This window comes from Carica papaya, chromosome 9 (assembly GCF_054855325.1).
Source record: "Carica papaya isolate Zhongbai chromosome 9, ASM5485532v1, whole genome shotgun sequence".
Lineage (NCBI taxonomy): Eukaryota > Viridiplantae > Streptophyta > Magnoliopsida > Brassicales > Caricaceae > Carica > Carica papaya.
Genome location: NC_142317.1, coordinates 5,810,874 through 5,912,962, shown reverse-complemented (window position 1 = coordinate 5,912,962; position 102,089 = coordinate 5,810,874). Strand labels below are relative to the sequence as shown.

At 35.4% G+C, this 102,089-nt stretch overlaps 11 protein-coding genes across 25 annotated transcripts; 6 read left to right on the top strand and 5 right to left on the bottom strand.

Annotated features, from left to right (window-relative positions):
- Positions 1–1,825: 1,825 nt before the first annotated feature.
- Positions 1,826–3,938, bottom strand: LOC110820514 (Histone superfamily protein). The gene is made up of 4 exons (XM_088211296.1): positions 3,791–3,938; positions 3,589–3,660; positions 2,745–2,825; positions 1,826–2,216 (listed from the first exon to the last, which is right to left on the bottom strand). Exons 1-4 carry the CDS (start codon positions 3,936–3,938, stop codon positions 2,068–2,070), a joined length of 450 nt encoding a protein of 149 aa, XP_088067422.1. The 3' UTR covers positions 1,826–2,067.
- On the bottom strand, positions 3,737–7,339 carry CHLM (magnesium-protoporphyrin IX methyltransferase). Of its 6 annotated transcripts, none has more exons than XR_015816292.1 (4): positions 6,694–7,339; positions 6,027–6,439; positions 5,742–5,805; positions 4,499–4,788 (listed from the first exon to the last, which is right to left on the bottom strand). XR_015816292.1 is itself a non-coding variant. In XM_088211295.1 (3 exons), the coding sequence occupies exons 1-2, from the start codon at positions 7,267–7,269 to the stop codon at positions 6,038–6,040; spliced, it is 978 nt and encodes a 325-aa protein (XP_088067421.1). In that variant the 5' UTR covers positions 7,270–7,339; the 3' UTR covers positions 3,737–4,004; positions 6,027–6,037. The 6 variants fall into 6 exon arrangements, 4 of the variants coding, with proteins under 4 accessions (XP_088067421.1, XP_021905692.1, XP_021905691.1 ...); XR_015816291.1 differs by having other exon boundaries at positions 4,499–4,756; XM_088211295.1 differs by lacking the exons at positions 4,499–4,788; positions 5,742–5,805 and adding an exon at positions 3,737–4,004.
- Positions 7,340–25,607: 18,268 nt separating this feature from the next.
- Positions 25,608–33,402, top strand: LOC110820365 (putative alpha-mannosidase At5g13980). Of its 2 annotated transcripts, none has more exons than XM_088210703.1 (29): positions 25,608–25,921; positions 26,020–26,103; positions 26,464–26,552; positions 26,935–27,109; positions 27,292–27,411; positions 27,610–27,693; positions 27,790–27,861; positions 28,043–28,156; positions 28,465–28,565; positions 28,664–28,757; positions 28,851–29,018; positions 29,101–29,190; positions 29,754–29,819; positions 29,932–29,988; positions 30,072–30,291; positions 30,408–30,547; positions 30,696–30,761; positions 30,898–30,951; positions 31,042–31,113; positions 31,226–31,273; positions 31,375–31,494; positions 31,601–31,666; positions 31,775–31,887; positions 31,983–32,067; positions 32,159–32,269; positions 32,354–32,449; positions 32,680–32,727; positions 32,895–32,963; positions 33,063–33,402. In XM_088210703.1, the coding sequence occupies exons 1-29, from the start codon at positions 25,697–25,699 to the stop codon at positions 33,255–33,257; spliced, it is 3,042 nt and encodes a 1,013-aa protein (XP_088066829.1). In that variant the 5' UTR covers positions 25,608–25,696; the 3' UTR covers positions 33,258–33,402. The 2 variants fall into 2 exon arrangements, with proteins under 2 accessions (XP_088066829.1, XP_088066828.1); XM_088210702.1 differs by having other exon boundaries at positions 25,609–25,921; positions 30,405–30,547.
- Positions 33,403–34,467: 1,065 nt separating this feature from the next.
- LOC110820364 (signal recognition particle-related / SRP-like protein) lies at positions 34,468–46,206 on the top strand. The gene is made up of 14 exons (XM_088210704.1): positions 34,468–34,681; positions 34,866–34,961; positions 35,291–35,357; positions 35,485–35,595; positions 36,704–36,899; positions 38,611–38,696; positions 38,893–39,088; positions 41,395–41,506; positions 42,234–42,361; positions 42,651–42,857; positions 42,952–43,061; positions 44,029–44,158; positions 44,484–44,633; positions 45,501–46,206. Exons 2-14 carry the CDS (start codon positions 34,871–34,873, stop codon positions 45,720–45,722), a joined length of 1,806 nt encoding a protein of 601 aa, XP_088066830.1. The 5' UTR covers positions 34,468–34,681; positions 34,866–34,870; the 3' UTR covers positions 45,723–46,206.
- Positions 46,207–47,100: 894 nt separating this feature from the next.
- Positions 47,101–69,817, top strand: AGD1 (ARF-GAP domain 1). 3 transcript variants are annotated; one of them, XM_088210694.1, is made up of 19 exons: positions 47,101–47,592; positions 49,457–49,533; positions 51,110–51,210; positions 52,101–52,171; positions 53,143–53,205; positions 54,073–54,117; positions 61,679–61,744; positions 61,853–61,900; positions 61,987–62,082; positions 62,250–62,291; positions 63,777–63,983; positions 64,119–64,250; positions 64,337–64,564; positions 64,731–64,817; positions 65,226–65,561; positions 65,743–65,888; positions 65,963–66,053; positions 68,279–68,430; positions 68,523–68,662. In XM_088210694.1, the coding sequence occupies exons 1-19, from the start codon at positions 47,548–47,550 to the stop codon at positions 68,524–68,526; spliced, it is 2,037 nt and encodes a 678-aa protein (XP_088066820.1). In that variant the 5' UTR covers positions 47,101–47,547; the 3' UTR covers positions 68,527–68,662. The 3 variants fall into 3 exon arrangements, with proteins under 3 accessions (XP_088066820.1, XP_088066819.1, XP_088066818.1); XM_088210693.1 differs by adding an exon at positions 69,293–69,817 and having other exon boundaries at positions 47,103–47,592; positions 51,060–51,210; positions 68,279–68,769; XM_088210692.1 differs by adding an exon at positions 69,293–69,817 and having other exon boundaries at positions 47,105–47,592; positions 68,279–68,769.
- A 632-nt stretch (positions 69,818–70,449) lies between these two features.
- Positions 70,450–73,207, top strand: LOC110820566 (4-coumarate--CoA ligase-like 9). The gene is made up of 6 exons (XM_088210695.1): positions 70,450–71,686; positions 71,767–71,956; positions 72,126–72,271; positions 72,374–72,441; positions 72,727–72,829; positions 72,915–73,207. The coding sequence occupies exons 1-6, from the start codon at positions 70,643–70,645 to the stop codon at positions 73,044–73,046; spliced, it is 1,683 nt and encodes a 560-aa protein (XP_088066821.1). The 5' UTR covers positions 70,450–70,642; the 3' UTR covers positions 73,047–73,207.
- Positions 73,208–73,604: 397 nt separating this feature from the next.
- LOC110820565 (4-coumarate--CoA ligase-like 9) lies at positions 73,605–79,216 on the top strand. The gene is made up of 6 exons (XM_022050072.2): positions 73,605–74,865; positions 75,532–75,721; positions 77,155–77,300; positions 77,419–77,486; positions 78,478–78,580; positions 78,847–79,216. The coding sequence occupies exons 1-6, from the start codon at positions 73,798–73,800 to the stop codon at positions 78,970–78,972; spliced, it is 1,701 nt and encodes a 566-aa protein (XP_021905764.2). The 5' UTR covers positions 73,605–73,797; the 3' UTR covers positions 78,973–79,216.
- Positions 79,217–79,551: 335 nt separating this feature from the next.
- Positions 79,552–85,914, bottom strand: LOC110820568 (FAD/NAD(P)-binding oxidoreductase family protein). 5 transcript variants are annotated; one of them, XM_088210699.1, is made up of 10 exons: positions 85,774–85,913; positions 84,891–85,301; positions 84,702–84,819; positions 84,262–84,442; positions 82,720–82,792; positions 82,434–82,613; positions 80,831–80,931; positions 80,381–80,469; positions 80,122–80,295; positions 79,552–79,886 (listed from the first exon to the last, which is right to left on the bottom strand). In XM_088210699.1, exons 2-10 carry the CDS (start codon positions 84,931–84,933, stop codon positions 79,715–79,717), a joined length of 1,131 nt encoding a protein of 376 aa, XP_088066825.1. In that variant the 5' UTR covers positions 84,934–85,301; positions 85,774–85,913; the 3' UTR covers positions 79,552–79,714. The 5 variants fall into 5 exon arrangements, with proteins under 5 accessions (XP_088066825.1, XP_088066826.1, XP_088066827.1 ...); XM_088210700.1 differs by having other exon boundaries at positions 84,702–84,801; XM_088210701.1 differs by having other exon boundaries at positions 84,913–85,301.
- LOC110820569 (4-coumarate--CoA ligase-like 9) lies at positions 85,872–90,324 on the top strand. The gene is made up of 6 exons (XM_088210696.1): positions 85,872–86,894; positions 88,760–88,949; positions 89,159–89,304; positions 89,391–89,458; positions 89,761–89,863; positions 89,995–90,324. The coding sequence occupies exons 1-6, from the start codon at positions 85,872–85,874 to the stop codon at positions 90,106–90,108; spliced, it is 1,644 nt and encodes a 547-aa protein (XP_088066822.1). The 3' UTR covers positions 90,109–90,324.
- Positions 90,325–90,551: 227 nt separating this feature from the next.
- Positions 90,552–92,474, bottom strand: LOC110820362 (B3 domain-containing protein At5g24050-like). Its single transcript, XM_022049808.2, has one exon. It carries the CDS (start codon positions 91,744–91,746, stop codon positions 90,898–90,900), a length of 849 nt encoding a protein of 282 aa, XP_021905500.2. The 5' UTR covers positions 91,747–92,474; the 3' UTR covers positions 90,552–90,897.
- Positions 92,475–94,098: 1,624 nt separating this feature from the next.
- LOC110820496 (Tyrosyl-tRNA synthetase, class Ib, bacterial/mitochondrial) lies at positions 94,099–101,001 on the bottom strand. Of its 3 annotated transcripts, none has more exons than XM_022049978.2 (11): positions 100,853–101,001; positions 99,049–99,170; positions 97,932–98,082; positions 96,682–96,971; positions 96,511–96,607; positions 95,751–95,856; positions 95,581–95,663; positions 95,303–95,448; positions 94,989–95,094; positions 94,639–94,698; positions 94,099–94,445 (listed from the first exon to the last, which is right to left on the bottom strand). In XM_022049978.2, the coding sequence occupies exons 2-11, from the start codon at positions 99,147–99,149 to the stop codon at positions 94,425–94,427; spliced, it is 1,161 nt and encodes a 386-aa protein (XP_021905670.1). In that variant the 5' UTR covers positions 99,150–99,170; positions 100,853–101,001; the 3' UTR covers positions 94,099–94,424. The 3 variants fall into 3 exon arrangements, with proteins under 3 accessions (XP_021905670.1, XP_088067543.1, XP_021905669.1); XM_088211417.1 differs by having other exon boundaries at positions 100,654–100,963; XM_022049977.2 differs by having other exon boundaries at positions 100,769–100,963.
- Positions 101,002–102,089: the final 1,088 nt, after the last annotated feature.

Sequence of the window (102,089 nt, the reverse complement as noted above, 5' to 3'; positions counted from 1 at the left end):
TGAGGCCGACGGAGTTAGTGGAGCGTGGAGTGCACGCGGAAAGAGAAAGGGTGAAAGTAGGAGGAGAGGAAACGGGGAATGGGTCTGAGTCCTGACTCCTGAGGATTGTGGAGACGCTGCCAAAAGGTAATTTTAGTTTCATCACAACCCCGCTAGCAGACAAGTGCTTGACGTATCTAAAATATCAAGATTGTGTATGTTTGCCGCGATTTTGTCATTGTGGTCAGTTGAAGAAGAATCTTATTACTTACTTCTACCATTCATGGGAATGACTAAGTAAATATTTTACCAATTCAGAGACTCACTTCCTCTTTTATTTATAGACAACCAGGAAAGTTATAGAATGCTTATTGCAAAAAGCAGTCATGCATGGTGCAACCAACCGGTGCCTCTTGACTCTACTCTTGTCTACTTCTGCTATGTTGCCTCACATGCTAATTGCTATTTGCCTCTCCAAAACTCTTCTATTTTTTATTTTTACATGTATGTTTTAGAAACTCCTAATATATATATATATATATATATATTGGACATTATCTTACAAAACATTCTATAAACGTAATGAACTATTAAAAGACATTGGTTTTTTTTTTTTTTTTTTTACATAAAATTACAAAATCTGCATTTGAAAAAGGTATAGTAGATTTCCTAGATATAACTAAAATTTACCCATTTCCCATTTCGAGTTTCAACACAAAGTTTAGTACAGGAGAATTTCTAATCATGACTGAAATTTTAAAATCAAATCTATTTTTTTTACTTCATAAATTTCTGACCGAAGAGAAATTATTCAGCCTCGGACTAGAAGAAGGAATTTAGCACGGACAAAAGAAACTTGATTACAATAAGTTACCAGGTATAGTTCAGCTAGCATGCTTCGCTTCCCTTAATTTACATGCTGCATTAGCCCAAAAATTTGTACATACACAAACAAACATTTATAGAATGAATAGTGAAACCTCCTTGTCTTGAGGTTGTGTTCGTAATAAATGAATTTCATAAGAACCATACAACTTTATGTTAAGCTTAATTTTATGTTTAGAATTCATTTAATATAAGTGAAATACTACTACGTTAGAGATACATCGCTATTTTATGTTTGTTAATCTTTCAAACATGAAGTCTCAGATTTCAAATGATTTCTGAATGAAACAATACCATATTAGAAATACACTACTGAAAATGCATACAATATTATAAAATACTCTAACCATAAGAAAACATTAAAAGAGTGAATGAGAATTCCAACTAACCTTTCACAACGCTGACATTTTTTTTTTTTTTCTTAAAACGTCAAAGCCAGCAGGGCATTTGTGCGTGCCACTCCAAACATCTGACGCTGACAAATGAACAACCTGTGTTCAAGAGCCTAGTGTATAACGTAAGCGAATGTGCTGTTCATTAAAGCAATGCATTAACCACCGATTGTATTTACAAACAGGACCACAGCTAGACCTTCGACTCATTCGGGCCTTGAGTTGTTCTAGTGGAATTGGGCCATTGATTGTAGCAAAGAAGAATGAAATAATTATTTGGGCCACGCCTACCAGAGCACATTGATTTTCTTCTATTTTGCGCCATACAGCTTATAACTTGTAATCAAACTTATAATCCATGCCACCATGGATTATTATACGAAAGCCAATTTTGACTCGCAGCCACAATCTAAATGGACAACAACCAATTATCATCCCTAATTGAATACCATACTTAAGAAGCAGCAACTGAGTAGTATTAGGCATACCAAACTAGAAAATGTTAGTACCCTTTGTCCCTGAACTAGCAAAGAAAACAGTTTTAGATGAAAGATTCTAGAATTCTCTACTAAGAAAATTTTCACAAATTTCATGAATAATGATAATGTGTGGCTACAACAAAAATTGGAAATGGTATATGTTTTTTGACCATCAAATGGGAATACAATTTGCTTGCATAGGAAAGTCCATGCAAAGACGAGTCCACAAAAAAATGTTTGCTAATATTAAAGTCTATCTCAGTTATGAATCCAGATTGCAGACTTTAGAGAGACTGCTGATTTAAGGTGTACTTACTGCAGAAAAGGTTGAGCTAAAGATCAGGAATATGCACAACACTACTAGTAGCTTTATCTTCCTTTTTAGATCCCTTCTTCCGCTTCCTCTCACCAAGGGGTTCTTTGGCTTTCAGGTTCTCAGAAAAACACCTTAATAAACTAGATAAATCTTCATTTCTATGTGCTGAAACCAAATTGAGCCAATCTCAGAACACCAAATAGGCAAAAGAAAGTTAGTTAAACAGGTCATCCATCTTTAGTGTTTAAATACTGTTAGTCTCTTCTTTGGAATTAGTACAAATATTTTATGGTATTCATTTGGAAATTCACATTAAATTCGACTATTGAAGGTTATAACTTCTATTAGAAGATATACAATTTTGGTATTTTTTAAAATTATCAACAAAATTAATTTTTATAAAATTGAGAAGTATTTTCACCATTCACTAGTCAAACTATATTCCATGTAAATTTGTAAATAAATTCCACAAAATTTCAAGTTTTTTATTTCTAAATATTGTCTAAACTTCAGTGATCAAAATTTTGAATTCTAGTTATCTTTTTTTTTGTTGAAGTTTAAAATTTCAACACACAATATAAATAGATCCGTTTCTATTAACTAACGCTGTTATTTCACACTTTTCAGTTGATAATATTATTCAATTTAAGTGAAACTACAGGTTTAGCAAGCTGTATAGACGTGAAAATTTACCAGAAAGTATGACATCCTCCATATTGATGGTTTTCCTGCCAGCATGCTGTGCAAACAGCTCAAGATCCTTTGCCAGCTGCTCTGCTTTTAAGACAAGTATGCCTTTCGTTAGTCAAAGCAAACTTTACAACCACAAGGATCACCGTATAGAAAAAAGAATACCACCGATATAAAGTACTTAATCAACTTAACTCTTGTATGACTATGAGTTTAGAGTAAGCTTTTTTTTAAGGGAATGCCTTATCTCTATCATTGTCTTCTTTCATATTAATCTACTGATTTCTTTTTGCATATGCATAAGGAATGTACGCTATTTGAGTCTTGCTGGACCCAATTCTACAAATAACTGAAATGACTTAAAATTGAAGCTGATTCTTGTGATGCACTAAAATAAGAAAATCCTAAGGTTTTAACATGAATTGCATTTTCCCAAAATTATTAAGCGTTATCTCCAAGCAACCTTCGGGTACTGCAACAGAACTTTTAACAAATCCACAATAACTTGGCTAGAATTCATTCTACGCAGCATCTCGTCATGTCTACCTTAATTAAAAGTGTGAGAGAAGCAATTCCATGGTTGGAAGTAGTCAGGAAGCTTCATTTGAATAAAACGACTATACCACACTTTACAGAATGTAGAAACGCTTACATGATAAGTCATTTAGAGCATGAAATCCTCTATCAGTTAATAATTTAATAGTTAAGTGAATGGGATCATAATCCAAATGAAATCCAAATGCCAATTGCAGTGTTTGTAACTAAGAGAAAAATAAAAATATTCAATTATGCATTTGAAAGAATGAAGTGTACAGAAAATTAGATCGCATGGAATGCTGCATTTTACCTGCATATTTGAAGGCCAAATCGGTGATGCAAGCTACTATCGGTTCAGATATTTCCATGCAGTTTCTCCTCGCTGCTCAAATTAATTAAAAGTTAAAACTAACTAGAACCAAGAGTTTCTTCATTTACTATGGTCAGAATTTCTATCATTTTCCTCAATTTTCTTCCGAACCGGAAGGAGAGCACGGATGAGAGAATTCAACCTTCAGCTTCGGCGACAGAGATCGCGGAGAGTCTGAATCGGTCTCTCAATAGATCAGCCGCGGAATCATCTTCTTCTTCTATATCTGGAGATCCTCTGCCTCCACCTCCATCCATTGAAAAGCAAAAGCTAGGGCTTCTCCTGATCATCCAACAAAAAGATGGAGAAAAGCGCGGGAAATGGAAGCTTGACCGGGCCACCGCCTTCTTTGGGGCCTGCCAATTCAAATTTGTTCGGGGGAAAATGATAAAAACATTATCGAAGTATATTTTCTCCCAAAAATATGGGTAATTTATAAAATATCTTCCAAACTCAGAATATAATTATAAAATACTATTTAAATTTATTTTAAACATACTTTTTATGATTATTTAATTAACTTTGTATTATTAATTATTTTTTTATAATTAAAAAACTGTATATTTGACGACAGGGACATAACTAATTCAATTAATAGTAATATAATGTTTCTTATATTTGCCTGATAATTGTATGCTGAGTCCAACAAAAGGGCTAAATATCTTTTTGCCTTATATACTTGGGCTTTTTTTTTTTTTTTAAGGAAATACTTGATTAAAAAATTAATCATTTCATGATGCATAAAATTACATGCAAAATCTGATACCAAATAAAAAGTAATATTCTTTTATCGTTTATCATTATTTTTTAGTAAAAATTATTATATATATATATATATTAAAAATTCAAATATTTAATTTTGAAATGATATAGACCTAAAATCAGTCAAAACAATCTGGAGCACAAATTTAATCTGGTCAAGATCACAACATTTTCTGAAAGAGAGGACCGTGCCACTTTCTTCCTCGAGTGTGTTTTTCACAGTCTGTTTGCAACAGGAAGTGAAAATTAAATGTGTGCTTTTCATATGCATAAAACTTAAATTTCCTTCCGAGGGCTCAGTATGATCCTTTGATGTCGTTCAATATGTCCAAAGTTTTATCACAATCTGCATAAATAAGCAATAAATATAGACAGAACCTACACATCAGAAAGAGAATGTCAAAGTGATAATCTGACGGATGTAAGAGAATTCGGCCGGAAAAAGCAAATCAGATGAGATTGTGGAAAGTGGTGGCGACATGAGAACAATGCGGCTTGAACCTCTCAATAAAAGCTTTTACAGGCGGATAGGATCCAAAAGAACAAAGAGCAGCGTGATAACTTGCTCGCTGCTCTTAGCAATCTCACTGATGCAATAGAGAGAAATATAGCCACCATGATCACCAAGAACCAAGAACCAAGACGCGGAGAGGATTCTATAATAAGAGCTTTCTCCAAATGTAGAAAGTTATTTTAGGGGTTTTACATGGGGATATAAGTGCTTTCTGAGTACATATTAGTCACAAAATTCATAAATATGATTGATTCATATTTTTCTTCTTTCCATTTCCGTAATCCAATATTGGGAAACAACCAATCTAACATCCACAATTAAGTTTTTAAGTCTTTCTCCTATTTTCTATCATTATTAAACCTTTCTATCATTATGGTTTATTTGGCTGATTCTTAATAAAGGCTGTTAATTTGCTAAACTAATCCTTTCTTCCTTGTTTTATAGTTTCTAATCCACTAGCAAAAACTCCATTTATTTTGGGAAGAATGACAGGCAGGCCTATATTTCTTAGTTTCGTAAGGACTCCTTACTAGCTATGTTTCTATTTATTATTATCTAAAAATAACCAAATTATTAATGACCTGAAGAAATAACCTCTCAGCTTGTGAAATTACAGAATTTCCCCTTTAAGATAAAAAAATTCCATCAACTTGAGCATGATCGAAAGTAAATCAAATCCAGACCCTTGACATTAGTTGATGTCTCCTAAACTCTCTACCATGGAGGGTCACAGTCAGGTTCAGGAAGCTGCTGGCTACATCCAGCTTTACCTCTAGAAGAACATGAAAACAATGCTCAATATTTGGTATGTGCTTACCAAATAAAACGTAAGATCAGAAAGCTCCAGAAATAAACTCTTTTCTTCTTGCACACTCTGATGACTGAAAAAAACCCAACATAAAATCAAAAGAGAAAGAAAACGTGCAAAAGAACCGACAAATTTTGTCCCCATGTATTTGAAGTTAGAAACGTGGGATCTAATACAGGCTGTAAATGTGATTATACATGCACAAAAAATATACATAATAGGGAAAATTTGGGGCTCTGTTACAATGAAAGATAACGAAGGAGCAAGTAGAATGACGCTAGATTCAAAGCTGACCTCTGTTAGCTCTAGGCAGGAACGGCCTCAACAAGCCTGGAAAAGTAGAACTGTGTAGTGATTAGTCCTCTCTTTCTTATCTTCCAACCAACCTTCTGCAATGCCCTCTCCACGTCTGCCTCTGCGTGAAGATATGCCCTTGTTGCCTTGGAAGGACCAGGGAACAATTCTCCTACTCTCTTTAGCAGATCATAGTAAAATGTCTTTGGTGCAAAGCTCAGGATTAATCTGTTTTCTGCTAATGAAGCAAGGTGGGCAATCATTCCATCTGCTTTGTTCTGAGGGTAATGTATCAAAACATCTAAGCACACCACTGTATTGTACTTCCCTTCAAGACTTTCTAAATCTTTAACCTCGAATTTTGGCATCACAGGCACAGGTTCAATATTCCCTGAAAACAGCTGGTCTCTTGCCTGCACAAGATTCGGGAAAAGAATCTCAGATTACCTATAATGGCGATTACTATAAAATGTTAGAAAATTAGCAGCAAGGACTCAGTCAACCATCATCCTACAGAGAAGATTATTTGAATTGTGATGAAACTCAATCCAATTTCTTATTTTGTACCTTAAATTGAAAAGTCGAAAACCCCTTCTACGTGCGCCTAGCAGTATATGACAACATTTTGATGACAATCTCATCAACAATTTCAACCAGACTGACTGACCTGTTTCTCAGCTTCACCAACCATGGCTGCGGAAATATCGCTGGCCGATACGATTGCGCCTTCTTTTGCCAAAGGAATCGCGAGGCACCCCGTCCCACACCCGGCGTCACAAACGGTGACGCCTTGCAACGAGCCTTCGCCCTTCAGCATCTTCATTACGTTCTCGACAGTCTTCGAATGGCCGAGCCGGATGTCGAGCTGCACCTTGTTAACGTCATCGGTCTCACCGTATATCTTCTTCCACCTTTGGAAGCCCGAGTTGTTGAAGTAATCCTTCACCACTTCCTTGTCCCCGCCGCCTACTTCCTCTGCCTGGAGTCGCCGTCTTCGCTCCGGGTCGGCGAGCGATATCACGGCAGCGAGGGCCGCAACGGATCCACCGCCTATGACAGCTATGGTAGTACCGTCGACGGCCGAGAGGTCGGTGGCGGAGGCGGAGACGACGAGGGTGGTTCTGGCTTTGTTCGGGGAGGCATGCTTTGGTTTGATAGAAAAGTTGGAAGGAAATGGAAGGAATCTACAGTTAGTTGAGCGGAAAGAAATGGAGGAAGAGGACAGAGACGGAGAGTATGCCATTTTTGTGCTCTCCGGTCGATGAGGAGAGGTAGTTACGTGTCTCTTTGGAAGGAGGCTGTTGGCGATAAAGGGATATATCCCGGATAGGGATAGGATAAACCTGATTGCCTTTTGATTTCCGTGGGGCCGTCAGATATATTTTCCCTTTTTTCATCTTTTGGCGCTCTACTCCAATCATTTAATTATTTAATAAGCTCTTATTCTAGACTGATTATATATATATATATAATTTTTGAGTTAAATTTTGTTATAAACTTAAAATAAATATAGTAGTCTTATAATATAAATGATACCAAAAAAAAGGAGAAGAATATAAGAAACTATACAATAAGTCTTTCTTCAAATTTATCATATCATAAAATTTTTGACAATCTCTATTTATACGAGTAAATGAGATCATGAATTAAATTGTAAATTAATTAGACAATTATGCAAGAGAAATAGATGTAATGAAAAGAGGTGTGAAATTTGGAGAATTCATAATATTTCTATCTATCTTAAAATACAAATGTTGCAATGATAGAAACCTTATAAAAAAATTATAACAGGATAAAACCTTGTTTAATAAAAAAATATAGCATGTAATTATTTGGTAAATAAATTGGCGAAGTTGTTTGCTTTAACAAATTTTTAAACTTCAATTTTGAAGATGATTTGCAAAAAAAAAAAAATGATGAAATATATTTTATTAAGTAACTTTTAATATATCATTTATCTAATTGAACTATATATGTAATATTATTATCATTAAGAATTAGGATATATTTATTTCATAAGATAGATTACATTATTAATTTCAATCATATACATTAATTGTAAAAAAGATAAGTTATGATAACATGTTGGTCTTATACTTATGAGTTCCACCACATGAAAAATAACGTGTCCCAAAATTGAGATAATGAGTTTTACTCTCATAATTAGCGGTCTGTAACGACCCGAAAAATTCAAAAGGAAATACATATAATAATCTGAGTGCCAAAGTGAAATAAAAGATTAGGATTAACATCATTTACACAATAACTTAAAAGTACTAAACAACATCACATAATAAGTTCTCTGAAATAAATACGAGAAATGAGAAAAATAAAGAAAACTATAAAGCATCTAACATCTACTCGCAGTCTTCTTGTGGATCGAGCTCGGGAACTAGGTCCTATTGATCTGAAATGGTTAAATAAGAAATGAGCTACACTATGCTAGTAAGGACATTACACTATATTACCGTCACAGAAGTAAAGATTGGTAGAAAACCAAAAATAACCAATAGAGCACACATTTTAAACCAATACATTTATTTAAAATAAAATTACCCTTTTTCTTACCATCGGAGAACCTGTAAAAACAACCTATAAAGACAATAACATCATACAGATCATAATTCCATGCATAATCAGTAACATAAAATATATCATAATTTCGTATTCATTAACAATAACTGATTATCACCGTTTCTTGTTTTCACCAGCCTACTAATATCCATGGGGATCCATAGGGGTGTCCCCGCTATACGTGAACCATTTTCTTGAACAGTATTAATTCCAGGGTCGTCCCCATACCCCGTTCGGTATGAACACTAAGACATTAAAGTATGAGGGTGAAGCAGGCCGCCCCATACCCCGTCCGGTATGAGCGCCAAATGACGAAGTCTCCATATCTCGTCCAGTATGAGACAACGTTCACGGTAAGATTCCCTATGAACTCGATCCGTCTACCATCTCGAAGGATATCTAGTGAGGCTATCACTTTATCTGTTTTCCCTTACTCTCCGTTACCAAATTAAACATAATCACATAAACAATAAACATGCACATGGTAATACAATCATATCCTAAATTCCAAAATTACACAGTGGTCAAGTAAGACAGTAATTCATGTATTTAAAATCCTAAACCAGATACCATCATGCCATTAAACTGTAAAATAAATCAACAAGAATCAACAGAGAACAATGTCCGATTTCGGGCTCCATTAACAATCCATAATTAATTATGCATATTTATCTAACTTGTACAAAAGACCGTATTATTATTTATTCAAGCTTCACATCTATGATAGGAAATAGGATAAGGGTTACTTACTTGATTCGATGCCGAAAACTAGATTGTTACTGCGCCTACGAGCGGTCCCTTGGATTCTTAAATTTTTATTCGGGAACTGAAACGCGCTTACGGTACCTACATATGTCCCAAATAACCTAAAAATCATATCCAGGGCCTACTTGGCCAATTTCAGAATTCTGGTACGGGGGCTACGCCGTGCTTCGGCAGCGGTGGCGATCCGCCTCGGGCTGGCTGTTTTCGGCCGAATTCAACTAAACTTGCATCGGTTCCTATGAGAAAACACACTTAGGGCCCTCGGTGGGTCGAAAAAATGTAAAAAACTGAAACTCACCGGCGGTGGAGCTCTCTAGTGCGGCGGTTCTTCCGGCTCACGTTGTGGTTGGGTGTTTTGTTCCGGTAAATCTGTAGAGGAGAAAACAATGATCACAACGGTAGAAAAATCACATCGAACGTGAATCGGGAAGGACCTTATCGGAGGCAAAAATCGAAACACCCTGCGGTGGCGCCGCTGAGTTTTAGCGGCGTTTTTCGGCTAATTGGCCGGTTCTTTCACTCCGATTTGGCCATGGGTGGGTTTGGAATCAAATTAAGAGAAAATGGTAGAATTTGTACCTCGTTTGGCTGCCAAAAATTACACCGGTGCGGCGGCAGTCGGCTCCCCGGCGGCTGGACTATCTTCTCTAGCGAGGGGCTCTGGCAGCTAGGGTTAGGGTTTGGGTGCGGATGGGGTTATTTATACCCATCCGCTTTTAATTTGGGTCGTCCATTGCATTTAATCTGGATCGTCCGATCGCGATTAAATAGGGAGTGAATCTGGACTGTTCATCGCGATTCAATCTGGGTCGACCGTGCTCGTTGCAATCTGGGTCGTCTGTGCGCGCGGGAACAGATCTCAGCCGTTCGATCGCGTGCATGCGGATTGCCTGCGTGGCCTCCCGCGTCAGTGTCTCTGCCACCTGGCGCGTCCTTGTTTGTCAGGACTGCTGACCGGGCAGTTGACGTGGTGTACTTTTTTAAATTACGTTTTGACCTCCAGTTCTCGATTTTTCTTTCAAAAATAGCCCCATAACCCAAATTTTCACTCTTTTTTCCCAAAATTAGTTTTAATTAAATCCTTAACCAATTTCTACCTCTTTTATTATTATTATTTTTATTAAATCAAATTAAAATTATATAAATAATAATTATATTCATATAATAATAATTAATAAAAAGAAAAAAAGAAAGGTTGGGTGTTACAACTCTCCTCCCTTAAAAAAAATTTGGTCCCTCAAATTTGTCTTTTACTCTTGATCGAACAGCTGGAGGTACTGGGCTCTAAAGTCTGATTCTATCTCCCATGTGGCCTTCCTTAGTGTGTGGTTCTGCCATATGACATTCACAAAGGATATCTCCCGGTTGCAGAGTAATTTGCTCTTTCGATCCGCAATGCCGACTGGTACTTCTTCATAGGATAAATACTCCCGGAGTGGAAGAGGTTCGTGGGTTAAGACATAAGAAGGGTCCGGGTTGTACTTGCATAGCATGGACACATGAAATACATTATGGACCTTAGAAAGTTCTGGAGGCAGTGCTAGTCTTTAGGCGGCAGTACCAATCCTGTCTAAGACTTCAAATGATCCAATAAATCAGGAGTTCAGTTTTCCACTCCTACCGAACCTACTAATTCCTTTGAAAGGAGTGACCTTAAGGAACACCTGGTCGCCTTTCTCAAACGCTAAATCTCTCATCCGGGCGTCTGCATAACTCTTTTGCCTACTGCGAGCTGTCTGAGTGTTCTTCCTAATACTAAATATTTTGGATATAGTCTCCTCTACCAGCTCCGGGCCGAACAATTTTCGATCGCCCACTTCTTCCCAATAAATCGGCGATCTGCATGAGGGCCTATATAATGCCTCATATGGATTCCTGCCAATACTCGCTTGGTAGTTGTTGCTGTAGGCGAACTCTATCAGGGGTAGATGGTCATCCCAATGGCCCCCAGAGTCAAGGACGCAAGCTCGGAGCATATCATCCAGTGTACGGATTGTTCTTTCTGATTGTCCATCAGTCTGAGGGTGAAAGGCAATACAAAGGGACAGCTTCGTACCAATGGCTTGCTGAAAGCTACTCCAAAACTGATAAGTGAACCTAGGGTCCCTGTCGGATACCACTGTCACTGGTACTCCATGCAATCTGACTATTTCTCGGATATACATTCTTGCCAATTTGTCCAAGGGATCGATCATCCTGATGGCTAAGAAGTGGGAAAACTTGGTAAGCTGGTCAACAACTAGCCAGATGGCATCATGTCCTGAGTGTGCCTTAGGTAACCCTATCACGAAGTCCATGGTGATATGTTCTCACTTCCACTTTGGAATCGGTAACGGCTGAAGTAACCTGCTTGGATGCTGATGCTCTGCCTTGACTTGCTGACATATTAAGCATTTAGACACAAAGCCAGATATGTCTCTTTTCATTCCATTCCACCAAAATTGGGGTCGCATGCTTTGGTACATTTTAGTGCTTCTGGGATGCATGACAAACTTTAAGCTGTGGGCCTCTGTCATGATGTCTCTATTTAACTCACTGTCACCTGGAACACACACCCTGTCCTGGAATCAGAGTAACCCATCGGTAGAGACTCGAAATTCTGAGCTAACTCCCTGTTTTGCATCGTTCTTGAGGGCTACTAGGGCGGGATCAGCTGACTGAGCTTTCTTTATTCTCTGGATTAACTCAAGCTGGACGGTCAGATGGCCCAAACATGTGACTCTCCTTAAGTCATGAAGTCGAACTTGTTGTGTGGCCCCAATTTGCCTACATTCTGAAACCATCAAATGGGCTAAGATACTTGCACTTTTACTACTGAGTGCATCGGCTACCACGTTGCCCTTTCTCAGATGGTATAAGATGTCACAATCATAGTCCTTAAGAAATTCTATCCACATTCTCTGACGTATGTTGAGATACTTTTGAGTGAATATATGTTTCAAACTCTTGTGATCGGTACAAATCTGAAAGGTCTCTCCATACAAATAATGGTGTCAAGTCTTCAATGCGTGTATGATTGCGGCAAACTCTAAGTCATGGGTGAGATAATTTTTCTCATGACTCTTTAACTGTCTGTACCCATAGGCTATGACATTCCCATACTGCATTAGAACATAACCCAGGCCTAGATAGGAGGCATAACTGTAAACTGTATATCCCCCTGATCCACTCGGTAAGGCCAACACAGGTACAGTAGTCAGCCACTTCTTTAGTTCTTAAAAACTACTTTCACAGTTCTCATTCCAATCAAACTTGTCATTCTTCTTTGTGAGTCAGGTTAGGGGAGTAGCTAGACTAGAAAATCCTTCAACGAACCTGCGATAATAGCCCACCATTCCTAGAAAGTTACGGATTTTTTTAACTGATGTCAATTTCTCCCAGCCGAGCACCGCTTCAACCTTTTCAGAATTTACTGATACTCCATCATTTGATATGATGTGTCCTAAAAAGGTGGTCTGCTCAAGCCAGAATTCACACTTACTCAACTTTGCATGCAACTTTTTTCTTATGAGAACTTTCAAAAACTGAGCTAGATTGTGAACATGTTCCTCTCTGCTTTTTGAGTAGACCAGGATGTTATCGATGAACATGATAATAAATTGATCTAAAAATTATCTGAAGACCCTATTCATCAGATACATAAAGATGGCTGGGGCGTTGGTTAGCTCAAATGGCATGACCAGGAACTCATAGTGTCCGTACCTGGTTCAAAAAGCCGTCTTGGGGATGTCTTCTGTCCTTATTTTCACCTGATGGTAACCTGATCACAGGTCTATTTTGGAGAAGACTGCGCACCCCGCAACTGATCGAAGAGGTCATCAATCTTGGAAAGGGGATATTTGTTCTTGATTGTGACCATGTTCAATCCTCTGTAATCAATACATAGTCTCAATGTTCTATCTCCCTTTTTGGTAAAAGTGACTCTAGCACCCCAAGGGGACACACTATATCTGATAAAACCACTGACTTGCAATTCAATGATCTGTTTCCTCAGCTCTTTGCGACTCATGCAGTAAGGAGCAACCGAAATAGGCTAGGTGCCTGACTATAGATTTATGGTGAACTCGACTTCCCTGTCCACTGACAGTCCGGGTAGTTCATTCGGAAACACATCTGGAAAGTCTCGGACTACCGTAATCTCTTGAATACAACTCTCTTTTTTTGGGTTTGCCTAGTTAGAAAAAATAGGAAGGTTAAGGTATTCGACAAATAAGAAAACTTGCCATCAAGGAATAAGTACTAAATAATTTTATTAATTTGTAAATGGCTTCTCATTAGGAGGATTAAATACAATCTTTTTGCTAAAATAATCTATGGTGGCGTGATGCACCGCTAGCCAATTCATCCCTAAAATTACATTAAAATTCCCTGTGTCTAATTCTATTAGGTCTACTTTCATTTTTCTATTTGCTATCTCCACGGGACAAGCCCTATAGATAACTTCTCTCAATAATGTTACACTTCCAGCAGTAGACACAAATAACAATGAATTAAGTTTATCAGGTAATAGATTAAATTTGGATGTAAAACAGGTGAAACAAATGAATGCGATGCATCAGTGTCAATCAAAATATGAGCAAGATGGTTACAGATAGCATACATACCCTGTACCATGTCCGGGTTGGCTTCGGCATCCTGTTGGGTGAGGTTGTAAGCCCTGCCCTTAATAGGAGGTCTGCCCTGATTCTGATTCCTTTGGCATTCTCTCGTATAGTGTTGGTCACTACCAAATATGCGACATGTGTTGTTGAGGAGGTAGCAATGTCGGTCCCCGTGATCCCTGCTGCAATGCTGAAATATCTTATCACGTCCTGCCATTGGAGTCTGAGGGGGAGCCTGGATCACCGTTATGGGCCTCTTATTCTATTGGACAAGTGCAGTAGGTGCTAGTCTGCGGGGCGAAGCTGAGGGTCTGTGGTTCCCTGCTGACTAAGGGAGGGTGTGGAGGCTCCTCTCCACTACATGTGCCTTAGCTAGAACGACCGAATAAGTCCCGAGCTCCAGTACAAATAAATGTTGCTTGATCTCTAGGCGGAGGCCTCATTGGAACTGTAACGACCCCGAAAATTTAAAATGAAATATGTGTATTAAAAATGTCAAATGCGGAAGCGTAATAAAAATTTTGATTAACATCCCTTACACTAAAAAAAAAACGTGCTCAAAGTATAAAAGAACAAACTAACTAAAAGAGAAACTCGAAAATAAAAACTATAAATATAACTACGGAGTCTTTAGGCGTCCCCTTCGCCGTCTTCCTGCGAAACGGGCTGGGGAACAATGTCTTCCTGATCTGAAATGGTTAAATAAGGAGTGAACTACACCAGCCCAGTAAATACATCACACTATCTCACCGCCACAGAGGTAAAGGTGGGTAGAAAACACAAAAAGACCAATGGAGCATAATTTATAACAAATTCTTTTATCAATAATAAAATCTTTTACTGTCCACTTACCTCGGTGAGATCCATAAAACAACATACGAAAGCAAAAACATTATCATCATCATGAAATCATATGAACTGTATAACATAATACTTACATTTCAATCATTACACAACATATTTTCCTCATTTACCAGCCTACTAGTATCCATGGGGATCCATAGGGGTCCCGCTACCCGTGAACCCTTAACATTTGTAATCAGATTCCAGAGTCGTCCCCATACCCCGTCCGGTATGGGCGCCAAAACTATAAACCTCAATACCCCGTCCGGTATGAGAGACCACAATCCCGGTAGGGTTCCCTACGGACCCGGTCCGTCCACCATCTCCCAGGATATCTAGTTAGGCTGACTACATTATCCAATTATCAATTTACGTAACCTTTTATTCCCTTTTTCCTCAGTCAGCATCATCAAATCACACACAAACAAGCAAACTAATAATTTATGCCAAACAAGACAACACACAACATCGGGTTCTCAGTCATTCAACCCATAATCAATAAAACAGTGATATATGCACACGAAACTATGGAATGAAAATATCAGACCTCATACCGCATTTAAAACTGTAAAATATGACAAACAACAGCTGACCGACAAACACACCAGACTCGGGCTCCATTAGCGACCTTAAACAATTTTACACATCTATTGATTCATGAAATACCGTTTTATCATTTATTGAACTTTAATACCGTGATAGGAAATAGGGTGAGGGGTCCTTACTTGTTTCGGGGTCTGAATACGGCTTTACAGTGCGCCTACAGGCTGTCCCTAATTTTTTCTGAATTTTTTCTGGGAAACTGAAACGCACTACTGGTACCTGCACGTGTCCCAAAAAATTCCAAATTAGACCCAGGGCCCCTTTCGGCCAATATCACAATTCCGGCACGGCGGCGGCGGCGATTTGCCCCGGGTTGGCCGCTTTCGGCCAAATTCGGCCACACTTGCATCAGTCCCTGCGATAAAACAACCCTAGAGCCATCGGTGGGCCAAAAAATCACGAAAAACCGAAGATTACCGGCGGCCGTGCTCTCGGGTGCGGTGGCTCTCCGGTGTGAATCATGTTTTGGTGATTTGACTTCGATCAACCTGCAGAGAAAAGAACGGTGATCACAGTGGTATAAAATTTGTATCTAACGGAGGCCGGGAAGGGCCTCATCGGTGGCACCGCTGGGTTTTGGCTGAGTTTTTCGGCCTTTTGGCCAGTGGTTTGGCTTCGGTTTGGCCATAGGCGGACTCAATGTAGAAAAACGAGCAAGGGGGAGAAAAATTAGCTCGATTGGCGGTCGAAAACTTCCCCGGTGCGGCGGCGGGTGGCGACGGCCGGCTCCTCCGGCGAGCACTGGCGGCTAGGGTTTCTTTGGTCAGGTGTGGGTGGGGGTATTTATACCCTTCACCTTTTAATCTTGACCGTCCATCAAGATTGAATTTGGACCGTTCGATCGCGATTTAATTAGTATTAAATCTGGGCCGTTCATCGTGATGCAATCTGGGCCGTCCGTGCCTGATTGAATCTGGACCGTCCGTGCGCGTGAATCTGGGCCGTCCGTGCGCACGTTTGATCTGGGTCGTTCGTGCGCGCGGGAACGGATCTGGGTCGTCCGATCGCGCGCACGCGGATCGCCCCCGTGGCCCGTCCCCTGGCCAGCGTGTCCTTGCCACGCGGCGCGTCTTGGTTGGCCGGGGCTGCTGACCGGGCCGCTGATGTGGCTGCTGACGTGGTGCTGACATGGCACAACTTTTTTAAATTACGTTTTGACCCCCGGTTTCTGATTTTCTTTTCAAAAATACCCATAGAATCCAAATTTTCACCCCTTTTTCCCAAAATCAATTTCAATTAAATCCAAATAATATTTTCACCTAATTTTATCATTATTTTTATTTTTATTTTTATTAAATTAAATTAAATAAATCAATTAAAATTTCAATAATTACAAAATTAACTAAATAAAATAAATTAAAATAATAATAATAATAATAATGATAGTAAAATTAATGGGTGTTACAGGAACCTCCTAGCCTTCCTACCCTCATCCATCAATGTCTCAGGGGAGTATCGGTCCAACTCCAGGAACTTGCGAGCATATTCTGACATAGTCATGTTTTCCTGGACCAACTGGATAAACTTCATCTCCTTCAGATGTCAGATGTGCTCTGGGAGGTACTCTGTATGAAAGGCTACTAGGAACTATTCCCAAGTAATTGGAACAGGGAAGGTGGTCTGTTTGAGTTCCCATCAGTAGTCTGCTTCTCCCACCAGCATGTAGGTAGCGAGGGTGACCCTTTGCTCGAGAGTCACCCCTAGGGTCTTGAAGGTCTTCTCCGTCTCTGCCAACCAGTACTGAGCATCTTCAAAAGTGGATTCCCTTACAAAAGTAGATGGGTTCAGTCTCATGTACCTCTCTATATAGCCTGGTCAATCGTGGGAGGAACTGGGTCCCGTGGAAGAGGGACTGGGCCAGGGTAAGGATAGACTAGGGGCCCTGTGGTGGTACTTGCTGATACGATAGGGGCACTGGATTATACTTGGCGGTGCCAGGCAGTACTATGGCTGGGGCACCAGATTATACTGCGGTAGTGGCATTGGGTGGTACTGTGGAGGAGCAGGGTCGTACTGAGGTGGCTCAAGATCCTCTCGTTGCAGTGGTGGCTTAACCTGTGGCAGCAAGGGAGGGTCATGTAGCTCCCTCATCTCCTCTCAGCTCTGCTGCGCCGCAACGAGTCTTTCTAACATCTCAAATATCTTGTCCACATCTTCCCTGAGTGAACCCTCTCGGGCTGCCCGGTTTAGTGGGGATCTTCCTCTTCTCATCTCTCTATACTTGTATTTCGCAAGGAAGAGTTGAGTGATCATTTATTATTTGGTGTTTCTCTAAGTATTATTGTGTAAGGGACGTGTCCGAGGAACGCGGCTCTAATACAAAATATAACGGCCCCAGAAATTTAAAAGGAAATACATATAATAATCTGAGTGCGAAAGTGAAATAAAAGATTAGGATTAACATCCCTTACACAATAACTTAAAAGTACTAAACAACATCACGGAATAAGTTCTCTGAAATAAATACGAGAAATGAGAAAAATATAGTAAACTATAAAGCATCTAACATCTACTCGCAGTCTTCTTGTGGATCAGGCTCGGGTACCAAGTCCTCCTGATCTAAAATGGTTAAATAAGGAATGAGCTACACTAGTCCAGTAAGGACATCATACTATATCACCGTCACATAAGCAAATGTTGGTAGAAAACCAAAAATAACTAATGGAGTACACATTTTAAACCAATACATTTATTTAAAATAAAACCATTTACCTTTTTTTTTACTATCGGAGAACCTGTGAAAACAACCTATAAAAACAATAACATAATACAGATCACAATTTCATGCATAATCAGTAACATAAAACATATCATAAATCCGTATTCATTAATAATAATTTATTATCACCGTTTCTCGTTTTCACCAGCCTACTAATATCCATGGGGATCTATAGGGGTGTCCCCGCTACAAGTGATCCATAATTAAAACCTTGACAATTCATATCTTCATCTTTTTCAGAGCTCTAGTGCGTTAATAAAACGGGTGTATATCTTAAAATTAACATGAATTGTATACTCATAATATATTAGTTTTTTTTAAATCTAATATACATTTCATGTGGTTCTCACTGTAAATAAAATATATTACATGCTAGAATTTTGTGATAAGCTACGTATTGATGTAGTTTTTAGAAAATATTTTACATAAATAATATAAATAAAAATTTTATATAAATAAAAAATTTTCTAATAAAAATATAAAAAATTAGAGTGCTTTACTTTTAAGTAGAATATCTGTATGATAAATGAAATATTAAAAAAAATGAATAATTAAAATTTTATATAATACATAATTTCAAAGTTTTTAATGAAATAAAAAAATTAAATAGATAACTATTGTATATATTTGTAATCAACTAAAAAAATTAAATTTTTTATATTTAAAAAAATTTCAATATAATTATATAAATACTGTTACTTTAATTATATTTTAATCAATTGTATCTATTATCATCATTTTAACTAAGCAGATATACAAATAGCACTTGCAAGTTTAGATTTTTTTAATTAGAATTGTAAATGCTCAAACCTATATCAGAAATTTTGAGCGTACAAATCGGTAAATATAAAACAACGATACTAAAATTTATTCTTTTAACAGAAGCAATTAGTGTTTTAGGTTACATTCCTTACACATTACTAAAAATGCTCAATATGGCTATAAGAATGTTTTTAAAACCTAAATAGAAAAAATATATATATATATAAAGAAAACAATTATAGTTACTTTCTACTCGAAATTCGCAAAGTAGAAGAGATAATTCTTTAAGTGATATATTGCTATTTAGGATCCAGATCTTAGTCATCATGATATGAAATAATTAGTAAAAAAATTGTGAACTATACTAACTCAGTAAGAATATCAACACCTTATCACCGATACGAAAAATTAAAGAGTTGTAAAAAATATAAAACAATTAATGAAAATCATTCTTAATAAAACCCGACTACTAGCGCATTTATTATTCGTTTCACTGAAAACGTTAATACTTTGTCGACTAACCTGTAACTTCTCAAATAACATTGATTAACGTAAGAATTAGAATTACAATATAACAATATATATTTCAATAGGCATACAACGTTTGAGTTCTTATGTTTCCCAAACCGAATTTCTTACCATGATCATCTCCATATTATCATTTTACCTTTTCATACTGTGTCGCTGGGGGTCTATAGAGATCCTTGCTACATGTAGATACGAACATTTTCTTTATAATCAAATGGTCGTTCCCATACCCCGTTCAGTAATGGGCGCCACAATGCACAATCGCCTCAATATCTCGTCTGATATGAGCGTAATTAAATCAATTCCCAACCCTATTCGGTATGAGACTTTTTAGCCCTGTAGATTGAGGGTAACGTTTACGGTAGGATTCATCATATACACCAAGTCCGTACACTCTTTTCTATGACACCCAATAAACCCTTTTATTCAACCCCATTAATTGACGCATATTTTTTATTTATTTATTGTTTAATCTTAAACAACACGTATATACACATCCTAAGCAACACAATGATATAAAATTCATATTTTAGAGTACGTGAGTAAAATAAATATGCATTATGCTGCCTAAGATGTGTTATGCACACAATAGAGCAACGAGAAACATAGATTAAGAAACTATATCATGCTAACCATAGATTTAAAGTGAATAAATTAGAATAAATAGAACAGTAAATAGATAAGCATAATAAAGTGACAGAAGAAATAGCTAGCATGATTAAACTAATAACAAATATAGACTAATCGGTTACTGAGTTTATCGGCAACCTGTACTTAATTAATCAAGAGGTCGCCAATTATCTAAAATTTTTATTTAATATTAATTTAGCTTTAGTTTAATTGTAACAAGAAAAAAAGGTTAGAGATTTTTATTATAGGTCGGTGTCCAGAACACCGCCTTTTTCACTGTATTTATTGGCGGTTTCTAGTTCTCGAATTTTTTAGGTTTTCCTGATAAGATCACAACATATATTAAAATGGCGTGAAAATACACGAGGAACAACGAAAAATGATAAAAAAAAAATCTCACCAAGGGTCGGGTTAGGGTTCTAGTGCAACGACGCTGATGTGTTCTGCCTCCTGAACCTCCTTCTCCAGTGGCTCTTCCTCTTGGTCAGGCCAGTTTTTGTCAGTCCTTGTTGAAAATTTGTTTAAATTATTGTTAAGATGTGTTTTTTGGTGAAAGGAAGGAAAAAACAGATGCTTGCTGGTGATTTCAGTTCTCCGATATGGTGACTCAGCTGGGCTTCGCCATCATTCACTCACGATTTGTGACTTTTCTCGATCATCCTACATCGAAAGCATATTAAATGGTTAAAGGGCAGAGAAACGGGGAGAACATAAAGAAAATACAGATTACCATAGCTTTTTTCGATCTTTGGTGCAACGACGCAACCGTCCTCCGGTGGCTAGGCTTCTCCTTCGGCCGTCCTTCTTCTTCTTCTCTAGCGAAAGGTGTCGACTAAGGTTTTTTGGGGTCGTCTGAAGCGATGTTTAAATACCCTCTTCCCTTTGATATGGGTCGTCCATTTGGACCCGCGTAGATCATCCTCAATAGTGTGATCTTGTTTATTAGGAAAACAAATTCGGATCGTTCGATTGAAGACGCGCGGATTGTTTGATCGCACTTATCCGAAAAATCAATCTGCATCGTTTGTGCGCGCGGGAGTGGATGCGAGATGTTCGATTGCCTTGGCTCGCGGATCGCCTGCGTGGCTCCCACATAGAGCCCGTGTTTGCATGTACACCACGCGACGCATCCTGGCTCATTGTGCTGCTGACGTGGCTGTCATACGTGACCCGTACTTTTTTTTTTCGATTTAACCCCTATTTTCAAATTTTTCTTTTAAATATACCGATCTTTATTTATAATTTCGACATATTTTTTAAAATTATTTTGAATTTCGTCTAAAATATATGTATTTCAAAAAAATATTTAAAATTAAACTCTACACGTTTTATTATTACTTTAAAAAAATAACTTACATCATTACGAGTCTAATTTTTTGAGTTCAGAATGTTAAAAGAACAGGATAATATTCTTCTATTAAACTATATATAATTAAATTATATAGTGGGCTAAATTTTTTTGTACTTTTTAAAATATATGTTATTTTAATTAAAAAATTAATTTTATCTTAAAAAATTAAAAAATTATCATGTGATAATTTGTAATATTCTTTACACACACACACACACACATATAGTAGATAATTGGAAATTGATAGTAGATATAACAGGTGAGCACATCAATGTAAGATTTAAAATGAAAATTAGTATAATTAAATAAATATTTTTTAAAAATATCACATGTAAAGTGGTAAATCCACAAACAATATTAATATGAGGTGTATTCAAATACAAAGATAATAAGTACAATAATTTCAAGATAAACCGAATTAAGTATTCAAATTATATTTTAATGTACACATGTACACATATACTTACATATATGCCAGTGCCGCGGAACCTGTGAACTTAATATTTTATTTTTAAATAAATTTGAGTGATAATTAATTAATATATAATAATTAAATAATAATAATATAAAATTAAAATAATAAAAAAATTTTATATTTAGATGATGATATATTAATATATATAATAACATATTTTTATTTGAATAATAGGATGATATAATTATATTTTTAGTTAAATTATTAATTTAATCCTACATATTATATGTAACGGCCCCAGAAATTTTTAATAAAATAAGTGTATTAAAATATCAATGCGGAAGCGAAGTTAAAATTCGATTAACATCCCTTACACTAAAACCAAAACGTACTCAAAATATAAAAGATCAAATTAACTAAAAGAGAAATTCGAAAATAAGAGCTATGAATAAAACTATGGAGTCCCTAGGCGTCTCCTTCGTCGTCTTCTTACGGAACAGGCTCGGGAACAACGTCTTCCTGATCTGAAATGATTAAATAAGGAATGAGCTACACTAGCCCAGTAAGAACATCACGATATCTCACTGTCACGGAGGTAAAGGTGGGTAGAAAATACAAAAAGACCAATGGAGCATAATTTACAAAAACTCATTTATCAGTAATAAAACTTTTACCATTTACTTACCTCGGTGAAATTCATAAAACAATATACGAAAGCAATAGTATTATCATCATTATGAAATCATGTAAACTACGCAACATAATACTCATCACGTTTTTGCAATTCAATCGTTACACAATCACTTTTTCTCATTCACCAGCCTACTAGCATCTATGGGGATCCATAGGGTCCCACTACCCGTTACCCTTAATACTTGTAATCAGATTCCAGGGCCGTCCCCATACCCCGTCCGGTATGGGCGCCAAAACTATAAACCTCAATACCCCGTCCGGTATGGGCGCCAAAACACATAAAATTTCCATACCCCGTCCGGTACGAGAGACCACGATCCCGGTAGGGTCCCCTACGGACCCGGTCCGTCCACCATCTCCCAGGATATCTAGTCAGGCTGAGCACATTACACAATTATCAATCAACACAATCTTTCATTTTCCTTTCCCTCAATCAGCATCGTCAATTCACATTTAAACAAACAAACAGCAATTTATGTCAAACAGACAACATACAGCATCGGTATATCAGTTATTCAACCCATAATCAAATAAACAGTAAAATATACACACGAAACTATAAAGTGGAAACATCAAATCTCATACTGCATTTAAAATTGTAAAACATGCCAAATCACAGTTAACCAACAAACACACTAGACTCGGGCTTCATTAGCGACCTTAAGCAATTTTACACATTCAATGGTTCAGGAAATACCGTTTTATCATTTTTGAACTTTAACACCGTAATAGGAAATAGGGTGAGGGGTCCTTACTCGTTTAGGGGTCCGAACACGGCTTCACAGTGCGCCTACAGGCTGTTCCCAATTTTCCCTGAATTTCTCCCGGGAAGCTGAAACGCACTAACGGTACCTGCACGTGTTCCAAAAAAAATCCCAAATTAGACCCAGGGCCCCTTTCAGCCAATATCGCAACTCCGGCACGGCGGCTCTGTCGTGCTCCGGCGATGGTGCCGCCGCTTGCGGCGGCGATTCGCCTCGGATTGGCCGTTTTCGGCCGAATTCGGCCACACTCGCATTGGTTTCTGTGAATAAACAACCCTACGGCCCCCGGGGGGCCAAAAAATTACAGAAAACCGAAGCTTACCGGCGGCGGTGCTCTCGGGTGCGGCGGCTCTCCAGCGAGGTTCGTCTTTTGGTGATTCGGTTCCGGTCAACCTGTAGAGAAAAGAATGGTGATCACGGTGATATAAAAATTGCATCAAAAGGAGGCCAGAAAGGGCCTCATCGGAGGCAAAACCGGAGGAGGGGCGCGGCGGCGCCGCTGGCTTTCGGCCGTGTTTTCCGACCGTTTGACTGGGATTTTGGCTCCGATTTGGCCACAGGGGGAATCAGCGTGGAAAAATGAGTCGGGGGTGTGAAATTTACCTCGATCAGCGCTCGGAAATTTCCCCGGTGCGGCGGCGGGCGGCTCTGGTACGTCTTCTCCGGCGAGGGCAGGTGGCTAGGGTTTTTGTGGTCCGGTGTGGGGGTTCTATTTATACCCTTTTGCCTTTTGATCTTAGCCGTCCATTTTGATTTAATCTGGGCCGTCCGTTTTTGATTAAATCTGGGCCGTCCGTGCGTGCGATTGTTCTGGGCCGTCCGATCGCGCGCACGCGGATCGCCAACGTGGCCTGTTTTCGGTCGACGTGGTATTGCCACGTGGCAGGTCCTGGTTGGCCAGGACTGCTGACTGAGTCTGCTGACGTGGCACTCCTTTTTTTTTTCCCTCTTTCCGGACATTACATTATATATAATAGTAAATAGTATAAAAAAATATGTAAAAAAAAATTATTTATTAATATAATAATATTTATATTTAAATAAATAATTATTATATATAATTAAATTAAAATTTTATATTTAACAAAATAAATAATAATTATTTATATTATCATATTAATTTAATTATCAGAATAAATATAAAATTAATTAAATTAGATGAAAATATAATAAAAAACAAATAATATATTAGTTATATACCACTAATTTAATAATTTAAAAATTTATCAATCAAATAATATTTATTATTATTAAAAATTAAAATAAATATAATTTATAAAATATTATATATTAAAATTTTAATATTTAGCATAATTCAAATAGAGGTTGAAAATGCTTTGTGGGTGACGCAATAATGCAAAATACGATGGAAAAGGCCGATTCCCACCCAACTCAAAAAACCGAAGCCGATTCCTTCTCTCGAGGACAAGACCAAGACATCTTTTTACTGTTAAATCCAGTTGGAAACGACTTGGACTCTCAATATAATTGACATCTTTATCAAACCGGTGAAAGAAGACAAGACCAACACTCTTTCCAACGAAACGCGGTCGTTTTAGCATTTACCGTTATTATTATATACTAAAATTCTTATTTAATTTAAATAAAAATACAAGTTTATTGATTTCAACAAGCTTATAATAATGCATTCTTTACTAAAAATTTATAAATTTTAGTTACATTTGCACGTCATAATTACTACTTAACTAAATAATTTATACACTTTTTCAACAAAAAAAAATGAATTTAAATCAAATTGTATTTTATTTTCTTATTAAAAATTATTCTCATATATTATAATATTTATATAATATATTCATCAGTATATAAATTTAACAAACACAATCTGAAAAAACCATCCATGATCTACCCAGATAAGTGAGTGTAAGATTATTTGTTCATGTAAATATTAGTTGATGATGTCTTCAATTTCTGTTTTTAATTTGTTAGTTTGTTTTCCATTTAGCCTTTCTGTAAGCTGGTGGTTAGAAAACCTGGAGCCTAGTAGTCATGTACATATATATATATTAATGCTCTGCTCTATCATTGAACAGTGAGGGTAAATGCTACAATATGACAATTCTTAGAATAAGAGTTTATGGGTGAATAAAATATAAAAGATTACAGATTATCCATAGCTGCAGCAAAAAGATAAGACACAGCAAATTGAATTATATATTATCGCCTACAAAATCGAATCAGTATCACCTCACTTGACCAACAAATCAATTCCTTTGTTCTCAATGATAACTACGAGACAAGGAGAATAAGGTTCTGTTCCTTCGTTTTTCCCGCTTAATTCCGTCCCGTCCCCTCCCCCCCCCCCCCCCCCACACTCTCCATAATTCATCATCTTCTTCTTCTTTATTTATTTACTTCTCATAATATTAGACTCGTCTCGTGATTCTCCTGCAGCATCGTCATGGCAATGGCCATTAATCCAGTTCGAGTATTGTGGTTGTTAATGGCGACGGTGGCGGGATTGACGGCGATCTGGCGCGTGGAGTCCAAGTACATCGTCTACAATACTACTTCCAGGATTGTTCCTGGGAAGCTCAACGTTCATTTGGTGGCTCATACGCACGATGATGTTGGTTGGTTGAAGACTGTCGATCAGTATTACGTCGGCTCTAATAATTCCATTCAGGTCATCATTTATTTTTTCCTTTCATCTTCTCTTTCTTTTTTTATTTCAAAATTTTCTGGTCTGAATCTGTTTTTTCTTTTCGGTTTTCGTTAACGCAGGGAGCTTGTGTTCAAAATGTGCTTGACTCTATTGTTCCCGCTCTATTGGCCGATAAGAACAGAAAGTTCATTTACGTTGAACAGGTCAATTCTTCTACCTCTTATTTCTTCCATTTTACACTTTTTCTTACGTTCTTTTTGACTGTTCGTTTGAATCGGTTAACCGGTTTGTTCGGTCAGAAAACTAATTACGTTTTGTAATTTTGTAGAACCGAACCAACCGAATATATTACGTTTTAAGTATAGTTGAATATATTCAAAATGTATTGCTCTAAGATTCATTTCATAAATTATTTACGTAAAAATATATGTAGCTTTATTTAATTATATAAATATAATATATGAGGTGTTAATAACATTCCTTTTTCCTAGTTTTATTTATTTGTTCATTAATGTTTGGAGTTTTGATTTCATGGAAGTGCTCTTGTCCTCTGATGAACACAGGCCTTTTTCCAGCGCTGGTGGAGGGACCAGAGTGAAGCAGTGCAGGAAACAGTTAGGCGGCTTGTGAACTCCGGGCAGCTAGAGTTAATGTAATTTCAATCTCAGTACATGTATGCGCGTATATATATATATATATATAAGTACAATCTTCATATTAGAAAAAGAAATGGGGTTTGATTATGGAAGAAATGATTTTGGGTCAACATTTAGTTTGTAACTTGAAGCTCAGGTACTTACCAGTGTGAGTAATACAGACACATTATCACTGAAACGGAAATTGGAATTTTGATACATAAACTTTGGTATTGAATAAATTTTTCGGATTTTATTATTAAATAATTGATTGAATCCATTATCCCAAAAGTTTAAACTGATAAAACCAAATCCAATTAATTTTATATATACTCTGTTATCTGTTAAAATTGAAAGTTTGTGACTTCTTATCATTGAGTATTGATTTTTGGTAATCAGAAATGGGGGTATGTGCATGCATGATGAGGCAGCCCCACATTACATTGACATGATTGATCAGACGACTCTCGGACATCGATTCATCAAACAAGAATTTGATATCACCCCAAGAATTGGTTGGCAGATTGATCCTTTTGGTCATTCTGCTACTCAGGCATACTTGCTTGGGGCTGAGGTATGGCTTCTCTCAACCTTTACTCAATCATTTCTTCACCTGTTATACACATTGTATAATCATGAGAAAGGAAAAAAGAATATTTCATGCCTACTAAATTAGAAAATAGTATGTTTATACACTTTTTTGGCTTACTGTGTACATTATCATCATGAACTAAAATAACAGAGTTGTTGGTTTAGGTTGGATTTGATTCCTTGTTCTTTGCACGAATTGACTACCAAGATAGAGCTAAAAGGAAAGATGATAAGAGCCTTGAAGTTATCTGGCGAGGATCGAAGAGTCTTGGTTCATCTGCACAGGTGAATTATTAAGCACAAACCATTTTTGTTTGCAATTATACCATGTTAAATATTAATTTTTCTGAAAGTTAAATTAATAGAAAGCAATATAATCTATTATTTATACATCAACAAGATTATCTAAGACTCTTAATCACTGGTTATATCTCTGCTTTCCAGATTAATGATAACTACTTCTTTACTTCTTTTTCATTATAGATATTTGCTAGTGCATTCCCTGAGAATTATGAACCTCCGAGTAATTTCTATTATGAAGTTAATGATGATTCTCCTATTGTCCAGGTAAAAATTCTTAGTTAAGCATAGCTGACAAAGTCTTGAAAATGTACACTACATGAATATGATGCTATTTTTCTTTCTCTGGCTTGATTCTTGAAGGATAATATGGACTTGTTTGACTACAATGTCCCTGAGCGCGTGAACGAGTTTGTAGCTGCTGCATTATCACAGGTATAATTGATCTTAATGTCAAAATACTAAAAAATGTTCAGTATCTTTTCGAGGTCTTTGCTTTGATGGGATTTGCAAGCTTAAACCGATATGTTTCTTTACCAACATAATATGTGCATCCACTGTTCATATCTTTTCAAGGTTCGTAACTATCATTATGGTTCCTTTTTTTTTTTCTCAGGCTAACATCACTCGTACAAACCATGTCATGTGGACTATGGGGACAGATTTCAAGTATCAGTATGCACATACATGGTTTAAGCAGATGGACAAATTTATTCATTACGTCAATCAAGTTAGTTTTCTTAAGACTTTGTTACAACTACAATTTTGCATTTTTTTTATCTAAGCTTTATCGTTTTGCATTCCAAGTTTTCTTGTTCGTTGTTTCTATTTGGTAAAACTCGATTCCATATGTTAAGATGCCGGTTATCTTCTGTCATGATCAAAAAAGAATGTTATGCGTATAATGATGGTTAAGAAGTTTCCAGCTTGCTTTCTAAAATTGGCTACTTAATTTCTTTGACATTTTCCTTGTGATTTTCTGACCCTTGATTCTCATTTCTGCATAATGGTAATACTGGTTTCAAATAATGCTTGTAGGATGGGCGCGTCAATGCTCTATACTCAACACCCTCAATATATACTGATGCAAAACATGCTGCCTCTGAGGCCTGGCCACTCAAGACTGATGACTACTTTCCGTGAGCTTAAATGTTTTTAATTATGATTTCTAATAAAGAAGACTAAGCATATTTCACATTTCGGCTTACATTTAATAGTTTACATGTGACTTCATCAGATATGCAGATCGAGAAAATGCTTATTGGACTGGATACTTTACGAGTAGGCCAGCCCTCAAAGGTTATGTTCGAGCTATGAGCAGCTATTATTTGGTAATGTTTATGCAAGTGATTCATTTATCATTATAACCTCCAGTTTTACTTCATGTTTATTATGTTTCTTTTGCTCCATTATAATATGAATAGGCAGCAAGGCAACTGGAATTTTTCAAGGGAAAGAATAAAAGGGGGCCTGACACGGAGTCTTTGGCTGATGCTTTAGCAATTGCTCAGCATCACGATGCTGTTAGTGGTACCTCGAAGCAGCATGTAGCGGATGATTATGCAAAACGACTGTCAATAGGATATTCAAAGGTTAATCCACGAGCTTTTCAAAATTCCCTTAATCCATGAGGCAAATGCTGCAAGGTTTCATGTATAATTGTTTTCCTTGCAGGCTGAGGAGGTTGTTGCAGCATCACTTAGTCACTTGGTTGAGTCAACTTCTAGTGCTGGTCGTGGTAGTCCAGTTACCAAGTTTCAACAGGTATAACGATCTTTCTTTCACGTTGCTCTACTGTGCAACTAGGTTTAATTAACTGCCATACTACTGATGATCCATCTGTCTTATATCTGCTTCTGATGTATATGCATTGGGCATATGTATACATGTGTGCTGTGTATAATGGAAGCAACTTTCAGCTTGATACAAGTGTAGCAGGACTGAGTTTTAAGCTCTACTTTTTCTATATGCTTGCTAATGTTTATGAATGCTTTTCTTTTATCACATAATTGAGATTTAGGCATATATATGTGTATGTTTAGGACTATAATCCCTAAGATATGCTGAGAATTTTGAGTAAACTTGCACGTCAAGATATTATTTAATTGCGTAAACTAGATGAGGAGTGATCTGGTTAATTTCGTACAACTTAAAGATAATAAATACGTGGATTCATGTTCAATCTGTCATGGGCTGATAATGATATTTAATTACTCTAGAACTTTTTGTTTTTTATCTTATTCTTGATTGTGACCAACTATTCATTTCCCTAAGTTTTAATGTTCTTATACCCTCTTTCTTCGTATATCTTCTTGCCTTCATTTCAGTGTCCCCTTCTGAACATAAGCTATTGTCCACCATCAGAAGATGATCTATCAACTGGGAAAGACCTGGTAAGTACATCTGTAAATCGTGTTTCAAAATATATTATATGATATCCTTGAGGATACTTCCACCTGACATGGATTGGATTGTCTTTCTGATTGTTATTGTTATCAACTATAGGTGGTTCTCGTCTACAATTCTCTGGGATGGCCAAGAGAGGATGTTATAAGAGTTCCTGTAAGTAACTTTTTTTGTCATCTATATTTTTTTTATCTAAAAATGAAACTCTGTACATTAATAACTTTATCAATCTGCTGCAGGTTATCGATGAACATGTCATTGTAAAGGACTCTGAAGATAAAGAAATCGAATCTCAGCTTGTCCCTATACTTAACGCCTCTGTGAGCTTAAGGGACTTTTATGCCACTGCATATTTGGGGAAACCTCCAAGCGTGACCCCAAAATATTGGCTTGCATTTTCAGCATCTACACCACCTCTTGGTTTCAACACCTATGTTATCTCAAATGCCAAAAGGGCAGGTTGAGTATATGGGCTCCATATAGTGAATTGCTCGGAAGAGGATTTGATGCTTTCGTTTCGTTTAGCTATATATAGAGTTAAATTTTCTTTTTGTTTCATTCCGAGATTGCAGCAGCTGCTAATTTGAAGAGCCGTGTAGCTTACAAGGCAGAAATATGTGGAAACGATATAATTGAAGTAGGACCTGGAAACTTGAAGCTTCTGTTTTCTGCAAAGGAAAGAAAACTCATTCAATATGTTAACAGCAGAACTATGGTAGGTTATTTAGGCTGGAGCTTAATTCTACTTCATTGAACTATTCCTTTCTTCATCTTTTTAATTATCACTGAATTACTTTGTTTCGTTAATCGTAAATGTATGAAAAATACAGAATTTTCTAATTTGTATTGGTGCACAATTAAAGGTTAAAGAGTCCCTGGAGCAATATTATACCTATTATTCTGGTAATGATGGAAGTTTTGATCTCCAGGTAATTTTTTTTCCCTCTAAATGTCTAATCTAAAAGTTCGATCCTTTTTCTCTTAATAATTACTGTTTTGCTTCTTTATGTTAATGGTTTATTATCTGAAAACAACTCTGTTGATTAACCTGCTGATTTGTTCAAGGCATCTGGAGCATATATTTTTCGGCCAAATCTAACATATTCCATAAACTCTGAGGTATGCAGCCACTTCTGTATCTCTGTATCCCTTCAATAATCACCACTTTGTTCAAGTGGCTACAAGAGATTAAGGAGTTGGGAATTGCAGGTTTCCTTCACTGTTTTTCGGGGACCGATATTTGATGAAGTACATCAGAGGATTAACCCATGGATATATCAGGTGACACATTGTATATCACTGTTGAATTTATATATAAAAGAATGGTATTATGAAGATTGTGTTTAAAGATGATATAAAGTATAATAAAAGTGAAAATTACATGCATACACAGGTCACCAGGGTGTACAAAGGAAAAGAGCATGCTGAAGTTGAGTTCACTGTAAGTACATTATGTTAATCAATGATGCATAAATGTATATTCAGCAGCTAAAATTTTCATACTACATGTTCATGTTAACGAAAAGCTATTCTTATTTTCAGGTCGGGCCTATACCAATTGATGATGGACTTGGAAAGGAAGTTGTGACTCAGATTAAAACTAACATCCAAAGCAACAAAACATTCTTCACAGATTCGAATGGGCGAGATTTTATTGAAAGAGTATGTTGCTTGTTTGGTTCAATACATTGAAATTATACATTTTTGTATATAATTACAAATATCCCTTGGCATCTCCTTCTTATTCTCTATTTTTTTCTCTCCCCAGATTCGCAACTATCGAAAAGACTGGAACTTGGAAGTGAATGAACCTGTTGCTGGAAATTATTATCCTGTATGTCTATAACTCAAACCAATAATTCTTGTATTATTAGCATGAAAATGACTAGAAATTTCAGCTTGCCCTTCAAGTCTCTGTCTAATTCCATGATTTCCATGTCAGATAAACCATGGAATTTACTTGAAAGATGACAGGACAGAGCTCTCAGTTTTAGTAGACCGTTCTATGGGCGGATCCAGTATTGTGGATGGCCAACTGGAACTTATGCTTCACAGGTCCTGTCCTTGACTTGGTGTATTTCATCTTAGTAATTAGAGATTCCCATGTCATTTCTCGAAAAACCTAATATTCGATCCCTTTATTTCATTAGGAGGTTGCTTCATGATGATTCTCGAGGTGTTGCAGAGGCATTGAACGAAACAGTCTGTGTTTCTACTAAATGTGCAGGATTAACTGTAAGCCAAGATTTCGACCCTTCGAATTTTTCTGAAATATAATATATATATATATTTCATGAATAGTTAGCTTAATCAACAAACTTTTCAGATCCTTGGGAAATACTACCTCAGGGTTGATCGTTTGGGAGAGGGATCCAAATGGCGTCGTTCCTTTGGTCAGCAGATATATTCTCCTTTTCTCTTGGCATTCACAGAACAGGTGAAAGAAAGAAACAAAATACTAACAGTGTTGCTCATTTATATGGTCAATTCATGGTTCACTAATGTGTTTTATCTCATACAGAATAGAGATAGCTGGAAAAATTCTCGTGTACTGAAGTTTTCCGGGATGGATCCTTCCTATGTTTTACCTGATAATGTCGCGATGATAACCCTCCAGGTCCATAACTCTTTGTCCTTGCTATAGTATTTCTACTGACTGATATAATTTTGGCTTAAATTATAAGTCGATGGAGAATAACAAGAAAGTTATTCATTAATTTATCTGTATGACTATCTTAATTTCACAAATTTAAATTTATGAATGAAATTCATATAAATATTAATTTTTTTTTTAAAATGTAACTTGAAAGATTAAATAGTACACATTTTTTCGCTGTTAAATTGCAGGAGCTGGATGATGGAAAAATTCTGCTTCGGTTGGCTCATTTATACGAGGTTGTTGATGCTTTCTCTAGTTTTCTTATATAACACAGTACTATTGTCTGTTTCATTTTCAACAAAGACTTTAGGAAGCATGTCTTATTTTTTTTTGATTGGTTTATAAGATTACGTTTAATTCTGAGATTCTATACTTTTCTTTAATTGATTGCTTGGAACACAAGATCGGAGAAGACAAGGATCTATCCGTTATGGCTCGTGTAGAATTGAAGAAAATATTTCCGAATAAAAAGGTAAAGAAAAATAATTGCATCTTGAGATATAAATAATTTGATAGAATCTTAATAATTAATTAATTAAATAATTGATTCGATTTTGGAATTGGGAAACAGATAAGAAAAATAGTGGAGACAAGTTTGTCAGCTAACCAAGAAAGAGCAGAAATGGAGAAGAAGAGGTTGGTGTGGCAAGTAGAAGGGTCCTTGGGAGAGGAACCAAAGGTGGTGAGAGGAGGAGCTGTTGACCCTGCAAACCTAGTGGTTGAACTTGCTCCAATGGAAATTCGCACTTTTGTCATTGAAATATAAGAAATGCTCTCTAGATTTTACGAGAGCATAACTCTTTGGATTTGGTTTTCTCCTTGTGAATACTCTTCCATTATTTATTTTGACAAATTCGGAATTTGGAATTTGATTTTTTAATATTTTTATGAGAATATGAATTTGAATTAAATTGATGTTCTTATTTTTTTTTATGGGAATAATTTATTTTAAAATATATTATATTACCATTTTAATTAAATATGTTAATGTTGATTTATATTATGTTACAAATATAGATATATTATGTGATGCACCAATTCTGTATTAAAAAAATATGTGATTGTTAAATTTCATACAATATTAATAATTTAAAATTGAATTTTGAATATTAATGCGGTCGTAATGCATGCTTACATCTTTTTCTCGAATAACTACTTGAAATTTTTTTTAAATGCATTGGCAACTAATAGGGACATCTTTTATACTTGGCTCATAAGCTAATCATCATACTTTGTTTGTCTTTGATCATAAATAACTAAACTTATTTTGTTTTTAATTCACAAAAAATTAATTTTGTTTTGTCATATATTTTTATTTTATGTATAACTTACGAATAATTGATCTTATTTTATCAATTTTATAAATTATTTTAAAAAATTATTAACGTAATAATATTTAGATATAAAATGTTATAAATAAATAAATAACAAATTATATTTTAAATAAATATTAAAATAATTAAAAAAATTAGAATAAAATAAAAAAATACATGCAAAACCAAAAGAAGATATAGAAAATCTAACAATTCCATACTTCTATATCAATGTTATATTTTGTTTAAACCCTTTCTTATAATAATAATGACTAAATAATAGAGGAACATATGTTTAAAAAATAATGTTTGTCAAACTGATGTTTTAGAAATTGACTCGTAATAACTATTATTTAGTCATAGGTTAGCTTAAATATTAAATTTATTATTTAATTGTTATTAATTATAAGAAATTATAATTACATTTAATTCAATAATATGTTTTTATAAATAATAAATTATTGATTTATCAATTAAATATATTTTTGATTAAATTTGTAATTTTAACTTTTTAAAGTACAAATTTAAATATTTGAAAGTTTTCAATCTGACGTTATGTCGATTTTGCATTTACTATTTATGTTACAGTTAAAAATAAAAAAGAACCAGATCTTTTGGGCCAGAGCATTTCGGTTATAAGAAGGCTCAATTCAATCCATATCCTCTGATATCCATCAAACGAGTCCACCCGATTCTCGATCCGCTATTGCACTTTGAGAATTGCTTGGGAGCGCAGTTCACTGTTCGGAGGCCAGAAATACACCTGAGATAGACCAGAGAGGCGCGGTACGCCCCGGGAGCACGTCTGCAACAGCCGGAATAGTTCGTGTCCCGAGAGAAGAAAGTGTTACAGGACGAGAGGAATATCTGAATTCAGGTACGGAAAATTTTCAGATCTCCGTACTAAGTTTTTACCTCAATTTCAACGTTTTTCTTTTTGTTTCACTAAGCCTTACTGGTTTCTGACAACGTAACGCATTAGTAATGATTTGATGGTTTGTAGCTTCCTTGATTAATGCAATTGATGTGATCAATTTTTTTGGTTTTATTGGATGATGAAGGACTTATGGGGAAGGAGAGCGAGGTGCAAGCAATGGAAGTAGATGATCCAAAATCAATCAGTTCTAATCAGATCACTCCGAAATTCTCAATCAACGGTTAGTTTTCTACCCTTTGCTTCCTTCAAAAAATTGCCACGAGGGGAGGGGGTTAGCAATTGAGATTAATTTAGATAATCGGACGACAAGAATGTTGTTTAAAGCCTCTGCATAATGTGAGTCATATTGGTATATGGGCTTATTGAGTGAGGTTATTTGCTCTTTTTCATTTCATTGGAAGAATAATGAGGTTTTAATTAATTATGACTCCTGGTTTCTTCGATAGTTTTCTGGACGGCAACACAAAGTGCGGCCTGGATTTTTGATCACTTCTTAATATACTTCGAATTATTTATTTTAATTTACGTGTTTGGGGGTATTGTTACCAGTTCTGCAACTACTGAAGTCTTCTCAGATGCAGCATGGACTGCGCCACGGTGACTACACTCGCTATCGGTATATTTACATACTCTTGTTTTCACTCACATGTCCCAGTTCTAGAATTAAACATTTACTGGGACGATTTCATGGTTCTTTTTTCCATTTGGTGTTTGGAAATAAAATAAATTGTGTTGTTGTGCAGGAGATATTGCACAGCACGTCTGAGGAGGCTATATAAATCATTGAAGTTCACCCACGGTCGTGGGAAATACACGAAGAGAGCCATTACTGAAGCCACTATCAGTGATGTCAGGTGTGCCTTGTTCAGGATAATTCATGCTTCAAACATTTGCATGTTACATTTTTCTCTAGTATCTTACTTTTTAGTTGTTGGCGTGTAAAAAGTAGGATAACGAAAAACAATAATTTAGTCTACATCCTATTTTGGATTCAAGTACTTTATGGTCTTCACTGGTCCAACCTATGCCTGCCAACCTCTTTTTGCTGGCCTTTGCCGTGTATGGCTTGAGAGGAACCGAAGGTTATATTAGGATTGCTACTCTTCATTTCATGGGCTTGGGAAAGGATAATGTTTCTGGCCACCTTATGGGCCAAAGATCACTGAAACTATTCCGATTTAATGATTTTTGAGGCTCATCGGAACAGGGAGGCGATCATTGTGGTTCTGTAGTTGGTTTTGGCCGTTTACTCTTTTATGCTTTTGTCTTTACATTTATATTTATCAAGGCGGATGCTTTTGTCTTTCTTTTTGGTTTCTAATAATATTTATTTTTCCATAAAAAAGAACCTCTGCCTGCCAATTGCAAATTGAAAAATATAAATTTCTTTTCTCAAGAGAGTCTAAAATGATTAAGATGTTGATGACTGCACTAGTCTGAGATGTTCCTCCATGTAACTAGCTGAACTGACTCTATGATGCATGACTTCCATGTATTTTAGGATATCTGTGGAGTATCTTTGCTATATCTTATTTTTTTTTATATTAAACCTAAGAAAAAGGAATTAAGTTCAACTGATGCGCATTGGGATGTTATTATAACCTGTAGCTAGAGCATGGATGCCACCCAATTTTCTATATGGTTTCTGCTTTTTAGGGTTTAGGGTTTATACCTTCTTTTGTTAAAATTATCATAAGGAAAACTAGCATAATTGGAAGGATGCATGTGAGAATGGTGATCAAGGATGTAGCGTGAGCGAACATGCTATCCAGCCATTTATGTGGGTTCACTTTGAAGTGGTTTAGTATCATAACAAACAAACACATTTTTGGGAGTTGGATGGAACAAAGAAATATGCAGACACATAAAATAATTTACTTATTTATCATGAACAGGCATGCATATACATGCATTACTTATACTATGACCAAGTTTAACAGGTTGTTCCTGGATTTAAAATAGATTTCTTCATCTGGTTCTTTATACGGCTGAGAGAGCTTGGAGCCATGCCATGGAAAAGAGACAGCTTCCAGATGGGCCCAATGCGCGCCAGCGCAGCTATTTGATTGGTAGGCTGAGAAAAGCTGTGAAATGGGCTACATTGTTCTCAAATTTGTGCGCTATTAAGGGAGATTCCAGAACATCTCTAGAGGCTGAGGTGCGCATGTAATAGAATTGTTTAAAATTTTTGTGATTTTCCATGTGCTTTAACATTGTTTTCTTCATGGAAATGGAAAAAGAAATTAGTTGTAGCAACATGTGAAAATCTCAATTTCCCCTTTATTGGGAATAGTTGTTTTTGTGAAGTGTACATGACCTCTGTCACTGCATTGCTTGGGTTTGGTGCATAACCTTCTGCAAGATTTACAGTAGGATTGAAATGAATATACTGTGATACACCTCAAAGAAGCTTTTAAGTTTGTTAGCACGACATGAAAAATATGAAAACTCTCTTGAATCCTTGAATAGCAGCAAAAAAGATTTGTATTCTTCTTATTCACCTTCCATTCTGTAGCTAGGATCTAAAAATAGCTTTCTAATTGATTACAATGTTCATATTGATAATTTAAGGTGATAATATACTCTCAAATCATGTTGGTGGACGGTTAAAACGCATGAAACTTCTTATGACATAGCTGATTTTGAGGTTCAGCTCTTGTACAAGGAATACATTCTAACTTGTGGAATTGCTGGAGTTGACTCGTTTAGATTTGATTGATCATCTGAAAACAGTTTATAGTGATTTTCTGATTCGCAAAGTTGATCTCCATGCAGAAACTTGATTCCAAAACAGTTACTTCAAAATTGGCTCTAAAAAACTAGTCAAAATTTTTGGGAAAATTAAGTTATCTAAGCATAAAAAATTTTTGGGAGACAACACAATCCACTGCTACAAAAGTGCAAGAAGCTCTTCTTAGACTGCCTCATGCTGAAAGAGGAGAGAGGGGGGGTATCTCCACCAGATTTTCATTTACTAATCTATTGTTCCAAATGGGGCTAATAGATGCTTGATATATGATATTCATAAACAATAAAGCATGTGTTTAAATATTTAATGCCTGTTTGGCCAGGTTTCTGCTTATGTCTTTGCTGTCAGTCTAGCTAAACGTCAAAAAAAGTACTCTTTATTAAAAACAGATTGGCTTATGTAAATGTGAAATCAAAGCCAAGAAATAGATGTTTCACTAATTTATTAATTTAATGTATTTAAAATAAAAATATACTAGAGATTTATTATTATATTCATTTTAAATGCTTTAATTTTAAAAATTAAATAATAATTATTTAAAGTTAATACTCATTGAAAAAAGTAAATAGAATGATTAAACTGAAATAAATAATTTAAATTGTTAAAACACATCTTAAGAAATATTTAATATTTTTTAATGGTTGTAACAATTATTATTATTTTTATTTTATTCAATTTTTTGTCATTCAACATTTATTACCATTGATATCATATTATTATTTACACATAATATCATATTTTATATTAAAAACAGTTTTTGCTACAAGCTTCCATCTTAAAGCTTAACAATTTCGAACACAAGTGCCAGCTGAGTCAATGGAACTTTAGTTTTATATCCTAGTTCATGATTTAGGGATGTCATATCTGAAAACCTTTGTGTAAGGCGTGCATGTTAATAATTGTTTTAAGACCATGTCTTAGCAGATGATTTACAGCTAGGCGAGTCCCTAATGCCACATATTTCAATTTTTTTCTCAATTATTTGTTTGCTACTAGGCTTTGTTTTAGATCTTTTACTTCTATATAAACTACTACTGCTATTTGTGGCATTTCTGGAATTGTCAGTATCTTATGGCTGTTCTTTTCTTAATTAATCATGTCTTCTTTGTTAATTTCGTAGGCCTATGCATCCTATATGAAAGGAAATTTGCTGTTTGAGAAAGATCAGAATTGGGACACTGCATTGATGCATTTTAAAAGTTCCAGGTTCTTACTTATCTCTATAATATTTTTACTTTCATGTTAAGCATATGTACCTAGAATCTCTCTTATTAGTGTTTCCCATATGAAAAGAAGGTATACTAATTAAGTCTGTCTCAATCTTGTTTGGATGAGTTGTATGAGATTTTGGTTTTCTCCATGGCTATAACATTCGTTGCTAACTTAGTCTACAATGTTCTAGGGCTGTTTATGAGGAACTAGGGAAATATGGAGACTTGGAGAATCAAGTTTTATGTCGTGAACGCGTTGAAGAACTTGAACCAAGTATTCGATATTGCCTACACAAGATTGGCGAGTCAAACTTGCAAGCCTCTGAGCTTCTACAAATTGGTGAGATGGAAGGTCCTGCTCTAGACCTTTTCAAATCGAAAATAGAGGTGAGCCTTACCATTTAAGATGAGTAAAAAAGGATGATCGTTTGTGATTCCTTTTTCTCTTCATCAATGAAATTGTGATATCAACTGGCTTGCTTGTCTGTTTGAAAAGTTACTTATCTTAGAGCAAAAGCTGCATCACATTCAATCAAATCCCAGAAATGGACTATCAACATAACATCTTTAATAGCGACATATCTTGTTGTAGATTTGGTGACTTTATAATCTCACACATAGTAATGGATTGAAAACATGGCTTGAAAATCTATTCTTCTTCTGGATGCCTTGAAAAGCAGTCTTCCTGAACAGATTGTACTGGATCTCTAGTTCTATGTCTTATATTCACAAAAATGTTTGAGTTTCTGTCTAGTCGTCCACGTGCACAGATACATGACCTTGTTTGCTTCAGCTCATGTGCTTTTGCTTAAGGCAAGTGCTAGCACAAAGAAATACTATGTTTGACTGTTTTCGTACTCAATCTACTCTCGGTTAAAGAAACTCATTAACAAAAACATGAGTCCCTGCTGTCATCAGTCACTAGCCATTGCCACTGATAGTCAGTCATCTAAAGCCACCATCAGCACTTGCTTGCGACAACTTGGTTACCAAGTTCTGCTAGTAGCTATGACTTGCAACCTGGCCAGATTATTGTTTGTGCTTTTGACCATATTTCCGATTGCCTTGTAGCTTGGTTTGTGAACAAATCTGGTTTTGATTGTGCTTGCAACCACAACTCTGATGGTCTTGCTAGTTGTGCAACCTGTGAGCAACTTTGAAATTGCAGGTTGCATACCCTATTTCAGAAATTTTTAATTACTTTTTAACTCTTTTTATCTATATACCCTTTGATAATTTTTCATTCTTTAACTAAAAATAAACTTATGGTAAAAATAGAAGCACTAGCTGTGAACAATGAAAACCGCATAAGATTCTTTTAAATTGTTGAATGTGTATTTTGTTAAATTTCATGACCTCATATATATAGGTTATCTAGAATAGAAAAGAAAATAAACAATTAATTGCATATGATATATTTTAACCTAATGTCCTTCAATCTAATTACATATAATACACTCTTTAACTCTCCCTCTCAAGCTGGGAAGTAGGTATTGTCCATCCTCAGCTTGCCAATAATAGTTTGGAATGTTTGCTTAGATTTTTTATATCACGACACAAGGATATCATAGTCACTGACTCATTCGAAGACATAGGAGGGTAAAGGGATTGGTATGTAAATATATGGAGAAATCTCAATGACTGGAAGATTAATGAGCATGAGACTCTTTTAGACTCTCATTTTCGTATCAATGGATGGTAATAATGATAAACCAATGTGAAGTCTCAATGCCACATAGTCTTTTACAGTCAGACCTTTCTATAATTATTTGGTGAAGTATGATACAACATAAACCAAGTTTCTTTTTCGAAGGTTAATACCCCAATTAGAGTTGCTTTCTTTGTGTGGGAGGCAAGCTGTGGGTGCATTCTGACTATCGACCAATTGATGAGAAGAGGAAGGATTATGGTGAAAGGTTGTTTTCTTTGCAAAGGGAGACATAATTATGTAATCATGTCTTGCTTTAGTGTCCGTTCGCCTATAGGTTATGGACTATGGCTTACGGGTTGCCGGGGATCAGTTGGGTGATGACTGGGTTGGTAAGAGATGACCTCAGTACCTGTGTCCTTCAAAGCCTTGTATCACTATGTGAAGGCAGATTTTTTTTTCTTTTTATGCCAATGAATTATGGGCAATATCTTACATTCGGGCAGCTACTCATGAATTTAACTGTTTTTCATTCTCTGCTTCATTTTTAAAGTAAAAGTTAGAATATATATATGTATATATAGAGATATATATATATATATATATATATGTAAAGGCACCAAAGTTTTGCAACCCATATATAAAGTTTTACAAATTTATTAAAATATCAATCAAGTGATCTAAATCCTCAAAAGAATAGAAAGAATGATCCTTAAGGAACAGACTTAAGGTTTGGAACCAATTATCATTAATTATATCCAAAGAAAATTCTATGGCCTCAAACGCCCTCATGTTTCTCTCATTACAAATAACCCATGAGGTAGCCAAAGGAATTAAGCTTAAGTCCTTTTCTATGGCTTGAAAATCTTGTCATTTTGTTCATAAGAAAGAGCTGATGTGGAATTTGGCATAACCTCAACAATGTATTGATTTTGGGGCTGATTATCTATTTTACATGTAAAGTTGTATTGCTTGACTATATTTCAATTTGCCCTATCTTTTGTTCCATTAATTTTGCTGATTTCTTGCTTTCTTTTATTTGCAGGCTGCTATGGCGGAGGCAAGATCTCAACAGGCTGCATCTCTTACGGAGTTCAATTGGCTTGGGCATAGATTTCCTATACACAATGCAAAGACTCGTGTTTCTATTTTGAAAGGTTCATTACTCTGTTAATGATGATTCGTTATGAAATCAGAACTTTTAAGGAAATTGGTTTGTTCTTTTTTCTGCAAGGAGCTAAGTTTTGATTAAATAAAAGAAAAAGACGCAGAAACATCTATCTGTAGTTAACTTTGTTCTTATGACCTCTCTTTCTCTCACTGTCTCTTTCCCTATATATATGTGTGTGTATATATATATTTATTTGTATGTATATCCATTTATCTGTCTATTATTAAGTGATTTGACGTCTAATTAGTAATACAACTATTGAGTGTGAATATAGAAGATTTAATCATCAAAGAATTGTTATGTCAACGATAGAAAGTTCTGGTAATGTTGTTCTCCACATATTGCAGAGATGGTTCCTATCCCTTTCTAGTTTTCTTTTTTGGAATTTTTCTATTGATGATTTATGTGGTTCTACATGAAGTTTAACGATTTGGCGTGAAGACACTGTTAAGGATGTGAATGGCTTTCGGACCAAGAAATTTGGATTGTTCTTTTGTTGGCTAAAAGTGCAGAAAAACTTATGATAGGAAAATATTCTAGATAGAATTCGATGCTTACAGATTCATCTTTTGCTTCATTTTTTTTATAAACCATCTGCATCCTCTGATGGTGCATGGTGTATATCTTCTGAAAATTTTTTGAAGTGTCGCCGTGCAGTCATCTACATTTTCTAAGATGGTCCCATCTTTTTTACTTTTGTGATTATCCTTCAGCTCAAGAATTGGAGAAGGATTTATATGGAGCTGTGGCAGACACGCTTCCTGCGGAGAAAAGATTAGTTATTTTTGACAAAATTTTTACAGCCTATCAGGAGGCACGGAGCTGCATTCGTGGTGACTTGGTAAGGGACCTTAGATGTTTTAATGTTATTTCAGTTTCCTTTTTAAAGTTTTACCTGGAGCACTATTGTTCTGGCTTTTCCTCCACTCCTAATGTTGACTACATAAATTTTTTCTTCTGAAATGATATGGACTATTAATGTGTTGGATTTGACTACCTGATAACAAATTGGATACCTGTGTATTACATTCTAGGCTCAATGTTGCCGAGCCAAGAAATGAATTTAAAGCGATAAATTGTTAGTCCTGTTTATTTTTGGGTTGATATTCCCTTTGTACTATATGTTTTAGGCAAGTGCAGGTAATGCTGACAATGTGAAGGATGACCTAAACGGTCTTGATAAAGCTGTTAGTGCAGTATTAGGACAACGGACCATTGAGCGCAATCAGTTGTTAGTTAGCATTGCAAAGACTAAGCTTAGTAGGAGACGTGATGACAAAAATGAGAAAGTTACTAAGCCTGAGGAGCTTGTTCGCTTATGCGATCTTTTATTACAGGTTATCAATCTTCTCGTAGATGTTTCTTAAAATGCTTTGTTTCCCCTAAAACATTGAAGAACACCTTCTACTATCTGTGTTCTATATTTGGCAGAATACGGCAGATCTTTCTGATCTTGTTAGTTCTGGAAGAGATAGGAAACCTGAAGAAGTGGCATTTGCTGAAGAGTGTCAACTCAAAAGTCTGGCTTTCCGAGCAGAAAGGTTTAGTTCGTTAATGTTTAATCTGTTTGTGCAGAAGATTTTTTTGTATGATCTCTTGCTACCTCAGATGTGACCTCCTCTATGGTTCATGCCAAGGGCAGTGGGCTATTTGCTATATTCTAATGCAGTTTCATATTAAGCACTATATTGGCCAGGGTGCCCATCTATATGAGTAAATCTTCTTCAATATTGTCACTCTTGACTAAATATTCTTTTGCTTCTTCTTATCTATCCCTAGATGCTGTAGAATCCATTTTCAGCTGTTCTGATTAATATTCACCAATCCTTTCATACACATCCTTGTTTTAGCATGCTTATTTTGTCAACCTTCTGTACATATACTTTTACTGTGATGTACTGTCTATGCAGTGGAACTATGTAAAATATTAATCATCCCTTTCTCGTGTTTGAATTCCATGAAGAGATGTGTTTAACTAGTGTAAATGTGTAAATGGTAGTTTTGGTGCCTAAAATTGGACTTCCTCACATCACTAATGATTTTAGGTCAAGAATATTAAGAAATTTGTATATCAAAGAGTGTGTGCATCTGTCAGTAGATACATTAAAACAAAGATAAAAATATACTTAAATTAGTTTGCTAGACTGTTGTTTGGACGTTGAATGGTTTGTTCTTTATCTTTTGATGATATATGCTTTATTTACATATGGTAGGTTTTGTAATTCAGATTTCCACCCTACCCTATAGCACTCTGATATCTCTGCTAACATCAGATGGTTATAGTTTTGTTCTTTTCTGGAAAATATTAGTTTATGCATCAGGTGGTTTTACCTCTCTTGCTTGCTCTCTATCTTGGTTGGCGAGGGAGTTGAGATGTAATTGAGTTTTTTGGTCATCCAAATGATCCACAGAGTCATGTTCATGGCAATTAACTAAAATTATGCTTCTCATTGTTAGGCCAATCTTTTTTGCTCCATTTAATCAATAGGTCTCTATACTTTTTTGCAGATGCTTCTACTTGGCAAAGTCATACAGTTTGGCAGGGAAGAGAGCAGAAGCATATGCATTATATGGCCGTGCTCGCTCTCTTGCTGAAGATGCTCTAAAAAAATCTCAAAGTCTTATGGATAGTGATCAGGTGCATAATGAACTTGTCCTTTCCGGTCTAAGACCTTTTTACCAGCATTTTAGCTTTAGTTTTATGCATGTTCACCTTTCTATATTTGCCTATGTTGCTCGCTTTCTAAGATTCATGCAAGAAATATGGTAGTTCCTTTTGATGATGACTTTTAGCACTGAAGTCCAATGTGTTTTATGATTCTTGTGGTTGGTATTGTCCATATTGTTTTTCTTAAAGTTGGTTATAAATCATTGTTTGACATGCCTGTTTATTTGACATACCCTTCCCTTTCATGGCTTTTTTGGTTTTTTTTCCTGGTTGGGTGGGGGTAAATGGTTGGCAGGTGCTGATCAAAGAGTTGAAGACATTATGCAACGAGTGCAGAGCTAACAGTTGCATTGAGCATGCAATGGGAATTATAGAGGAGGAAAAGGCTCCAGAGAATCTCTCAAAGAAAATATCTACAATATCCCTAAGTGGATCAGACAAGAAGGTACAATTTTAGCTTGACTTCTAATTGTGAAATTATCAATCTGATAATCATCATTTAGAACAGAGATTCTAAAAGTGTAGGATCTTAGGGAAAAAGGGAGGAAAAAAGATGGACTATGAGATGGACGCTCATACTTCTTTTTTTTTTTTTTAAGATAAAAATGTAGAAATATATTAATATGGGGTGCCAAGGGGGCGCCAATTCATGTACAAAAAGATATACAAGTCAATTAACATATGTACAATTGACCTCAAATCATCAAAATGGGTAATGTTATGTTCTAACACAATGGAACCAAAGATATGGAACCATTTGTTCAAAATATTGCTAAATGTGTCTTCCTTTCCTTCAAAAGCTCTGTTGTTCCTTTCTTTCCAAATTTCCCAAAATGGACACTCATACTTGAAAGTGTCTTCGGATGGTTAATGTACCTTTCTAGATTATCAGAAATTCAGAACCTCTTATGCGAAGTGGCTTTTTGTAGGCAATCTGGAAGGTTTTGGCAAGAATGATTGTGATGTTTAGACAGTTTAGCCTTTGATTTATGTATTAAGATGATTCTCGATGCCGAATTTTGGAAGTTTGGTCCTTCTTTTCCTGCTACGTCCCCTTCCTGAAAATGCTTGGAAAATACTCCGGCAAGGACAGAAATCCAGGGAACTTCAAAAATAGGGTCACTTGTTTTGAATTTTGTCTTTTCTGAAATTTGTTGATCGCAGGTACTAAGCCATAACTGTACTAAAAACTATTGGTGTTCGATGTGCTTTCCTTTATTCTTTCCAACGTAAAATACAAATAATAGCTATTTCAGCTCCTGGAGACTACAGGGATGTGTGCCGCTGACATTCTTACCATAATCGATTTCAGGTGGAGAAATTCCTTCTTGAGAAGCTTGATGTGTATGAGTCTGCTGTTGGTGATTCAAATGTAAAAGTTGTCCCGCGAATTGAAGTCTTCCCTCCAGCATTCCAACCTATACCTAGGAATCCCATTGTTCTAGATCTTGCTTTTAATTGTATTGAGTTCCCATCTATCGAGAACAGAATGAAGAAAGACAGAAAGGGCTTCATAAGCAGGTTCTGGGGTTGAGTTTCCAGGGTTGGTTTCTATCAGTCAGAAACTTTTACACCAACAAGGAGAGGAAAAAGATTATCAACAGCTGCTTTTCACTTCAAATTTAGAAGTTAAGAAATTCTTTTAATTGTATTTTCTCTTTTTTCAGCTGTGAATTTTGAGTTTCAAAATTTTGAAATTAACAAGCTGGAAAATTTGTTTAGAATGATATCTAGGTTGTGTTTGGAATTAAGAGTCCCCTGAACGAGGAATCACCGATCATTTCTTGTACTTTTGGCAATTTGTTCCTGCCTATCGTGGGTGGACATATCAGCAGCATTGAAAGATTTGTCAGGGAGAGACGAAGCTTTCTTCCCTTCTTTGGCAACGAATTGGTAAAGTTCATGAGATAGCTTAGAGCTAGCTAATCTATCTACTTTCCCTACTTTTTGAAGTTTGGACCTGTGAAGTGCTTTTGAGTATTATATATATTTTTAGTACATTATGCTTCTGAGTGTTATATATATCCTCCAGGCGCCACTTTTTAGCTAATCTACATATTACAGATATAAATATATGTGTGTGTGTGTGTGTGTGCGTGTGTATGTAGTATGAGAGATTCCCCGGGAAAATAAATTGACTTGCCCGTTCATGTTTAGCGAGCAATTGGGTAATGGCATTTGGCATATTCCATCTTGGGAATATGGAAATGGGCCCGCAGGAAGACGTGCCAGTTTTAGGGCATCCATTAGGTAATTTCCTCAGCTTTTCTGTTTTTAATATTTTTATTAAGGCTAATTTCTTCAGTTTCATTGACTGGTCAATCCGCAAAGAGTTGTCAGGAACCCACATTCATATATATATTAATTTAATTATTATATATATAGTGTTTGTTGAGGTATTGTTTAAAACAGAGTGAATTCATACATTTTATTATTTAATTATATTTGCACACTAAGAATATTATAGTAATAAAAAAAATAATTTTATAAAATGATTTTATAAAGATGATAAAACGCGTATCTGATAACTTCAATTCACATTCTTGTAAAAAAAAATCAACTATATTTTTCTGATAGTACATGCATGCATACCAATTAAAAAATAAAATCAATTTATTTGCTCAAGAATTTGATGGTGGTAACAAAATTAATTTATTAATTTAAGTTGAAAACAAAATGAAAAGAGAAATTATTTAGAAATTTAATTTACTTCATGAAAACATTAAAATTGTTATTCTTATAATAAAAATATTTTATCTAATTTATTCAACTGACATTTTTTTTTTTTTTCTGGATTAATCTCTAATGAGAAAAAAACCAGTGCAGCTCCTCTTCATTGTTTACGTTTAACTGAAACTAATTAAAAAATGAGGTTAACATACGTGTCCCTCCTGAATGAATCTTCGAGAACAAAATACCCTGGATTTTTCATTAGGCGAAAGGGACGGTTCACAGTGATGGGGACTCGGCGAACTGTGTTTGGTTGGAATTACCTTCGGCTCTGACTAAACTCGTTTTAACACCCAACTGACTCGAGGGAAGAGAAAAAGGCGGGTGGATTTTCTTTTTCTTCTTCTCTCTGTTTTTTTTTTTTTTTTTTTTTTTTTTTTTTTTTTTTCAAATTTGACCGCCATGAAAGCTCCAAACAGGTTTTTAACAATAAAGCAGTATCAACTCAGCATCGCTCATTTTTCCTCTATTTCCGCTGACTTTACGGACCAAATACCGAAAACACAAAAACGAAAAAAGAAAAAAGAAAAATACAAACACAAGAATTCTTTCACAGTCACTGTTGATTTCGGTTCTCTAAAGGACGACGAAGAAAGGGAAGGAGAGGGTTTCCATTTTACTCCATCAAAATGCAGTTGGCGAAACTCGATGATTCGCCGATGTTTCGGCAACAGGTTGCTCATATTTTATATTGGGTCTTTGAGTGAAAATTATTGATCAGGATATATTGCTTCATAACGCTTATAAATTTCACGTAAATGGATGGTGCCTGCGACATGTTTGAAGATCTGAATGCAGACGATTCTTTATATTAGTCTTTTGTTTCTCTTTTTTCTCTTTTTCTTTTGTAGCTGATATATGGGAAAGGTGTCTGTTTAACTTGTTTCTGCTTGGTCGCTGTTTTTACATAATCGTGCGGCATTACTGCTTGATTGCCTTTTTATTTTCCAAATGTTATCATGCATCATCTCCTGTTCATTTGACTTGTCATGTAAGTTTTTTGCTCTTTTGTTTTTTGTTTTTTTTTTTTGTTTTTTGTTTTCCTTTCTGAAACTTCATTACGTTTGTTGTAAGTATTTGTCTTACGATATAATAAAACATACAAGTAGTCTGCACAATCGTTGACATATCATGGGTGACCTCAATCTTCTTGAAGCTCCTTTAAATCGTCAGTGCATCATAAGAACTCTAACGGGTTCATTTCCTATGTCTGAGAGAAGCAGCCTTCTAGCCCAGACCTTAGGTACTGTATCTCAACACACCCAAAGATTACAAGAAATACCTATGACTTCTGTCATTCATTGCCATTCGTATTTTGAAGTTGTTGTATTGGCAAGACAATTGTTTAAGATGGCTTTATGCTTGAAGGGATGTTGTCTTCACCTGGTCGTCAAGGAAGCAAGAGTCTTTTATTTCAAATGCTAATTGAAGAATCTTGTATCTTGTTACTCAATAGGCAAGATCTTTTATTTCAATGCTGAGGCGTTGCCAATGTATAGGTTCATTTGGTTTCTTGACCTTTGCCAATTTGGTGGTGAAAATGAAGTTTTATTATACTGGCAATGGAAGGCAAACTGGTAGAGTTCTAAGGACGTAGTTCTGAGTTGGTTTACATAATAAAAAAAATGTGTCATGGTTTTCCTCCTTTGTCTATTATGAATATAAATTATGGGCGCATTAAGAGAGAATGCAATGATTTCCGAGTAAGTAAATACTTAACACTTTGATTAATTTCTTTCATGTCCCCTCTAGAAATTAGACATGGAATTTATTATAATGAAAGGATAGAAGTGGTTTCTGGTTTTTCTAAAACTTAGGAACTGCCTACCCTTATCTTATTTCTTATCTTAAATACACACTGCAATACACTCAACTGCCAAGGAAATTGGCAAACTCATAAAGAAACACCTGGAACACCTGATCCTAAAACTAGGCCAGACTTATCGTGGACTATAAACTCCTTCCTTCTTTGACGCATTTTGGCAAATAGCATGATTTTCAGATTCCTAGCACCATCCACAATGCAAGCTAATGTTAAGAATACAGTTAAGATTATTATTTCACCAACTCTTTTGATCTGACTTAACATGGACTATAAATTCCTTGTTTCTTTGACGCATTTTGGCAAATAGCATGATTTTCAGATTCCTAGCACCATCCACGATGCAAGCTAATGTTAAGAATACAGTTAAAGTTATTATTCACCAACTCTTTTGATCTGATGTCATTCTACATGAATGTTTGATAGGTTTTTTAGCTTATACATATGCATGTTCATCTTCATGAAGTCAGAAAGATGGGTTGGTTATTGAATGAAATGACTGCATTTTAATTGTCTAATTTAAGGGGCATTATTCTCTTTTTCATGCAATCTATATAATTTGATGTGAATATTCACTATAGTGTTATACATGTAGCTTACTTGTTCTACTTTAAAAATTGCACCAATTTCCTGCAATGCAATCTATTTAGTATAGCATGTTCGTAGAATCTGTTCTGGGCACTGACTTAAAGTTTATTGTACTTTTCATGGAGTAGATACAATGCTTGGAAGAATGTGCTGAATTATTGAGGGCAAGATGTTTAAAATTTTATAAAGGATGTCGAAAGTACACGTATGTCATCATTATCCTTACTTTTCCTTTCATTTGTTTCATCAAGTTGTTTAAGATGTAAATTTAAGTGTGGATATTGGCAGAAAAATGACCGTCAATCTTCTAACTGGAAAATTCTAACTTTTGGACAAGGCTTACAAAATGGAAAATATAGGCTGTACCATCCAAACTAAATCCATGTGTATGTTCTACCATCCAAACTAAAAATTTTGAGCTTCTAACTAAAGTTTTGATCTGGAATGCTGGGAGTTAGTTGTGAAATATCTCACTTTGATTCTTTTCAAGTGCCCAAAATAATGTGCTGAGGTTACAAGGCGAGAGAAGAGTACCTTTTAGTTACAGAAATCAGCAGATTCTGCATGATCTGGCATGTTATAGAAACATTAAGATAGGCCTTAACTAGTTGAAGTCTCAGTGCGAAGCATGTTACTGTTGCCGGAAAAGAAATGCAAATTGCCACAGCTGGCAAAACTTTTGTTTCCCATTCCTAAGGGCTTAACGCTTTATCAAACATAATATATTTTTCTTTTTGGGATAAAATATCAAACAGATAGTAAGCAATGTAAATAGTTTAATTCATATTTAATGTGGTGCTAGGGATGGAATGTTGAGGAATTTCAAGAATAACTATGGGAAATACCTAACTTAACTGTTTACCATACTTCAACACACTGCTTCACTTGTGAGGCCACTGAATTTACAGCTTGGAAAAAGTATATACTTACCATATCTTCTGCTCAATTAATTAATTTATTATTTTGATATATAAACGGGGCAGCTAAGAGTCAAACTTGACATCTGGCATGTAAAATAGCAGAATTTGATTACTAGTTTTCTAAAAGCTTAAGCTGATAGAAAACGACTCACTTTTATTAGTTTATACATTCTAAGAGGAAGTAATTCACAGGAATATAGAAGCTGCTTGATATATATTATACATTGGTTACTGGGCGTTTTCTTCCATAAATGGTAAATGATATCTATCCTCTATGTAAGCATCTCTATGTTAAGCTGTCCAGAAGCCAAATATGAAGAGATGGAAATTAGTCAAGGAAAAATCATGTAATTTTAAGTTAGAATTGAACCGACTATATGAGGCTTGTCATTCTCGTTACTTATAATCAACAACCCCTTATAATCAACAACCCCTCAGTGCCAGTACAATCATTTTACTTCTTGACCATTATACTGAAGATAATAAAATTATTCCTAACATAGGCAAGGAAAAATCATGTAAATTTAAGTTAGAATTGAACAGACTATATGAGGCTTGTCATTCTCTTTACCTGTAATCAACAATCCCTCAGTGCAAGTACAATCATTTTACTTCTTGACCATTATACTGAAGATAATAAAATTATTCTTAACATAGGCAAGGAAAAATCATGTAACTTTAAGTTAGAATTGAACTGACTATATGAGGCTTGTCATTCTCGTTACTTATAATCAACAATCCCTCAGTGCCAGTACAATCATTTTACTTCTTGACCATTATACTGAAGATAATAAAATTATTCTTAACATAGGCATCTTGTTCTCAAGTGATCATGGGCACTCAGTTCTTTCTAATTATCAGGGAAGGGCTTGGAGAAGGATATGATGGAGACATTGCCTTTGTAAATGCCCTTGAAACGTTTGGAGGAGGCCATAATGATCCCATTTGTGTTGCTTTTGGAGGTATAAGTTTTTGTTCACTCTCAATGTATCTTCCCTCTCTCTCCCTTTGAGGTGATTTATGAGTATCTTAATTATAGATTCTTTTTTAAAGAAATCTGAGAATATTTAGCTCACCGGATTAGAGTGGGGCACAGAAGTGGAGTGATCTCATCTATGTTATGTTTACTTTTCTTATATCTTTAGTCCTTTTGTGCAGTTGTTTGTGCAATTTCTTATTGTGCTCTTTATGTTCTTAGAAATTTCGATTGTCAGGAATTTGGACATACATTCTTCCTTGTAATTGACCACCGTTTCTTTTGATGTAGAGGGATGTCCACCTTTTTTCATTCTTGATTTCAGTGATTCACATAACATGGTGGCTTGACAGGGTTGAATAGAGAGCACATGAATGATGTTTTCTTTCTATATTTGCTGTTGCATGAATAATATTCTTCTGATTCAGTGGATTTAAAGATGTGGATGTAGCTAGGAGCCATGATCATATGGATTATCTATACTTTGTAGCAGGTTTCAGTTGCAGAATGATCTTAAACTAATCTCGAGTGTCAATGGTTGCATATTCCTCAAGTCCAAAACTGTGCTTAGTCTCTTAAAATTTTGTTATTAGTGATCAAATTTGTGGCCAAGATATCTCATGAAGATGTATTATTGTGATATTACATGCAATTTTGCTTGCTCCATTAGGCTGGCTATGCAAGTAATTGAGCTCATATACTTTATATTTTCAGATTGGCAAATCTGTTCACTTTCTCGCTTAACATGGCAAGCAATAGTTTCTCAAGTTATTGCACATGCTATCACACATATCTCATGGTGGTTTCCCGTATTAATAAAATTCAAACAACCTAATGATCTACTCTTGGTGCTGATGAATTCATTTATTCTCTCAGGGCCTGTTATGACCAAATTCACAATTGCTTTGAGAGAAATTGGGACATACAAAGAAGTTCTTCGGTCACAGGTAGTAAATCTCATGGCTTCTGTTATCTCACTTATCTATAATAATCAAAAAGGGGTTGGCTTGGATTTTCACAGATAAATCTAGTTTACAAACAAAAAAAGAAATAAAGATCAAACACAAGAACATAATCATTTTCAAATGGTTCAGCCCATTAGGGACACTTAATGGCTATATCCTCTCATCAAGTGTCCCCGTGAATTTAGGCTTTATATATATGTATTTTTTAAATTCTAAATAGTAGTGGAAGGAATTTATTACTGTAGCAAGGTCCCCTAAGATTGAATTCAATGTTGTAAAGTGTCATTTCTATGTCCATGGTGGAGGCATTTTATGTGGTAATAATAGACTCTTAAACAGGCTTTATCTTTCATATGGTTTATGTTTCTGATGAGGTAAACCCAATAGATTCTTTAACTATATTTTGATAGTAAGTACCAGCATTTTGGCAAAAAATGAAGTCTATCATGATTATACTAAATATATATACGGGAAATCAGATGATGGCCAGATAAGTGAAGGAAGAACTCTGGACTCTAGGCTTGGAAAGACATTAATAGACATAAGCGCTTTAACAGGACTCTAAGTCTTATTCCTTTTGCTACTTTTTGGATAATTTGATAAGAAAGAAATCAGATGGTGGCTTATTTTTGCATTGTCTTGGATATCTTGTGTTAAAGAAGAACAAGGCTGGTTGCTGTATAACTTTTAACTCTCATTGCAAGAGTTTGTATTGTTCACCATGTCTGAAAAAGGAAATAAATGGATTCGTATACCATTTCTATGATAACTTACTACTTGTTCTTGGTGGTTTTTGGCTTTTGTTGTATGAAAGATGTGCCCTTGAGTTAGTTTCTTTTCCCTTAATCAGAACATGCACGTCTAAATTCTGTTCTCCCCAGAAATATTTTATGAAATATTATAAGAAGTTTTAGTCAGTTACATATGTTGACCTTTTTAGTTGGTCCTCTCAGGTAGAGCATATGCTAAACGATAGACTGCTACACTTTATGAATGTTGATCTGCAAGATGTAAAGGTACTGTGTTTTCTTTTATTTGTAAATACGTACTGATGTTGGGAGAGAGAGAGGATAAAATGGGTAATAGACCTCAGGAATTGAATGACAGTTGTATTAAGAATAAGAAGCTAATGAAGAACTCAAAACCACTCTTTATTAGAAAAGTGAAACAAATCCCTACCCACAAACCTAAACAAATTCTACAAGTCAAAAGACACTTGCACTAAATTCACTGTTGAAAAATCTCTCAATCTTCCATCTTAATATTAGAAAATTAATCTTCCTAAAAATATGAAATCCCACTGATATGGAGATTTGATTTGATTTTTTCTTAGCAGTTGTAATATCCTCATGTATATGCTCATTCTCAATATATAAGAAATTCACTCTCTCTAAATTCCACATTTACAAGTCCAACAGTACATATATATTATCCACTTCTCTGTCATTGAGATTGGAATAAGACCAAAGTCTCTGACAGGCTGACCAAAAATCTCATGTACCGGTATTTGGTAATTTTACATCAATAGCTCTCTACAGTAACGCTAAAAAAACGTTCATTAGTTTTATGTAGGTCATGCTAGAGCAAAGCACCTGCCACAGCTACAAACAATTAGAAGACTACATAAATATAGCTGAGACAAATGGTACCTATGATTTTCATCACATTTGATTTGAAAAACTACGTTTATAAAGTTCCAACGTTAAGGATTTTTGGCATATTAAAGAGATTAAGGTTGTGCACTGTCGAACATGTTTTAATGCTGTTTCACACAATACCTAAAGTAACTTTCTTCTTTATTTGTAATATTTGCTTATTTTGATTTTATGGTTGCTTATTGAATATTATGTTTATCGTTGTTCATTTTTTAACAATTTGTGCAGGAAGCCAGAAAAAGATTTGATAAGGCCTCCATTATATATGATCAGGTACATTCCGAATCTTGAAAGTGTAACATACCTACTTTTTGTGGATTATCTTTTCCTGTGACCTCTAATCTTTTACCATTATGGTCTTTTACTCCATTGCCAATTGCATTTAAGCTTAATTGTCATGCTTGTTTACTTCAACTTGAATGTTTTGAGCAGGCAGGAAAGATGTATCATGTGAATGGATATAATGGTGGTTGTCTGTGTTTATGTTTACTAATTTTAGTATGGAAAACAAGGAAATATGGCCATATGATGCAGGTGTTTGAATTGTCAATGTATATGAGGATTCAAGAAATTCTAAAGGCCAATGCATCACTAGTTCAATATGGACTATTAAGCTACTTTCTGATTGGAAAAAGTTTAAAGGATGATGATAACTCTAGTGGACTCTTACTTACAAGACAATTGGATTAGAAATTAACATTGTATCATGTGCAAGAGAAAGAGTTGATTTGTTGAGTTGCTGAAATACGTCTATGAGTACCTCAACCAATTGAATGCATTCTTTTTAAACAAATAGGTGAATGATTTCTTGATAATCCCGTAGTTGCAGAATGAAATTTCGGTAATAGCCTGTTAGGCCAAGGAAATGCTGTGGACTTCACTGATATGGGTTTGTAGCTAGCTAACCATGAACTCAATTTTTCTCAAGTCTGCCTCTAACACCCTGATGAGAAATTAGACGACTCAAGTACTCTATCTCATGTTACAAGAAGGAACACTTTGCCTCTTTAGCAAATAATTGGTGTTTCCTCAACAAGGTCAAGACATTTTCCAATTACTCAAAATGCTCTTGCACATTGAGACTGTAAATTAGTATATCGTCAAAGAAAACCAACACACATTTTTGGAGGCGATCTTGGAATACATGGTTCATCAAGGCTTGGAAGATGGCTGGAGCATTAGTTAAAATACAGGACATTACTTTGAAATTAAAGTGTCCATGGTGTGTCCTGAAGGCAGTTTTATATAGATCCTTCTCCTTTATTCTAATATGGTGGTAACCTGTCCGCAAGTTGATTTTGAAAAATACAGCAGTTCTCCCAAGTTCATCCAGTAAACCATCAACGATATAAATGAAAAACTTATCTTTCATTGTAAGTGAGTTGAGTTCACTGTAGTACACCCAAAATCTCCACCTTTCATCAATTTCCTTGACCAACAGAGCCATTGAGGAGAATGGTCTATTATAGGTAAGTAATTCATCGTCTTGAGACTTGCCTTTCAATCTCATTCTTTTGAGAGAAGGCATGATGATGGCCTTATGTTGACCAGAGTGGAGTTAGATATCGGGGAATGACATGATCATACGGTCAGTGAGGTTGTAAGTTTGTTCTCTAAATATATCACTGTAAGTGGCCAGGAGTGACTTTAATTGTTCTTGATTTCCTTCTGTCATCTAGGTTTCTAGCACTAGAAGATTTTGGTAACCTGGTAGCGACTTTGTCACCATATCCTTAGAGAATGAGATTGCCATATCCTTAATAGATTGTTTCTGTCTAAAGGAGCTTCCTCACCCACTGCCTTTGGTAGTGTTCATCAATCTTTCTTTCTGCTCCATTTTGGGTGATTAGCATATCCTTGTAAGTGAATTTTATTGTAGATTTAGCAAAGTCAAAAACTATAGAACTATACTGTTTCATTTAATTCACTCATAATATCTTATCGGAGCTTCTGAATCAAATGATTATGAAATTGTAACGAAAACAATATCCTTGCATTATCTAAGTCACATCTGAAGATTCTTCTCTGCTAATAACTTTTTGGCCATTAGCTACCATAACCGTAGACAGCTTTTCATTAAAGAATTTGTTTTTGATAAACTTAATAGTGTTCATGTCGAGGAGAACTTCTATCATACAGGAGTATTACTATATGGTGGCCTTCCAAAACTCTCCTGACCTTGAGAGTTGCTCCCGCTACAACCTGTTCTATTGCTTGGAAGGATAGAGTTTCTGTATTTTTTTCTAGCTCAATTGTTCACCTTCCTCTTGTCCCCCATCATCGAGGTTCTCAACTTCTTCTGGTTCCTCCATAGCCATCATTGTTTTCGCTCTGCACTTATGACATGAAAAATATTGATCTCCGCGTCAGAAGTAAGTCGAGGAGCTCCTTTTTGTGTCCTATTCTTTTTGGTTGTACTTGTTGATTGGGTACTCAGATTTTTCCTTATCCTTCTTGCTCGGCCAAATTTATGGCTGTCTAATTTGGAGCAGGATAGGATGAGCTCTTCCCAAAGCAGTTTCAATTATTGATTGTTCATTAAGCAAATCTTACTTAAAGGCTTGATGAAAGAATTGTGTTTTTAGCAACTTTATCATATAGGTTGTAATTCTGGTTTAGGACCATTGATGAACTTAGAAAAAAAAAAGAACCGCCTTAGAAAAAGTAGCTTTATCAGTCATCATGAAGGTCCCTAAATGTTCAAACTGTTCTTGGTACTCTAGAACAATACCAACTTGAGCAAGCTTATTGAATTCCTCTATGAAATCTCTTTTATTAACTCCTCTGACCTTCTACATAATTTATCTATAAACACTTCCCATTCTAATATTTTGTTCTTAGCTTAACACTCCTAGTACTACATATCTGCAATTTCGTTCAAGAGTAAATAGGCAGTCTTCACTCTCTGTTCATCAGGAGTTTCATTCACAGAAAATATGTAAGGCACATTCAAAACCAAGCTTTCGAGTCGCTACCTTCGAATATGGGTATCTCAACCTTGGGCTACGAAAAGTTATTAACGCTTCGCACTCGGCCCTGAGTATTGCTATCCCAGCCTCGTAGCAATGTTGGCGTTGGCTACATTCCTTTATCCGATTGAATAGGAGGTGGTTGAGGACTTACCTGACTACTCGATTCAGTACCCTGCACATTATTGCGCAACATTTTAACAATTTGGTCAAACTATTGTTGGGTTTGCCTTTGTGACTCGTGCATTTCAGTGATAAACTCTGTCAGCCTCTAATTAACGTCTTTGTTAGATCCATCTGATTGCTGGAATTGATGATGCTCAGTGAGCACCGATTTTCCTTTGAATCTCATCATTGGGAATATAGAAGGTTGTGTTGCCTCGGAATTCGAGTACTCTAATGCCACTTTGTAAAGAGCCTTGGTCATTTAGGCTTCATGAGTTGAACCACAGCAGTCAATGTTCAATTAGAGAAAGGAGAGAAGAGAGGAGAAAAATAAGAGAGAGACGAGGAAGTCTAGAAAAAGAGAGAAAGAGGGGGAGAGTGAGAGTAGAGAGGAAAATTTGAATTGATATTTGAATTTCTCGTATGACTCATTAGCTGTTACAATTCCTACTAATACTAAATTAGATAGTCGGAAAGGAACAGAAATAGAAATAGAAATAGGTTCTAACTAACTTGGCCCGCCAAGTAGCAAATTAGTTATTCAGTTTACATCTAATTCATGTGCTTAACATACAACTGTAAGGGTTCGCTCCAGTTGCTTGAGCTGACAACCTGCAACCAAAATGGATACAAAGTTTTAGAATTCTTACTTGGACCATGTGGATATTTTGGCATCTTGATAGCTGGAGGGATTATGGTACAGAGAAATAAAAAATAATTATGTAATAATGATATTTTATATTGTATTAAGAATCTTTGCCTTCTTTAGGAAATATTAAGTGGTTTAGTAAGTTAAGAATTATTTGAGAAAATTTCTTTAATGTGTATTTGTAAAAAATGGTTGATGTGTATTTTATTGTATATTATAGTTTTATATATATAGATTTTGTAGAATGAAAAAGAAAATAGACAATTAATTAAAATTAATTATATGGAGTATATTTTATTTTTATACCCTTTAACCTAATTTACTACATAAAGCATAATTGACTCTTATGCCCTTTAACCTAATTTATCATTTTTCTAGCACTCCTCAAGTTGGGGAGTAAGTGTTGTCCATCCCCAGTTTGTCAATAAGAGTATGAGATGTTGGATTGTTTTAGCGTTTAGTTAACACATCTGCTAGTTAAAAATTGATAAACATATATGTGGTACATATTAGGCAGTGTTAAGTTTTTCTTTAATACAATGTCTATCAACCTTAATATAGTTTATTCGGTTATGTTGCATCGGATTGTGTGAAATATTTATGATTGGTTTGTTATCGTGATATAGGTGCGTGAAGTTTTCTCATTTGATTCCAAGATCCTCTAGAATTTTTCTTATTCATATTAATTTACTTACCTCTTTATGCCGTTGTTTGAAATTCTGATTCTGTATTTGATTTTGCAATTACTTTTTGTTTTTTATTTTTTAAGGTGACTAGGTTGCCCAAGGAAGGTACATTATCCTATAGTAGACTTTTTATATATAATTGACGCTCTATAATCCGCATTAATATGAACTTGTAGGAGCAATTTATTACTCTTTTTGAATATGATTCTTTTTTTACCTGATCTTTTTAGGTAATACAATATTTTATAGGTTTTTTGTAGCTGCACGTTTTTCAGATTGTGCATGAATTGACTTATAACACTCACTGCATAGATCATGTCTGGTATAATGTGAGATAAGTATATTAATTTCTAAATTAATTTTTGATACATTTTCTTGTTCACTGTTGTATTTTATACTATTTCTAATTTATGGTTAAAATTAATAGAAATACTTGCAGGTTTACACGCTAACTTGTCATAATCTCTCAAAATTATGAATGTATTTCTGCTGAGAAATAAAAATTTCAGACTTTGATGGGACAATTTTCAAAAAATAGTTCAACTTATCAAGTTCCTTGATCTCAAATTCTTCCACTTAACACTATTTTAGTATTAGTTTTTTTTTTCTCATCTCTTGTTACGATAATGTCATCAGTGTATACCAGGAGAGTTGTGATTCTTTTTGTTTCTGGATGTTTGGTGAATAGGGTATAGTCTCTTTGAGTTTGTTTAAATTCGAGTCTATCATCATCCTTACAAACCTGTCAAACTATGCTCTTGGTAGTTACTAGGTCTATACAGGGTCTTATTTAGTTTACATATCTTGTTTGGTCCTACTCCTTTATTAAAGATTGATGGAATATTTATATAAATTTATTCTTCTAGATCTCTATATAGAAATATATTTTTTATATCAAATTATTGTAGTTGGCAATCAAAGTGAAAAGCTAGTGAGAACAAGATTCGTGCAATATTCATCTTGGTTACTGGTGCGAAAGTCTCCTAATAATCTATTTCATATTGTATCCTTACTCTTTACTTGAAGTACTAAGTTTGTCCTTCAATTTTTAACACTTTTATTTGGTATGTCTGAATTTTTGCAAGTACATCAAAAATTGTTTCTGCTATCTGTTTTCTGAGTTAAGTTCACAGAGTAACGCACCTCCTTTGTCTACTAGCAAGGTTTGCAATCTTGTGATATCAAGAGTGAACTATTATGGAATTATATTCTAGCATAACCCCTTTTCTACTCTCTCTCTCTATTACAACAGAAGTGAACTTATTGAGTGATCACATTTACTCTTTTATTAAGATTTAGACTCGTATTTGATCATATTCAGGATTTAGTTCTATCAGAAATGCACAATCTTTTTCTATAAATATCTCAAATCAGGCAACATGTTTACTGCAATCCGTGGTCAAGCTGTGATATTGATTGAGTTTCTGCCACTATTTTTTTAATAAGTTAGAATATTCATTTATTTCCGTGCTTCCTTGTTTGATGGATCATGTCTTGACCATTAGATCATAAATTTGTGAGGCATTTTTGACTTTAGAGTAAGTTTCACTATTGCATCGTACACTGCTTTTGCTGCGGGTAGGAACATTATGGTTTATTGATTTCTGGAGACATGAAATTTCAAAGCTATGCCATGATCATGGAATCCTCTTTGTTCCAAGCATCTAATGTGGGATCTATATATTTTGTTTGGTACTAAGTATATGATTGAGTCTTCCATTTCCCTTGAGAATGGTCTGATTAATTGGATCAAATAAAATAATCCTTTCCCATGAAGTAATAGGCTGCCTGGATTGGCTGAAATTTACTGGTGGTACACCCCGTGTGAAAGTGGGTTCCGGTGCTTTGGGATGCTACCTCCACTATTCTTTGAGTATTTTTTTGATAATTATGATCAAATTAAAAATTATAGGAAAGATTTTACCAGGAGGGCAAGCACCTGTGTGTGTCTTGTTGGAGTTGCTGTGCGGACAGATTGGAGTTTGCCAGAGGAAGGAACAGTCTCAAATTGTTGTGTGAATGAACTGCAGACAATGGGAGTTGTGTGGCTGTGCATGCGGATGGACCGTAGACAATGGTGGGCAGATGTGTGGATAGTTTGCAAAGAGATGAGAGCTACGCGATTGTGCATGTTGATGGGTCAAAGGGATCGTGTGGCTTGAGTAAAAGAAGATCGTGCAGATTGTGCGATTGTGGTGGATTATTAGATTGGGTGGATCGATATGCAGAGGAGTAGTATAATGCGACTGCCACTAGGTATGCACATTGGCATGATTGAGGGAGATCATGGTTGAGGTCTGTGTGACCTGAACGATGGAGAGCGCTGTGGCTAAGGATGCATAAATGGTGGCAACTAAGCTTGCTTGTGTGGCTGGACTACGCGACTGTGTGACCTGAGTGATGGAGGGCAATTGTGGCTGAGAGATGCTTAAATGGTATGACCTGAGCAATGGAGGGCAACGGAGGCTGGGCGCTACTGAGCGACCGCGGTTGGGCTATGCACAGTTAGGTTGGTGAATTGGATTTGGGAATGAAGGGCAGTCTTAATAGAGATGCACAACGGTGTATGCCTGTGGTGGAGATGGTCGGTTTTTGGTGGCTGGCGGCTAGGATTGTGGTGCCCTGTAATGAAAAGTGGTCTCTTTTAATTCTTATTTCAATAATGAAAGCCGAATATATATATATATATATATAACTGAGATTGGAGTTTCTTTAACTTAAGAATTTGATATTATGTGAAAAATAGTTTATGTGCATTTTATTGAATATTATATTTTTATATATAACTTTTTTAGAACAGAAAATATACAATTAATTACATAGAATGTAATTTACTTTTACACCATTTAACTTAATTCACTACATAGGTTGTAATTGACCCTTTAACCTAATTTGCCATTTCTTTATTTTATCTTAGTTTCCTATTAGAAGTTTCTTATAAGTTTTTGCTATGTTAGGTATTTTCTTTTTCTATTTGTTGTATTATTTGTACAGTATAAATGGCTCTCTAGAATATTATCTGATATGTTTATTATGATTACTGTTGAGTACTATCAAAGATTCTGAGTTAATTTTAGAGATCTAAAATCTAATTTTTAAAAAAATAAATTTCTCTGTATTTTCCCTGTATGTCCTTTTACTGCAACATTGATTCTTGCTTTCTTTTCTTGCTATTTTATTTTAAGAAACTTTGCTTGACTTCCTCTCAAGTAATATGCATATTTATTATTCATTTTGGAACAGTAGTGTTTAGTGAATGTGAGAGGTTCAGGTCTAGATCGTCTATGAAGTCGGATTATGCAAAATTTTCAGCTACTATTTTGTTAATGTTGCAATTTGATACCTTTGCCGATGTTGTTACATAGGCACGAGAAAAGTTTCTGTCTTTGAGAAAGAGCACTAGGATGGATGTTGCTGCTGTTATAGAGGAGGTATATCCAATTATATTTTGTTTCTTGTTGACAATAGTAGAAGAAAAAATTTTGTTATGGGTAACCATCATTTTTTTTTACATCTAATTTGGTAGAGAGACATTCCAGGAATTGCACAGTGCCAGGTCCTCATTTGAGCAGGCTCGTTTCAATCTGGTAAGTTAATCTTCAAGAGGAATTTTGGATTCAAATAAATATGCAATTATGGACTTTAGAAGTTAATCACATACCTTCTGATCCAGGTTAGTAATCTCTCTAATGTTGAGGCCAAAAAGAGGTTTGAGATTTTGGAGGCTGTTGGTGGGACAATGGATGCTCACTTTCGATTCTTCAAACAGGTAAGCAGCAGTTTAGATGCATATACGCGTATGCACGAATGTCTGTGTGGTGCTTGTGTATGTGTTTTATGTGTATGCATGTCCGCATGGTGATGGTCTTTTTCCCTCTTTTTTTCTTCATCTTTCGGAAAATCAGATATCAGATACATCATCTTGTTGCCTTGCAGGGATATGAGCTCTTACAACAGATGGAGCCTTTCATTAATCAGGTTTTGTTACCATCACGCGTTGCACTCGTGAGATTGTAGAATATGTCGTTTAACTTGCTTTTCCTTCCTCTCAGTAAAAAGGGAAAAAGTAGCTTTCTTTTCAACGTAGATTGTATAGGCATTAGTTCCAACGATCCAGGAAAACTATAAAAGAAGAGTTCTAAAAGGTTATAATTCCTATATATTTAAAATCTACTTAAAAGGAATTTAAAATATTGTAATGATCAAATAAAACTTAATAATCTCAATAACTTCAAAATAAAACTTCAATGTGGAATTATGATTTCTTCTTTGGAAAAATTGGCTATGAGAACTTGAGATTGCGTAGGATATTGAACACGCTGCAATAGCACTCTTGTTCTTTAATTTTGTGAGCAAATCCTTCAAACAGTATTGGCTGTTTGCGGGCTCTTATTGGAGCAGCGAATTCACTATAATCAAGTGCAAAATTTGAAACATGAATAGTTAGGTCATCATCTTCAGTAGTCACCCTATTGTTGTTAGGGCATCTGCAATGGCTTTAATCTCTTGTAAATACTCTGTGGCTGTTTTGGACTCCTTCTGCGTCATGGGCTGTTCTCCTTTTGGGCTCATGCCTTGCAATCCAGATTGGTAGCAAATAATCAAGCTAGCTTGGTCTGGGCATCAGAGAATGTGGTGGCTATTTGAATCATGATGACAACTTCAAGTGGCGGTGATGCCATTATAGGATGCATGATTAGTTTGTCTTTACGAATCCAAGTTTGATGGCCAGGATCTGTGATGGCTGGACAAGGAGTTCTCCAATCACAAAGCCTCCAAGATCATAGCTAATCAGCAGTTCTGTAAAGGTAGCACGACATGAGAGTAATCACATTTGTGATACTAGATTAAGGGGTGATTATTGTGGAGTCAGCTGTAGACGAGGATTCAGGATTTGAAGCAATTTAGAGGCTAGGATCAGTGGCTCTTTAGAGCAAAAAATAGGTCCGATACCATAAAGCTAGTATAAAAGATGTAGAGAAGCTGATAGTTCTGTTGATCAAATTAGATATATATATATAGAAAGAGAGAGAGGTTTAAGTTTCTACGTGTACTCCTATAATTCCTCAAGTTAATGGCTACTAATACAAGACTTAGTAGTTTCCTTAGGTTTAAGTTTCTACATTCTCGCTTGAGAGTAGCATGATACGTTCTAAATTAGGCACCATGAGTTCAAGTTTCCTGTGCCAACTTTCCCTGTCTCTGAAAGTTTGAAGTTCAATTTCATTTGGATACTTAATCTATCTGGTTTTTCTAATTACTGAAGTCTAGCAGTTTCTTCACCTACTGATCTTGCCGAAGTTAACAATCTTTCGAATGATTGCCCTATACTTTTTTTCTTGAGGAGCTGGTATCTGTTTGGCTATTCATGAGATTTCTCTTCAGAGAAATTATGTTCTTCTTTAGTAAACGTTTTGATATCCTTGGCTAGAAGAATGTCATTTTGTGGCAATTTGGTTACAGGTCTTGGTGTATGCTCAACAATCAAGAGAATGTTCCAACTATGAACTGGCATCACTTAACGAAAGGATGGAGGAATATATGAGGCAGATCGACCGTGAAACTAGACAGCCCATTAATGGTTCTCCTATTAAAGATGGCTTGAGACCATTCTCCAGGAATTCACAGAAAGTGATTGAGGCTGTAATGCAATCTACAGCAAGAGGAAAGGTACTTTCGATATAGTGTTAACACTTCTGCAAGTTTTTCTGTCATTTCTGTGGAGTCTGATCTTTTCTTGACAGTCTTAATTTCCTTTTATAGTTTTATTTTACATTTATATTTTATTATACTGTGGATGTTCAGGTTGAGACGATAAGACAAGGATATTTATCCAAGCGTTCCTCAAACTTGAGAGGTGATTGGAAGAGAAGATATTTTGTTCTTGATAGTCGAGGAATGCTGTACTATTATCGCAAACCATGGAATATGTCTTCTGTAAGTTGCTGCCTCAAAGAGGGTCTGTACATTGTCAGTGTCTTCTTGTCCTTCCTAGTGTTAGAACTTTGAGCTTGTTTTTTCAGGCAATTGGGAGTCAATCTACCATATACAGGAGTACTCCCTCTGAAAATGGTTCTAGTCTGCTGAGTCGGTGGCTTTCTTCACATTACCATGGGGGTGTGCATGATGAAAAATCTGTTGCACGCCACACTGTAAACCTACTGACATCAACAATTAAAGTTGATGCAGATCAGTCAGATCTGAGGTTCTGCTTCAGGATTATATCACCAACAAAAGTTTACACCTTGCAGGTACAACTTCAAACTTCCGTTTGAATACATGATTAGAGTTCTCTCTTACTGAATCTTATAATGTGGCTACAAACCTTTCCATTGCAAATATTTCTTAATTACTTAATCTGATATGTACATTTATGTTTTGCATCAGACTCTTGAGTGTAGTAACTTGTCAATGCAGGCAGAAAATGCGGTAGACCAAATGGACTGGATTGAGAAGATAAATGGAGTAATTGCTTCATTATTAGCTTGTCAGTCACCTCAGAAGGTAATTACTACGATTTTTGTTAAGAAAAATAAATTAAATGGGTTGGTTCATTTTTGTTTGGGTGAATCCACTTAACTTCTTCTGGGATTGTTATGATGTCTGGTGGTTTATTTTGTGCTGTTTTTCTGCCTTCTAGTTTGAGGCAATTAAAAATTTTATGGAGCTCAAATATTCTTATGCATATCTTATTAGTATGTCAATCGTTGTAAATAAGACTTAGGTTATTAGGAATTTGTTAATCCGTTCTAGGAGACAGTGTTGCCGATACAAACATCTATAGACAGACTGTTTGGCTATGTGCTGTAAACAAAAGGGATAGCAAGTTCTTTCTAGTTTCAATCCATAAAATGTCTACGAAGCATTTTATTTATTTATGTACCTAAAATATTATCATCTGTCAAATTGCAGCATCTTTCTAGCCCCAAAGGAAGTGGTGATAATTGGTCTGCCAGCGATACCGGTTCTTTAACTGATTCTTTTCATGCTGATCAGACTGAAATTAGGGAATGTACGTCTGATAATCTCATGTCTGGGGTTCACTTATGTTTAGCCGGAAGTTTACAACAGCAAGAATATAGTTCAAAGAGTGAAAAACCAATTTGTGTCTTGGCAAGAGTACCTGGAAATAATAAATGTGCTGATTGTGGTGCACCTGAACCAGATTGGGCATCTCTAAATCTGGGTGTTCTTATATGCATTGAATGTTCTGGTGTTCATCGTAATCTGGGGGTGCATATATCAAAGGTAAATCTTCTCGGTCATATTTTTGAAAACTTACCCCCTTCATTTCTGAGAGGTGCTGTTTCAATTCTTTTCGAAGAAATTTTGTGCAAGACATTAGGAATTTTTATGTGTGCAGAACCTTATGGTTGTCCCTTCTATTTCTGTTAATTCACATGAATCTTGTGGATGACCTATCATGTAGGTGAGATCATTGACACTTGATGTTAAAGTATGGGAACCATCAGTTTTAGCTTTGTTTCAGTCTCTGGGCAATACGTATGCAAACTCAGTCTGGGAAGGGTTGTTGCATCCAGAAGGCAAATTTCCAACTGAAGATGCACAGTTGGGGTAAGGAATAAAATATCAGTTTAATTCAAAATCTGTCTCTTTATATGCTAACAAATTGGTCGGATTTTTCTTAGAGTTTCCAAGTCCAGTCACAAAAAGTTTCTTGTAAGGAAGCCCAGCCAGAATGATCAAATTTCGGTGAAGGAGTTGTTCATTCATGCAAAGGTATTGCTCTATTTGTTCTGTCTTTTCTTGTCACTTTTCGATTTTTCTTTCTCATCTTTAATCTTTTGTGTTCAATAAATGACAAAAACAGTTTGAGGGTTGTGAGGAATATTTTGTTGAGCTGGTTTAGAAGCATTTAAATAGTGTTTCTTACCATTAAAATTATAGGATTGAGTTGAATCTAGTATTTATGTGGTTGGAAAAGAACAGAAATCATTTTGAACGAACAATTTAGTTCCTTCATCAACAAGTACAGTCCTAACTTTTTTATGCATCATATTATAAACTGTTAGGAATTCAGTTTTTCTTTTCTTTTTTATTAATGACATAGTTAAATCCAATTTCCTTAAAAGTTTAATAAATGAGGAAAAACTTAATACTATTATTTATATATTAACATGCCTTTTTATTCACATGCCTGTTAGGCTGAAAGATCAAGTACAAATTTACCGTAACCTGTGCTGAAATTAATTGACAAAAAAATGAGAGGAGTACATGGCATCGGTGATATCCTGGGCATGCCTGGTGCGCAGCTGTGTGCACGTATGCACGCGCGCCGCCTCCTGCCCATGTGTTTGCACGGGCAATGATCCCGTGGGATCCAGGTTGCTCGTGGTATTCCTGCTTCTTGCGGGATTGTGCATTCGGGAAGTGTTTTCTTTGGCTATCCTTGCTCACATCACAACTGTATTATCCTTACCATTACCTCTCTCCTCATTGGCTGAGGTAATAGTACTTAGAGGTTTGCTTTTCCACTGAAGTCAGTGAGAAATATCAGAATATTTTCATTAGTTTTCTCCTACATTTTCCCGCCCTCTCTATCTCCCTATCTTCTCTCCTTAACCTCCTTTCACTCTCCCTTGTTCTCCCTGCTATTTCTGGCATGGTTGCTGAAATCTATGAGCCAGAATCCTGACATATTTTTAGCCTTACAGACTGCTAACATTTTTTTATTGACTCATAAAATCTCATGTTATTATAGAAAAGAAATTTCTTCATTTAATTTTATTTTTGCAGTCACTCTTTTCCCATAAATACCGGAGTTGATGACATAATAATTAGACTAAAATGCAATTATTTTTGTGTATGTAATTTACACATGAATTGTTGACATTTTATCAGTAATTAATTGTTAATCAAATTAAAAATTTGTTTTAAAATATTACTATTACCAAAATAATATTAGTAAGTAATTACATATAATAGTCACGGTATTGTTTCATTCAGTGATAGAAAACTATTGTCTAACGAGTACTTCTTTAGTTATACATTGTGTTTTGTACCAATTACCAAACATGTAAAACCAAAGAAATTTGTTTAGGCTAGTGTGTACCAAAATACCTGGGTTACCTCATATTTTCCTATTTAATTTCATGTTGTTCAATTATTTCATTGACAAGAATGTTCCTTTGGATGTAATTACCATTTATCAGTAATATATTTGAGCTGGTTTTGTACTCTCCTATTCTAGGTGATCTATGGCGCCGTTTGTGACTTTGTGTTGCTTTCCTTATGAGGTTGCTAAATTTTTTATATTGATATTAGAAGGATTGATAATTGATTAGTCTATTTGCCGATCTTCTAAGCTAGTAACGCACCAGAAAAAGAAAAATTGGAGCCTTGGACTTAGATTTTTACTTGTCTGAAAAACACAAGTACAACAGAGCCCTAGGGTAGACAGCCACTTAGAGACTCCATCTTGCCAATTGGTTCCCTTCCAGGCCTATTCTAGGCATGGCAGTATGTTTATGGAGCTTTTTGTTGTCCTTAGATCTGAGGATTGATGCATGCGGTCCACCTGGGGCTGTGCAGCCACTAGCGGCCATCTCCTAAAATCCTTTTTCCAATACCCTCATGTTAGTGATACCGTCTTGTTGACGGCTAGTCCTATCATGCCTCGTTGGAGACATGTTTCCTGCATAATTTCCGTCCTTGGGTTAGGTTAAAGAAAAACACTATAGCCCTTAAAAACTTTATCTTCAAGATTTCTTTCCTATACTAAGAGAGGCCCCATTCTCTTAAGCGCATGTTAGCATTATCCTTGTTCATCGTACTACTGTTTCCCCACTCCATTAGGTGTTTGAGTCAGGTGTATTAATATTAAACTTATTTTCCCCACGCCCTCTTTTTATGTCCCATCTATGAATGCTCTGCTCAATAAGCCATAATGTTTTGAACTTTTGGAGTTGGATGCCTGAATTATTTGAATCTTTATGCGATTGCAGTATGCAGAGAAGGTTTTTGTTCCCAAAATAAAGGACAGCCAGCACCTCCTCTCAGTGGCGCAACAGATGTGGGAAAGTGTCTGCGCCAATGATAAAAATGCAGTTTACAGCCATATTATCTGCTCTGAAGCAGATGTTAATTCTATCCATGGGCAAGCATCTTATAGTACAAAATTACCTCTGTCCAAAGTGATGCAGTTGGAAGTGAACGAAATCCATGAACGGAAGTTTGATTGCTTTGCAGGTGATTCATTGGGCAAGTGCCCAAGCTATTCAAAATCATCAGAAAAAACTGAAGATCAGGTCATTGAGGAATGTTCTGATGGCTGTTCTCTGCTTCACCTAGCCTGCCTAACTGCTGATATTGGCATGGTGGAGCTACTCTTACAGTATGGCGCAAATTTGGATGCTTTAGATTCAAGAGGTCGGACTCCACTTCATCATTGTATTATCAGCAGGAGATATGCAATCGCAAAATTGCTACTTACGAGGTTATTCTTTGTTTCTGTGAGATTTGTTTTCTCCATATTATGCTTTTCTTGATTTTAAGAAGTTGGAGCAGAGAGTGGCTTTCCTTTTCGTTGATTTTCTTTATTTCCATTAATTGATTTGGAATTCTGTTGTGGTGAGGAAATCTTTATTGGCAGGTCAAACCTGTTTCCATTTTTTTGCTTTTACAATATCAGCATATTTTCTCCAAATATTTCACTTTTAACACCATATCCTCATCGTCAAAAACTGGTTCACTTTTCTTTCACAACAGTCCCCAGGCCAATTATCCCGATAAGAGCAATGCTTTACTTTATCAAGTTAAATAGACACTGTCAAGTAAACTAACATCTATAGCTTTCGCCTTCTGAGTTGACCATCTCAATGGAAAATGAGACTGTAGAATCATCTTTATTCTTATAATCAAATATGTAATTCTTGAACTGAATAGTAGCGTGGAATTTACAGAAGAGGATGTAATTTAGTCCAGTTATGAAATTAACAAGCTATGTGGTTTGATTGCAGGGGAGCTGATCCACAAGTCGCAGACAGAGGAGGTAATACGCCCCTCCACTATGCATCAGAAACAGATCTTGCTGACAAGGAGATCGTTGCATTCTTGGCAGACATAAGGAGATGATATGCTAGAGGAAAAATACTGAAAAGAAACGAAGAATGAGAAGTGTCAGGTACCGAAACCTCTGTCCTACGCTCCAGGAGATTGTAATGAACATATATGCAGATTGAATTTGGTGTTGAATGAATTCCAATCAAAAGCAAATTGTGATCCTTGATTTTCTGCGAGCTTATATACACCCCCCCTTCTGCTTGCGACAATTTGTTAAATAGGATAGGATCTTTATGGAGGGTTAGGGAGTCTTTATGTTTTCCAGCATAGTTTCTACCTTGTATATATATATATATATATACATATGTTTATTTTGAGCACGGTGAGGTTGAAAAATCACAGTACCAAGACACCGTGCAGCTGATGTCAGTTGAGAAAATAGATGTTATTTTACATCATGAGAAAGAAGTTGGTTGATGAGATGATTAGTATAAATTAGATTTCTGTTTGAAATAGCTCGTAAAGAATAAGGAGTTTCTATAAGAAAACAAAACTTTATCCCTATATATATAGATATTGGATAAATGCCCCGGGTGTATCAGTGGGAAACTCACTGAATCTATATTATATTCAGGAAGGTGATAGTTTAAGTAATTTAATTTTTTATTAAGTAAATTCAAATTTACCTTCATTAGGCCCCATTTAATGATTTTAATGAGATGGTAACAACTAGACGCTCCCTAATTGGTTCTGAATTTAAACCCATCTGTTGAAAAATTACACAAGCAGGCGATCAGTAATAATTCCACTTTATCCCATTAATAATTATATATAAATAAAAGAAACACGCATATATTTGGATATAAAATTATCGATTTTTAATTTTTTTAAATATAAATTTCTTCTGAAAAATAACACCTATTCGAAACAAAAAAATCCAAAATGATGCCTGCTCAGTAAAGCAAGGTAGCAACTTGTTCAGTCTACGTCACACCGCTGTCTCATTTACTACGCTAATAATTTATGTTGTCATCCATCAGCTTTATCAAATAGTTTATTTCAAATGTATATATATTTACAAAAACTGCAGATTTTATTGCATGCTTCAATGCATTGCCAGTTTAATAATATATATATATATTATTAAAATAGGACCATTCTCCGTATAATAAGTTGGCAGAAATTTTTAGTTTCTTTTTCCAGTAAATTTGCATACTTCTCTGCTTCTATCGCTCTCTCCTGCAAACTCCCTGCTGCAACAACAGCATACCCTCGTTTCTCCCTCTCTCTCGAAACGAATCAGTGTTATGTCATCGCCCAACAATCACAGCCGCCCGATCGACCCGAACAGTGGGTTCGACCCGCTAACCAGTACCTACCGGAGCCTGAGACCCTTCGTCCCGCTCCCTCCACCCAAACAACCTCTATCCGTCGTCCAATACTCCTTCTCTCTGCTCCGCTCCTCCGCCATCTGCACCGCCACCACCTTCCTCGTCGATGCCTCTACCGGCCACGGCCTCTCCCACACCGAGTTCCTTTACCGGACCAACTCATTAGCGCGGTATCTGCAAACCCGCTACTCTCTCTCCCGCAACGACGTCGCTTTTATACTCGCACCTCCTTCCCTCCACGTTCCCGTTCTCTACTTCTCTCTATTGTCTCTAGGCGTCGTCGTCTCTCCCGCCAACCCGCTTGGATCCAACTCAGAGGTCTCTCACCAGGTCCGCCTCAGCAGACCAGTCATTGCTTTTACCACCTCCCAAGTTGCCGCCAAGCTCCCTTCCCTCCCAAAAGGAATAGTAATCATCGACTCGCCCGAGTTCATTTCATGGTTGACTCAGCCCTCCGGCCATGGCGGAGACAGCCTAGGATTCATCAACCGCGTCCAGGTAAGTCAGTCGGACCCCGCCGCGATCCTCTACTCTTCGGGCACAACCGGGCGGGTGAAGGGCGTGTTGCTGACACACCGTAATTTGATAGCTGTAGCCACCGGGTTTTACCATTTCCGATTCACCCCTGAGCCGGGACCAGCGCCGCACGCCGTATCTCTCTTCACACTTCCTCTGTTTCACGTGTTTGGGTTTATCATGCTTTTGAAGGCAGCGGCGGCCGGAGAGACGCTAGTGTTGATGGAGAGGTTCGATTTCGTTGCGATGTTGAGGGCGGTGGAGAGGTACAGGATTACTTACATGCCGGTATCTCCGCCGCTAATCGTAGCTATGGTGAAGTCGGAGTTGACGTACGAGTACGACCTGAGTTCGCTCATAATGCTGGGCTGCGGCGGTGCACCATTAGGGAAGGAAGCTGCGGAGAGGTTCAAGAACAAGTTCCCTACTACAGAGATCGTAATGGTAAACAGAGTGTGATCATTATGAATTTAGTTTGGGGTTTTGAGTGGTTAATTTCTGATGTTTATGATGTTATATAATAGGGATATGGTTTGACCGAGTCTTCCGGGGTTGCTTCCCGAACAATCAGACCAGATGAGACAAGAAGACATGGATCAGTGGGTCGTCTAGCTGAAAATACAGAAGCCAAGATTGTTGATCCTGTCACTGGCCAGGCCCTTCCTCCTGGACAGAGGGGAGAGCTTTGGTTGCGAGGCCAGATTATCATGAAGGGTAATTTGTTCTCAGTTCGTTTATGTCTTATATATGTTGCAGACCCTGGAAGTATAGTGATTGATAAGTAGTAGCCTCATTATATATATATATATATATGCACATGCATATATAAAAGGGTTTGGGTAGTGGGTGATTAAGGAAGATGATATTGATGGGTTTAGTACAGGGTATGTCGGAGATGATAAGGCAACTGCAGAAACTTTGGATTCAGAAGGCTGGCTTAGAACTGGGGATATTTGTTCCTTTGATTCTGAAGGGTTCATCTACGTTGTTGATAGGTTAAAAGAATTGATCAAATATAAGGCATATCAGGTGATTTGCTCTCTACCTCTCATCATTGAAGCTTAAAAATTGTTTTCTCTCTAAACTTATATATATATATATATATGTGTGTGTGTGTGTGTGTATATGCAGGTTCCTCCAGCTGAGTTGGAGAATTTGCTTCAGTCCCATCCTGAAATCGTTGATGCAGCTGTAATTCCGTGAGTAAATCTATATATATATATATATATATATATATATATATTTCCCTTTTTCAGTTCGTCTTGCTTTGTTAAATTCTAAAATCATCTAGAACTTGAGAAGAAAACAGTGAAGAATTTCTTGTGTGGATGAAATGTTCGAGAGAGTGAGAGAAAATCCTTAATTGAAGTGTGGGGTATTTATATACAGAACCTAAGCTTTGATTACTTACACTGATGATGATTAATTAATAAAACTAATCTAAACTAATGGCTAACTGTACTAACTGTGTTTGGGAATTACAGGTATCCTGATGAGGAAGCTGGACAGATTCCCATGGCGATTGTGGTGAAAAAACCTGGAAGCAATCTCACTCAGAGTCAACTTATTGACTTTGTTGCCAAACAGGCATGTTTCTCATTCCCCGTATCACATATATATAGTTGATTCAGGATTACTCTTTGCTATCTTGACTTTCATGGAAGCTTTGCAGGTTGCACCATACAAAAAAATAAGGCGAGTTGGTTTTATCAATTCAATTCCAAAATCTGCTGCGGGCAAAACACTGAGAAGGGAACTGGTTGCTCGTGCTGGTGCTGTCTCTCCCAATTCATCTAAATTGTGAATATTATTTTGTCTTTTTTGCTTTTTAATATATAAGATGTTGCTTTAAATATAATATAATATATACATATTTATCCCGGATTTCATATAATAAAATAGGTGGGGGGGTGTTGTTTGGAGATTGAAAGGAACAATGAAATAAATTCAATACGACTTGTCCAACTTCATCTTTTTCAATAATTTATTTCGTCAACCACTTGGTAGATGTTAATCAATTTTCTTAATAAGCATCAAATTGTTACAATTTTATTGATCTGCTTATAAACTAAATCTTTTAAATATTAAAATATATAATATATGATCAAAATATATATATTTTTTTCAAAAACAATGCATTTTAAATTAAAAGTATAAATATTAATTAAAATCAAATAAAACTAATTTTTGTAAATATTTTGTTAAAATAATACCGTATAAAACAAGAAATATTTTAATAATATTAATAAATTAAAGGATTCGTAAATATAGTCTTTATTTTTAAATTTTTGTTGATAATTATAAAAGTAAAATTTATATTCTATAAATTATATTTTAAATCGTCTTATAAGTGCTTAGACAAAGTAAAAAAATAAAAAATAAAAAAATCGACCCGAGAAATTTGAATGAACCAGAAAAAGTTTTGAGCAATACGTCTTCTCCTTCATCCGGCACCGCCTGGTCTCTGTCCGCTTGGTCTTCGCTTAGACTTCTCCTGCAAACTCACTCTCGCAACACATTCTCAGTCTCTCTTCCCAAATCAAAGAAGCACAACGATGTCATCAGGGACAACTCAGAGCGGTTGGATCGATCCAACGAGTCGGTTCGATCCGAAAAGTGGGTTCGACCCTCTAACGGGAGTCTATCGGAGCCTCCGACCTGACAAACCTCTCCCTCCGCCCAATCAACCTCTATCCATCTCTCAATTTTGTCTCTCTCTCTTCCGCTCCTCCGCCACCTGCACCGCCACCGCCTTCGTCACCGATGCCACCACCGGCCTCGGCCTCTCTTTCACCGAGTTCTTTTACCGGACTAACTCATTAGCGCGCTTTCTGCACTCTCATTTCTCTCTCTCCCGAAACGACGTCGCTTTCATACTTGCACCCGCTTCCCTCCACATTCCCGTTCTCTACTTCTCTCTATTGTCTCTAGGCGTTGTTATCTCTCCGGCCAACCCGCTTGCCTCCGACTCGGAGGTATCTCACCAGCTCCAACTCAGCAAACCCGTCATCGCTTTTGCCACTTCCCAGACTGCCCACAAGCTCCCTTCACTACCCAAGGGAATCGTCCTCCTCGACTCACTCGAGTTCCTCTCCTGGCTAGCTCAGCCAGGCTGCGACAGCGGAGACGGCCTCAGCTTCATTGAACGGGTTCATGTGAGTCAGTCCGACCCGGCGGCCATTCTTTATTCCTCGGGGACAACCGGACGGGTTAAGGGTGTGTTGCTGACACACCGTAATCTGATAGCCGTGACAGGTCAAGTTTTGAGGTCAGAAGATGGCAGTGAAGACACTGAGGAGTCGCTGCCACATCCAGTATCTCTTTTCACGCTGCCCCTGTTTCATGTGTTTGGGTTCTTCTTGTTGGCGAAGGCGGTTGCTACAGGGGAGAGGGTGGTGTTGATGGAGAAGTTCGATTTCGAAGGGATGTTGAGGGCGGTGGAGAGGTACAGGATAGTTTACGCGCCTGTATCTCCGCCGCTCGTCGTGGCCATGGTGACGTCAGAGTTGACCGACAAGTACGACTTGAGCTCACTCATGGCGCTGGCCTGTGGTGGTGCACCGCTAGGGAAGGAGACTGTAGAGAGGTTCAAGCAGAAATTCCCCAATGTAGAGATTGTGCAGGTAATCAGAGCTCTTCTTTTCGTTCCATTTCTTCACTTGAAGATTTCGTTCATTTTGTCTTTTTTTTTTTTCTTTCCAGCTTGTGGGTTGGCTTTTCGGTATTTGTTTTTTTTGAAGTTTGATTAATTTTATTTAACGTGATTATCCTGATTGAAGAGTTCTTTTCGGTGTGGGATTACTTCGGGCTCATTTCTTACGTGAAACCATTTTAGTTTGATGGAGAAAGCAAATGTATAAGCAAGTATTGACTTATTTACCTGTTCATTTTATTTGTTTATATATTTCCTGTATATGAATACTTAAGTGTCCTATTCTGTGTATGATTTTTTCCAGTTGAGCTTCAATTTATTTATTCCTCTACTCATCATACTTTTCTTGTTACTTACCCTTAGATTTTCTATACCCAATTTTTATTTTTGTATTGTAACTGTTCCTGATCTTTTTGCAAGTTGATTGAGAAACTCGTATGCTGCATCTTCAATTTATAAGATTTAATTATATTAATCTTGCATTTTGATCGGATGTAAAAGGATTAGATGCATTTAAAAGTTAGCATCCTCTGCCTCTTTTCAACTGCAGTTATAATAGGTGGGTGTGCTCAATGCATGAATTACGAATTATTACTCAACTGGTGAAATTGTTAAGAAACTTTGGTGCTTGTTGTAGGGATATGGTTTGACAGAGTCTTGTGGGGCAGTAGCAAAGACAATAGGGCCTGATGAGGTGCAGCGACATGCTTCTGTTGGGCGACTAGCTGAAAATACAGAAGCAAAGATTGTTGATACTGTAACCGGAAAGGCCCTGCCTCCTGGACAGCATGGAGAGCTTTGGTTACGAGGGCCAGCAATCATGAAAGGTAATCAATAGTTATCTTTCCTGCACTACACTGTGCTTCGCCCTTTCTTTCCTATTTCAGAATTCTCTAAAAAATCACACTGGTTATGCATTGCTCGTCTCATCAGAGAATTGAAAGTGGCAGTAATCTTTGCTTTATTTTATTTTTAAGCCTATGTGGAAAGTTAATCTGTTCTTCAGTAGGACCACCTTTTTGGTTTAGAATAGTGAGATACATAATATATATATATATATTTTATGTCATATGGTAGAGATGGCAATCAGGATGTTCAAGCTGTTTAATTTTAGGTTTTGGGTCATTCAATTTATCAAGTCATTAACTTCTTGGATATTCCTTGTAAATCAACCTTCAAGTACTTGGATATTGGGTTTTCAGGTTTTTCCAGATTTTGAGTCATTTCGGGTCTGGTCTGATCTGTTTACAGCTGAGCTTACCGTTTAGAGTTTAATTGTAGTTTTTATTTTGAGATACTTGGGGGCTCAGGATTATTGCTGGTTCAGATTTTCTGTAATTCAATTAACTTCAGTTTTGAGTAGCAAGTTGTTCAAGTCTTTGATTATTCTAAAAACTTGAATTGTTTGGATATTAGTGCATTTGGGTTGAGGTTATTCTGTTTAGGTTATTAGCTCTTTATTTGGTCCATCAGGCTCAAGTCAGGATTTCAAGTTGGGTAGGTCACGTCAGCTTATCTCTGCTCTGCATAAGCACTAATTATTTTCTATCTCAACATGATTTATTGAGTACCATACATGTCTTCTATTATACCCCTGGATAACATGCTTTTCTTGCCCAATTTCTTGATATCATTGTTGCTCTAGCAAGGTGCCAATACCAAGCACATCCTCTCCTCATATAAAGCTCATTGACTTTTTGTTTGGCAATTGGCTGATCTGAGCTGGCATCATAGATATAATTGTAATTCTTGATATCTTTGCAACTTGATTACTACTTTTTTTTGGACTTGAAATACCACACAACACATATATATGGGTGTTAGCTGAGATGCACATGCAAAGACACAGGCATGCTCACAGGTGCATTCGCATGCATGGACATAGCTGCTCATTGCACATCTGCAATCAGATAATTATTGGGAATAGCCAAAAGAAATAATCTTCTCGATTGAATTTAATTAACTTGGCAAACTTAATCTGTTTTTTTTAGTCGGTTTGATATTATAAAGATTTGATTGATGGGTGTTACAAGATTATCAAATATTTCCTTGTATAATAAAGTAATTGTTAGTAGTTGACTTTCCTTATACATTAGCTTAATTATAAACAGCAAATTAATAGGTTAGTTTATGTTAGTTACCTTACATAGATCCCTCTGTATGTTTATATATCTCTAACCTATTGGAATAAAATCATCAGAAAATATAAGTATACTTTTCTGGTCAATTACAATAAGCAACAAGATGGTTTCAATTACAGGTTATGTTGGAGATGATAAGGCAACTTCAGAAGCCTTGGATTCTGAAGGATGGCTAAGGACTGGGGATCTTTGTTATTTTGACTCTGAGGGTTTCCTCTATATTGTCGATAGGTTAAAGGAATTGATAAAATACAAGGCATATCAGGTGATTGAATTACTTTCTACCTCATCTTTGGAGTTTCACTTGTGAAATTTATTTTCTAAAATTGTTTTTTTCCCTACAACGTGAGGAACGCCATCTCATTTTTGTCTTGAGTTTTCAGGTTCCTCCAGCTGAGTTGGAACATTTACTTCAGTCTCATCCTGAAATTGCTGATGTGGCCGTTATTCCGTAAGTATATATTGTGATCTTTATATGAGAAGTAACATCAGCATAAGTAGATTTCCTCAAGATAGTGAAATGCAACCTAAACCAGAAATCTTTCAATGCTAAAATTTGTACTCCCCTGTTTAATGGTTATGAATCTTCATATCTGAGAAGCACTCAAGAACTCGTGTGGGTAAGAAACTGGTGGATAATAATGGGTGTGGAAGTCATTGAATAAAGCAGAAAACCTTTTAGAAGGCTGATTATCTGATTACTCTTCTTATATATTATTTTAAGTGGAAAAATCTTCACTAAGTCCAGGAGAACGTTCCTGAAATCAAATACCATATGCATAGGGTAATAAGTTCATGATTTTTATAAGGAGTGGGAAGGATGTAACAAGCAGGGCTAAGTCCTTTTTAGACTAATAAGTTCATGATGTTAGTATATACAGATCGGATCATATGTTATTGTACTTTTTCTTTTTCGAAAAATAATAGATTGGATCCTGTTAAAACTCTTAATGGAATTGGTTCAACTCCATTATTTAACATGGTTATCAGATCTAGAGATTTACTAATCTTGGCCGTTGCACTTGTGCGTGAAGGGTATGTTAATATATAAATTGTAGATTAATTTTTTTACAATCAGCTTAAGCTTTTAATAAAATCAGTTTCAGCTCTATTATTTAACACATTGAAGAAAGAAATCTTCTTTCATTTCCATTTATGTGGCTGCTTAACTCCCATAGAAAGTTTATGTTTTGATTAAAAAGTAATGGGTTGATGTCGAGTTCTAGCTTGGTATCAAAGGCTGTAGCAGCTGGCTTGCACTGTACGCAAATTGGGTTTGTTGCATAGAGGGGAGATATATCTTAGCTGACATAATTGAAGGGATAAGTAATATATGATCAGTCTGTTGTAAGCTAAGAAGAGCGTATCGCTACGATTTGTTTCTTCTTAGAAGTTATCCTACTCAACTAATTCTCTCCTACCCATTTGTAATGTGGAAACAGGTATCCGGATGAAGAAGCAGGACAGATTCCCATGGCTTTTGTAGTGAGAAAACCTGGAAGTAGTCTCAGCGAGCTTGAAGTGATGGACTTTGTCACCAAACAGGCATGTCTTAAAATGCATTAGCAGAGTCTTGTTTGTTTAGCTTGGTGAGCAATAATAAATGCTATGGTGCTGAATATCATTTATCATGATTGCACAAGAAGTTGCAGGACTTGATTTCATGTTAGAAGGAAAAACAAAAGAGAAATACCAATATGGTCGTGATAGAAGATCATGATCTCTTATAAACTTCCTTGTATAAATTTGTAACATCTTGACCTCTGCCTTGTGATATAACACTTCGATTTTTATTATGTCTCGGTCTGCAGGTTACACCATACAAGAAAATACGACGAGTTGCTTTTATCAATTCTATTCCAAAATCTCCTGCTGGTAAGATTCTGAGAAAAGAATTGATTAAACTTGCAGTGTCCGGCAGTATGTCCAAATTGTAATCTGGTCCAAGTGGAATGATTTTTCGGAGAGCTTGGCCGGCACTCAGAAAAGTTGTAAGTCATGTAAGATATATCTGTAAATGGCTGTTCTTCAAGTGAACTCGTGATTGTAATTCTTTTGGAGATGCTTATAGAGTATTTATCTTTTTTTTCTTCTTAATTTAAAGGAAAACAAGTAGCTGTTGCTGTTAAATTGAATATAAATTATAATTTAGTTTTATTTAAATTCAAAATAAGTTATAAATTGTTGACGGCTTTAGATTTATCAATGTTTTATATTATATATATGCACATATAATAATAGATTTCACGTTGGATATATTCTTGTCGATATCAACGATGGTGAAAGATGGATAAGGCTCGGTTCCATCGATGTGAAAAAATGGACACTATTTTTAGAAAACAGGAGAGAAAAAAAAGATGTCAGACAAATAATTTGCTAAATCTAAAATTAAACCGATATAGTTTCGGCATTAGAGATTGAAAAAAGAATTAGAAAGATAAAAATTTGAGTAGGAAATAAATTTGGTAGAAGTAGAGAAAAAAGATCGACTCCTTGTGAGCTCTGGTATAGAAATATGAAAAAAAAGACGAGTTAGTGGTTAAATAACAGGGTTATCTGTCGGAATTTGAAGACTGTTAAAAACTACAATTCGGGTAAGTAGGTAATAAAATCAACTTAAAGCAACATGAAGGCGAATTGTAAGTACAGGTAATATTACAAAGAAAAGAGTATTAACCACTATAAGCAACTAAGAATCTCGACAAGTTTTGAGGCAGCTGCTAGTCCACTGCATATCGCACCTTCAACACTTGGACTCACACAGAAATCTCCACAAATTGCAAGTCTCTTCTCCCTTTCCCACAAGCATTTCTCCTCTTTTGCCCTGCTTTCTGCTGGAAACGCACTTCCCCTACAAACCCATTGATTATCCACGAAACATTATACCACTTTACGCCAAAGTTGATAAAAAATTCATTCTAATTAAGTTGATACCACTCCGTAGTTCTGCAGAGATAATCCTAACCTCTTACAAAAGGGTACGGGATTCCAGAGTTTAGACCAGATCAATAATATTCCAATAAAAGAAAAACAGGGCTGCATAGCTTAAATCTCAAGCTTTGTGTTTAAAATTTGAAGTTGCATACCATCTATGTGCTTTGCTGAAAAATGGTTTAGAAACACCAAGACCTAAGTCTTGAAATTCTTGGAACATTTCTTCTGCAACTTCATTTAATGTCTCAATTGAAAGCTTCCCGACTCCAGTTCGAGCAATTACACTCCTAGCATATTCCATAGTTGAATGCAATACCCATCGTTCACTGTTAAGGCAGAATCTCATATTAATCTTAACAACATAACAAGACACAAAAGCATTGATCACTTTGACACAAACTATACCAGTACCTTGTGGTGGAACGCCCTGGCTTGCTACTGTCACAATAAGCCCAATTTAAAACTTTAGAGTTTTTGAATGAGAATCCTTTTGTGGGTATCTAAATAATAATATTAGAATTAAAGTCCCATCAGGCTTCTCGACCTGTACTGGCCTCACTAAAAATAGGTGTCAAGAACTCCATAACAAAGAAATATTTAAGGACAGGTAAGACCAAAATGCATAAGAAAAGACAGCGAGCATCATGCAGTAAGAGTGTGTACTCTGTGTGTGTGTGTGTGTGCGCGAGAGAGAGAGAGAGAGAGAGAGAAGAGGACACAGGAGGAAACAAAAAAGAGTGGACCAAATGCGCACAAAAAGGCAGTTATTTAAAGAAGTCTCGAGATTGACCGTTTAAGTTCTCTCCCAATGGAGGAAAAAGGATTGACTGTTTATGAGTTTAGCTCAGAGAATTGCCTTACCAAGGATAAAGGTTCTGCAAATGCTAACATAGCAGCAAAACATGGAATAACAGGAATATCTTTCAACTTTACTGCCAAGTCTGGAGGCAAAACACTCACATCTGGACAGATCAGAGGAGTTAGTTTTAAATCTATTATTCATATAATTATAATTATGATAACTTTAAAAAAAAAACTTCCAGTTCAATTAAAAAAGAATAATCATTTCCAATCTCAAAACATGGAATAACAAGAATATAAAATCTCTTTATTACTATCTGTAACTAAAAAGGTATCATCTGAGATGAAATTCAACATGTCCTTGATGTCAAGTAATTGATCAACATTATTGTAAATAACCAGAACTTTCACCCTAAATATAATTATCAATGCTTTATCCGGATCATTTTTAGCCGATTCTTCGCTTATACTAGTATTTTCAATAAGACCAAAACTATCCATTAATTTATCCAACAAACATCTGTATTTTACTTTCCCCTTTGGTAACATTGAATTGAACCATGATTTTTTCATAGAGCTTTCTGATTTCTATTTATATGAAAATAAAATAGATGAATAGACATCCAATGAAAGAATCATATAAACAGTCAATTTCTGATCAGAATAAGGTTAACGAGAATAATAACTTCACCTATTCATTCCTTGAAATAGCACCAAAAGGGACAAAGTGCAAAAATTACAATGTATTTATATAGGTACATATATATGAATACACATGTAGATAGCAGAGAGAGACTTGCTTCTGGATCCATAAAGCCACAAATTTTCGTTAGAGCTTATCTAAGAAGGAAATGTCCTACTTTTCAAATGATGGCAACAATAAGGTTTACAACGACCAGATATTGGTTTGCAAGTCTTAACAGAAAAAGTGCCAAGAAGCTAAATGTTTCAATAGCTTTACAAGAAGAGAAGAAGTTAGATGATTTATTGTGTAACTACTACCCGACAGCTTCTTCCTTCTCTAATTGTAGCACAAATCTTCATGTTATTTAGGTATACTTAGTTTCAACTAAAATCAGAAGATTACAAGATGTATTTGTAACAAAATGATTTGGTAAAATAGAGCTGATCAAGTGATCCAAATATATTTATTGCTTTTCCCAGCATATACATGTTTGGACAATAAGGAACAACAGGACAGTTTGCAGATGTAACATATTAACAATATCAAGTGATCAGTTATATTTATTGATTTCGATCATAATGTGAGGAATTCTGTCACAAAGCGCGCTTTATTCAAACCATTTACATGCTACATTTCTATTTCTAATATGATAAGTACTACTTAAATGGTATCAACTCAGTCCATGTTTCCCCGAACAATCATTCAGTTCTTGGCAATGAGAGTATACATTATAGGCCTGAGAACTAAGATTGCATACCCATATTTTCACTTACAAGAAAGATCCAAAGAATGACTGAACAACAAAACACAAAGCATTGAACTACAGCTAGTCCAAGAGCATCCTCACAACTCTACAATAATAGACATTGATCGAACGGTAGTTGCATGTATGTATATTTATTTATTAATTATAAAATGTAGAAATTTAGTTATTGCAAATTAATGCAGACATAAATATACAAAGGAAGGCCGTCCTACCAAGAGGGGGTGGTTGTCCCATTAGTCCTCTAAAAATTGGAGAAGTTATGAGTTTATCAGATGCAACAACTCCCTCAAAATGACCAAGTGTTTGACCATCCAAACCTGTCAACAACCATGAAGCCCCATCCTCCAACCATTCCAACTTCCCAACACCTGTCCCATAGTTAGCTCGAACACCTAAGAATGCACAAAACAAGTGAAAACGGGAAAACTTTAAGGTTTGTGCTTGACCTTGAATACGAAATTCTAAGTATGTTGGAAAAGGCATTGGAATTTAACAAACCAGGCTCTTGGCACAATGCTTTGCAAATAGAATTCATGCCTGGAACCCCCACATATTTGGTACCTAATCCTTCCTGAAGGAATTTATATTGAAAGAAATCATTACCTAGCAAGAAAAAAGAAAAAGTGCAAGTGGATGTGTATGACAGTATCGATATTCATGCATTTAATTTTTTGCACATGTGCAATAAAAAATTGATATTGACATTCAAGTAAAGAAGCTCCCTTCAGATAGAGTTTGTGCGCCAAAATTTTGTAACTTACTCAGATAAAGCATATATATAGGTCTCCATCTATAGTGCAAAGAAGGATTATTGTTGGAGTTGATAACACCAGCAAATAGAAAAAGGTTATGTTATGCAAGTCCAGAGCAATTAAGAAATCTAACATAAAAATGAAGACATGAAAAGAAGTAACCTTATCTAAATTGATGTCTTCAAATACCTGAAAATCAAACATGAGGGGGAGATGCGTAGAACATCATGCAAATAAAGTAGAGCAATATATTGGAAGAGACATTCTCCAGGAGGCTATGAACTTCACACTAAGTTAACATGAAATTTTAGGAAGGCAATTATTAAGTGCACTTATGAAGCCATATGCAGGTAAATCTATTAGATTTGCTCACAAATCATGGCAACTGTTAATCAAAGAGTGGTATATTAATTTGAAAGAAGTGAGAACCTACAGTATGTTGGCTTATCGAGTTACACTCAAAGGAATGATCCATGGCAGCCAACCAATAATTATCTACAGATGTTCAATTTGCCTGAGCTGGAGACTTGAATGTAACATAAATTGGAACCCAATAATAGGCTGCTTAAATCAGCTGGCTGGATTGAAAAAAAGGATCCTGCTCAAACAGTAACTATATCGAGGCCTTGAGGAAAGATGAAGCCTAAAGTAATAAAAATATTACATTTGAGTCCAATTTTCAGTTGGAAGATTAAAACGGACAGTGGTGCAATTCTGTGGTCTGGCCCACCCAGTTAAGATACATGGAACGGAAATCACAGAGATTTAAACATTTAAATCCAAGATATGGCCAATGTGCTTGATACAAGTAAAACTTGTATGTGCTGCAAAGATGCGACCAAACTTTAGTTAAAATAGATATAAAAAAAGAAAGAGATAGAGAGAAACAAAAGGGAGAGGCTTCCTTCATTCATCCCACTTATATCTTTTACATTTACTAATCTACCACCTATATTCATCAATTCTTAATCTAACTAATTCTCAGCAACAATGCAACTTATTCTATTATTCTGTTTGTAGATTTCAAATGCATTATCCAGCAATAAGATGGATGGCAGAGAGATTTTTATTGTCAAGCCCAGCTGATTACAGAATAAGAGAAAAAGCAATTTTCCGAATCTGCTCATGGCAACCTTTTGTTATCATAAACCAAAAAGAAAAGAATGTTGCCCATTAACCAAGATATAGAAATAATATGTGGCAGAGAGCGCAATGTCAAGAGTGAGAGCAGGATAGTCAATTTCGCAAAGATGCACCCAGAAGAGCAATATAAAGACTAGATGAGAACCTGGTGGATGTCAACAAATTTCTTGGTGGTACAATCAAAGGTGGCAAAATTTTCTTTCCACGGAGCCACGAGACCTCGGGATTCCCATTCATGAACCAGAGCCAAAACGTCAGGATTGGCGACAGTGAAAAATGGAGCACCATGATCAAACAGCAGTTCATTTCCATCTCCAGTATTTTCCCTATTAGCGTTTCCAAATACAGGAGAAAAAAAAAAATTACCAATTCCAAATTTACAAAAAAAAGGAACAAACCCTCTTTCCTAGAAAAATGAAGAGAAAACTAATCATGTTGATCATGACGAACTTATCACAATAACCTAGTTCAACGAGAATCGAGATATATCAAAATATAAGTATATATTATTATCACGGGAAAACAAAATGAGGCAACTAAAAAGATAATAATAAATGAAAACAGGTAAAAGAAATGAAATAGAACCTTCTCTGCGACATACGACCACCCGGTCCTCTACCAAGCTCGAAGACGGAGACAGACACACCATTCTTTGCAAGCGCTGAGGCACAAACTGCTCCTGAAACTGTATCGTTCGACACGACTGTTAAGATTCAAATTTCAGTTCATCAGTGAAAAAGGAAAGAAGAGAAGACATTATTATGAACTGCTCACTTCCACTTCCAATCACCGCAACCTTATTAGCGACGCTGTTCATTTTGCCCTTACACAACCACCGTGATCTGCTCTCAATTCCCAATATATTACACAGGCAAGCTGCAGCTTGATGATTAGCTATAGCTATACATTGTGTGTGTACATGTATATGTATATAGCTTCTTCAAGATTGATATGTATATATATGATCAATATATATATATATATATACACAGTTTAGGTGTTAGTTAAGTTAAATTCAGATTTAATTTCCATTAACGTATGGTTATAAACGTGCCACGTATCAAATTTAACTCCCTCAACGCAGTAGGTATTATTCATTGTGAGTCAAATTAAAGTCAAAATTCGCAGAAACGACTGGGCTTGGCTTTCTCCTCCCTTTCCAGTTTCTGCCATGGCTTCTTTTCACTATAAGTAAAATCAAATCCACAAAATTTAAAACAGAAATTAAAAAACAAATAAAGAAAAATTTTAAAAATCAATGCATTTATTTCATATTTTCAGCCCATTCCGATACATTTTATTATTTTATAGTATAATTTACTATAAAAATATATTTTATTATCAAAATAATAGATTTAATTAAGAACACTACTAATTAATACAAATAATTGGAAGTGGTATTAATTCCAAAAACCAAGGGGACATCCGATAAAGCAAAAATCTTATTGGGAACCATACTCGTTTACAGTTAGCCCAGAATATTTAATTCTAAATGGTCTCTCCTGTTCTTAGTTATTTCATCTATCTATCTCTGGAAATAACAACATTTCTTATGGATATCGTATTTTAAATAATAAAATTAACTTGATTTTAAAACTGATTTCGTATTCTAAATTTAATTATTTAACTTATCTTAGGAAAACATACTGTCACGTACCCAGTTTTTGTCGTTTGCTAGACTGCTCCAGCTGGTTCGCCTTGTCTCCTCGCACCATACTCTCTTTCTGCAGAAAATAGCTCAAAAAGATCATAGCCATGTCAACAAATCAGAGTCGTCCAGTCGATTCGACAAGTGGGTTCGACCCGCAAACTGGAATCTATCATAGCCTGAGACCCAGCACTACTGTCCCGCGGCCTGATAAGCCTCTCTCCATCATCCAACTCTGTCTCTCTCTCTTCCGCTCTTCCTCTACTTCTACCTCCACCATCTTCCTCCTCCAAGCTTCCACCGGCGATGGCCTCTCCTACACTGAGTTCTTTTACCGGACCAACTCCTTGGCACGTTTTCTACTCACACGCTACTCTTTCTCCAAAAACGATGTCGTTTTTGTACTTTCACCAACCTCCTTTCACATCCCCGTCCTCTACTTCTCTCTGTTATCTCTTGGCGTCGTCGTCTCCCCTGCCAACCCTCTTGGCTCCATTTCCGAGATCTCTCACCAGGTCCGTTTAACCAGACCCGTCCTCGCTTTTGCCACCTCGGAGACCGCGCACAAACTCCCTTCCCTCCCGCGGGGAACCGTCCTCCTCGACTCGCCGGAATTCTTATCCTGGCTGACTCAGCCCGTAGGAAATGGCGGAAACATCTTCGACTTCGTTGATCGGGTCGGAGTTCGTCAGTCCGATCCGGCGGCAATCCTTTATTCCTCGGGAACAACCGGAAGAGTCAAGGGCGTGTTGCTGACACACCGTAATCTGACCGCCGTAATCGATCGGAATCGGGATCCAATACCCGATCTGCAACACATAGTGTCTCTTTTCTCGCTGCCTCTATTTCATGTATTTGGATTCTTCATGTTGATAAATTCGGCGGCGGTGGGAGAGACGGTGGTGTTGATGGAACGGTTCAATTTCGAGACGATGTTGAGGTCGGTGGAGAGGCATGGAATCAATTTTATGCCGGTATCTCCGCCGCTGATCGTAGCACTGGTGAAGTCAGAGTTGACCGAAAAATACAATTTGAGGTCGCTTAGGAGGCTGGGCTGCGGCGGTGCACCACTGGGAAAGGAGGTTGTGGAGATCTTCAAGAAGAAATTCCCTAATACAGAGATTGTGCTGGTATGGAAAATTTCACCCTCTTTTTTCCTTTAATTACCATTCTGTTCTGTGTTGCTTCTCTTCTAAAAGTTGCTTCAAACATGGTGTTCGGAAGGTTTTCAGGGTTATTTTTCTTACAAAAACAAATTTAGAAATTTTGGACTTCACAGTTCTAGATTAAATAAAGTAGTAATGAAGAATTTTTTTGCAATTTTGTAGGAAAATAATTTATTTTCAAGTTTGTTTGAAGACAACAGTCTGAATAAATATAGAATTTCCTTCTAATTAGGGTAACGTTATAATTATATATATATATTATAAAATTAACTTTTATCATTCTAAAGATATTTTTTATTAATTTTTTAATTAAAATAAGCATAAATTTATAAATAAATTTAATAATAAATTATTAAATTAGTTCATAAAATTTAATATTTATTACAATTTAGTTTATAAATTTTTTATTATTAATTTGATCTTTAATATTTTTAAATTTTTAATTTCCTTCCATTTTTTAACAGAAAAAAAGAAAATAATTAAGTTACATTAGAAAGTTTTTTAAAAAAAATAATTTTTACTAATTAATTAAATTGAAAAATTAATAATAATTAAAAATATGTTTAATCTTTTTTCGTTAAAAAATAAAAAAAAATTGTACGTTTAAAAAAAATAGAATATATTATTGATCAAATTGTTAAAAAAAATCAAAAAATTAACTTATAATAAGTATTAAATTTAAAATACTGAATTTTAAAAAATAAAAAAAACTGAATTTATATAAAATTCTAACCATAACTAAAATAACAAAAGCATATTTGGATTTATTGTACATAAAAAACTATCAAATTTAAGTATAAAAATTCATAAAGTTGTTAGTGCATAATTATAGAGTGATACATATAGTTAAGTGTGATTGTTGGGTTTTAATAAAATATGTGGGTTTTATATTTGGATTTATTGTACATAAAAGACTATCAAATTTAGTTAGTCCCGTTTAAATGATCTGATACGGTTAAAAGTATTTTAAGTTTTAATGTATGAAATTAAAGTGTGTGTTTTATTTTTATGTATAGAAATTAAAAATATAATTTTTAATTTTGTAATGTGTAAAATTGAAAAGAACAAATATTTAAAGATATAAATAGACGATTATGGTTACTAAATCATACAGTTCTAGATCAAATAAAGAAATAATGAAGAACTTATTGCAATTTTGTAAGAAGAGAAAGGTTTGAATATATATATGATTCTGGTTCTAATTAGATAGAGTTTATTTGTAAGTTTATAAGAAGACAACAATTTGAGTGAATATAGAATTTTACTTAACGTTATCTATATTATGGGAATTGTATAATTCTATTAAATTTTGTATAAAATTAATCTTTATCATTCTAAAGATTTTTCTTATTAATTTTTTAATAAAAATAAACATAAATTTATAAATAAATTTTATGACAAATTAGTTCATGAAATTTAACATTTATTATAAGTTAATTTATAAACTTTTTTGTTATTAATATATTTTTTTAATTTGTTTCAAACTTTTAATATGATATACTTATTTTGTCTTTTTCTATTAAAAAATAAAATAAACCTGTACGTTTTTTTTTTTTAAAAAGAATACATCATTGCCCAAATTATGACAGAAAAAAGTATTTAAAAATCAACTTATAATAAGTACGAAATTTAAAATACTGAATTTTAAAATAATAAAAAATGAATTTATATAAAAATCTAACCATAACTAAAATAACATCTTCCAACTTACTTCAATTAAAATTTCATACAAATTAATTTTTTAGAACTTATAACTAATCCAAGTATGAATTTCATGAAACCTCTAAAATGAATTTCAAGAAGAAATGTGATTTTGTTGTTGATGGTAGGGATATGGTTTGACTGAATGCGCTGGCGAGGCCGCCGAGACGCAGGGGCCTGACGAGGCAACAAGGCACGCTTCAGTGGGTCGCATAGCTGAAAACACACAAGCTAAAATTGTTGATCCTGTAACCGGAAAGGCTATGACTCCTGGACACAGAGGAGAGCTTTGGCTGCGAGGCCCCTCAATCATGAAGGGTATATGCATTACATAATCGGCTTTCTCCTTGGCAATTGCCTTTTATGAGCATTGTTTTTTACATACAATTCGAATTTCTAGAAATGGGTTCTTGTAGATGTAAATTCTAACTAGCTTGGCAGTAACAAAATCATTTCATTTCATTAATTTGATCTTTTATGTTAAAGCGATTGGTTTATAAGCAACATGATTGTTTTGGTAATGTCAGGCTATGTAGGAGATGATAAGGCAACCACCGAAACCTTAGATTCAGAAGGTTGGCTAAAGACTGGCGATCTTTGTTATTTTGACTCTGATGGATTCCTCTATGTTGTCGATAGATTGAAGGAATTGATCAAATACAAGGCGTATCAGGTGATGGAACTGTACCTCATTTCATGATCCAATTTATCAAACTTGTTTGCCATAGCATCCACATTCTGATTGATCCTGAAATCCAGGTCCCTCCGGCTGAGTTGGAGAATTTATTGCAAACACATTCTGAGATTGCTGATGCAGCTGTCATTCCGTGAGTATTCACATCGCGATTGGTTTAGTTTCCTTTGTTTTTTTTTTCGAATCTTTAATCTGACACTCTTAACTAATAGAAAATTTGAACATAGTTTGTGTATTTGTTGTGAACCCGCATTCCTCACTCCCGTCACTTTAGTTCATAAGAACTGAATTCCCACCTCTAAGAAATCGATGTAAGGATACGAAACAGATTAAACATAGATTTTATCTTCTAGTTCTACTCGTCAGGGTTTATACAAGGAGTTTTATGTTAGATGGGAATAAAATGGAGTTGAAGTTTGTGTGATACGGGAACAGGTACCCTGATGAAGAAGCAGGGCAAATACCCATGGCTTATGTGGTGAGAAAACACGGAAGCAATCTCACGGAGGTGGAAGTCATGGACTTTGTAGCTCAACAGGCATGTTTTTTGCTTCCTATAGCGTAAACATACATATATATGTGTGTGTGTGTGTGTGTGTGTGTTGGCTTCTTTGTACTTAAATAAGTGAAAGGATAGGAGTTTGTTACATTGAAGTCTTGTGTTTGCAGGTTGCGCCATACAAGAAGATACGGCGAGTAGCTTTCCTCAATTCGATTCCAAAATCTGCTGCCGGCAAGATACTGAGAAAACAGCTTGTGAACGATGCTGTAGCCAAGTTATGATATATGTAAATTGTGAGGTTGTTTGCAAAATCATTGGCATGTGGAAGATGGCCTCAAAATTGATTTTATTAGGAAACAATAACATGCTAAAGGAACTTCTTATTTGAGGAAAGGAAGAGATTCTTTGTTTCTTTTCCAGTCAAAAAAGAACCTTCAGCAGAGAGTATAGCAGGTAATCGATTAGCTGAGAAAGTAAATGAAGACTTTTATTATTCACACGGTCAATAATATCAAATTACTTAATTACCATATATATAAGACGCAATTACAAGCATAAAGCAAAAAGGTTATAAGCGAAAAACGAAAGGCAATTACCTTAATGGTGAAAAACCTATAAGCAAAAGGCAAGCCACAACTAAACCAAGCAGTTAAACGTGCATGTGTATATATATTATATTGGATCTATTACTAAACAATGTTTCTGATAATGATAATGATAACAAAAGGAAATAAATTTATGATACAAATTATGATAATATGATGTTGTTGTGTCAATAATGGAGGAGCCTTCAACAAAAAGAAATTATGAGGAAGGAAGGCACAATATTTACATAAAATTCAACAGAAAATATTATTTTCATTGAAGTTAAAAGCAAAAGAGTCATTAATTACTTAAAATACTTCCATACACATGAATTTAATCTCATTCTACTTTCCTTGTGATTCCCCAATTAATCACATGTTTGATGAATGTGGGAGAAGAAATTGAAATGTCTTAATGAAATTTACAAAAATACCATGATTCTCCAAAACTATCTTAGTTAACCCCTACAACTGATGGAATTAACATTAATTATCACTAACCCTAACGAGAGCAAAACTTGGCGTCCCTTGAACACGAAAAGACCAAATTTGAATCAGATCATCTTCGCGGAGATTGTTCCTGATCCTAAGATTCGTCCATTCTGTGAGGAAAACATAAGAGAAGCTGCTTTTCCCATTATCCTTCTTCATCTCCCACCTTGTGAAATTAATGTTTGATACCTCAAGTGATGGTTCAATAATAACCACTGACTTTTTGTTATTCCCGTTCAGAGATATCTTCTCTTCTGGAGTCAAGAACTCAGTCTTTACTTGCTTCAATGGAATCGACAATCTACTCGCATCACGTTTTATGTCTGTGTACTTCAACTTCTTTTGTATCACCAACACAGGCTCACTCCCTTTCATCTCTCCCAATATTAAATTCTCGAATCGTTCAGGTAAATCATGAATTACCTCATCATCATCACCATGATCAGCCTTAGGTTGCCGCTTCTCTGAGCTGCCTTCCCTTGTTGTCTTCTTCTTTTGTTCGGTCCATTCAGGATCATCAGCAGGTGATCTAGACTTCCTCCTTAACCCACTGCAACTACTGTGGGTCTTGGTAATTGGCTTCTCCGGTTGACTAGAAGGCTGAGGATGAAGCGTTAATGGAAGCGACCTCGTCCCCGTTCTCTTCTTTCTCTTCGCCCTCCTACCTTCAAGTCTACCAATCGCGAGAAGCCACTCAGTTCTATCCCAGTTAAGGTTTATGGGTAAACCCTCAGCCTGGAAATCCGCAAATTCAAACGAGTTCTCATCGTCTTCCATTGTCTTCTCCTTTGGTTCTGCTACTTCCTCCATCGAAGGAATATTACGCATGGACGAAAAAACCATATCACAGCTAGAATTCTAATCGGCTCTATATCTCACAAGAAAATTTCATGACCACAATAATCAGGGGCATAGGTTTTGGTATGTATATATATAGGTTTCCTACAAAGTACCAATCCGATCAGGAATCCAAGACTAAACGCACGTGCTTGTAAGAGATTTGGCTTGCAGTTACCGTTTGTAATTAAAGACAGCTATACTTAGCGACTAAAAAGGAATGTTTTACTTGGGCTCTAATTAATTTTTCTCCGGCGACTGCTTGGATGACACGTGTTTTCTGATCGTCGTTTTCCTTATCATCAGTATATTTCAAATTAGCTCAAAATTTAGATATGGAAAAAATTATGCTTTCCAGAATAAATAGTAGTAATAATAATCTGTTAGGCTTCTCCTGATTCTGCTTTATTTTCCTAATTAGCATATTCCTAAGCCGATACGGAAACATTAATTAGAGTCTCAAAAAATCACAACAGAAAAATGTTTTAACACATTCTTACATACATATATACATATATATGCATACATATATGCATATTGTAGGGAAGAAGAAGGAGCGAGAAGCACACTTAATTCCTTGTTGTGCGGAGGCGGCTTGTAATCAGCCTTCTCAAAATTTCCATAGGCGCGAAGTCCACTGGTTGGCCAATGTAAATGGATACATGTATTGATAAAGTATCGATGATGAATATATCGATAATACATATACATACATTTGCCATTGGTGACTGAGCCGCGTGTTTCCTAATCACCGTTTTCCCTATCATTAGTATATTTCAAATTAACTCAAAATTTAAATATGGACAAAGGTTAGGGTTTCATAATGATAATAACAAAAATGATCGGGTAGGCTTCTCCTAATTCTGCTTTATTGTTCTGATCAGTATATTCCTAATCCGTATACCGTTAGATATTTGGTTATTAAAGATTTGGAAACATTAGAGTATGAAAAGATCACTCGGTAGAAGAATGAATTCGTATATAAATAAGTGCACACACATATACATACTTGTGCAGAAGAAGGAAAGAGAAATTCGCTTAATTCCTTGTAGCGAGGAGGCAGCTTGCGATTAACCATTTCAACTTTCGTAGGCTTGAAGTCCAGTGGTTGCCTCCGCCTCGCAGCTTCTCCTGGTTTCACCTATGCGTGATGCAGTTCAAGCCATCAGTCGTTCGTGCATGCATACATAGACTTGTATGTTTGCATTCATTCATTTCTTAAGCAATGGTGGTGGATACATATAAATATATATATATATATACACATACATATAATATGAATACATATATATGTGCATACATTTGTGTTTGAAACAAAGCGCTTGACTGAGCGTGCAAATGAGCAAGCAACCGGGACTACAACAAAGCCGGTGAGGAATTAGATGCTAATTCAAGCCTTCGCAGAGAGATTAGGTTTGGAAATTTTTGAAAAGTTTGAACAGTTCTATAGAGAACTGAAAGCAAGGGATCTATTTATATTTGGCGCCTCATGCAGATGAAATGGGAAAAATGGACGCGTCAGGGTTGTCTTTCACCTATTCCAGATCGCGAGATCAAACCTCTCCTCCTCCATTTCTCTCTTTTTCTTTTTTTTTATACAATAAAAATGTAATTATATTATTCAATTATAATTGTTCATGACTCTCGAGTTCTCTCACCCTATGTTAATTAATATACCATATATATCCAAAATATATATACAATATTTTAATATTATATATTATAATATATTTTCTTAAAAATATTAAATTTTTTTAGACATTAATGTTATAATTAATTTGTCTATATATATCTATATGTTTACAAGTAACCAGTAATGGAGGAAGTGGGCCTCCATAAGCACACACGTAGTTTTACATTATTCTTTTATTTTAAAGTTTTTATTATATAACAATACTTTATATAATAGTTAATGTAAACGAATTATTTAAAATATAATCGGTCTATTTTTTCCCCTAAATTTTATGATATAATAATAAAATAATTGAATATAAATCGTTATTGTAAATTTATGATATAAATATAATCAATTAAAAAATAATTTTTATAGTAATAAAATATATATTAATATTTTACAGTCTATGCCATGACTTATAATATAGTCTAAATTGTTTAATTACTTGTATACATTTATTTAGATTACAGGCATAATTGGTCCATCCAACATTCATGCGGACGTCAAGAGTGTGTAAAGAGAAAACAACTAAAAACTTTCAAAAACATTATCAACTAAATGTAAAAATAAAATTTTACCGCAATAAAAATTAGGAGGGGAATTGTTTTCATGTGAAATAATATTTTAATTTTATTTTTAATCTATATTTAAATAATATTCATCTGAGTACTTAACAATTGAAGTTTAAATATAATAATAAGCTAAGATTTTATTATACAATTATCAAATATCTATCCAGTTGATAAAAGAGGAGAGTGATCTGATCAGTCAACTTGAGACTGAAAATAGAACATCTCTTCACAGTTTCTCTTCGATTCGAAGATTACCCAACTTAATATTCATAGAAAAGGCTTGTAAATCCATACAAGTACACCTCTAGATATTGATGTATACATAAATGTATCACTGTAAGAAAAAAGCCGCAGTTAAATATGAGTGGTAACTAAATTGAGAATTTAATTCCAATAATCCTCAGCTTCCAACAAGTACGGACAAATCGCCTTCCACATCATCGGGTGACTCTGTAACTCTACATTACCAAAAAGATAAGGTCAGTTTGTTTGGATCGTATGAACAGAGAAGAATATGAAATCCAGGAGGGGTAGAAGAAAAAATGGTATACAGCCTGGTAAGAAAACAGTTTCAGATTGTCGTAGACATTCATATACGAGTTATCATAATCATTCAAGTGAAGAGAAGCAGATGAACATTGGAAGGAATACCTTAACCCGTTTCAGCAGATCCTTAGCAGTAGGGTCATTGGTGAAATGATCACGTACAGGCTGCATTAATGGGTATTAGTTCATACTTTATTTCCAACAGAAACATATATACCAAAGACCACTGCATCAGAGACAGTGAAAGCAATCTAAGTAGTTCGTACTCAGAGAAAGGATGGTTTTCCAATGTTTATCCCTTCTCATTTCAAAACACGGCACCTACCCAACTTGGTTTCTTTAAAAATATCAAATTTGTAATGCATTACCCGTGTAAATTAATGATAGAACGAAATGATGGGATTCACCATGTGATCAACCGGGACTATTAAAAGAAACATGAAAAGATAACTCACTTGCAGTATCTTATTTAATGCTTTTGCCAAAGATGGTTTCAGGTCACCAGGATGTAACTCCCCACCCTCGTAGTCAGAAACCAGTTCTTCAAAGCTGTTGTATGTTCTGAAATGGGTACCATGCAAACAAATACCCACCATGAACCAGTACATAAAAAAGATTAAAAAGATTCAAGGATATTCCAGCGTCCACACACCAACAACGATGCATACTGGTGGTATAAAAGATCAAGAAGATCCAAAGACATTAAAAAGGAGAAAGAACTGGAAAGATCAAAAGATTTACAGGAAAACAAAATGTTGGTCACACTCACTTATCACCACCATTGCTTGCAGCACGTTCCACCTTGAACTCATTAAACCATGGGAAAATAATATATTTGATGTACTCGAGGCATGGATTCCCTTCCACAATTTGTGGAGGGCAGAATGCCTTCTTGATCTTCACATTTACTTCTGCCTGTCACAACAATCAACAAAGTATAAGAAAAAATAATCCAAAGAGGCTCTCTGTAAGTTCTGGTTCACTTAAATATTATTTCCAAGCATTAAAGTCAGAAAGGACATCTCAAGTTCAGTCTGCAAATAATACCTCCTCATCCTCCATGTATATTGAAGATGAAGGATCACTTTTTGACATCTTCTCTTGCCCTTGCTGTAGACCAGGAAGCATATCTGCATAACAATATAACCAAGATAAAATCAATATGCATAATGCAAGAAACTCATAGATACGACAGACAATTGCAGTTCGAAGCTTACGGTGAGACAGGATGATGGGCTTATTTTTCCTCTTGATATCATCACAATATTCCCTTGCAAGAACATTTACCTTGCGCTGGTCCATGCCCAGCTGGCAAATGTCAGCCTGCAAAGATAAACATTTCAAAGTATACTTCATTAATCATCAAAACATAATTTACTTGCAGGAGCTAAGAAACCACACAATTTGAGAAGATTGAAGAACCTCGAGCTAGCAAATGTATTCAGATGCAGTATTAAAATTTACTAATTTCAGTCATGCTAGGGGGCACAAACATGTGCTGAGAAACTTTGATTTTTATTATCTTTTCCTCCCACCCAAATTTTACTGAATAGTCATATGCCTGCCAAAATAATAACTGAGTCGGGATTATCCAGAATTTTACTTTATCCAAAGAACCAATTTGGTGAGCTCTTATCATTCTCCAGAAAAAAGATACGTGATACCTAATCAAGAGATTAAAGGAGAAGAGGCACGTGATTTTAATTCTAAATCCATATTGATCAGGACAGCCAGTCCATAGGGTTGCTACCAATTTCCATTTTAATACTGCATCTGTATTCCATGTTACAAAATGCACCATAAATGCAATTCAGATCTGACTACTAAATAGAAAAAGCTCAAACACCTACCACGGTAACCCTTACTGTGTCCTGTCTATTAACAGCCTGGTTACACATAGTTTAGAAGGGGTTCTCTCACTAGATAGAATGATGATATCAAATATTTCAAGAAATTTTAGAGAGATCATAAAAGCACCTTCAAGAAAAATATATCCGCACATTGCATGCAGGGATAGAGAATCTGGGCAGCTGTCAACTCATCAGTTTCACTACGACCCATAATCTGCACACATCTAAAAGAGGAAAAATTTTCATGTCAGTTGTCAAATTTAAGTATATGGCATTCTTCAAAGGATTACTCAGATACCTCATTACTCGAGGAAGCTTGTTCCTGCGAGCTATATCCATTACAAGAGGCCAGTATTCATGTGCCCTTGAATTAATTTCTTCTGAGGACCACAAAAATTCTACTTTATCTCCTATGCTATTCATTCCAACAGCTTTCCATATCTCAATCAAATAATGCCCAACTGTTTGTATTTTCTTCAAATCACCTCCCATTTTGTTATTTAACTGTGCAAACCAATCTGCAATCCAGATTTTCACTCTACAACCACAAGAGGTCAATTTGTTGACATTTATAGCCTTCACCACTCCCTGTTCACCAATAAGAACACATCAAGCCCATTGAGCAATTTTGACAAAAAGCCGTAATGAAGAGAAGGGAAGTCATATGTCCAAGCCTTTTCTATTTGCACAAGATATTGGCAGTAAGTTCTTAAATTACAATTGGGTAATAGCGAGACAAAGAGGATATATAAGTTGCATGCATAAGTTATTTGATAACAAAGAACATTCTGAGATTATTTGGAATTGATGAAATGTCTATGCACCTTTTTAGGTGAGTCAAAGCACCTAGGTGCTAATTTACAGAAATAAGCAATTAGATATTTGTATAAAAATGTGTATCATAAAGAAAACGTAATACACTTTTTGTAAAGAATAATATTGGGTAAATAAGTGACTGAAAATGTTGAGAATAGCATTGTAAGTCAATAAAGAAAAAATTAGGAGACAGATGTTTATTCCCTCCTGCTTGACACTTCTTATTCACACATAACAATTACTCTGCTTATTTTGTTGCCAAAAAAGCAAATTTAAACATGGTGCTTTCTTTCCTCCATTTTGTGAATAAAGTAACAAATCCCCTTGGATACTTATCAGGAAATAATTACTGCCAAAGAAACAGACATTCTACATTCCTACAAAAAGATGAGAAGTAAAATAACTGCTCAATAAACTCAACGTCATTTTTCAATAGCAATGCTGTATATTAATTTTTTTTAGCATAAGCAATGCTGTATATTAATTGTTAGAACTTATTGTTATTCACATGTGCTAATACTTAGATCTATGTCTGCAAGAAATAATAGCAATTATGAGCCAAATTTTGTGTTTTTGCCTGTAGCTAATTATTCCCCAACCTTATTTAGCATCATATTCTGTACTATAATAAGAGAAAATAGGCAAAAGTGCATGAGTGAGTAGAGATAGAGGGTTTCTAAACCATGCAAGCAAATCTAAGGAACAGGATACCAATATCGATAGAGAACAAACCTGAGCAATATGCATCCTCCCTGATGGTTCAAACCCATCATAACAAATGGGTTCAGGCTTCTTCGCAAGAAGATTCCTTAACTCATCCTCCTGGATACACTCCTCTCCAATGCTCCTCACAATCTGAAACCTCCTCTCCTCTTCACTTGTCCTGAATCAAGACCCAATTGCTCACTGATCATCAATCAAAAGCAAATGCTAGCAGAATCTATAATCTAGCCAGAAAGTTTACCAAATCAAACTGTTTCTTTTGTTGCTAATATTGAATATTCTAGGTATTTCTCCAAATCAGAAAATAATAGAGCATTCTGAAACAAAAGTGAAGAAAAGTTGGTGCAGTTGATATGTATCTGTAATTGAGGGCAGTGCTTTTGTTTCCTGCCACTCTCTTCAATTCAATTGAAGAGCATTCTGGTACAATAAAAGTAAGAGAGTTTCTGCAGTTAATATGCATGTTTAATTAAGGGCAGTGCTTTCTTTCCCGCCACTCTCTTAAATTTAATTTGAGTCCCAGCATTAAAAATTAAAACTGAATTTGATCATTTAGAAAGGAAGGTACATTAAAATTATACTATTAACACAGCTTAAAATTATAATATTAACAGAATGGGTAAACTTGTATTTTTACATGTTAGGGTTTAGATAGTTATCTTGTCAAGCTTATAGTATGAACACTCATACAACACTATAGAGAAGAAATGTATAATTAGAATATTTCATTCTCTTCGTCTCTCATTCTCTCAGCTTCTTCTCTTCTCTGCTATCCTCTGTCTATCCTTCTCTGGTTTCTTCCTCCTTACCTTCACCTAATCACTTTCTTAATTATCAGAATTAGATACAAGAATTCATCTGTATCAGAAAATTCTTTGATTTCATTTGCCAAGCAACCAAATCAATAATCCAATTACAGAGATAAACAAAATATATCAAGAAGCAACATCACAGACATCTTCTTCTTTCGCTGGTTGCTATTACATTGAAAACAAACAGAAAAAGAATATATTGGAGCTTAAATTTAGTCCTTTCTTTTTCTTCAATGTTCGTAATTTTTGGCAACCAAACAGAACATAAATTATTTTCAGAGAGAGAACTAAATGAAATTCAGGTGACACTTAACTGATTGCTGGCAGATGAAGACGATGGTTGGACCTGAGACTCAACAGAGAGAGACTGCATTTCTTTGACAGGTGGGCTCTGATCTGCAGGCTGCTTATCCATTTTGGTCTCTCTGGAGGTGCACTGACAGAGTTTACAAAAATGTAAGCTAGTTTACCCCACTATCAATGATTTCTATAGTACATGGGTAATTTCCAGTTCTGTCCTTAAATATCCTATATTATGACAAAGTCCTTAGTTCTAACTATTCACAGTTCAGTTCTCTAAATTACCAAATATTATAATTAGTCCTTGAACGTAATACAGATTACAACAGGAAAAACAGTATTTCTCATTTTCTCAATCCTTTTAAAGCCATAAAAATTCAAAGATTACAGAAATCTCAAATTGTTAAAGAACAATATGGTCATCCACTCAAAAGAATAGGCTAAGATTTTAAAGTGGGACACTGCTATGTAATTAAAGAAGAACCTGAACAAGGTCAAATATAAACATTAGAAGAATCTGTTATTATGCCATTAAATCTAGATATTTAACATGTAGAATTTCTTTTTGATGATGCATAATAGAAGAAACAATTAAAAGACATATACATGCCATTGGCTCCTAAGATTATCTTGTCATTTGGGCATCGAGCCCCTGATTCTTTTTGATGGTCCAGTACCATCACTGAGGCCAGCAACAAAAATTAGAAATCTCTCATCTCAATTTTTTAATAACAAAACAAACCTGTTTGAGGCCACCAACAACATTAAAATGTAGAAGGTGATATGGTCTAAGAATAAAGTTGTCCAACAAGCTTGTAAGCACAGTGGCTTATGAGCTGGGAAAGGAGATGAGCTTGCAAAAAGAGAGGACGGACCAATGAAAAAGGTTGGAACTTTGTGGAGAGGTGGAGACTCAAACTTTGAATAGAGGAATGAAGTATGAAAAATATACTATTATCTATTCATGTGTGAAGGATGTTATACATATAGGGAAAATTAACATAGAGTTCTAGGAAAAAGTAAATGACTAGTGGCAGCATAATGTAAATAATAAGACACATATCCCAGTACCTCGAAGGAGAAGTGAAGGTGATAAAGGCGAATACTGAAGAATACGAAAGGAGAGCCAGATGCAATAGGAATACCAGGGGAAAAGTTCAGGATAGGGATCAACAATAAAACTCCCTCACAACCATTTTTTACCATTGCCTGTTCGAATTATTACCCACTTTGCCTTTCATTTTTTGCTGTCACTATTTTCATCTTTGAAAGAAAACTAAACATCTGGAAATGCTTAAAAATTAAATATTTGGATTGTTTCATACAGACTAAAAAAAAAAAGACATTCAAATAGGTCAATACAAATGCAAAATTGCAGAGTATATATTTAAAGATCAAATAAGAATTTTTTTGGGGAAAACAAAATTTAATAGCCAACCTAAACACTAGGGGAAGCAAAAATTTAGCAGTAGCTAACAAGATTGATCCAGTATGCAAATGAGACCATAATATACATAGGAGACAGCACCGACCAACTACCAAAAACCAATTATTAGCAAGACTATCAGTTGACAGGAAATTACAACAGAGTACATTGTGTGATGCTCTGTCCATCGCACCTGTTCTCATCTTTCCCATTTAGCAAGGAGGTATAAATGCATTATGCAAATACTATCTCAGTTGGGTTTCCACCCTCATCAAACGTGTTCCAGTTTAATAGGTAACTAAAATTACCTAAATCAAGACTTAAATCTCTGTTCTCAGCAGATCAAATTCTCAGAGAGGTAGCAGAAATGCCAAGGTGGGTCAGACCTGTACCTGCCCAAGTCGCCGCTGCTGCTTAGTCAATGACTTGGCTTAACTCGTGTTATCACAGGAAAGAAAAGTAGTGGGAAGATTAATTGCAGACGAGAAGATTGACGAACCCTAAATCTGGCGAGTATATATACATACACGGTAAACTGTAAATTCATTTAATCTGACTATGATTTGGTTTAGGTTTTTTTTTTTTTTTTTTCTTTTTTTTTTCCCCTAATAAGGTGCTATAAGCCTATAACATTTTACAAATTTTTAGAAATGAATTATATATTTAGTTAACGTATTTTTGTTTTATTTATAGATTTTCTGTAGATAATTAATATTTTACCCCAAAAAAATTATAAATTGAAAAAAATATTAAATTTTATAAAAATAAATAAAAACATATTTGATCAATGTATTTTTAATTTATAAATTCTTTATAAATAATGAATGCTGTATAACAAATTATTTACAAGTTAAAATATCAATAAAATTTTAAAAATAATGCATGGAAAATAATCTAATAAATTTTATATCTGATATATATTACATTATAGAAATTTAAGAATTTTGCATTTTAGTTAATAAAAATTATATTTTACTTAATAAACATCAATAATCAATGATTTAATCAAAATCTTGCGTTATAAACTTATTACCGAATTACTAAATACTTATTGCACAAAATATTTTTCTTTATTATCTCGTAATATTAAATTTTTAAGAGCATATTATTTAGTCTCTAAATAATAATATGTTAAAGTTCTTAATTTGATTAGTTAAACTTATAAAATTATTTTGAATATTTTTTTTTAATTTCTCATAAAAATAATAAATTCTTTCCAACTTATTTTGGGTGAATGATATAAAAAAAAATAGTTAAATTATTTCTTCTATTTAAATCTAACATTAAATAAGGTTTTTTTTTTAATAAAATATGTTTATTATTATCACAAGCATTTCTTAAATGAAACAATTATTCTTAAATGTATTTAACTTAATTTTAATCATTATATTTTAAAAACTTTACAGATAAAAAATCTTTTTAATTCTCTATTAAAATCTTTTTCTTCTATTTTTTAAATAATTGATTGGAATAACATTGTAAATATAAAATAGTAGTAAAGAAGACTTTTGAAACTCAATTTGCTAGAATAGTAATTTAACTAATTTTTAATAATTTAGCATAAACTTAGCAACTTTAAATTAATTTTAACAATAATATAAAATGATTATTATAAAGGTTAAATATTAA

What these genes read in the sequence shown, in the direction of transcription:
- LOC110820362 (XM_022049808.2), bottom strand. Translation starts at nt 91,746, where the DNA reads ATGGTTTTTTCGTCCATGCGTAATATTCCTTCGATGGAGGAAGTAGCA.
- CHLM (XM_088211295.1), bottom strand. Translation starts at nt 7,269, where the DNA reads ATGGCATACTCTCCGTCTCTGTCCTCTTCCTCCATTTCTTTCCGCTCA. An exon ending in TTGGTGAAGCTGAGAAACAG is followed by an intron (nt 6,440 to 6,693) that starts GTCAGTCAGTCT and finishes AATCTTGTGCAG; the next exon opens with GCAAGAGACCAGCTGTTTTC.
- LOC110820496 (XM_022049978.2), bottom strand. Translation starts at nt 99,149, where the DNA reads ATGGATAAGCAGCCTGCAGATCAGAGCCCACCTGTCAAAGAAATGCAG. An exon ending in TCTTCATCTGCCAGCAATCA is followed by an intron (nt 98,083 to 99,048) that starts GTTAAGTGTCAC and finishes GTCTTGATTCAG; the next exon opens with GACAAGTGAAGAGGAGAGGA. An exon ending in AAGCTTCCTCGAGTAATGAG is followed by an intron (nt 96,608 to 96,681) that starts GTATCTGAGTAA and finishes TTCCTCTTTTAG; the next exon opens with ATGTGTGCAGATTATGGGTC.
- LOC110820565 (XM_022050072.2), top strand. Translation starts at nt 73,798, where the DNA reads ATGTCATCAGGGACAACTCAGAGCGGTTGGATCGATCCAACGAGTCGG. An exon ending in AGGGCCAGCAATCATGAAAG is followed by an intron (nt 75,722 to 77,154) that starts GTAATCAATAGT and finishes TTTCAATTACAG; the next exon opens with GTTATGTTGGAGATGATAAG. An exon ending in TAAAATACAAGGCATATCAG is followed by an intron (nt 77,301 to 77,418) that starts GTGATTGAATTA and finishes TTGAGTTTTCAG; the next exon opens with GTTCCTCCAGCTGAGTTGGA.
- LOC110820365 (XM_088210702.1), top strand. Translation starts at nt 25,697, where the DNA reads ATGGCAATGGCCATTAATCCAGTTCGAGTATTGTGGTTGTTAATGGCG. An exon ending in CTATGAGCAGCTATTATTTG is followed by an intron (nt 28,758 to 28,850) that starts GTAATGTTTATG and finishes TAATATGAATAG; the next exon opens with GCAGCAAGGCAACTGGAATT. An exon ending in ATGGAAGTTTTGATCTCCAG is followed by an intron (nt 30,762 to 30,897) that starts GTAATTTTTTTT and finishes GATTTGTTCAAG; the next exon opens with GCATCTGGAGCATATATTTT.
- LOC110820566 (XM_088210695.1), top strand. Translation starts at nt 70,643, where the DNA reads ATGTCATCGCCCAACAATCACAGCCGCCCGATCGACCCGAACAGTGGG. An exon ending in TCAAATATAAGGCATATCAG is followed by an intron (nt 72,272 to 72,373) that starts GTGATTTGCTCT and finishes GTGTATATGCAG; the next exon opens with GTTCCTCCAGCTGAGTTGGA. An exon ending in GTTGATGCAGCTGTAATTCC is followed by an intron (nt 72,442 to 72,726) that starts GTGAGTAAATCT and finishes TGGGAATTACAG; the next exon opens with GTATCCTGATGAGGAAGCTG.
- AGD1 (XM_088210692.1), top strand. Translation starts at nt 47,548, where the DNA reads ATGCAGTTGGCGAAACTCGATGATTCGCCGATGTTTCGGCAACAG. An exon ending in AATCTACAGCAAGAGGAAAG is followed by an intron (nt 63,984 to 64,118) that starts GTACTTTCGATA and finishes GTGGATGTTCAG; the next exon opens with GTTGAGACGATAAGACAAGG. An exon ending in AGTTGTTCATTCATGCAAAG is followed by an intron (nt 66,054 to 68,278) that starts GTATTGCTCTAT and finishes ATGCGATTGCAG; the next exon opens with TATGCAGAGAAGGTTTTTGT.
- LOC110820514 (XM_088211296.1), bottom strand. Translation starts at nt 3,938, where the DNA reads ATGATCAGGAGAAGCCCTAGCTTTTGCTTTTCAATGGATGGAGGTGGA. An exon ending in CTCTGTCGCCGAAGCTGAAG is followed by an intron (nt 3,661 to 3,790) that starts GTTGAATTCTCT and finishes TAATTTGAGCAG; the next exon opens with CGAGGAGAAACTGCATGGAA. An exon ending in GGAGGATGTCATACTTTCTG is followed by an intron (nt 2,217 to 2,744) that starts GTAAATTTTCAC and finishes ATTTGGTTTCAG; the next exon opens with CACATAGAAATGAAGATTTA.
- LOC110820364 (XM_088210704.1), top strand. Translation starts at nt 34,871, where the DNA reads ATGGGGAAGGAGAGCGAGGTGCAAGCAATGGAAGTAGATGATCCAAAA. An exon ending in GGTGACTACACTCGCTATCG is followed by an intron (nt 35,358 to 35,484) that starts GTATATTTACAT and finishes GTTGTTGTGCAG; the next exon opens with GAGATATTGCACAGCACGTC. An exon ending in GCCACTATCAGTGATGTCAG is followed by an intron (nt 35,596 to 36,703) that starts GTGTGCCTTGTT and finishes GATTTAAAATAG; the next exon opens with ATTTCTTCATCTGGTTCTTT.
- LOC110820569 (XM_088210696.1), top strand. Translation starts at nt 85,872, where the DNA reads ATGTCAACAAATCAGAGTCGTCCAGTCGATTCGACAAGTGGGTTCGAC. An exon ending in CTAATACAGAGATTGTGCTG is followed by an intron (nt 86,895 to 88,759) that starts GTATGGAAAATT and finishes TGTTGATGGTAG; the next exon opens with GGATATGGTTTGACTGAATG. An exon ending in GCTGATGCAGCTGTCATTCC is followed by an intron (nt 89,459 to 89,760) that starts GTGAGTATTCAC and finishes ATACGGGAACAG; the next exon opens with GTACCCTGATGAAGAAGCAG.
- LOC110820568 (XM_088210697.1), bottom strand. Translation starts at nt 85,873, where the DNA reads ATGGCTATGATCTTTTTGAGCTATTTTCTGCAGAAAGAGAGTATGGTG. An exon ending in TAGCAAACGACAAAAACTGG is followed by an intron (nt 84,820 to 85,773) that starts GTACGTGACAGT and finishes GAATCTTAACAG; the next exon opens with TCGTGTCGAACGATACAGTT. An exon ending in CCAGGGCGTTCCACCACAAG is followed by an intron (nt 80,296 to 80,380) that starts GTACTGGTATAG and finishes CTGCCTTAACAG; the next exon opens with TGAACGATGGGTATTGCATT.